The sequence below is a fragment of the Saccoglossus kowalevskii genome, chromosome 16, assembly GCF_978046115.1.
Source record: "Saccoglossus kowalevskii chromosome 16, keSacKowa6.1, whole genome shotgun sequence".
Classification (NCBI taxonomy): Eukaryota; Metazoa; Hemichordata; class Enteropneusta; family Harrimaniidae; genus Saccoglossus; species Saccoglossus kowalevskii.
Window position 1 is genome coordinate 6838477 of NC_140656.1, and position 144179 is coordinate 6982655.

The 144179-nt window shown below is 36.8% G+C and overlaps 3 protein-coding genes and 1 pseudogene across 3 annotated transcripts; all 4 read right to left on the reverse strand.

The window, feature by feature from the left end:
* Positions 1-23067: 23067 nt before the first annotated feature.
* Positions 23068-24624, reverse strand: LOC102804854 (uncharacterized; annotated as a pseudogene).
* An 11294-nt stretch (positions 24625-35918) lies between these two features.
* LOC146733623 (solute carrier family 35 member G1-like) lies at positions 35919-36953 on the reverse strand. The gene has a single exon (XM_085491486.1). The coding sequence runs from the start codon at positions 36951-36953 to the stop codon at positions 35919-35921; it is 1035 nt and encodes a 344-aa protein (XP_085347612.1).
* A 35141-nt stretch (positions 36954-72094) lies between these two features.
* Positions 72095-73120, reverse strand: LOC146733624 (uncharacterized). Its single transcript, XM_085491490.1, has 2 exons — positions 72802-73120; positions 72095-72603 (listed from the first exon to the last, which is right to left on the reverse strand). The coding sequence occupies exons 1-2, from the start codon at positions 73118-73120 to the stop codon at positions 72095-72097; spliced, it is 828 nt and encodes a 275-aa protein (XP_085347616.1).
* A 6789-nt stretch (positions 73121-79909) lies between these two features.
* LOC146733625 (solute carrier family 35 member G1-like) lies at positions 79910-80950 on the reverse strand. The gene has a single exon (XM_085491491.1). The coding sequence runs from the start codon at positions 80948-80950 to the stop codon at positions 79910-79912; it is 1041 nt and encodes a 346-aa protein (XP_085347617.1).
* Positions 80951-144179: the final 63229 nt, after the last annotated feature.

The following is a 144179-nucleotide window of genomic DNA, read 5'->3' on the forward strand; positions in this document are numbered from 1 at the left end:
TGCTAGTGTCAATTGAGGTTTTTCGCCACCATAAAAAAAACACCGCGTTATATCATGAGTTTTAATAGTCGATATTCTCACGAGTCGCCGCAGGCTTGGAAATATCAAACATAAAAACAAATGCTAAATACGGTATTTTCTTGTTTAACCTTGAATAATCTCTTTATTTAGTATACATGCTTCATATAAGTTCATATAAATCGTTTAAAGTAAAAAAAGGCTAATATTCAGACGACTTCAACTAAACATCGGCATGAAAGTTGTGAAACCTGGATTGATGCACACTCGGCTCTTGTTAACATTGTAAACATGTTTTCGAATTTAATAGCATTTCAAATCAATATAGCAACCAGATATGTTATGAGACAGGCGCATTCAAGATATTAAATGTCGTTCATACATACGTGAATGAGTAGTTAAATATTCATTGTTGCGGCACTATTTTATCTACGTCAGGTGATACGTAGAAATTAGCATAATTTAGTTTAAATAATCTATGAATATTAAGGTTTTTATGACAAAATTAGACCATCAAACATAAACGCACTAAAGACGTACACGCTTTGGAATTAAAAGAAATGTTGACGTTAAATGTGACAGTAATTTGGTATAATATGTTATCGTTGTGTAGGAAAAAATGTAGAGACTTTTACCGGAGTCGGGAGTGATTGTGCTAACTATATTGCCGGTGTCCCGCAGACGGCACTGTTGTTCTCTTCAAGGTAATAACATTTTACATTAGAGACTTTGTCAGAGTTTGGAACGTAGCCAATGGCTAAATTTTGGAACTCTGTGATTACACTTTTGTTTTCCAGAGGAATCAAAATACCGTGTCTTTTCTCGGCCCCCAATTGCTATCTTCTGTGCGCGTGAGTAGCAAAGGCGAGCATTCAAGAACTCTTAGACATTGACAAATTTGCATAACTTACATAAGAGCATACAGCTAAAACTACTAAATCATTTTGGATGAATTACATCAAATTACACTGTCCAGCTGCCTATTTCATGACAATCGAGGTAGAGGTTAATAACTCAACTGGTAGCAGTTGCGTTTTGTTGGAATTGTTTATCTGCAGGAGAGATAGAAGTTAATTGGATGGTTTTTAATTGATTTACATTTTAATAAAGTAGGAAAACGTTCACATTTGAAAAATGTGATATCTTATCTTGATGACATTTTACGAGAATGTAACCATACGCAAATTATGTGGGTAAAAAATACCAGGATTTGTTCATATGTTCTTGGTGTAAAATTGTTGGGCTGTAAATAATAATACTAAAAAAATGTGACATAACCTTGGCGAATTTGTTTGTGATGAAGTCTAATAACATGTAGTTCAAATACGTATAATGTCATGGTGTGGTGCTTTTTTTAGTTCTAAGCTTTGTACAGATAATACATTACAGACACTGCGTAATATATATTATTCTGAAAATGCTCACACCTTCTAAAATAATTGGCTAAGATGCCCAAAACAGTTGAAGATTAAAAAAAAATTGCGAAAAATCCCATAAAATGTCCTATGTGCTTATTTTTAAAACCACCGTAATATTTGAACTTTATATTGCCTCTTTTTCCATATAGTGTCAATATAATGTCAATAACATATCATAGAATAGAACAAAGTCAACGCCCATGTTAAAAAACAAGAAACATAGATTTGTGGTCAATATGAACATTAATTGCCATTATACAGAGTACCGAGCCACCTAGGAACCAGATTAAATCATTTTATATTCATTTTCCATTACAATACATTCTTTAATTATTTATAATTCCTTGCAGTTTGTTGATAGTGCCTAGCAACCAATGACATAATTATAATGGAGTTGGTTCAATAGCCTATGAACCTAAGACGATTATTGCTTCTTGTAGCTATACTAATGCATAGGATTAGTCGCAATGTATCAAGAGTTTATAAAATAAAATGTAGGTAGTAATCATTCAGTCCATTCATTGCACATATTGCAAAATACCTAATGTGTGAAATATCGAAATTAAAATAAACTAATTGACAATATTACAATAGAATCAAAAGGTATTAAAATTGACACGTTCCACATCATCATCAGCTGCTTTCTATGTAAATGGAACGCTGGGTTATCTAATGCAGTGTTATTTCACTCATCATCAAACTGAACATCAAGCAGTAAAACCCACAGATAATTAAGTGATTTATTCATGTCACTCAAATTCAATTGACGTTAAATTTGAGTGACCTTTGAGTACTGCACTGCTCAAAACATGTTATTTTCCGCCGGTACTATTTGATGGACTTATACAAGTCATCGTAAATCAATAACCCCAAAGATCTAAAGATGTTTCAATAGGATAGCATATTTACTGATTAATATAAATGAATTGTGCATGCATAGATGTTTGTGTTGACATTGTGGTTCCCACATACGATTATTCGCTGTAGCCCTGTACATTGTATATGAATTAATAATGTTTTGGCACTAATGGCATAGTTAATGAATAACTGCTTAAAAGGGATCATCGTAAATTATTAAGACCATTGTATTTTTAAATCAGTCGTGGTAATGTGTGAGGTCAACGAACGTTGCACAAATGTGAAATCTCGCTGGCATGGTATGATAAAGGTCAAGATCTTCTCATAAAATTTTATTGCCGTAGGCGTACTCGGTTTACAGTTTACGAGGAAAAACAAATCTCCTATATATATATATATATATATATATATATATATATATATATATATATATATATATATATATATATATATATATATAAAGAAGATGAATATCTCTCTAACAACCAAAAACATACCCGACCCAATTTACAGCCGCGTTCACTGAATTGCTACAATGTCATTTCGAATTAGCATAGATTAGTAGACAATTAGGCTAGGAAGTTCCGAAAAAAATTACTTGTCATTCGGGCAATTGTAGTTTATAATGTTATCACATAATCTCACTTATTTATGAATCCGATCAGACTAGAAAAATCAAGCGACATTCCACATAAACCTGCCATATTTCCCAATGAGAAATCAACTCATAGATATTATTAACTTGAATATTGCGAAAAACAAAGATAAACATCAACAAAAAACACATTCTACATAATACAAGACAAGGAACAGAAATGCTAGAACCATCTCAATTATGAAGATTGATTGTTAGGATAGTGTGACATTTCATTTTTGGTAAATAATTCAATAAAGTAATACATAATTGCATCGATTGAAGAGATACAATAATGCTGTATTTTCTGAATACGCTATATACTCTAGGCGTGTCATCTACAAAAATATCGCAAAATAATTAAGTATTCTTTCCCAATAATAGATACCTATCACATATGCTTCCCGTCTGTGGTCATATTGTACAGGTTACTCAACGACGGGATGTAGGACAATGTCGCAGAGGCAAATTCCCTACGGGAAAAAATCCTGTAGACAGATTCTGGGTTTGATGATCATGCTCCTTTAAAGAAGTTGCGTACCATAATCCGTATATTTTATAGTTGAAGCATCTATTTTTTAAGCTGTATATTACTTATTATGTCCTGATTTTTAAGTCCTAATAGATATATTTGTATTTTTACATAGAGATTGAAATAGGTGACTTTTTAGATCTACATCAACGTTCCCCATCTTTCCTATACTGTAATGTGTTGACAGTTACATCTTCTAAACACACGTTTTCTGAGATCATATCCGGGATCTTGTTCTGTCGTTGCTGTGTCCACATACTTCGCCGGCAGGATCACATGGACCTATTCAGTAGATTTCAAATTCAGATTACACTCAACACATTTGTAGTGGTTTTAGGATTAGCGAACGTGCGGGCTTTACCCAAAAAACTATCCTATGTCACTTTAGAAAATGTCAATAGTCGGTAAAGTGTTTAAATAGACAACATACACAATATACACATGAAAAGATGAAGACAGTAGAGGAACTATAGCTTTGCATAAATTGTAATGTGTAACTAGATATGTGACCAGCGAGGGCGCAATAACAGATACAGTGATGTGTTTAGCCGCTGCGAATTTATTACAGTTGCTAAATTGGCATGTTTGTATAATGTATACTCTCACTGCCTAGACAAGCACTTCAACACGATTGAATCAATACGTATTGTGAATTTCCATACACTGTGGTGGTCACATTTGCATTTAACACTGATTTAATCTACGAAAAATAATGAGAACAAAACGAATTCAACTGCTTTTTATACTTTAATATTGTATTTGGGTCAATATTTGCCCAACAATTCAATTTTCTTATCAGTGATATACTAATTGACGGCCATGCATTTTCTGAATATAGCTTATCAGTTGTTTTTCAATTTTACATGAACTTTCCTATTTGTATTTCAGAATTTGTGAACGTTTAGTTTTTTAAATACATTATACAAATGCCTGATTCACGTAAGTCAGATGAGAAGGCGCAGGTTGAACGATGAAGTTCAAGCGTATATTCACACCAACAACTTTACGATTATAGAATAGACGGTTTGCGGGTTTCAAGTTCGCGTAATCGGATACAATAGACTCATAACTATATATGTTTGTGGTGTCTGACATTCGGCTTCTGTATACTGCATGATGTAAAAATGTATCTCCGTTTTCATGTACAATATACATATTTGGGTTTTATTTTGTTCAATAGCTAATTATTCTATCTTGCAAATAACTAATTAAAATAACTTAATGTTTGTTGACATAGATAATGGATCAAAGCATGACATGATATATTTTCGTGTTTTCTCATAAAAGTGGGAATAAATTACATGCTTTGACTCATAAATTATTAAGCATATAAAACCAGTATTTGTAATATTATGTAACATACTGTACCGATAACCGTGTATAACTTTTACAGTATTCGCATTATGAGTGACAAACCTGAACTGAGGAAAGTGCTTGAAGAACGCATTGATATAGTTAGCCGGTTATTCAACGACAGGAACTGGGAGGCTCTTTACGATATGCATACACCAGAATGCAGATTTATTCGTGTTGGGAAAGTGTATTCAGGGTCTACTGATGTGTATTAGTTATTCTTAAGGCTATTAGCATATATAAATATATATATATATTTCGTAAAACCCACTTTGGTTTATAGAGATCTCTGTGGCCATTTGTATCTCAGGTGTATTTTGTAAGATTTCGAAGAGCTTTGCGAAACAGCCCTGTAGTCCCTCTTTCCAAGATCCAAACTCTAAACCCACTAAGCCGACTTTTGTTTGATTACTAAACCATTCCTCGTTACGTATCATGGAGAAGTATTAATAAGGGCTCTTATTGTATAAATTCTTAGTAGAAAATATACTAGCATACAGAGACCAGAAAGAATTATTATCTAAACAAGGAGGTTTGCGACAAATTTGGCACACAGTGTAATTACATGGACAGTACATTGACCAAGAAACTGTATTTCAAAAGATAGGGTGGTCAAAGCTAATCCTAATCAGCACATATGAAAGTTGCAAAATATGCAGAGTCCAAAATTATCCATAATATTTTCAAAAATAATAAACCGCAGAACAGACGGTTGGCAGTTAGCCCTGTACCTGGAATAATTGTAGGCACAACAACTCTTGCAGAGACTATGGATGATAATGTAACCAGTTGAGAGCAAGTATGTAATAAAAAAATACAGCAATGTTAGTAGTTAAAGAATAGACTGATGAAATATACATGCCCGCTTGATCTAGCATGTTAACAGAGAATAGTAAATGGAGTGGTCCCCTGTATGACCAAAGAGCTAGTTAGGTAAAAGAAGTTGAGGTTATTGAAAGTAGTCTGTCCCAGTCTTCACTGAAAAAATCGAGTGACATTATACAACACTTATCACCCTGCAAAGCTACGTTGAAGCTGGGTTGATTACCTCCTAAGATTATGTTCGGGGTCTTAATTGATTACTGTATTTTCAGGAATACTGTACGGGATATACCTCTGATGGAACTACATGCATTCCAGGCATTGCTGCAAACCCAACTGTTATTACCTAGTTTAAGTATAGTTGAGACAGGCACATTTTTTATTGATGTAACAAAGTGGAATATGAGTTATTTCTTGGATATTGTCTGCATGTTAGCATGATTTTCGTATAGAGCAGTTGTTATTCACAGCTGTGCATTTTGAGTAAGAATAGTTATTGTAATATATTCAAAAAATAGTTTGCTTGGCTTATAGAGTCATTTGTATTTGATGTTATAATGTAAGTAATATTCTTTCTGTGAAGTTCGAACACGTTCAAAATTGTAGATTTGAACTTTTACATACATTTATATAGTGTTCATTAACATAGTGTGGGATGGGCCGGAGTAGAACGTGGTGTTATGGTAAATGACATCATCATTTGAAATATATAGTTCTACTATGGTGAGATGTGAGAGGATATTAAATTACAAGCCAGAAGAATGGTACTAGATTTGCAATGGTGTAATGATTAAGGCAGAATATGTAACTACTAGTAAGCAGGGGATTATTTTTTTGTGTATCTTTTCTAAGGTTGGAAATGTGAACCCAAAAAATGAAAGTATAAGCCAATCATTTAGCGTATTCAAAATGTGGGTAATAGTCAGCAATTAGTGTAAGTGTAGCATGTCATTGCATACTATCTATTTTATATGTATAAATTACTCATCTATATATACAGTCAAAACAAAGTCAGCTTGGACATTCAGTTGTGAGAAATGACAAAGTAAATTAGCGATAGATTTCGAGTATGATACCCGGGTATGATAGAACAAAATGAACGCGATCAAAGGCGCCAACCACGCGCGTTCGAAATAAATAGAGCGCGTTGCGGCGGGAAATCTCACGCAAACGCACACACACATTATATTTCCGTATATTGAATACGTTGGCAACGGAAGGGACAAGTTTAAATCATCTTTGTATTAACACAACTTGAAAGCAACAGTCTCACACTGAATGTATTTTTTTTTATCAATTATCAATTATCAAACTAAACATTTATCGAAGCGGACTGATACGGTTAAGATGAAAAACATGTGACAGTACGAGTATGCTCGTCTACTACACGCCCGGGGACTATACGTTCAAGTATCCAATTTCCCAATACAAAACATGATTAGTATCAGCAATAATTTCTAGTATTGCCTGGATAATTGCGTATTATTAAATCAGACATATAACTGTACTGTATTTTTTGAACATTGTCTCAAATTTCCGAAAGAATATTCAAATATGTTGGGATGAATATGAATTAAATATCCATCTTTTGAAAAATCAGCTAAACAGTTCACCACAGCGATTATGGAGAATTGGAGTTATCAACGAAGACGAGCGGACGTCTCCGGTCCGGTCATGAGCTAGCTGGTTCGAATTTATCCACTTTTACAGTGATGAATATTGCGATCGAGTTGAGTTACTAGTAATTACAAGCCTGATTTACATTTTTCTTGTGGTGTTTTTCGTCAATGTATTAAATATAAGTGCGTTGGAAAATAGCATAATTATATTGCGCCAGTGAAAGAAGCTGGTGTGACTGTGTCACAACGCGTCCTATTTATTTCCAACGCGCGTGCTGCGTTTATTTTTATTTTTGAAATGTATCAGTGGCTGCGTTTTTTTGTTATGTCTCGCAACTGAACGTCCAAGCTGAACTTGTTTTTGCTGAATATATATATATATATATATCAGTTCAAAGGCGTTATTCTTGATTACCAGGTCTTTCTAAAGAATAGAACCGACGTAATCATAGTACATAGAACAGCTCATGAAACACAATAAAAAGAAAAAAATGACGTCAATTTCTTCCCTATACATTACAAGGGAATTTATTATCACAGTAAAGCGCTTGCCAGCATTAACAACGCCTCATTTATACATACGTCTGTCGACAGTTTTTGTTTACTAATTTGTTTGTCCAAATCGAACGTCTTCGTGAATAGTTGATCACATTACGTATTCCTCAGTGACGTCACACTATTTGATCTATGTTCTGTTTGACTAAGTCATCGACTTGTAGGCGCTTATATTAATCGAGGTTGCCATTGAAACCATGCATGCTGGTGAAAGTAACGATTACGTAACTACGAAAAAGCTATCAAGTATTCCTAACCCACAATTCATTGCCGACAAAACTGTTGCCATACAAAACCATGATAGTAAATCAACGGCTAATAAAACCTCGCATTGGAACGCATTCATCGGGCTTTTCAAGGGATTGCTTTCTAGAGCAAGTTTCGCGGTGTTTGACATATTCACACGTCTGTGTATCCAGTTAGGATATTCTCCAGCACGGGCTTTACTCGTGAAATCATTAGTAACCATGGCAGCAGCGATGGCGTTACTCATATACAAGAAAGTTAACATTCTAGAATTGAATCCGAAAGACACTTTACTGAACATTCTTAAAAGCATAAGTGAAAATGGAAGCGACTTGTTCTACTATTATGGCTTGGACTCCATTGGAATGGGGGACACAACATCAATTGTAGTCGGAACGTTGCCTATCTTCACACCTATCTTAGCACGCGTATTCATACAAGAGAGGTTTAGGTTTCATGACTGTATTAGTATAATAGAGGGGGGCAAGGGTTATTTTCGTTCAACGTAGTAGCAATATTTGTTTGTTCGTACAACGTAAATAGAAAAAATAAATTCCGTAATTCTGTATTCACAGGCCAGACGTACAACGTAATCAATCAAATATTTTTTTCGTACACTGTAAAAATGTATCATTTTTCTCGTACGTACAAAAATTCAAATCCAAATAATAAAATCGTAAAAAATACATTTAAATTACATTTTAGAAACTGTAAAACGACTAGATGACACAATTCACTACAAAATTGAATGTCAAGACGTAAAAGGCCCTCTAACCGAATGAAGAGCATTACGAGGGTAATATGCGCATGCGTCTCTTCACACGGCGCAGCAATGGTGGAGAATTTGAGTCGGAGAGCTCTTCGGACCATTCAATGTTCCATTTGTTAACACTGTAAACTGTAAAAACGTCTTTTTTCTTCGTAAATTGTGAAAAGCCCTTTTTATTTCCCGTAAAACCGTACCAGCTACCCCCTTGCCTCCCCTCATAATAATCAATGTTGCTGGAATAATATTCATCGCATGAACCGGATTCATATTTGGCGATACTAAATACGCACCTGCAATCGGATATATTAAGATATATATCTTAAGTGCCCTTGGCTTAGCTATTGGTACTGTGTGTTTTATAGATACGTCTGTTATTTTTGTGCTAGTAGTTATATTCTATAATGGGTTATGTAGGACTACACGTACGTTGATTCTAGTGCACCCGACGAGTAGATTTTGGATGTATGTATTGATACCTCAATATCCGATTGCATATATGGTTGCCATAGTAGTATGGTATATTCTTTAACTATACGCATACAACAGAGCGCTACAGCTCCTGAGTGGAGGCAAAGTAGCGCTGTTAGCAAACTGTTCCATGATTGTCTGTGTTATTGTGTTTCATAGGGAACTTAGTAGTGCTGCTTTAATTATTCTGAGTGCTGTGGTTGTTTGCATGGTCGTTTGGTTGAAACAAAAATAGAATTGTATGAAAAAATTGAACTTATTAAGAATTAGAAGAATCCCACTGTGAATAATAAAGGTATTTTACTGTAGAGTATATGTTTTAATGGTTTGAATCTCTCGAATAACGTGATATCGAGCACAAAGCGCCCTCTTTAGATAACATGTGTATATAAAAGGACAATATGGAATACATCTGAATACGTGGGTTTGGGAATTGTGCACTATAGGCGGCGCCATTTCCTTTTCACAAAGCGAGACACAAATTCATGACACAACGTCCTCAAAAATGTTCTTTAATCTTATAATAATCGTTTTCTGACAACGGGTGGAGAAATAATTTAACTCTCAATTTTGTTTCGAGTCGTTTCGAGCTGTGGCAACAACGTCGACATCTTCATTCCCGCTCATTTCACGCGTGACCTAATAACAGAGAAATGTTCACATACAAAGCTTTCTTTTATTACAGATGCTTTTTATTTTTTCATATTTAATTTTAGTAGTGCGAATATAGCAGAGATAATATTTCGTGTCAAAATTTGTCTACAATTATATGAGGTTATTACGAGGATGCCTCAATTTATGCACGAATACAGTACAGATGGAGTATCGACCGACGCGCAGCGGATGTATATGCGACGACGTACTGTCTGAGTGCATACTTCGAGGTATCCTGGTAATAACCTCATTGTTATACATATTTTCTTTCCAAGAATATATCATGGGAATGCCGAAATCCAAAAAAATTAGAACAGAATCAGCGAACTTCTTTGTGTGGAGACCGGTTAAACCATGGTGGCAGCTGTGTTTGTTTTTTTATTATTAGAGGACGCTTATACCCCCGGGGGCAGTTGATACATAACCGAGTGCTCAAAATTGTGACCATTTTTATACCTGGATACTGGCAAAATCTATACCCATATTTATACCAAAGTATCATTTCTGTCATCTCTGTTTATTCCAAATAAAACAGTTGCCATATTTGATCAATTAGAAGAGCATCTTCAATAGAAGTAAAAGTAAACCAACAGTTGCATTGTATTTTGATTTATTATAATATGGATGCCTCATAGAAATATCTCTGTCACTTACAAAAGAGCATAATATTAACACAATGTTCAAGTTATTTAGGTTGTAAAATGAGAAACAACAGTATCAAATCGGAAACATAGTACCGATATGTACCGATATTTATCTTGACCAGAAATAAGGCCGATACTTATACCAAAAATAAAAAAAAACAGACCCATTTCAGGGACACGTCCCCATTATGCAAGTTCCATGTATTGTCACCCCCGTAGCTTACGCGGGTATTCCATATTTGGGACTCGCATTTTTTTTATATAGTAGGATGAAAATACCCCGTAAAATACCGCAAAATTAGGGCACGCTGTAACTTATGGCGTATAATAAGACATTTAATGTCGTCGATATCTCGTTGAAAACGTGCTAGTTCTTGAATAGTCTTCTATTCTTTATCTCGGCGGCGGCCATTCACGAATAAGGGATATTATATATCAATATGTGAAATAATTGACTACATATCGCGACCTTATCATGGCAGACATACTTAATTGGCACAAATCAACTCGTGGTTATCTGCTACACTGGACTACACTGGCGATTAAATTCAAATGCACTTGAAGTAATATACAAAACAGACAATATGTACAGTCTCATTTTCAAAAAAACCTAATATTGTGTGCTTTGGTGCACATGCTGAACATTTAATATTAGACACTGTTCAGTGTACAGTTGGTGGTAGAGATAAAATAACAGCCTCTCTAATATCACGCTAATACACTGCATGTAAAACATTTCCTCCTTCCTCTGTATTTCATTTTCATGTTCATATCGTAGTTATAAAATAGAGACATTTATATTGCTCTCGTCTAGTGCTTCAGGCTGCCACAAATAATTACTACATCGACAGAAAAGATGACCCTTACAAATTGCAGTTTATCTGCTATAAATACAATCATTCCAGCTAAATTTGCAAGCATTTATTTACTGAAGTGAAAAAATAATTGAAACATTAAAGGTTGGATGGCACAATTTCTAGTTTTGGTTTTATTTGTTTTAATGTGAAATCGTGTAATATAATGAATATATTACACATACACAAATACACACATACACTAAACAGAAAAAGACAATTTATAAAACAGCACGTTTGGGTCATATCATAGTTCTCATCTAGTCACATTTATATTGCTCTTATCCAGTTGAGAATTTATTGAGTGGATATGCTGTTACAGAGGGAGAAAGTATTGTACACTAATATGAATATTTCTAAGAAAAATATAAACAAATAAACAAATCAAAAATTGGAAATTGGTCCAAAGAAAAATTCATGATTCTGGTCAGTGCTAGTTAAAAATTAAGGACGATTTCATAAAAAAATAAAAGCTGCATTGTCAGAACTCAGTTTGAAGATATTTTATTCTCTTTATACTGTGTGTGGTAGGGTTTTCATAAAAGTATACACTGATCATGACCACTATTACAGTGAACAATCCCAAGTCACCTAGTGCGGGATTCAAACCTATGGTCATCAGTATACAGGTTTGTGATAACATAATCGGCCAGTAGACTCCATTTGCGATGAAGCTAACTTGGCGACAGGGGTAACTGGCCATGGGAGTGAACTACACTTATTTTAGTGTTAGGTTAGCATAATAGTGTGTATTTTATCATTCTCTTTTACAAATAATGAACTAAAATATATGAATATGCCTAGAACATCAACATTCAAATCAGTTAGAATTAAACTCAATGAATAATATTTATACTATTGATAACTTTGAAACATACTAATACCAAAGCACATAAAATATGTATATATTTGTATCTTGAATCATTATAAGTGGAATTATTATTTGTTTCATGCCATTTGAGTTTTAAATAACACATTTCACAATAAGTATACCAAACATTATGTCATTTGTTTAATACTGCTTGCCCCAGTGTCAAGAGGTCTATATATATATTTGTATTAAATCTGAAATAATTCATACGAAGCGAATGGGAATGCCAAACGGTGATTCGTGTAACTTAAACTATATAGATCACACTTGTTGTGGGTTCTTTTCACGGGCCATAAAGGCATTGGAAATCATTAAGATGGTTATCGTTACAAGACGACAATGATCTCAGGCCAATAACAATTGGACATCTAAGAACCATAGAGAATTTATAAATAAGGGAACGAACACATTCATCATACACGCACAGCACTAAATGACACCAAATTTGAATTAACTGCAATGTGCGTACGCACACTTTAATACAAAGAGCAAAAGTTTGACAGTAAATACACAAATAGCTTCACAAAATCTGCTAATTAAATATTACTGCATTGCCTAAATATTTTAGACGGTTCCGATAAACGTAACCGCGGTCGAAATATGCAGGTAAGGCAAGGGGAAACTGAAACCTGGCTGTTTGTGCGTGTAAGGCAGATGTACTATACCGGACGTAACGATGTCGAACTGCAGCAACAAACGTGGCGACAAACTTCAGACGGCTTGGTTTCCAGGGGTGGCTCACAACACGAGGACGCTGTACAGTACTATAGCTGACACCAGGACGACCAGAGAGTGAATTCTCAATCCGGAGTTCAATGGTGACGTTATCTGTGTTATACCGTACTTCTGGTGGATCGTCCAACACGCCAACCAAGGCACGCTTTCTTGTTCAATTTATTGTGTACCATATGTAAATCAAGATGACACCCCTTTGTTTACACTGCTCATTTCTAATTGGTCGAAACCAGAAGAATTGCGAGAAACTACCACATCAGGTGCGACAGGAATGTTATGCAAACTGACAGAAATGCAAAACCGAGTTTGTTGACCCGGCTAACCAAATTCACCAAAGTTTATTGACCTCAAATTCATTCTGATTCTCGGGAATCAAGTCTTCGGTACCCTAGTATTTGGAGACAAATCTCACCCCAGGTAAATTCTTTGTCGTCCAATCAGGCTGCTCCCCTTGCGAAGAATGTAACAATTCGTGCATGCAATATATGTATTAAGTATTTCTTTATTTCTCCACCTATAACAAGTCACAAAGTATTCCCCTTTCTATGTAAATCATGTATGCATTTAAAAGCTTATAAGCCTAACAGGGAGGGCGTAATACTTGGAAATAAATTAAACTTTGGATTCCTGACACACGTCCCGGGTTTGAGAGGTTACTATGGTAAAATAATTTTACAATATGAACCTGCAGACAGCAGGGAGCACAAAGTTTAAGGCATCGATGTAAAAATGCATACATTAAGCTATAAAACTATTAAGATGGACAATCTTCCCTCAATCCACGGCATTTCTGCTATGAAAGTCGGCTCCGATATTATGGGACCCTTTGATAGCAATAACACGATAGCTGAAGGACTGGAGGTACATTGCCCATCTCATAAGTCCATTATTCATTTTAGATTTATTTAAATAAATAAGAGGTTGATGGTCAGTTTCTATCCAGAATTCTTTCAGAAGCAAGTATTGTTGGAATTTTCTAAGCCCCCAAATGACTGCCAGACATTCCTTCTCAACAACTGCATATCTAGATTAAGTCGAACTAAGTTTCCTACTTGCATAAGCAATCGGAAACGCAATTTCTTCGTCGTACTGCAGTAAAACAGCCCCCAATCCTTCATTAGAGGCATCCGTTCTAAGAACAAATATTTTGCGAAAATTCGGGAGGTGTAAAATACGATCAGAGTTCAATGCTTGTTTTAATTTAGTGAAGGCAGTTTGATGTACATCTTCCCATTTTAATTGTTTTGGTTGACCCTTTTTTGTAAGGTCATGTAAAGGGGCGGCAATGGCTGCAAAATTTGGCACAAACTTCCTATAATAGGAGCAAAAGCCCAAGAAAGACCTCAGTTGGGTGATCGTTTTCGGTGGGTGCGTTTCCTTTACTGCACTAATTTTGTCAGGAACTGTTTGTAACAAACCTCGCCCAACAATATGTCCAAGAAATTCTAATTGATCATAACCAATGTAACATTTGGAGGGCTTGGCAGTAAGACCTGCTTGGTTCAAACGTTTAAGGACAGTTTCAATCGTGCGAAGATGGCCTTGCCAAGTAGAATTGTACATCAAAATGTCGTCAATCAAATTAACTACATTGTCCTGCAAACCCTATAGGATTATCCGCATCATTCTCGAAAAATTTGCAGGACTATTCTTGAGTCCGAATGGGAGAACTTTATAATGCATGTGACCCTGGGGGGTCTGAAATGCCGTCTTTTCTTTAGCATTTAGTGACAAAGGGATTTGCCAAAAACCTTTTGTTAAATCGAATTTAGATAAATAATTTCCTGCATGTAAACGAGCGAATAATTTATCGGGGTTAGGCATCGGTTCTGCATCGAAAACCGTAATTCGGTTAAGCTTGCGGTAATCGTTGCATAATCGAATAGTGCCATCTTGTTTTTTTACTAAGACCACTGGTGATGAGTAAGGGGAGTTGGATCTCTCGATAATGTCGAGTTCTAACATATCATCGACTTCCTTTTTTTGAACACATCTTCGGAGGCCAAAGGAAGGGGGTATTGTTTGGTAAAAATTGGTTCACTTGTGGTCAACTTGATATCGTACTCAACAACGTACTTATCTTTAGTCACAGAGGGCGCTCTCTCTTCGTACCACTTTAACATATTAGCGTGGAAAAGTTTAATTTTCCCACCTTTGTTAATTCTATAGTCACATTCCCCCACCCGTTCCTTCACATCAAAGGGGCCCTGCCACTGCAAATGTAGTTTGTCGTGGGATACTGGCAATAAGAGAAGAACCTTATCATTAACTTGAAACTGTCTATTCTTCTTAGTTTTATTAAAGTGATGTCTATATATCACTAGATTTATGCAGCTCTTTTAAAGCCATTTCGCAAGTTTGTTCTAATCTGTTTCTGAGGTCCAGAACACAAGTATATGTAAGTTTAGTTTCAGGTTCTACATTCTCATTAGTCCAGAGCTCGCGCAAGATTGCCATGGGACCTCGAACAGTACGGCCATACAAAAGTTCAAATGGCGAAAACCCTAAGCTAGCTTGAGGGGCTTCCCTATACGCAAACAGGAGGGGGCTTATATAACGATCCCAGTCATTGGGCCTTTCTTCGCACATCCGGGTTAACATTCGTTTTAGAACCCCATTAAATTTCTCAACCAATCCATTAGTTTGCGGATGGTAGGGTGATGTCGTCATCTGACGCACGGACAACAGTCGGGATACTTCCCTCATGACATCAGAAATAAACTGTTTCCCCTGATCTGTCAAAATTTCTTTAGGGATTCCAACCCGACTATACATGTTGACTAACTCCTCAGCGACAGTTTCAGCACGTATATTTTTGAGTGGAGAAGCCTCGGGATATCGAGTGGCATAATCCAAGAGTACCAAAATATACCGATATTTTCGGGGATTATCAGACATAATGGGACCTACCAGATCTACGCCTACGCGCTGGAATGGTATGCTGATTAATGGCATGTGTCCTAAAGGGACCTTGCCTACCCTTCCCCGGGGCGTAGTTTTCTGACATACGTCACAAGATTGACAGTAACGTTTTACATCAGCATGGAGGTTGGGCCAGAAAAACTGCGACATAATACGATCTAACGTTTTCCGGTGTCCCAAATGTCCTCCCATAATCGAGTCATGCGCAACTTTCATAACTTGTTTTTTTTTTCAGGGACTACAAGTTGACTTGTTTCTTGGCCAAAATTTACTCTAGGAGATTTATAATAACGGTATAATAATTTCTCTTTCATTCTAAATTAAACTGTAGCGAGTCCACCCTTTCCATTTCGTTGAATTTGGTTCGACTTGCATAGTTTAAAAATTCTATCTAACGTTCTATCTTCCTGTTGGGCAGCTAAAAGCGTATCAGTATTAATTAGATTATCGAATTCATCAGTTTTAGCTACGACGAGAGGGCTCCGTTTCCGCTTTTGGGCAAAAATCTGGGCACGAGTTTCTACTGCACCAGCCTCGATGATACGAGAGCTCGATTCACGGGGGGTCTCACCCGGGTCCATTTGTTCAGACTGGTTAATATTTTCTTGTGGCAACGAGTCACAAAGGCGAGTCGAGCCTCTTTCAGTTGTAAACGAGTTAACAACTGGTATCATTTGATCTACACTCTTTGAACGGTGAGGGCGTTCCGTACCTTTCTGCGCGTTTTCGCAGGTCAGGAGGGCTTCTGACCCTTGAGGCGCGATGGAGGGGACTATCTCAGGATTTTGGATGTCTACATTCTTTTGGGAAGTGTCGGAGTCGTTTTCACCGGCACAAGCTTCATTGATGACATCCGTCTCAATGGCCAAATTGTTATCGTACTCCACTGCGTCGTTTTCACAGGTAGATTTATTTATTGGGATTGCACCAGTGTCATTAGTTTTTTTCTTGGAATCGCGCCAAGTTGAGCTGAAATCCTCGAAGGACTACTCTCATTTTGGGTTATAATCTTGTTTCCAGACTTTAGACTACCCAATTTATTATTTTGCATAAAAATCCTCCTGGGACTATGCACGCTAGTTTTAGCGCGATTGTTACCAAAACTAGTCTTGACTGTAACCGGGGTATTACCACCATGAAAGTCTGCTTTTAAGACAGACGCTTCCATCTCACACTTACAAGGCAATTTAGCACCTGGGATTTGACCAATAACCAAATCACACACAGGCGTTTTAAGACACAACGCATTAACATCGCCAGAATAAAAAGGGGTGTCGACATATAATTTAGCCATTTTATTTTGTTCGCCTGTAGAACGATTCATAAACATACAGGACTTTTTCTCATCGGTAAATTGGTGGGGCTTAACCAAACTTTCATGAATTATCACACCATCGCAACCCGTATCTCTAAGGGTTCTAACCACGTGACCATTCACCTTGCCGATAGCTATAGGCATTCGGCTATTTCCAATTACCGGGTCGGCGGTAGTTACAGAAACCAGCGACGCAACAGGTACCATTTCATACAATTGGGCATCCTGCGTACAGGTCACCTCTTGGGGGAGGTCACTGTCCGACGCTTCGGGAACTAAAGACTCGCTACTAGACTCGGGTTCCTGAAGTTCATCCCCTACTTTTACTAGACAACTATTGCTCATGAGGGGTTTTCCCGTAACAGAATGACGTGACGCATGGCATGCTTTTATATCATGCCCACAGCGTCCACAGCGTCCACACCGTCGGCATTGGGCTACACTCGGGACTTTGTTCGCAAATTGATTCTGATTCGCATTGCAACTATTTTGTTTCTGAGAATTAGATCGGGAAAAATTATTGGAAACTTTATTAAACGAAGAATCATATTTTCTTGCTTCTTCGTACATATCAACCTTTTTTACAAGATCTAAAATTGGAAGTTTATGGTTCTCGCGAAGTAAAACGCGGATCTCGGGGGGACTACAATTAAGCAACTGCTCTTTTAACAACAACTCGCGAAGGTTGTCGTACGTCTTTCCGATAAGTGACATTTCTACCCATCTATTAATATAGTTCTCTAACCTAACTAAAAATTGTGCACACGTCTCAGAAATGCCGCGCTTGCAAAGCGCAATTTAGAACGATATCCCTCTTCCGTAAGATTGTATGCATTTTGCATAGTTCGTTTAACTACTTCCCAATCTTGAATTTGTTCCAAGCTCAACGAATTGTAAATAGAAAGGGATCTCCCAGATAAATAACAGCTAAAATTGCTCCCCCATTCGTTGCCTTCCCACTTGTTTTGGTTCGCATAAATTTCAAAGCGTCTCATATAGGAATCAAGATCTTCCCTCTCTTTGTATTCAGGTAAATTAGGGCGTTTTCCCGGGACATTATTGCGTCCGTTCCCCTGCAATTCGGCTTGTTTATTTATGCGTTCCAACTCGAAATTATGTTTTTCACGCTCATATTCTCTTGTGCCGTAACTTTCGCTAACTCAATCTGTTCTCTCGATCTGGCTTCCTGTTCTCTCGCTCTGGCTTCCTGTTCTCTCGCTCTGGCTTCCTGTTCTCTCGCCTTCGCTTCCACGCTTCTGCGTAAGGCTCTATTTTCACGGTCTACTTTCTTCCACTCTTTTACCTCCTCTCTAACATACCGATTTAAGTCCTCCCCCTCATAACCCATAGTCTTCGCTTCGTCAGTAAACGTGTCGATAGCTTCCAAAGCAGTTTTGGGTTCATCCCAAGTACAGGCGACAGATCTCCCAGGGGACTTAGGTTTTATCCCTGAAGTCATATTGGCAACTACGATATCAACCCAAAGTGGAAATGACCAGAACACGGGATTGAAGGCCGCAAGGGGGAAATTGACAAAGCAAAAAGATTGAATTAGACCAGCGATGGCAACTTAAATAGTACTTAAAACTAGTTAATACAAATTGTTTTAAAACAGAACCAAAGTGCAATTCAATAACCTGACGTAATAACGTTTTCAGAAACAGTGTATAACACGTGTTGTACATACGTATGATAAAGTGTTCGTTATACAAGGGTAGTATGATTTGTGGATATTGTTTCTTTTTAACAATATCCCACCGCTGCCACCAATGTCAAGAGGTCTATATATATGTTTGTATTAAATCTGAAATAATTCATACGAAGCGAATGGGAATGCCAAACGGTGATTCGTATAACTTAAACTATATAGATCACACTTGTTGTGGGTTCTTTTCACGGGCCATAAAGGCATTGGAAATCATTAAGATGGTTATCGTTACAAGACGACAATGATCTCAGGCCAATAACAATTGGACATCTAAGAACCATAGAGAATTTATAAATAAGGGAACGAACACATTCATCATACACGCACAGCACTAAATGACACCAAATTTGAATTAACTGCAATGTGAGTACGCACACTTTAACACAAAGAGCAAAAGTTTGACAGTAAATACACAAATAGCTTCACAAAATCTGCTAATTAAATATTACTGCATTGCCTAAATATTTTAGACAGTTCCGATAAACGTAACTGCGGTCGAAATATGCAGGTAAGGCAAGGGGAAACTGAAACCTGGCTGTTTGTGCGTGTAAGGCAGATGTACTATACCGGACGTAACGATGTCGAACTGCAGCAACAAACGTGGCGACAAACTTCAGACGGCTTGGTTTCCAGGGGTGGCTCACAACACGAGGACGCTGTACAGTACTATAGCTGACACCAGGACGACCAGAGAGTGAATTCTCAATCCGGAGTTCAATGGTGACGTTATCTGTGTTATACCGTACTTCTGGTGGATCGTCCAACACCCCAACCAAGGCACGCTTTCTTGTTCAATTTATTGTGTACCATATGTAAATCAAGATGACACCCCTTTGTTTACACTGCTCATTTCTAATTGGTCGAAACCAGAAGAATTGCGAGAAACTACCACATCAGGTGCGACAGGAATGTTATGCAAACTGACAGAAATGCAAAACCGAGTTTGTTGACCCGGCTAACCAAATTCACCAAAGTTTATTGACCTCAAATTCATTCTGATTCTCGGGAATCAAGTCTTCGGTACCCTAGTATTTGGAGACAAATCTCACCCCAGGTAAATTCTTTGTCGTCCAATCAGGCTGCTCCCCTTGCGAAGAATGTAACAATTCGTGCATGCAATATATGTATTAAGTATTTCTTTATTTCTCCACCTATACAAGTCACAAAGTATTCCCCTTTCTATGTAAATCATGTATGCATTTAAAAGCTTATAAGCCTAACAGGGAGGGCGTAATACTTGGAAATAAATTAAACTTTGGATTCCTGACACCCAGTGATGAGTGTGTGTCGTTAATATGTGCAATGCACTACTATTCCTGAAACGTAAATGTGTGGGCAACTTGTTGCATTTGAACATCGCAGCAAAAATCGAATGATTTGATTTTTGATATGATTTTTTTCAATATTTCAATATCGGAATGCTGTTCTGTAAAAGAAGGGTAAGGCGTTCTGATATCCCTACTTCATCAACATTTTATAGCACATTAAAAATTCCCCTCAAATAATTTTGAGTTTGTTGGATCCCTGCGATGTTTTGACGCCATTAGAACACTGTGGTGCGATGTCACGGTGAAGGAAATTGGTATATTGCTGCCATCTCGGATTAGATTAGATTGTTGTCAGAATTGTGTGTTCAGGGAGGTATGTGATATGTAATATATAATTCAATCATTTATTTGAGGTCAGTTCTGGAAGAGAACAATCTTGTCCCCACAGATTGGCAACAAGGTTCTAAACTGGAGGTGCCTGGGAGTTGTCGGGGTTCCTAACTGAAACTGATAACTAATATACAGAGTTTTGGCATATAAATCACATTTACATGAAATGGTGTGACAAACAGGGGAAAAGATGTGTTGTGAACACTGGCTTTGTGTTCAGGGAACTTGACTCACTTAGCTGATAACACTTACACATAGAGATACCAGATTCGACCATATGAATACACATGAGTTCATTACTATAATTTCGCCTTATTTATCAAAACAGTCAGCTGAGTCATCCCCTCACTGTCCATTTATTTCGTTTTTCTTTTACAAAGTGTTAAATAAACGCTGTATGGTAGTGTTTGACTTACTTTGGTTTTGCTGTTTTTTCATGAGGACATACCAAATAATAAACCGAACACGCAATAATATTTAATATGTTTACCACTTGGATGATAATTTAGACAGATGGGTACCAATATAGTTATATATGTGATGGGAACTTATCGTCTGTCTCTATATCTCGTCTGCTTGAGGTACCGGACCGGGAAAGTCACTTAAACCTTACAGTCGTATAGACGCCGGATGGCAACGGTTATATCGTAATTAGTTCCAAATCACTGAGTCAAGTTCCGTCCAGGACCTCGCATGAGCCTAAATGATGACAGATACAACACAGCCATTCACTAGTAATCAGCAAAATAAGTCGGACAACAGATCTAGATACGCGAAAACTAGTTCATTACATATACATGTACACAATACATATATATGCGTACATGCAGATCTACTGATTTGGAAAAACGTACAGAAAGATCACTCGGCAATCCAACTGAAATTGAAATCTTGTCAAGCTAGACGCATCCAATGCGGTTAATGCCAGGCTTGCACGGGATGAATTGTATGCAAATTATACTAACAAAAACAGTGGAAAAAAAGAATGAAAGATCGAATCCGGATTTTACATTTTACATAAATGTTATTAAATTCTGGGCTATTTTGCGAAATATTAAATGTAATGCGTCCCTAACCAATGAAATTAAAGCGGACAGTTGGTAAATATTTTAAATGCACTATCGGGACACGTCAAGGTTGTATGCTTAGCCCTATATTATTTACTATTTTTATCAATGATCTCGTTTTATACACTAGTACTGTTGGATGTGAGGGTGTTGCATTGACAACGATTTTCACAACCTTAATATCTTGATGTACGCGGATGACGTAGCCGTGGGTTCTGATATGCCAATACATACTCAACGACAAATAAATAAAGTACACCAATTTTGTTCTCACTGGGGTCTAACTCTAAATCTAAACAAAACACAGATAATTGTTTTTCGCAGGGGTGGTTATCTAAAACAAGGTGAAAAATGGTTCTATCGCGATCATGAAATTAAAATCGTCCCTCAGTACAAGTATCTTGGTGTATTATTTTCCTCCAGATTAAGTTGGAATCCGACCAAATTAAACCAATCAGCACAGGGTAAAAAAGCAATGTTTCAACTTAAAGTATTGATTCGAAGACTTGGTGGTATGATCACATCTGATTCATTCAAATTATTTGATTCCATCATTGTGCCAATCTTATTATATGGTAGTGAAATCTGGGGTTACGAGAACGCTTCTCAAATTGAACAAGTTCAGAATCAATTTTGTAAATTTCTACTCGGTGTGAGTAATAACTCAAGCGATTTATCAGCTGTTGGCGAATGTGGTCGTTTTCCTCTCTATGTTATTTACTTTAAAAGATGCATTAGCTACTGGCTGAGATTATTACAAATGGACGTTAATATATATCCTCATAAATGTTATTTAATATTAAAAAGATTATCCGACCAACGTGTTATAACGTCGGTAAATTGGGCTTTTAATGTAAACATTTTGCTATTTCGCTTTGGATTCGGTCATGTATGGCTGAACCAAGGTGTAGGCTCGAAAAGTGTGTTTCTTTCACAGTTCACACAAAGAATTATAGATTGTGCGCAACAAGTATGGCACGACGACACTGCTTCTTCCAACAAACTCCGTTCCTATCTCGAGTTTAAGTCGTCACTTGAGCAAGAAAAATATTTGTCTTGCATCCATGTTTTCAAATTCAGAGCTGCATTGTCAAGGTTACGTTGTTCTTCTCACAATTTGCGTATTGAAAAGGAAAGACATGAAAATGTCCCCCTCGATAATAGATTGTGTGAATACTGTGTTGAACGAAATCAACTTTATGTTGAAGACGAATATCATTTTATAGCTATTTGCCATCGTTATCAACGTATTAGAGCAGAATGTTTGCCTGTATGGCTCCGCACCAACCCCACTTACAACAAAATTATCTCGCTCATGAGTTCAAGAAACGATGTAATTTTAAATCAGTTAGCAAGTTATGTTTATTTCGCCATGAAAAGCAGAACTTAAATGATTTTTGTTTTCTCTATTGTTACAATTGTTAAGTGAAACTGTATTTGCTCTTTGGGCCAATGGCCTTTTGCTTTGTAATAAATATACTATTAAATACTGTAAAACAAGCTAAAGAATGTGAAAATAATGTAAACAATTTAAAAGTGAACTGATGAAATAGGTTTAAATGAACTAGATAAATCCAAAATGGAATTAGATAAAGAATACAAGTACATAACAGAGGGGCAAATTATAAGATCAAGAACAAAACAGTATGAAAAATGGGAGAGAAAGAATAAATAAATTCTTAGTTCAGATAATAAATACAAATAAATCATCAATTAACTTTCAAACAATCTGAATCATATTTCAACCTATTAAATGAATATATATCATGTAAAATGGAAAGAAAAATGATGTAAGAAATGTACATAACTTGTGATTACATGAATATGCAGTTTTAGGTTTTATTTGGGTTTCTGAACAAGTTTTGTTTCTTCACTTACACTTTGCTTGGTTTCAAAGCATACAAACACAAATACAATAACAGAACTGAGAATAACAAGAAAAGCACCAATTATTTCTAAATTAACTACTTGTTTATGAAATACAATGACATCAGCTAAAAAGTCAGCAACAATATTGATGTTAAATAAAATTGTTGTTTTACCAGCACTCTGTAACTGTAAGGATCTGTTGTAGGAGTACAAGTAAACAAGAAACAATGATATCATCCCTACTAGATATGCAGTTGTGATGGGATATGCAGGTATCAATGCATACATCCGATCACTACTTGTAGGGTACACTAATATTAACATAATTATAGCACCACATAACCCATTGTAGAATACAAATAGACAGCCATACTCCTGATAAAAGGGCGTACACATATCCGAGTGTAGATGAATGTGTGTTATTACCAAATATGAATTGAGGTCGTGATACTAATATAATCCCAGCAACATTGATGACAACACTAACGCAGTCGTGGAGTTTGCACTTCTCTTTTATGAATATGCACGCAAACATAGGTGCAAATATTGGTAATGTTCCTACTGTTATTGCGGCTGTATCTCCCATTCCAATCCCATCCATGGCATAATAGTAAACTAGGCATGCTCCATTCTCACTAAAGCCTTTCACAATGTTCAAAATAGCGTCCTTCTTTTTGAGTTTCAGAATATTAATTCCCTTGTAGATGAGCAATGGTATAGTTATTGCCACAATCATCAATGATTTGACAAGTAAAACCTGTGATGGTGAATATCCAATCTTGATACACAACATAACAAATACATCAGAGATAGCAAGACTTACACCTGACAGTAATCCCATTGTAATTCCCAACAATGCAGTCCAGTAGCTGTGCTTCAGGTGGACTGGAATGTTTTCTCCATTTTGAATGCCACCATTTTCTCCAGTGGTAGCTTGTAGTTTCAAAAAAATGTCAAACATTTTGAAGTCCGTAATGCACCATATATTGACGAATGGCATTCATAGATAAATAAAATACAGCTCTTACTCCCATCGTACGCGCATATATATTCGGTATAATGCATGCATATTTTAAAATATATAAATAATCACGGGGGCGAACATCCGGGCATTTTCACTGCACAACCCCAAACGTTGAAAACAACAATCACTGACATTTCACAGCTGCTTGAGCAGATCCCATATAAATACATGTATAATGGTGCGCGTCTTACGACAAACGTTCTATGACGTACTTTTACCTCTGCAAATAACATTCTATTATTTAACGAGAAATGTAGAAGTACAGAGATAAATAAATGAAATCGACAAAAATATTAAATATCGCACCACATACACTGTACATAGAGCTTTCATTAATAAAATATTTTATCACAAAAAGATAACAAATCTGTATATGCAACCAATAATAATTGGCGATTCACACCTCGTCTATGTGATTTATATTTAGAAAAGTGACTATATGCATTAATGCCCGTGTAAACGAACTCTATATATGGTAATTTGGTGTACTACGTCATGCAAAATCGAAAATGTTAAGTTAACACATATCCCATCTAAGCTGCACTAATTATTCAATCTAATTCTAATGCATTTCACTATGAATATGGCATCTTAATAGTTTTTCTATTGATAATTGACATGTTCATTTGTAGAAATTATTTTTAAACATATTATATATCAAACGAGTGTCGTATAATGTCTAGTTATAATGCAATTTTCACCCACAACGGGGATACTAATATAACCCAGCAACATTTATGACAATACCAATGAAGCCGTTTAGTAAATAGACAAATTGGTTGCAATTTGTGTGGTCAGTGCATAAACCATCTATTTTGTGTGGACGTCATTGTGGTGATCAGTCATTCTGTTAAGGGGCTCAATTGTTTGGTTGTATTTTAATCCAGGTTCTATTTTTATATTTTCACCACAATGAGAATTCTGCGTATTTCTAAAGTACAATGTTTTTATGCTAGTGCTATTTATAGATTTGTCAACTGTTATCATCTATCAAACTAAAGCAGTATCATCAGAGCTACTGCTCTGTCAGGTATTGTTCACACTCGTGGTCTGTACTTCAGATTGTGTCTGTGTGTTAGGGTTGTATATTATCGACGCTGAATTATATATAGCAGGATGTAAACAAATTATAATTTAAAATGACATTACCTACACGTTGGAGTCACATACTACTATGTCTGTATACATCTGAACCCAACTTTCTCGCCCTCTGTCTTTTTTGCAGTATATTTAAAAAAAATGCCACAATTTGAATGATAGGACGAATAAGAACACAATAGCTCGTCAATTTAGTGGAGTACACTTCTCCGATGACATCACACACATTAATCACACAAAAACCGAAACAATTTTTATTGTCGAATATTCAAATAATAAATGAATAAAATAGCAACATACCCTAATGATATTCAAATTTCGAGTTATAGCGCAATTAGTTCATTTTTCGTACGGGAATTGATTTAATGAGTTGATTTCTATCTTGCTTAATGTAAGGGCAATAGGGCAACACAGTCGAAATTAGGACGTTTTTACACCAGGGCGTGCAAGATTTTAAGGTAACAGTGAAACTAGAAAAGTGTTTATTAAAGGTTCATTCGCATAACAGTAAGCAACACACTGTCTGAACTTGCAGACAAAGCGTAGCGTCTCAACACAGCAGACGAATGCGCTAACTTTTCGACAATACTAACAGACGCCTATGTTCACATGACACTAAACTCAGACAACTGTCAATTGACCATAACACCCGAAGTCTGAAATATTTATGTCTGGCGCCATACTAATGGATAGAACAGCTCAATCCTCTATGCACAGCAGACACGAAACCAAATCAGGTATGACTTATAGAACATAGTACAAGAAAACAAATCTTGGATGGCAGCGACCTAACAGGGGCAACTACAAAGGTCACCTTAAAAAGTACATTTACAGAGGGTGCTCAACTCCCAACTTCAGAAGAGGAGTGCTGTTCTGGATCCTCCCTACTGATAACCAGCAGTGGCATCATGAGTTAATTGCTCTTCGTGTGGTTTGATGCAACACTTGGTTCTCCATTTCCTCAATCTTCTGACAGGTTTGACCAGTTCTCGTCTAATTGGGCGATTTTATACACCAGTAGTGTATGAAAAAGAAACAACATGTTATGATGCAAGTTCCGCCACTTTGCCACCTTTCTAAAGTTTCATCTCATAAACTAATAACCACGATTTTCAGGTCTAACATTGACATATGGATCCTTTATCCACTGGTCAGCAAGCTTGTGTTTGCCATGCATGATAGGAATCATAATACGACTTGCTGATAAGACCTTATTTATCCAATTTCTAATATACTCATCCATGTCTTCTGCGTGTTCCTCCTCAGTGACCAAGCGCAAGTATATGTCAAAAGGCAAACAATGACGGTGTCCATGCATAAGGAAATACGTGGTGTTACCAACCACATCGTGCTTTGTGCAGTTATATGAGTCACTGCAATAACATGTTGTTTCCAGTTCATACCAAGTGACGTTTGATAAAATTGCTATGTGGGGTGCCACAACTCCATTGGCATCACACAGGTGCCGAATCACACTACTCTTAAAGTTTAAACCTGATCAGAATACAGGCGCTCTGGGAAAGCAAAGTGTAACACAAAATGCTCCATCAATGTATCCGCGGTTACTTTAGCAGTCTGGTTATCAGTAGGAAATACTTTTGTGTCCATGAAAATTCAGGAATATTTTGATGCTTTCTTTGTTGGTATGAGTATGTTGATACAATCCCACAGTAAGATCACTCGGTGGCTTAGCAATTTTCGTGAATCCTTGCACATAACAGAGATAATAGCTTGCCATCCCCGCAAATGTAATCACCTCCTTCATATTATGATGACTGGGCAAATCATGCAGTGCTGTAGTCTTCATCATTTCTGTGTGCACGATATGGCCCAGTAAATGAACCTCCTGGCAAAGCAAACTCAGACTTCTTGGCTCTGTACTTCACAGTCGTCTCAATACTCCAGTCAGGTGTTTCATATGGACATTGCATGTCTTACATTATGTCTTACATAATCACATCATCCATGTAGTCAATGCATAACTGATGGACCAACTCGCCTAGGTAATTCTCCAATACAATTGGAAATGAGTTTACACACCCAATGCAATGCAATGCATGCAAACTTATTATTGATACTAAGGTCAGAGAATCATTAAAACCAACACAACTACTTAAAGCGATATGGTCATTCCTAGCAACGGATATGTATGGTTCTCTGCCGTCTGGTGAATATTAAGTTGTATTCATAGATGAGTAGCGTATAGAAAAACATACATATTTGTTTTTCAATTTTCTTAGAATCCAGTATCTAGATGAGATTAAAGTACGATAACAATGCAGGATGGGGTATATTAATTATGAAAGGTAAGTGTCTCGTTGTGTTTCGTCGTGCCGCGTCCTGTTCGACATGGGACTTATAGCGACGTACACAACGCGTGGAAAATACGTTGTTTATTTACATGAAATTCGAACACGCGCTGCGCGACGACCACCGCGCTTTAACTAAAACGATGTTTCCTATTTTTAAAAAGAATGAATAAGATCAACTGGAAAGAACCTTGAATTCGAGTATTTCAGTGTTGAATATCTCAATAATGTTTTAGTCTCAGTGTAGAGCGAGCAGCGATAAAGCGATACATCCACTTAGCAACATATAATCGCAACTTGAATATTATGGTAGTCCGCGAGTTCAACACTGCAAACAAAACCTTTAAAGGCTCAAAATCGAGAAACTTCATAAACTAAAATAGTTCATATATAATACTCATGTAGCAAAATATAACAATGTAACTTGAAATATGGCGGCATTAGCTGTTGTTAATGTTAATGTCTAGTACAAAATACCTAAAATCGAGAAAACAACACAAGGTCAACTATTAGACAATCCCGAGTAACCAAATTTATATATGCTACTTATGTATAATTAGCCCAATAAACATTTTTTTAGAGTTTTCGATTGCTATTTTAACTGGTCGTGGATGTCATGTAATAAACATATCCAGATGTTCACTACCGAGAATATCACAACACATACACGATAACACAGGAAAATTCTATACTATCATCAGGTCAATGTATTCAGAATCTCTAAGTTGTGTCAAAACCAAAAATGGCCTCACCAGTGAATTCCCGGTAAAAAGAGGCATCAGACAGGGCGATGGACTAAGCCCTCTTCTGTTCAACATTTATGTGAATGATATAAAAAATGAAATTGAGCAGTCCAACAATGACCCCCCCTCTCTAACAGTCAGTCAGCTATCCTGTATGTTATATGCAGATGACCTGCTTTTGCTGCCTGTTTCTGAATCCGGGCTGCAAAACGCTTTAAACTCATTAGGAACGTACTGCAAAAAATGGAAATTAGAAATTAATACTACAAAATCCAAAATCATGATATTTAATAAAATGGGTAAACACATCAAAAAACACAAATTTTGCATTGACAAACAAGAACTAGAAAATGTCCCTACATACTCATACCTAGGCATCAAACTGAGTGCTTCAGGTAAATTTTGTAAAGCACAGGAAGATCTCGCAAACAGAGCTATGAAAGCATGTTTCAAGTTAAAGCAACAATTATTATCCGAAACAAACATCCCAATTAAAATATATCTCAAAATGTTTGACTCTGTAATTAAACTAGTGTTGCTGTACTGCTGTGAAATATAGTCAAATGAAAATATTAATATAAAAAATCGGTCCAACTTTAACTTACCTATGGAAAAATTACACAGTAAATTTTGGAAATTTCTGTTAAAAGTTAACTGCAAAGCATCAAATATAGCTTGCCTCCAGGAATTAGGAAGATATCCTCTTGCCTTCTCAAGCATTGTACAGACAATAAAATATTGGCTCAGAATTTCTGACAAACCATGTAACACTTTAATCTATGAGGCCTTCAGACTAGGTAAAGATATGGACTCAAAGGGGATAAAAAATGGGGTGTCCCACGCTAAAAACATATTTAATATTACAAACATGGACCATATGTTGGATACTGTGACAGCCGATAAAAAACAGACAATCATTACATCCTTTGAGAGCAATCTAAAATCAATGTTCAAAATTCATTTTAAAGAGACACTATATAATGATAACAAAGGTAAAAATCGCAAAAATATATTAAGAACTTATAGAATGATAAAACATAATTTCGATTTTGAAAAATATCTGGAAGATGTTAAAAACCCATCGCACAGATCTGCTCTAACTAAGCTAAGGATCAGTGCGCACACATTGCAGATTGAGGCAGGAAGATACATCAACCAAACAGTAGAAGAGAGAAAATGCCACTACTGTCAGGAAAAACAAATAGAAGATGAAAGCCATTTTCTATTAAAATGTTCTCTTTATGCTGATTTAATAAACAAGTTCCTCCATACCACAAAGGTCATTACAACAATTGACAAATCTGATATTGAAAACACTGTAGACATTCTAAAAACAAAAGATAAACAATCACTAATTCATTTGGCAAAATATATCTTTGAGTGCTTCAATTTAAGAAATGACACTCATAAACAAAAAATACCAGCTGCTTTATAATTAATATAACTTATTAAGATACCTTTTCTGTTTTGTTTTTTTCTAACCATTTCTTGTTCTTCGTTTTTATTTGATTTTATTATGTTTTCACTATGTCTTCATTTGTATTTTTTGTCTTGCTATTCTATATGTATTTGAAACTTTATTGTATTTTTAAAATCCAGATCCTGAACAGGATATGATTTCAATAAAGGCATTACTTACTATGTCCATCCTGATTTCTACACTGAATGACGCGTTTGTTTCACATTATCAATTGCTAATTTATTTCAAGCGAGCCTTTATGTTAACGCCATGAACATCAAATTGATATTTATACGAAAACAATAAAATTTGTCTATTTCACCTCGTTTACGTGCAAACTGTGATTTATATTTAAAAAGGAGCTATATACGTATAATTACGTGCACACACTATAAAGTGTATTACTCGCTTATACCTTGACATGGCTGTGTGGTTGTTTTTAATATCTCTTAGTTACAAATGACCGCCGAGATGTCGTTGAGAGTGCGAAATCCACGAGATTTGTTATAACTTAGATAATCTTGGTATTTGAAGCAGATATGCAAGGATTGTTTTGAAAAGACGTGTATTTCTGGCTAAAATTAAGTCATATGTTTCTCTCGCACTCAACGGGATACCAGCGGCCATTTGTATCTAAGATATATTGAATACAACCAACCAACTATGTCAAGGTTTAGACATGTAATACTCTTTGGTATGAGGGTATGATGCAACACCCTGTAATTACATATTTTTAAATATACGGCTTTATGTATTACATTTTTATTCTGGTTTCTGAAGGAGTGTTATTTCATCGTCTATTCTGTCTTTGGTTTCAAAGTATGTAAACACAAATACAATAATAGAACTAAGAATTACCAAAGCAGCACCTATTATTTCCAAGATAACCACTTGTTTATGAAATACAATGATATCAGCTACAAAGCTTACAAAAATAGCAATGTTGATAAGTATAGTGGTTTTACAAGCACTCTGTAACTGTAGAGATCTGTTGTAGGAGTACAAGAAAACAAGGTACAATGATACCATCCCTACTAGATATGCAGTTGTGATAGGATATGTAGGTATCAATGCAAACATCCGATCACTACTTGTAGAGTACACTAATATTAACATAATTATAGCACCACATAACCCATTGTAGAATACAACAACTATTAGCGATAGACCATCAGACATTGCTCTAGAACAAACTGTACCAACAGAAAGCCATATTCCTGCTAAAAGGGCGTACACATATCCGAGTGCAGATGAATGTGTGTTATTACCAAATATGAATTGAGGTCGTGATACTAATATAATTCCAGCGACATTTATGATAATACCAATGCAGTCGTGGAGTTTACACTTCTCTTTTATGAACATACAGGCAAACACAGGTGAAAATATTGGTAATGTCCCTGCTGTTATTGCGGCTGCATCTCCCATTCCGATCCCATTCATGGCATAGTAAAAAACGAGATCCGCTCCATTCTCACTAATACTTTTCACAATATTCAAAATAGTATCTTTCCGTTGTATTTTAAGAATATTGATTTTCTTGTAGACGAGCAACGGGATAGTTATTGCCATCATCACCAATGATTTGACAAGTAAAACCTGTGATGGTGAATATCCAATCTTTATACACAACAGAACAAATACATCAGAAATAGCAAGACTTGCACCTGATAGTAATCCCATTGTAATTCCTACCAATGCAGTCCAGTAGTTCTGTTTCCGGTGTAGTGGTGTGCTTTCTTCATTTTGAATGACATCGTTTTTGTCAGTGTTAGCTTGTAGTTTCAAAAACAAGTCAAACATTTTGTTTTCGAGTTTGAGGTTTGTAATACACTGAATGATGGTGCATGGCATCTGTTCCCAGGAGCGGAGTTACTTCATAGAACGTTCTATAGTGATAAGACGAGCTCCAGTGTACTATACATTTATATGGCTGTGAAACGCCAGCCAAACAGTCGACAAAAACAACTAAAATCGAAAAAACAGCACAAGCTCAACCATTAGACAATCCCGAGTAACCAAATGTATATATGTTGCACACGTAGAAGTAATCTTGTTACACTGTTAAGGAGAGTCTCATCAATTAGCCCAAAGCACCATTTTTGAGAGTATTCAATTGCTGTTTTTACCGGTTGTGGATATGAGGTAGTGAAAATATCCAGATGTTCACTCCCGAGAATAGATAAATGAATTATAACTCTTACTACCATCACATATACAAGAACATTTTATAATATATAAAAATAACATTCCATTATTCAATGTGATCTATGGAAGTGTTGAAATAAACAAAAGGAATTGTCAAAATTATTAAATATTGCAGTACACTGAGTAAGTTTTTAAAAATAAAATTATGTTTACGTCATAAAATTACAAATATGAATACGACAAGAGTATATTCTCCTTGTATATGTGCAAACTGCGATTGATATTTAGAAAAAGAACTATATATAATAGTATAATAGTATAATTAGGTCCACACTACAAAGTGTATTACTATCTTGACATGGTATATATTCAATATATCTCAGTTACAAATGACCAACGAGATCTAATTAAAAGTGGAAAGCCACGAGATTCGTTTTTACCCCTCATATAATTATATTCGTGATATTTTAAACAGTAAATGCAATGATGGTGTAGAATAGGACTCTTTTTGTTGTTTAAATCTGGTCACTTGTCTCTACCACACTCAACGATATATCGGCGGCCCTTTGTAACTAAGATATATTGAAAACAACTACCGAACTATGTCAGTGTACAGACGTATGATACGTTTTGATATGCGAATATGACTAAAACCTGTGATTATATAATTTTAAATATGCAGCTACATTTTTTTTATTTTCGTTCGAGTTTTGAAGAAGTGTTATTTTCTCACCTATGCTTCTTTGGTTTCAAAGTACAAATACAATAATAGAACTAAGAATTACAAGTGCACTACATATTATTTCCAAATTAACCACTTGTTTATAAAACACAATAATATCAGCTACAAAGCTGACATAAATAGCAATGTTGATTAGTAAGTGTACGGATCTGTTGTAGGAGTGCCAGTAAACAAGAAACAATGATGACATCCCAACTAGATATGCAGTTGTGATAGGATATTTAATCATGAAAGCATATATTCGATCACTACTTGTAGGGGAAACTAATATCAAGTAATATCATATGCTAATTTGTTATTTCTAATTGGCCTTCATTAAACATAATTTCAACGTCTCGTCTATGCGAAAACTAGTATATACATAACAATGCCAATGTAGACAAAGTCCATATAGCAGAGATGATGTATGGAATATAATTTCACCAACACCAATATAGTCACAGTGTTCACACTAACACCGAAGGAATATACCGGCAAACAAAGCTATTTGTAATGTTCCAGCTGATATTGTTACGGAGTCACATCACATCACATTCCATTCACGGCATTCATATTCCCACAACTACTCAGGATAATGAATATGATACAGTTGATGCACAATAGTCAGTCACAGTCAAAATAATTCCGGATAGGAATTTTGTACAGTAATGGTGCTTCCAGGCTTTTGGTAACTCGGAGGCAGTTCTAGAACCACCAGCTGTTAGTGTAAAGAATTAAAGACATTGAATATTCAGAATTTAACTAACTGTAAAATGTTTGACAAAAGTACAACGTCATTGTTCTCTATTTCGATACATTTATATTTATATTTATCGATTGTTTAGGTTCAGATGACACAGGAATCCGTGAAGCTTTGGCAGGGGATGCTTCTGTCGAATTTCTTAAAATGTGCACAAAAACAAACAAACAAACAAATGAATAATTTATGAAAAGTAACTGGTAACACATTCTAAATAATTCATTTAGCAGTGAGGTTTTCTAATATGATGTTTATACATCAAGACTAGATTTGGGATTAATTATATGCAGAAATTTACTGATACCAGGTGGACAATAAGTGACTCAGTTTGTTCCAGTTTGATCCAGACATCCCAGGTAAACAATAAATGCCTTCCATTTAAAATTGACTCCGATCACCCAGTATCAAAATTAGTCCGAAAAAAAGCAATAGAAGTAAATGCACTTAAAATTGTACTCATGTTGAAAATCCTATGTCCGTTTCTATGCTCTCACAGCTTCACTTCCGTGGACCATCTTTTCACATATTAGCTGTACTGTTCGTCGATTTTCGGCGGGTTGCGGGTGTGGCTCTTAGAAAATGGTTTGATTAAAAAACATCCATTCCGGCATTTTTGCAAAGCCGAACAACAGTACCATTCAAATTGTTGTGACCCACGGCGTGACAACTGTACCAACACATCTCAGTGGGCTTTGAGAATAGATAGAGATAGTACGAGTTGTCCGGTCTATTCGGTAGAATAACTTGAATCAAAATAAAATAGGTATTATTAGTGCTCGACAAAAGATGTTTTAAAAAAGTGACAGTTGGACTTTAAACCTTGCCATATATATTTCGTGTACAACTGTAATAATTGAGTGAATAAAACAATGAACACTCACCATAGTGCATTGTAGCGATCGTTCGAACAATACATCTGTTAGGCATGACTATGTTTTCATAAGCTCTTGTGACCCTGGTTTGTTTTGCTGAGATTCTATGTGTTCTCGAGGTATGTTTTGCCAGGAGAGTCAACATTTTAATTAGGGGAGATGATGAAGGGAATTTCGAAAGCAGTGTACAGCCACTGTATTAGAGCGACGGCGCGCACAGTCCTAGATTGAGACAAGGATATCATGTACGGGTGCTGTCATGAAAAGGATGATATATATATATATCGTTTTCGTCACAGGACCACATGTTGACGACGTTGTTCAAATACTCATGTAGCAGACTCTAAGAATGTCATATGAAACATGGTGACATTAGCTGACGTAGATCAACCATCTTGTTTTGTCGTTTGAGGTTTGCAATACACCGAGTGGTGATGAATGAGCCAGTAAAAATAGTTAAAGTCGAAAAAACAACACAAACTCAACTATTAGAGAATCCCGATCAACTAAATATATATATGTTGCACACGTAGAAGTAATCTTGTTATGGTGTTTAAAAGAGTATCAACAATTAGCCAAAATTACAATTTTCACCGGATGTTGATGCCAGGTAGTGAAAATATCCAGATATTTACTCCCGAGAATAGATGAATGAATGAATGAATGAATGAATGAATTACAGCCCTTGCTACCATCACATGTACATGCATGTGTTATAATCTATAAATATAACATTCCATTATTCAGTGAAAAATGTCAAAGTGTAGAAATAGATAAATAAATGAAATTAACAAAAATATTAAATATAAATATCACAACACATATTCTGAATAAAGACGTTTTTGATTCACATTATAAATTGTTAATTTGTTATTTCGATCGAGTTTTTATGTCAACGCCATAAACATCAAGTATATATATATATATATATATATACACTTGTTTAACGTATAATTACGTCTACACACTACAAAGTGTATCACTCGCCTATACCTTAACATGGTGGATAATTGACTCCTAGTGGCTAAAGTAAAATCGCATGTCTCTCTCGCACTCAACTAGCGGCCATTTTTGTCCAAGATATATTGAATACAACCACCAAACTATATAAATATATAGGCGTGTATTACACTTTGATATGCGGATATGATGACTGTAACTTATGATTCAAGTGTGCAGATCATTTGTTACATTTTTATTCGGGTTTTTGAAGAAGTGTTATTTCTTCGCCTATTCTGGTTTCAAAGCATGTAAACATAACTGCACTAACAGAACTGAGAATAACAAGAAAAGCCCCAATCATTTCTAAAGTTACTACTTGTTTATGGAATAGAATGACATCAGCTAAAAAGCCAACAACAATGCTGATGTTAAATAAAATTGTTGTTTTACCAGCACTCTGTAACTGTAGGGATCTGTTGTAGGAGTACAAGTAAACAAGAAACAATGCTAACATCCCTCCTAGATATGCAGTTGTGATGGGATATTCAGGTATCAATGTATACATTCGGTCACTACTTGTAGGGTACACTACTATCAACATAATTATAGCACCACATAACCCATTATGAAATACAACAACTATTAGCGATAGACCATCAGACATTGCTCTAGAACAAACTGTACCAACAGACATCCCCACTCCTGATAAGAGGGCGTACACATATCCGAGTGCAGATGAATATGTGTTATTACCAAATATGAACTGAGGTCGTGATACTAATATAATCCCAGCGACATTTATGACAATACCAATGCAGTCGTGGAGTTTACACTTCTCTTGTATGTATATGCAGGCAAACACAGGTGCAAATATTGGTAATGTTCCTGCTTCTATTGAGGCTGCATCTCCCATTCCAATCCCATCCATGGCATAATAGAAAACTAGGCCTGCTCCATTCTCACTAATACCTTTCACAATGTTCAAAATTGTGTCCTTCTTTTTGAGTTTCAGAATATTAATTCCCTTGTAGACGAGCAATGGGATAGTTATTGCAATAATCATCATTGATTTGAAAAGTAAAACCTGCGATGGTGAATATCCAATCTTGATGCAAAACAGAGCAAAAACATTAGAAATAGCCAAACCTACACCTGAGAGTAATCCCATTGTAATTCCTAGCAATACTGTCCAGTAGTTGTGTTTTAGGTACAGTGGATTCATTTCTTCATTTCGAATGACTCCATTTCCCCCAGTGGTAGGTTGTAGTTTCAAAAAGAAGTCAAACATCTTTCTAGTTTGAGATCTGTAATGGACCATTTGTTGATGAATGGTATTAAAAGATAAATGAATAATGCTCTTACTGTCATCGTACGCACATGTATATTCAGTATAATGAACGCATATTTTATAATATATAAATAATCACGGGAGAAAACATCCGGGCATTTTCGCCGCCTGGCAACCCAAACCATTGGAAACAACAATCGAAACCCCCTCCAAATGTACTTTAGGTCAATTGTTGTTAGCTAGTTACACTGGAGTTCCACAACAGTCTGAGCAGAGTACATTGGTGCGCTTCTTGTGTGGAACATTTTGTGACGTACTTCTGCCCCACGACTAACATCCTATTATTTGATGAGATATGTAGTAGTGCAGAGATGAATAAATTAAATCAACAAAAATATTAAATATCGCACCTCATACACTGTAAATCGACGTGTTTGTTGCACATCTTCAACTACCAATTTGTTAGTTCATGCGAGCTTTCATTAATAACATATTTTACCACCGAGAATATAACAAACATCTATATTAAAACAATAACACCTGTAAAGTCCATATAGGTTAATGTGGTGTACGGCGCTTTCTATAAAAGTGTCGTCTGACTATAATTCGTGGTTAGTCATTAGAATACTTCTAACAGTCGGCAGGTTTGGCAATGTTCTGGTGTTGACACATGTCGTGTAGCACAATTGGGTGCCAATTCACCACATGTATACACTGTTACGTCCGGTCGTACGTTTCCAATGCCGAATGTCTGTTATACCGTTCTTTGCTGAGTGCAGCAATTACTTCAAGTGTGTGTTGGTAGCCTGACTACTTCAATGTCACAGCCAAAGAACTGCGAGATGCGTGAACATCGCCGACTAATTAACTTTTTCTGCATAAAAACGAAAACAAATCACAATGTCGTAAAGTAATTGTCTCTCTATTTTAAGGGGCAAGCATTCTGAATAATTATAATATTGTTAGTATTGATTAAGGTTGTTGTTATAATATTATTGTGTCATCGTATTGGACCACAATCGAGTGTAATTTATGTAGTAATTAGTACTGTTCGGTTGTGTTTCTGAAGCCACTGTTAAAATAGCCGAATCGGAGTACGTAGCCGTAGTCTGGTGTAAAGATAACATACTAATGAAATGTTCTGACTGCTTTGCCTTAGTTCGTAACGAATTGAATACGGCGGTGATGCCGATGATATTGTATGCACATTTCTGATTTTATAGGTTAATGTGCGCATTCATAATTTATAGTCATGAGTTGATGATATTTGAGGTATGTATTGTATGTAAACATTATTGAATGTATAGTAATTCATTGTAAGTAATCCTGAGTAATATCCATATACTAGATAGGTAATCTTGGTGTTGTCCGTAAATATGTCTGTATACCTAGTATACTGTACCATCCAGTGATACCTTGTTTGTACAATTCAAATAAATTTATATTTTGATAGTGATTTAATCTTTGTTTGGCGATCCATGTCATTTACTGGCGTTGGGATGTGACAGTACATAACTTAATTACTAAAATAATGGTTAACCAAGTTACCTAGTCAACGCTGATACTATGTGTGACATATGTCCACACAAATACGACGAATTCCGCCAAATACAGTTAGCTGGTGGTCTTATGTTGCCCAATTGGCCCGTTTGTCAGTGAAAGTTTGGTATTTTAATTGATTTGGAAGAACATTTGCGTTTGTCAACTTGTTCCTTTAGTTTTGTGCCGTATTGCATTTATATTATTATTAAGTATATGCTGTGGCCAGATCCACTCAGCCAACATAATGTATTTTTCCGAACTTTTTCACCAGAACTTTTGAGAGTTACTTCAGAGGGGAAACAATTATAGACATATTTTGATGAGACCTCGCTATTTTGTTATTATTCCCCAAGTAAACCAAAAAACAACCCGAAATGTTATTGTCCCAAAGCCAGCCAACCTTGTATTTTTAATGTTGTATTATGCCATTGTTTTCTATACTATTTAATGTGTGTCATTGTTTTCTACTGATTTGCCCTCAGTTCATATGGTTCACTTACCTTGGTTCGTTCCTAGCAAGAACATAATGATTATCTTATAGTAAATATCTGTTATGATTATATTGGTGCAGAAGCAGAAAAAAATCCATTCCAGGTGATAGCATGCTATTCAACATGGGCACCGTACTTAGGACGAGCAACCCGTGGGGAACAACTATGGAATACTGAGCACAGAAATGTAATAAGAGAAACTAGAAGGATTGAGACAAAACGTTTTGATATGTCCAAGGAGCGTTTAATAGAACTTCTGAATTCCAGTTCATATAAGTTATTATTCTTTATGTATGGTGTGCAAACTGATCATATTTCATTTGTATTAATAGAACTGAACTGACATTTAATATATATGAATTGGGAATACAATATGCTTTGATGTTAATATTTTCTTCAATATGTTGAATAGGTGAGAGAAATATGTTAAACTTGCAATATTGAGGCAACCGCCTCAAAATATTATATGGTATTGTCCATTCGACAGACAATGATTAAAAGTGATAATATGATTAACAAAGTTTTCAAAAATGGTGTAAGCACACTTTGAAATTTATGAATTATTGTACTAAAATACTATGAAGCAATACTCCAATTTATATATTTTCTTTTAAATAATAAATTAAAAGTTTAAAAATAGACCCGCAAAGATCGAAATGTAGGCATAATAGAATGCATAATGTAACAATTGTTAATGGAAACTATATCAATGACTTATTTAATCTAAAGTTGAGAAAGTATTGCGTGGTATTTCAAATATTCAGTACACGGCATAAATAGTCATGTAGCAGAACAAATACACAACTGTAGAAAGAGGGACATTCATTTCCTGAATAATATGGCAGATACAATACATCTATTTATATAAATGAATGTTATTCACTCCAACAACACGAAAGGGAACACCGATACCATGGCCAATATGAGACATGTGTTCAAGGCTCAAGTAACTTTCGATAGCTTGGGACGTGCAGTTATTAGTAAGTTGATTATTTCAATACTATTGTGTTTACTCATGAATCTATAGTGATTATACATGTTTTATGTTACATGTTAATGAAAGTATGTGTTGTAGACTAGTGTTCGCTTTTCCACGCAGGTCATTCGACCCCAAACATTACCTCAATTGACAACATGTGCACTGATACCGCACAAATAGATAGAAGAACTGTGTAACAAGTATGATAATTCCATAACTGAATCATATATATGTAGATTTGATTGATTCGTATATCTTTGTTTGTTTAATAATATTAATTATTATTTAATATCATTATTGATATTAGTAGGACCGTTCTACATGAGTCACGTGTAACTGCAGAGAAAGAGAGAGGGGTGGACTACGCAAAGAAGAGTTGGAAGGGTGTCTACTGCCAACACCAATCAATGGGAATTGCTCAATCTATGCTCTGTGTGGACATAATTGTGTAGTTACGGACATTTCATAGACAGAACTGTCTCACTTGGAGTTACGCCAACTCATTTTAAACTTCATTTTAAAACCGAACTTCAGGTGAGAAATATCATATATAATTTTTTTCATTTAAATTCTCATAGATTTCTAAGAGACGAGTCACAAACATGTATTACAATTGTAGATTAGTCATGCACAATATTTCAAAACATTGTAGTTAGTATTATTGAAAGTATAACGTTTTCAGCCTTAAATAATATTCATTGGCATTCCCGATTATTAATTAATAAATAAATAAATAATATGAGAAATGCAGTTTTTTATCATGCTGTACCATGGGATGCAGGGTTAGTTTGTGTCTTTTTGTCATTATTTTTTTATTCTGCGTGTCATAAATCTATGTAATCAACATAATATTTGGAAATTTGACAGGATAAAACAATTGTATAAATACAAATGAAGACAGTCATGGCGCATTATTACTAAACTATGTGTCAACTACGTAATATGAAATCAATGTTTGTAAATTACATAGACAACATGAAAGGACCAAAACATAGGACATACGAATATAAGTCTTTCTTATTATCTGGGTGGTCGTATCAATGTCCTATGTCTGTATTATGAGATCGGGGAAGGTGAAAGGATAAAGTATATTGTCTGCAGCCTCACAATAAGACCTCGAAATATCCAGTTGGGCACCCAACAGTCAAAAATAAAGATTTCATCGTCAAACCTACAGACTATTTCGGTATTGTCAAGTGTGAGTTGTTTGCCACTGAGATGGTATATACTGGTTCCGAGTTGCAAAGCAAACAACTAGCTTTTTGCGAATACGCGAAAACCAAGTACCAGCACGGTATCAATAAACGTCAGCTAACAGGTGATTTGTGCACTCAGAAATTGCAGAAGGCTGAAAAAATTCGCTATCGTATCACCAATGTAAATGAACCAGTCAGCAAAAAAGTACCCCGTGCCCCGGAGGAGGGTTGTTAACCGAGTACATCAACATGCCTATAAAGATTAAACAAGAGTGTTCCAGTTATCCAGAGTGGTGCCGGACCGTAGAAGAATGAACCATCAACATCCAAAGGTGCCACAAAATGGAAGGTATTATCTTGGATAGATACTAGATAACTTCAGGACTCCCGCCAACTAAATCTCAACTATTTTTTTGGGAAAGCTGGGACAGAGGCTGAACTTTGTATAGAGCATGTACTAGAAACGGTATCCTAACTGCGGAATTGTTGACGAATACTACTAAGGATGTTACAGACCTGTCCTTAGTGAGATGGTTCATGGTCCATGAGATGGTTCATGTTCATTACTGCAATACATAATACTACATTACCCAATCACCCAACACGCACGTCATACTGCTTGCTATGACAACAAAGTGTGCCCAACTTAAACTCTACGTCGTTCCAATGAAATGTTATGCCCATTTATCTTCGACACACTTGGGTGACGTATTAGAATCTGTTCATGCCCCTGCGATCTCACTTTGGTACAGTTGGCCGTGATGTGATGAATCCATGTTGTCTTTCTTTGCTTTGACTGTAAATGATGACTGTTTTACGATGTCTAAAGTCCTGGAACAATCACAAAAACAAATGCCGACAGGGAGAATTTTGTGGGTGCACCGCTGTAGGGCACGTGTATCTGAATGGAAAGCAGATTTGGGATGCACCTATTTCCACACAACTATGATCAAAACACTATTTTGCTATGGAGAGGACGCTGTATCAACGCAGATAGATATTTGAGAAGGACACCCCTTGAAAAATGACGATGCAGGATGCAGATAGACGGTCGACATTATCGGGTGAATAATGGCGAAGACTGTGTCCGTTTTTGATTTATGATGAATACAACAACCTTATCGAGATCGACAGGGACATAAACATATCGACCGATTTCTAGCTGTGATGAGCACGAATCAAGTAGATCGTATTATGTAGACTAATCCGTTTTCACTAGACTCTATTACTTGTTATGCAGATGTCGAGGGAAACCTATGCACTCTGTAGGTTACTCTTTCACGAATGATAGACAATGAAACGACGTTTATGTGCAAATATATTGAGAAATTTACCGTATTCAATCTTCCTCTTTATGACAGATAATTTTCCCCACACAGTTCTACTAGATAATACTATACTTCGAAAACAAGCATATAACTTAAATACTATTTATATATCTATGAATTTTATATTATTTTCTCTCTTTTTTTCTTCAAGGACACACATAGGAGATTCTGATTAGAAAAAGAGTGCGTAAACTGTGACTGAATATAGAAAAGTGTACAGACTGCTTTACTCATTGAAAGGAAGAAAGAAATAAACAAAGAAATGCAAACATTTTGTTTTATTTATCTCTGTTTAGTATTGATTTTCTCTTAATTATACTAAATTATACTAACTAAATTTGTTAATCGATTTGTTCTTACGTGAATTGTATTTCGTGGCGTTTAAAATTACCTAACCCATGCTGTAAATTAATACTTCATGTAACTATTTCAATTTTATTTCCATTGGTATGCAAAAACGAGAGAATTTATGCACGTTTGTGTGAGCGCCCTCTACCGGTCAATCATAAAATTCATGCCTGGCGTGACTTCATTACTCTTACGAATTTTTTAAAGAGGATCATGAACTGGAAATATATCATAGGAGATGTGACGTCTTAGTTTTTTTCACGACGTCATAACTCGCATGATTAAAAAAATATACTACTAACGTTCTTCAGAAATGCAATTAATTGCTTTTACAACTAAATACTAGTATGTACAAATGCACGTCTTGATTTTTTAACAAAAAATTCTGAGAAACTTGCTTGTACGAAGATCTGTAGATGATTCGAAGTAGCAGTATTTTCAAACATTACTTTAGTTTATAAACCATGTCCGATACAGGAATATATTGAATTCATATTATTATATTAAATATTTTAATCGCGGCTTTGTGAATTACAATCCGTGACCAATTGTGGCCATCGCACAATGATCGGAAATAATCGATAACGATGACAAATAGCGACCACGAAATGTAAACCCCTGACATCTTTTACCATTTGAGCATTGTGGGGGTCAAAAATCATACGACGATACACGACCATTTACACGTTTAACATTCTGGTTTATAAAACATTAAGTGTCTGCGGGAAAGTACCGATGCCAGATTTGAAAGAGAAATTGTGAAGGGAAATCAAGTGAAATGCGAATGCATTAACCCCGGCGATAATTAATTAAATCATGTTTTGATTGGTTTCTAGGCAAATTGTCCTGTTGTTGCTTGTCCGTATGGTATCAAGTTTAAATCATTTCCGAACATGCTAGAAAACAGTGCGATTGAAAAGTTTGCGGAGTTGCTTGAATATATGACCTAAGTCATTGTCATGCCGAACCCGCAGTTATATTTCGAAAACATTGCGTAAATGTTTTGAAACTGCCCCATGTATAAGCAGATTACCAAAATAGTGAACCGACAAATTGAAGACAAACAGCTTACACAGTTGTGAAAAGCGATTTGAAATTTGTTAAATACATTTAGATTTGTTACCTATGATGTTATATTAACAAATTCAAAAGATGTGACTAAATATTTGGTAAATTGCCGTTAAATTAGTATAAAATTACTCGAGCCTGCAAAGGTCATATGTCAATTCACTAAGTTACTTGTGTGTACGATATCAAGTTTAAAACATTTCCAAACATACAATAGCCGCCAATTTGAGTCAATTCAAATTAGTCATGTAGTAGTGTGGTTAAAGGTGATCGATCGACGACGAAAGTAAATCTGAATCGGGCGTGATTAGTACTTGCATCGGAGACTACCTGGGTAAACACGCTGTTAGATTTGTTTTGTCTAGTTGCATTCCACGCATGGAAAAGATATGAGGAAACGTTCGTTCATTAGTTCTTACTTACTGTGATGTCAATCACTGAAAGTAGTGAATCTAGGAATTGTCCTAATTAGAAAATTAGATGGAATTTGAAAGCTTTCCATAACCTAAACAAGGTTATGAAAAGGTTTCAAATTCCATCTAATTTTCAATTGATACTTTTTCGGTAATGTAGGCTTGTATGGTTATGTATGTAGGCTTTTAAGTTGTTAACACACCGTGCAAAGTTGTACAGAGTTGTACAAAGTTATGGCAAAGTTGTGCAAAGTGATTGCGAAGTTGGTAGATGTATTTGTATGTTTGACTTAAGTTGTTGGCATGTAGAACCGCGGATTGTCTCCCATTAGCTGGCTGTAAAATGTTAGAAAACAGCGTGCAAACTTTGAAAACGCGATTGAAAAGTTAAAGTTCGGAAACGTGAATAAATATTTTGTAAATTGATCTTCAATTACCGTAGTGTTACTCCAAGTATGTAGAGGTCATAGGTCAATTCTAAAAGATATTTGTGTAAGCGATATCGATTTCAAAACTGTGGCTAGACTGACCCCCTATGGGTACAAGTTATAAGTTATGCCCTAGTATGTTTACTGGTGAGTGAACGGTATACCTTCATTAATTAAAGCATAACTAGATATTCACTGCTTGTAATATTAGAATTGCAATGAATTAATTATAAGATTTTATTTTAATTTCAGAACTAAAGCTCAATAACTGCCTGAGAAATCGTATATCGCACAAGTATTTCACTGTGCCTAGGCTATAAGATCTATAGAAACAAGTTAAAAGTCATGTCATAGTATGCTTTCAGGTGAGTGAATTGTATACCTTCATTAATTAAAGCATAACTAGATATTCACTGCTTGTAATATTAATGAATTAATTTTAATAATTTAACTTAATTTCAGAATTAGAGCTGAATCACTACCTGAGAAATCATATTTTAAAAGATTTCAACTGTGGCTAGACTGACCCCCTATATGTACAAGTTATAAGTCATGCCCCAGTATGTTTACAGGTAAGTGAACGGTATACCTTCATTAATTAGATCATAACTAGATATTCACTGATTGTAATATTAATGAATTAATTTTAATATTTTAATTTAATTTCAGAATTAGAGCTGAATCACTACCTGAGAAATCATATTTTAAAAGATTTCAACTGTGGCTATACTGACCCCCTATGGGTACAATAAGTTATGCCCAGTATGTTTACTGGTGAGTGAACGGTATACCTTCATTAATTAAAGCATAACTAGATATTCACTGATTGTAATATATTGTAATGAATTAATTATAATATACTATTTTAATTTCAGAACTAAAGCTCAATCACTGCCTGAGAAATCATATATCGCACAAGTATTTCACTGCGCCTAGGCTACAAGATCTATAGGAACAAGTTAAAAGTCATGCCATAGTATGTTTTCAGGTGAGTGAATTGTATACCTTCATGAATTAAAGCATAATTAGATATTCACTGCTTGTTATATTAATGCTATTAATTTTACTATTTTAATTTAATTTCAGAATTAGAGCTGAATCACTACCTGAGAAATCATATTTTAAAAGATTTCAACTGTGGCTAGACTGACCCCCTATGGGTACAAGTTATAAGTTATGCCCCAGTATGTTTACAGGTGAGTGAACGGTATACCTTAATTAATTAAAGCATAACTAGATATTCACTGCTTGTAATATATTGTAATGAATTAATTATAATATTTTATTTTAATCTCAGGACTTAAGCTAAATCACTGCCTGAGAAATCATATAGCACACAAGTATTTCTCTGCGCCTGGGCTACAAGATCTATAGGAACAAGTTAAAAGTCATGCCATAGTATGTTTTCAGGTGAGTGAATTGTATACCTTCATTAATTAAAGCACAACTAGATATTCACTGCTTGTTATATTAATGAATTAATTTTAATAATTTAATTTAATTTCAGAATTAGAGCTGAATCACTACCTGAGAAATCATATTTTAAAAGATTTCAACTGTGGCTAGACTGACCCCCCTATGGGTACAAGTTATAAGTCATGCCCCAGTATGTTTACAGGTGAGTGAACTGTATACCTTGATTAATTAAAACATAACTAGATATTCACTGCTTGTAATATACTGTAATTAATTAATTATAATATTTTATTTTAATTTCAGAACTAAAGCTCAATCACTGCTAGAGAAATCATATATCGCACAAGTATTTCTCTGCGCCTCAGCTACAAGATCTATAGAAACAAGCTAAAAGTCATGCCATAGTATGTTTTCATGTGAGTGAATTGTATACCTTCATTAATTAATTAAAGCATAACTAGATATTCACTGCTTGTAATATTAATGAATTAATTTTAATAATTTAAATGAATTTCAGAATTAGAGCTGAATCACTACCTGAGAAATCATATTTTAAAAGATTTCAACCGTGGCTAGACTGACCCCTCTATGCATACAAGTTACAAGTCATGCCCCAGTATGTTTACAGGTGAGTGAACTGTATACCTTCATTAATTAAAGCATAACTAGATATTCGCTGCTTGTAATATACTGTAATGAATTAATTATAATATTTTATTTTAAATTCAGAACTAAAGCTCAATCACTGCCGAGGAATTTCACTGTGCCTAGGCTACAAGATCTATAGGAACAAGTTAAAAGTCATGCCATAGAATGTTTTCAGGCGAGTGAATGGTATATCTTCATTAATTAAAGGCATAACTAGATATTTACTGCGTGTAATATTAGATCTATTTAATTTGTTTAAAAGATTCCTCTCATTAGTAAATAGCGCCCTCACTCAACAATATTTAGAATGAGTGGTTGGTCAAAGGTTTGATGAGTCAGGTGCATATATTGGCTAAGCTTGTTGTACATAGATGCAAATGAGTATAGAAACCATTAATGCTGTAGGGTGTACTTGGAGGGGTGGAAGATTTCATGTATGTAATGACTGGTTGTAATGCGCTATCTCGTTGTTTTCAGGATGCAGCCTGATATTTGTTGCTTTCTTGGTTGTTCCATTATGGCTAAAATTTGTGTGGTGGGTAGAAGATGTGTTTATTGTTTGCCTAGTCATTGTTTAAACCACCCTGCAGCTTGAAATGGTATGGTCCAAATCCAAATTTGATATGGCGGTGTTGAATATCTGTGCGATATGGTAGTGTCGTCTGAAAACTTGGCATCAAAATGATTTCTGTTTATTTATTTACTGTTGTAGATCCTGCGAACAAGCCATTGAATATGTTGTCGGGAATAAATGGTTTTCTGAACAAGCTTTATTAATTATTGCTGGCAATATTCCAGTATGAATTTGAAGCAAACTGTGACACCAAATCTAGTCGTTGTATTGTTATGCTTCTAAACTATTTTTTTCAAATGTCTTTGTGACCTTCTCACTTCCCAGTACCAGCTAATAGGGACTTTAAATGGGAGGAGAACAAATAATAATCCTAGGGCTGACAGGTCTATCCGTCGCAGATGACTTCGGTACCATGCAAGGCATACAACACAGTGAAGACAAGTGGCATGTATCAATCAACCGGTTTAATAACAAATGACAGATTAGTCAAAATACACTTTACTTGAATCATACCACTAGAGGGCGCACTCAAAGGATCACGCACTTGACTTGAGTTACCTAGGTGACCGTCACATACAAAGTATTTATTGGGATATGTCCCCAATGAAGGTATTTACTACTATGGCAAAATGTATATGCAACCTTACTACCAGTGGTACGTCAAACAATGCGAATTAACCTTCAAATATGCAGCCTGTCACCATGGCAACACAGTCGGGACACAAATCAAAGCAACTTCCTCCACTGTAACAAATATACTGGAGGTATACTCCCCTTTGATATTCCCCTTAACTAGTAACAATAAGTATAACTGGTAATAACTATTTCTCGGTAAAAGTTGCTTATATCATAACGCAGCTAAACAAGATATCAAAACCAACAATACACTGTCAGATAATACTGTGCAAAACACTACCAAAACTGTCCACGACGTGCGTGTTCACAACAGGCGATGCGGGAACTGATTGTCCTTGGTCGGTCACAGCTACAGTGCACTGGTCTATTGCTGGTCAATCAAAGCACGATGAACGTCACGATCACTGTTGTCATGCGGGAAACCGTTCGCACACGGTGATTCAGTAAGCCGATTGCGTCGTGTACTACTACACAATGTTTCCAATGCAATATCTACGCTCGAACGGCATTATCATCAGGATTACAGGCTCGTTACATGGGCGCTGCCATATTGTTTACACCGTAAACGAGATCAAATGACGTCACGCCTTGGCAATACTCGGCAGACGACACCTCATGGGTTCCAAATTCAAAGCGCTCACCTCAACTGAAAGCTCGTGGCTATCACAGTCAGTCCTTCGCCATCAACGGCCCAAAATGCTCTGGAAGCAGTCCGCGCGTCTTTACCGGCACGTATCTGAACTGTCTTGTCGGCGGCTGGCGATTCAAAGCAATTTCACCACAACTCTCTGAGCACCGTCCAAAGCCATGTTACAATCTCAAGCCTGTCTCGTCTCCTTCTCTGCGCATGCCTACTCAATCACGTTACCCGTCACGCGGGAAAGGCAAATCCTCTCCCAAAGCACAGCTGACAGATTTCAAATAAAACACACTCAAATATGAAAGGTATTAAAAAAATGAAAATTACAAGCAGATAAACGATACTGTTCATAGCAAAATACAATACACGAAAAGTACGTCCAGACACAATCTGATTAAAATAAGATCCTAGTTTGGGCTTTTTTTTTTTTTTTTTTTTTTTTTTTTTGTTAAAATAATTAAAATAATATAATTAATATTTTTTTCATATATTCTATTATTTTTTTTTTCAAAATTTGTTTGCTGGTATTTTTTTTAAGTTTTGGTAATCGCGAAAGCCCACCAGGATCTGACCAACTACCTATACAAATCGCGTTCAAGTCTCGTAGAATCAGCAACCAATCAGAACTCGTGTTACAAATCACTTTCTAGAGCAGGAGAAGCGACACAACAAACAAACACATGAACAATGGTGGACTTGTTTTTCTGCTGTATTTTTTCAGAAGACGTATGCTAAGCTACATTGAACAGTGCAAATACGTAAGTTATCGCTATCGATTTCAGTAACCATTCACGTGCCTTGTTTTTTGAGCTGCCATTCACTAATTAGTTTAGCTTAGAAAATGATTAACGTTATGCATTATTGATTTGATTGTAAGATTTCCGTGCCGTAACGAAACAATCATAGGCGATTTTAGTATGTGGTTGGTTGCACAGGCGCTCGGAACGTTTCCTGGATAATAAAAAAAATGACCTAAAGTGGGATCGGCATAGTTAGTCAGTCGCCGGTTGGTTGCCGAAATCATTAGAACTTAAAAGACAAAAGGTCTCTGCCGAAATCTAGCAGGAAATAATGCTTATAAATGACACTAGTTATACAGGGTCGGCTTAAAACGTAGTAGCGGCAATTTTGGGCGTCTTTTATCATTTATAAACAATATTTTCTACTAGACTTCGGCAACCAACCGCATAGGTTAGATCGTCAACTTCACGTCCCAGTAAAACGTTATACTACTAGTAATTGTGGAGATAATTGGTTTTGTATTTTTTCCACACAGATTAATCATGGCAGCCCAAACAAATCTGTGTGCAGTTTGTGATTTAAAGTTCCACGATAATCCAGATATCTAATGTGATGTTTTACAAGATATACAATTACCATCATGGTCTCTATGTATACAGTTGGTGTTTTCATCGACCTAAAAAAGACGTTTGACACTATAGATCACAAAATCCTAGTCCAAAAAATATGTAATTATGGCATTCGAGGTGTTTGGATAACAGGTTACAGCAGGTCTGTATTGATGGTATTAACTCAGATCTATTGAGTATAATTCATGGCGTTCCGCAAGGTTCAACTTTATTTATACTATATGTAAATGATATCTGTAATGTATCATAATTGTTAAAGGTTATTCTATATGCAGATGATACTAACATATTTTTATCTAGAAAATATGAAGAATTTACACTTATGGTTTATGGCTAACAAATTATCTTTAAATATTACTAAAACTAACTACATGATTTTCTATTGTAAAAATGTAAACAGTGTCCATCCAGTCAATGATGTTTATATTGAAAGAGTGTATCATACTAAATTCTTATGTGTAGAACTGGACTGTAAATTCCAGTGGAAAGAACATGTGAACAATATTTAGTTAAAGCTGCTAAAAACTTAGGTATTCTTTAAAAATTAAAATACCTGTTAGACTCGTCTGTATTTAACCCTTATATTGCCATATCTTGTGTATTGTTGTGAAATCTGAGGACATACATATAAAACTACTCTAATTTGTTTATTTTTACTCCAAAAAAAGCTATAAGAATTGTTACAAAAGAGGGATACTTTAGCCATACAAAACCATTATTTTATAAACTAAATGTATTAAATCTAATTGAATTAAGAACCATGCTTGCAATGTATAATGTTTATCATAAAAAAGTCCCAGAAAACAACTTGAAGTACTTTACAAATACCCATGAAGTACACAACCATAGTACAAAACATTTAGGTTTCTGTATAAAATATAGAAGAACTACTCAAGTCAATGTGCATGTCATGTTATGGAATCAAACTTTGGAATACCACCGGTAGTAATATCAAAAATTATATTAAATATTGCAATAGTCAAACAAAATTTAAACACCTATATGTAAAGAGTCTGTTAGATAAATACAATATCTATTTAATGTTTAACTTATTTTGTCAATTATTTCCCCCTTATATTATTTACCAGAACCTTGCCATGCCAAAATCATCACATCCCCTATAATCACAATGTATACAGGTGGCAATGCTTCTTGTTGCCCCTTTTCTATAGCTGTGATATCTATCTGTTTGTAATTTTAATTCTTTTTTGTATGTCACATTTAGCGCTATAGAAATAAAAGGCTTTGTTATTTTGGTTATCATCCATATGTGTGATTTGTATGGGTTTTAATGACAAGCTTGTAAAAGCTCAGAATACAAATTGGAGGTGTTCATGATGTAAAAATAATTTGCACGAGTAAATTATCCCCAACAGTAATGCCATTTAGATTCATCAATGTATAATATCCCTATCAAATTTGGTGCAAATCCTTTGATTTGTTCACCAAATAATTTTCTGGAACACACCTTAAACTCACACTTGAGCCAAAAATGAATCATATAATTTGTAATAAACAATTATTTATTTACATTAATGATGTGGTTTTTTTTACTCTGATTTTAAATGCATACATGATCAACAAAGTGATATGTACATGTACATTGATTTATTCAGTTTGGTCTGCTTCCAAACTTTCATTAGAACATGAAGACTGTAATGAATCTGCCAATACAGCATCCGATTCTAAACTGCACGTGACTCATCACTCTCTGTATTGGCACAGTAATGGATCATATATTTTTCTACACAGTTAGCATGAGAGTCGCAATTACTACAAGAACAGTTCCGTTCACATATATCACAGCAGTTGTGATTCCTTGTTTTTTAAAACACTTAAGTCTTTACTGGATGTAAAATCTTCAAATAATTTAACTCTCCTACAAAGAGTATCATTTTTGACATAACTTTTTAGTTCTGGACAAATGTCGCGTAACATTCCACCGTGATAAAATAACGCGGCATGAGATGGTTTACCATCTCTTCCAACTCTGCCAGATTCTTGTATATAGCTCTCGAGATCAAATGATGACCCATAGTGAAGTACATGGTATATTGATTTCATGTCAATGCCCAAGAGCTGTTGTACAAAAAATAATCTCAAAATTAGAAGTAGATAATTTAGTAAACTCTTTTAAGTGCGATTCCTGGACTGTATTTTCCGTCTCGCTGTAATTGAGGGTAATCCTCCTTAAAAAGATAATAAAGTGTTTCTGTTGCATCAATAGATGAACAGTATACTATTGTCCTTTGGGATTCATGTAGATCTTCTCGTAGCTTGTCGACCATTCAATAAAATGATGATGGGATATCTCGTTGAATCTTCAAAACAGATAGTCTGATATTATCTCTGTTTGGGCAAACATTTACAACTTTGCAGTCTGCATAATTAAATTTTCCTTAATCTGATTTTGCAGACATTTTGATGCTGTTGCTGTTAATGCCAAAAATCCGACACCAGGAAAAAACTATCTCAGTTCCCTAGTTTGGAATGCCCCTTCTTGTGCCTTTCGTCTGCTTTTGTTACTTGCATCAGATTTTTCACCCCTGTTAAATTGATCAAAAAAATTATGCTAAATTTAGATGTTAAAAAGATTCATGTTGAATTCAAGATTAGGTCGTGTTTGTCATAGTTTTATCATTATCGGTACTGGGCCATCAGGATACTCAAAATAAAATAAATAAAATCGAGATTACAAGAGTCCAAAATGTGGTACATGTATATGGTAATAATTTTTTTTTTTTTTTCACTTGTTTCTCAAAAAAATCTCTGACATAGGATGAAAAAATTGTATATTAATATAGTGATACAAATCCTAATATTGTTGAAAAATTTCATACAATTTACATAAGGATTTAGTCAGTTTCCAGATTATATATACAATGGAAGTTCTTTCCCATGATGCAGTGAGTGGTTTAGAATTACAGATCGACTCAAAATGCCTCTAGTGTCAATTATGGAAATAACATGCATACAAATTTTACATGCAAGCATACAAGCAATATGCTTACCCCTTTTGAATAGTATGAACTTAATCAACTACCAATAATACAATCTTATCACCAATGTGTTGATGTAGCATGTCTATGAAGGTGTGCTTTGTTCTTCTGGGGTACTATATATATAGGTTGGCAACTTTCTATCAATCTGGATATCTCTGGCCATTTTTTCACTAAATCCCAACAAAGTCAAACTGTCTATCTGGAAGAATTACCAATTAATCAATCACTTAGAAACTAATCACCAAGATATTAAAATAATAACAGGAAGTATAGATTTCGAAATGAGATGAACCAGTCAAATTAAACAATTTCCAGTGACAGTAGAGGATAGCGGGACTGTGACTTGGTCTTTCATTAATGAGACAGGAGGCGACAATATTAAAACACAATCTCATTGTATCCTTGTTAATGTGACTAACATGAGTGGTAGGCGACTGACTAATTATGTCGATTCTACTTTAGGTCATTTTTTATTATCCAAGAAACGTTCCGAGCGCCTGTGAATAACACTGGTGTTTTTATTTATATCCACACAAGTACACATTTTCGTGTATATAAACATTGTTACTTGACTAAACGTCCACCAATACCCGACATAGTTCAATCATAATAGGAAACATGTCATATTCAACAAATACTCACCTCATGGTCAATTATTTGTTTGAGTTTCTCGCTCGATTGGCCGGTAAGCGCCGCCATTTTTTCATTTTTTTTGTGACCACTTCATGCGCACGCGCAAAGTGCATCACCATGTTTTCGTAAGGCGCTCTGTGATTGGTTGACTAATCCCGTCAGCGGAGAGGTACTTGAACGCGATTTGTATAGGTAGTTGGTCAGATCCTTGTGGGCTTTCGCGATTACCAAAACTTCAAAAAAATACCAACAAATAAATTTTGAAAAAAAAAAATAATAGAATATATGAAAAAAATATGAATGATATTATTTAAAAAAAAAAGCCCAAACCAGGATCTTATTTTAATCAGATTGGTCCAGACAATGACGTCATAGTTATTCTGAGGCACTCTCACTCACAAGCAAGGGCCGTACCAGTGTTTCAATCGGGGTACTGACCGTACACAACACTTGGTTACATCTTGAAACAGATTCAAATATAAAGATATGGATTGTAAAATATTAAGATTATATAGTGTCCAACACATTAATTTGTAAATGGTAAATTTATTTTAAGAATTCAGTAGCAATATTATATTATAAAATAAAATAAATTAAATAAAAATATTATGTGTATTTTGTATGTGGAAACTTGGCTGGCCCACTCAAAAATATAAGGAAGTGAAATCTGCAGTTCTTTTTTTTTCTTTTTTTATTTGTGAAAAAATTGGATTTTACAGAGTGTAAACAATAAAACACTCACAGTGCAAAGCTGCAAGAGTGTGAAAGTATATGGTTTAGTGACTACCTCTAATGTTTTTTTAAACTTTTAGAATTTCTTTTAGTTGGGAAGGTTCTTCTATAAAAATAGAACATATATATATATTAATTTCGTGAAACCCACTTTGGTTTAAAGAGATCTCTGTGGCCATTTGTATCTCAGGTGTATTTTGTAAGATTTCCAAGAGTTTTGCGAAACAACCCTATGGCCACTCCCTCCAAGATCCAACTCTAAACCCACTTAGCCGACTTTTGTTTGATTACTAAACCGTTCCTGGTTACGTATCATGGAGAAGTACCAAATGAGGGATCTTATTATATAAATATCTCAGTAGAAAATATACTAGCATACAGAGACCAGAAAGAATTATTATCTAAACAAGGAGGTTTGCGACAAATTTGGCACACATTATAATTACTTGGGAAGTACATTGATGAAAAATAGGGTTGTCAAAGCTAATTGTAATCTGAATCAACACATATCAAGAGCCCCAAATTATCCAAAATATTTTGAAAAATAATAAACCACAGAACAGATGGTTGGCGGTTAGCCCTGTACCATAAATAATTGTAGATGAAACAACCCTTGCAGAGACTACGGATGACAGTGTACCAAGTTAAGAGCAAGTTTGTAATAAAAAAATACAGCAATGTTAGTAGTTAAAGAATAGACTGATGATATATACATGCCCGCTTGATCTAGCAGGTTATTAGAAAATAGTAAATGGAGTGAGGTTATTGAAAGTAGTCTGTCCCAGTCTTCACTGAAAAAATCGAGTGACATTATACAACACTTATCACCATGCAAAGGTCCACTAGACAGACTAGACAGCCTCTTCAGTGATACGGGCTGGGTTGGTTACCTCCTAAGAGATTATGTTCAGGGTCTTAATTAATTACTGTATTTTCAGGAATACTGTACGGGATATACCTCTGATGGAACTACATGTATTCCAGGCATTGCTGCAAACCCAACTGTTTACCTCATGTTTAAGTATAGGCAATTCTTTTATTGATGTAACAAAATGGAATATAAGTTATTGAGTTTGAGCTGTTATGATTAGTGTATCTGTTCTGGTTATGTATTTCTTGGATATTGTCTCTGCATGTTGGCATGAATTTCGTATAGAGCAGTTGTTATTCACAGCTGTGCATTTTGAGTAAGAATAGTTATTGTAATATATTCAAAAATAGTTTGTTTGACTCATAGAGTCATTTTTATTTTATGTTATAATGTAAGTTCGAACACGTTCAAAATTGTAGATTTGAACTTGTACATACATTTATATAGTGTTCATTAAAATAGTATGGGTTGGACCGGAGTAGAACGTGGTGTATGACATCATCATTGGAACATATATGGTTTCTATGGTGAGATGTAAGAGGAAATTATATTACAAGCCAGAAGAATGGTACTAGATTTGCAATGATGTAATGATTAAGCCAGAAGAAGTAACTACTGGTAAGCAGGGAATTAATTTGTTTGTATCAATTCTAAGGTTTAAAATGTGAACCCAAAAAATGAAACTGTAAGCCAATCATTTAGCGTATCTAAAATGTAGGTAATAGTCAGCAATTAGTGTAAGTGTAGCATGTCATTGCATACTATCTATTTTATATGTATAAATTACTCATCTATTTAGGCTTTATTATCTGTAATGATTAGCTCTCCTATGTAGCTCTGAATTATGAGGTCAGATACCTGTTCTGAAAACGTGGCAGTTGACAGAAATGGAACTCAATCGGTGTTTGTGCTCACTGAGTGTTGTTTCATGTACGAAGTTGTCACACAAAGTTGTACGTTATACCAGCGCCGAGACCAAATGAACCTGACAGTGCACGTATTAATAAATATGCACTGTTCAAGATAAATAAAGTTAGCACTGTATAATCTATAGATCTTACTAGGTTAATAAGAGTGATGTGATTTACTTTCTTTGAACAGGATTGGTCTAGCATGTAAAATTGTAATATAGTTTGTGGGCATATATACGGTTGATGTAGATTAATACAGTTTAAGTGAAATATTTGTAACAAGGTTGTTATGGTGTTTGGCATTGCTGGCTGATAGTGTAGTTAATTAGTTAATTCATTCAGCCTGGTCAAAACAGATAGAGTGATAGAAGCATCGGTTGCCTTGAACGCTGATTGTTGAGTCAAGACTTTCGTTTTGCATTGTATGAAGGTATTTTAGTTTGAAACTGTTCAATCATTGACAGCACAGTGTCAGTTCGCCCAGCGGTGCGTTTCTGTTACCTGTATACTGATTAATCAGCACCATGGACTCATGATTTAAACATTGGCTTTGTTAACGAACAAGCCACCGACGAGATACTGTCACACTGACTGAGGGTTAATTAGAATGACCTCGATTTCAGTCTTAATGTAGAGATGAGGTTTTCGCAATATACACAGTGGACTGTATGCCAACCATTTTGCTTGTGATCGGTGTTATCGTTTTGTGTGCAGGTAGTTTCCTCAGAGTTCAACACTTTTATTTCATTCAACTCAACTTAAGTTTATATAACTCAATTCACCACCACTTCTTGGTAAACGAGTTTTAGTTGGACACCATCTAGCCTTAGTTTGTATTCACCGTAAAATATAACGAGCCAAGAATGTCAAATTGTTTCAATCATATCACAATTCACTGTCCCAGTTGCGTTTCTTTGCAGTTAGCCTATTATCCTTTGTCCTTTGACAGTAAAACAAAAAGTTACTGCTTTCAGCTGTATTTTACACCAACGGGTTTTTTATGTTTTTCCTGGGTGGTTGATATCCTGTGAAAAGGAATATACATTTTTTGTATTATTTAAGTATGATTTTTTTAGTTTAGTTGAATTTTCCATGTGTGTTTCCAAGTTAATTCTCGGCTATTAGTAACGAATTTCAGTTGTAGCGGTTTGTAACGGTTCTTTTGGGTTGGTGTTTATGCAACTAATTAAATAAATGATTGATTGATTGGAGTGTCTACAATGTCTACATATTGTATTTTTACCGTATATCTAGTGTGTATTATTGAGTGGATGTGTAGTTTGGTGTTGAAGTCATTTTGACATCTGAGAAGCAACTTAGACGGCACAATTTGTAGGAATGGTGTTTTACAGTACTTTGTTTAGTTGTGCCCAAATCAAGATATTTTGTCAATTGACACAAATCGTAGTGTATTCTGTTCTATTCGTTCTAGTGAAAGTTCATTGCTGCCCAACTCCTTACACAACACTTTTATATTATGAAATTATAATGTGAATGGTGTTTAAATCCAAGTGTATGATAATATTCATGTACCACCTCTGTGCTTTATTTCCGTTATGTTAAAATAGTATCGATACCTCATTATATATTCATATTTTCTAACCGTTTCACTATTGGCGCTCTGTATCAAAGCTTTATTTAGTATACTTAACTGTTTTGCTGGTTGTATTATCAACTCAACGTAAAAATACCAACGTAGACAATCGGGTCAGTGAGTCACGAAATAATTGTTTATTGTTAATTCACATTTAGTAATGTGAATAATATTACAATATTTTTCATTCAATGATATCTGTATTCCCTGATTCAGTAAGACATTTCACGCAAATTTGAGGTACATTTCCTACGCAAGCAGTTCATAATTCTGTCAAGTGAAATAAACATTTTTAGGGAAATTATAGTGTTTTATTTTTGACAACACTCGCAGTAAATTGTAAGATTGCAAAAAATAGACTAAGGAAAATCAAGGTGGTTTTTCAAAATTGAACGTAGATGATTCTGTTGGATTGCTCTATATGTACTCCGCCCTAAAAAATTGAGCATTCTTGGGTTTTCAAAAAATGCCTCACTATCGGAGGATTTTATCCTGCCTGAGAACAAATGTTTGTCTACAGATCTAGTGAAATTTATTCGTGTTGAGTAAAACTGCACTGTTAGCGATTTCTTACGTAGCAGCTTTTTTGTTCTTTAACTTAAATTGTAAAGGCCGTTCACTTTGTCGAATGTAAATTATTTTAAAATAGTATCGATATATCGACCTGATTATAAATTAATATCTTCTTTTTGGCACTGGTGACGCTCTGTATAGAAGTAATGTTAATAATGTTACAATCTTGTTTGTGACACATTTCGTTCAGTATTTGTCATTCAATGCTATAAGTTTTAACTGATTCAGTAAGAACTTTCATGTAAATTTTAGGTATATACACCCCGCGCATCAGTTCATAATCTTGGCAAGAGAGATAATTATTTTTCGATGAAATTTAGATTTAACGTTGGTTCTGTTTGGCACCTGTGATCAATTTCGGCATCGATTGTATATGTAAGATACGATATTACCGTGGAAAAGACAGATATTTAACACTTGAATGATTAGTTTGAATGATCTAGGGCCAACAATAGCGGGCTTGACATAAATTGGGCACATTTGGGAAACATATGTAATTGTAGTAAATAGAACAGCGCATGGTACATAATAAAAAGGGAAAATGACGTCAATTCTTTTCCTTTGTACATTACAGGGGAATTTATTATTACTGTAAAGCGCTTGCCATCATTAACAACGCCACATTTATACATACGTCTGTCGACAGGTGTTATTTACTAATTTGTTTGTCCAAATAGAAAGTCTTCGTGAATAGTTGATCACATTACGTATTCCTCAGTGACGTCACACTGTTTGATCTATGTTCTGTTTGACTAAGTCATCGACTTGTAGGCGCTCATATTAATCGAGGTTGCCATTGAAACCATGCATCTGCTGAAAGTAACAATTACCTAACTACTAAAAAGCTATTAAGCATTCCTAACCCACAATTCATTGCCGACAAAACTGATGCCATAGAAAACCATGATAGTAAATCAACAGCTAATAAAAACTTCGTATTGGAACGCATTCATCGGGCTGTTCAAGGGATTGCTTTCTGGAGAAAGTTTCGCGGCACAGGCTTTACTCGTGAAATCATTAGTAACCATGGCAGCGGCGATGGCGTTTCTCATATACAAGACAGTTTTTTATTTATTTTTTTATTTTTATTTTTTAAAAATGTTTTAGTGCCAGGTGACAGCTCTGGACATTGAGCTTCACTGTTCTCTCTTCCGCAATTGCAAGTGCTAGTGCTGACACATAGCTCATTTTGCCACAGAAGTCATAATCATGTTTGGGACTACATGACAGGGCTATGTGGATATATATATATATATATATATATATATATATATATATATATATATATATATATATATATATATATATATATATATATATATATATATATATATATATATATCAAATGGCAATTTTAATGCGCTATCCTGGCGTCAACCAGACTCGGTCGAACACAAGAACATTTGGACCTTAACCAAGGTTTCCCCAAAGTCGCGTCCGTTAGTGAATGAATATACAAGACAGTTAACATTCTACAACTCTGTCTGAAGGACACTTTGCTGAACATTCTTAACAGCATAAGAGAACATGGAAGCGACTTGTTATACTGATATGGCTTGGACTTCATTGGCACGTAGTCGGAACGTTGCCTATCTTCACACCTATCTTAGAACGCATATTCATACAAGAGAGATTCAGGTTTCATGACTGTATTAGTATAATAATCAATGTTGCTGGAATAATATTCATCGCATGAACCGGATTCATATTTGGCGATACTAAATACGCACCTGCAATCGGATATATTTACGCTATATTAAGTGCCCTTGGCTTAGCTATATGGTACTGTGTGTTTTATAGATATGTCTGTTTTTATTTTTGTGTTAGTAGTTATATTTTATAATGGGTTATGTAGGACTATACTTACGTTGATTGTAGTGCACCCGACGAGTAGATTTCGGATGTATGTATTGATACCTCAATATCCGATTGCATATATGGTTGGCATGGTAGTATGGTATATTCTTTAGCTATACACATACAACAGAGCGCCACCTTCCTGAGTGCCGGCAAAGTAGCGCTGTTAGCAAACTGATCCATGATTGTCGGTTTTGTAGCTGATGTTCCAAAGGGAAATTGTTTACTTGGAACTTAATAGTGCTACTTTAATTATTCTGCGGTTGTTTGCATGGTAGTTTGGTTGAAACATAAAAAAGAATTGTATGAAAACAAACTGAACTTATTACGAATTAGGTGAATCCAAATAATAAAAGTATGTCACTGTAGAGTATATGTTTTAATGGTTTGAATCTCTCGAATAACGTGACATTGAACACAAAGCGCCCTCTTTAGATAACATGTGTATATAAAAGGGCAATATGGAATACATCTGAATACGTAAGTTTGGGAATCGTGCACTATAGGTGGCGCAATTTTGTTTCACAAAGCGAGACACAAATTCATGACACAACGGGTGGAGAAATATTTTAACTTTGAATTTAGTTTCAAGTCGTTTTGAGCAGTCGCAACAACGTCGTCATCTTCATTCCCGTTCATTTCACACGTGGCCTAATAAAAGAAAAATGCTCTTGTTTACATACAAATCTTCCTTTCATTACAGATGCTCCTTTATTTTTTTATATTTCATTTTCGTAGTGCGAATATAGCAGAGAAAAATCTTCGTTTCAAAATCTGTCTACAAGTATATGAGGTTATTACAAGGATACCTCAAAGTATGCACGAAGACAGTACAGCTGGAGTATCGACAGGCGCGCAGCGGATGTCCATGCGACGACGTACTGTACTTCGAGTTTAGAACAGAAACATCGAACTTCTTTGTGTGGAGTCCGGTCAAACCATGGTGGCAGTCATGTTTGTTTTTATTATTAGAGGACAACACCCGGGGGGTGGACAGTTGATACATAACTGGGTAGGGTGGTGCCCCTGAGTGCTCAAAAGTGTGACCATTTTTATACCTGGATAGTGGAAAATCTATAACCATATTTATACCAAAGTACCATTCCTGTCATCTCTGTTTATTCCAAATACACCAGTTGCCGTATTTGCCAACAGTTGCATTGTATTTTGATTTATTAAAATATGTATTTTGACCATAGAAACACCTCTGTCACTTACATAAGAACATATTATTAACACAATGTTCAAGTTATTTAGGCTGTTAAATGAGAAACAACAGTGCCAAATCGGAAAATTACTGATATTTATAGCTATCTTGACCAGGAATAAGACCGATACTTATACTTAAAATAAAAAAAAAACAGACCCATTTCAGGGGCACGTCCCCATTAGGCAAGTTCTATGTATTGTCATCCCCGGTGCTTACGCGCGTAATTATTCCATATTTGGGATTAGCATTTTTTTTTATTTGTTATACTGATATGGATATCGTAATTTGTTAACTGGTTTTCATTGCCAATTTTCATGCGCCTCGCTTTCAACAAGATGTCGGCGGCCATTCATGAATAAAGGAATATTATATATATATATATATCAATATGTGAAATAATTGACTACATATCGCGACCTTATCATGGCAGACATACTTAATTGGCACAAATCAACTCGTGGTTATCGGCTACACTGGACTACACTGGCGATTAAATTAAAATGCACTTGAAGTAATATACAAAACAGACAGTATGTACCGTATCATTTTCAAAAAACCTAATATTGTGTGCTTTGTGGCACGGGCTGAACATTGAATATTAGACACTGATCAGTGTACATTTGGCGGAAGAGATAAAACATTGCATGTAAAACATTTTCTGCCCCCCCCCCTTCTGCATTTTATTTTCATGTTCATATTATAGTTATAATATAGAGACATTTATATTACTCTTGTCTAGTGCTTCAGGCTGCCACAAATAATTACTACATCGACAGAAAAGATGACCATTACAAATGACATTTTGAACTATTTTTATCTGCCATAAATACAATCATTCTGTTGTAGGGGAAATACATATGTCAGGAAAGACGATATCACGGAGAGACGTTCGATTGATAGTTGAAAGAACTCTGAAAATGGTATCGCATTATATAGCACACATGAAAGGTGCCGCCAAAACAATACATTGCGCTGACCAGGTGTCAGGGATTGATTAAATCAATTAACAGGATTACAATAATTAAGATCAAACATAAATAGAGTATAAAGTATGTGAAACCAGGGTAATTTTACTGTTTCTTTAAATCTATGTAGTTTTCTTTATATTTCTTGTTACTACGGGCCCGTGCGTTATTTATTATGGTAACCCGTATTTGTGACGTCATGGAAAAGTTTTGGTCTCATGATTGACGCCTGTTGAGACGCGCTTCACTGATTGGTGCGTCCCATGATGTCACGCCATTCGGCGCGCAAGAGAAGAAGGTGCAGGACAGACAAAGATGGCAGCAGCCGAAAGCGAGATTGTGTTGAAACCGTGAACACGAACGTGTTCTGGAAAGCACCAAGTCAGTGTACGAAAAGCTGGGAAAGAACTGAGTTCAGGGTGTTGCAGCCCACGGACGAGTTTATGTTATTCCCGTGCAGCGAAGAAACCAAAGGGACTGTCGAGCTTGCGTTGCACCAAATTTGTGGGCGTACAGCGTTGGAGTGTGTCGTCGATGACCGAATTGATGCGACTCGGGAACTGATCGATGAGCGGTGAGTGATCTTTTGCAACATACGGCTCAGGGAACTTGACGTACATCACATCGAGGAGCCTAGAATCATCAGGAGTAGTTGTGATTTCCTGAGAGTGGCCGTGTTCTCTGGCGACGCCATTGCGTTATCGCTGATTATACTTGCTTCGTGGTCAGCGAATTTACTGTACAAGACTGTACAGGACGTTGTCTCGCGGTGGACTTGGTGCGAGAAATACCCGAGTTTCATTGGCGCCCAACACGTGGGGCTATTGATTTGGAGAGAGTTGGGGATTAGAGTTTTTTTTCGAGACTTTGAGACTTGTAATTTTATTTTATTGAAATATTTTTTTTTTACCCACGAAAATATACGTGTGGGTTTGAAGACGGGATTTGTGAAGTCAAGCATATCGGTGAGTACAGCATTACTGTGGGTATTCGTCATTCGTATCGCGATTGATATTTACTGGTTGCACTCACGCTTTTTTCCCTGTATTTACCGTATTTCCATTTTGGTGTTGCTTAAGAGACGTGAATGCCGTAGAATGAGTGACAGTGAGATGGATGATATTAAGAAAGAGTTTGTCGATGTGGGTGTAGTCGGGGGAGAGGGTGCGTTACCACCTATCGCCACGCCTGTTTACACTCTTAGGGGGAGGGGCAGAGGTACCCCGGTTGAACAGGGATACGCCTAAGCTCCCTGGTGGCAGAAAACGCGACGATCTGCCAGGTAACGTCGATGCGGTTGATACCGACAACCTGTATACCCAGGTACGGCGTCTTCAACAGCAATTATGTGAACGCGAGGAGGTTTGGGATATGCATCTAAAGTTAGAGCGCGCTATACGAAAGGATGCTGACACTCATGAACTGTCACGCACCCATACGCCATCTGATGAACCAGTCGATTATGAACTTCCTACCACCCGCAATCAGATACGACCGAGAGATCATAATCCTCACACCGTTTTACAGGCACCTCATTTGCCTACCTTTTTGGGAGATGCCGATCGAAAAGGTGACGTTGACTTTTCATCGTGGATTTACGAAGTGAAACTGCTTCGTGGTGATCCTACCGTTAGCGACGATTACACGCTGCGAACGGCGATACGCTCGCTGCGTGGAACCGCAGCTAAGTTAATCAATACGGTGCGTGATACTGTGATGCTGGATGAGCTTATTGATAAGTTCATGACGACGTTTTGAGATTGAGAATGGCCCGGCTCTGCTGAAGTCGTTCTATGCGAGTACACAGCGCGAAGACGAGACTGTGTCTCAGTACGCGATCCGGTTGGAAATAGCTTTAGGTCGTGTTCGTAAACAGGGGGGCATCGAAGACTCCCTGGTAGACAAGACGCTTCGATCAGTGTTCTGGGGTTCTCTCAGAGATGAACGTGTAGAAGCCCGAGCGCAACACTAGGTTAAAAATTGCACGACTTTTGCCGAGCTCAGCCAGGTATGTCGTCGGGCTGAGCGAGAAGTCGCGGAACGCGATAGTAGGCATGGCGTGACTAAGAAGGCATGTGCACAGGCTACACATTGCGGCGATACAGAGGACGACTCAGTTGCGCTCATGGATACTATGAAGGGCGTGATCCTTGCGCAGACGAAACAGATTGCCCAGATCCACAGCGACGTGACTCAGCGTCTGGACGACCTGGAGGCAAATAGGGCCCAAGACCTAGAATGGGGGAGTGCCACCAATGGGCATACACTACCCATAGCAAATACGAACGCAATCGCGAAGCCGAAGTCTGAGGACACTAGACCGCCACCTACGTGCTATAATTGCCGTGGCGTTGGCCACCTGTCTAAGGACTGTTGTTCACCATGTTCCCATTGCGGGGACGAGGCACATTCATCGTACAAATGCCCTAACCGACCCAAAACAAAGAACTACAAAGGGAAGGGAAAGGCAAACAAAGCACTTATTGACCGACGTAATGGACATCCTATAAACGAACGGATCCTTGGGAAGCTATATCATGCTGCGGCCACAGTCAATGGTGTGCGCTGCAATGCGATGATTGATTCTGGATCCCAAGTTACTATAATTGCATCATTATTCTATCACAAACACCTTTCCGATGTACCTTACTCATCTCTCGACCAATCACTTGATATACTAGGTGTCACCGATGATTACCTCCAATACGAGGGGATCATAGAGGTAGACGTATCATTTAAATGTAAAATGTTTGGAGACGCGCCGACTAAGACTCTCTTGGCGGTTGTTGCAAAAGACACGGATATTAACGCGGACTTACCTGTCACGGCTGGGACTAACTTGCTGGGACTATACGACCGTCCGTATCTTGGTCGTAGTCGTGCCAATAGAGCACGTATACATCCTGTGGCTCGACATGCTTTGTGTTCTATGAGGGCGAAAGACGCTTTCGTGGGTCCTCAGGGTAACCTGGGTAGGGTCAGGGCCAATGTTGCTAGGCCTTTGACTATACCGCCAGGTACTGTTGCATGCATCCCTGCTTCACTTAAATCTGGCCCTGCCGGTGTGAGTGTAGAGACTGTTATCGAACCGGATTCATCACGAGCCAATGTTCGTGATTGGTCACTTCGGCCTATGGTCACTGTGGTTGTGCACGCGCTGCTTCCAGATCACAGGTTGTCCTTACTAACGAAACAGAGTCACCGGTGTGCGTTAAACCTGGTGAGGTTGTAGGGGTTGCCAGGGCAGCGCAGTCCATCAAGACGCGACCGTATCGGGAAGAGGCTATTGCCGCAGAGGACACACCTGTTAAGACTGTCTTGACTGCAGGCGGACTGGACTTCGATATGGCCGATGTACAGTTGCCGCAAGAACAAATGCAGATTGTGCAAGAGGTTTTACAACGTAACCATGTTAGCTTTTCAAAATCAGATAGCGATTTGGGACGATGCACAAATGTCGCACATAAGATAAATTTACGTGACGAATGACCCGTCAAACAGCGTGCACGGAGAATAACTCCTGCATTGTATGACGAGGTGCGCCAACAATTGCGTGATATGTTGAACAGTGGCGTCATCAGGGAGTCTAGCAGCCCATGGTCGTCACCATTAGTCTTAGTCGAAAAGAAAGACGGGACTATCCGAATTTGTGTTGACTATAAAAAGCTCAATAGTCAAACCATACCAGACGCTTATGCTCTACCTCGTATCGAGGAAGGCCTAGACATCTTGCGCGGTTCTAAATGGTTTTCTACCATCGATTTGAAATCCGGTTATTGGCAGTTAGCCATGGCAGAAGAAGACATCCCCTTTGGCTTAATGAACTCGGGCGCAACCTGTCAAAGAGCAGTAGAGAGAGCCCTGGGTGATCGCATATGTCATATGTCAATCATATGTCGATGACGTTGTTGTGTTTTCGGAAACATTTGAGGAACATGTCAAGAGGTTAGATAAGGTTTTGAAGCGATTGAGGGAGAACGACCTAAAGATAAAGCTTTCAATATGCAAGTTCTTCCGAAATCGCGTTAAGAACTTGGCCATGTGGTATCGGAGCACGGGGTAGAAACGGATCCTGATAAGACCCAGGCATTGCGTGATTGGCCCACTCCTACTAATGTTCGTGAGATCCGCACCTTCTTGGGGTTCGCAGGCTACTATAGACGTTTTGTACCAAACTATTCTACTATTGCCCGGCCTTTGTACAAACTAACGGCTGGTCAACCTTGTAAAAGTTCTAAATTAAAGAGGCGGTTACCGCCACCATTTCATTGGACCGACGAAGCTCAAGAAGCTTTCGATACACTTGTACGTCACTTGTGTAACCCGCCTGTGTTGGCATACGCTGATTATTCGAAGCCCTTTGAATTGCATACGGACGCTAGTACTCAAGGCCTTGGCGCAGCGTTATACCAACTGCAGGACGACGGTGAGGGTGGTAGACTTTGACCTGTTGCGTATGCTAGTCGCAGTTTGTCTCCCAGTGAGCGCAACTACCCTGCCCATAAACTGGAGTTTTTGGCGCTTAAGTGGGCGATGACTGAGAAATTTCATGATTATTGTTATGGGAATATGACCGTTGTGTTAACAGACAACAACCCATTGTCGTATGTAGCAACTACCGCTAAACTCGATGCTACTGGTCATTGGTGGTGGGCAGCACTGTCAAACTACAACATGTCCTTCTGTTACCGCCCTGGACGCAATAACGCAGACGCTGATGCGCTGTCCAGACGGCCACGTCTGAGGCCAGCTGCACTAAATGAACAAGATAACCGTTTTGACGCTACCGTAGAACTTGGTTCTGCCGAGATCCGTGCGATTGGCCAGAGTCATCTTATATCTGATGAGACACCTTGGCTGGAGGCCATTGCACACGTGGCTACAGCTATTCCTAACGAGTTCCTATCTCCGCCAGAGTACCCTGATGAGTCATCTCTCATCTCAGTGTCTCCTCGAGATTGGGCTGAATTGCAGAAACACGATCCTGTTGTATCACGACTAATCCATTGGAGGCGAATTGGAACACGTCCTGATCGCCGCCAGAAAGGGAAAGAGACGCCGCTGGTATTGTCAGCTTTACGCGAGATGGATAAACTATGTTTTAGGGACAACGTTTTATACCGAACTAGATATGATAGTTTGGATAAGAAATGTTTTCAGTTGGTATTGCCCTCCAGTCATCGTAACATCGCTATGGCTGGAGCGCATGATCAAATGGGACACTTTGGATGTGATCATACTCTTGAAACGTTGCGATCTGGGTTCTACTGGCCGCATATGGAAAGCGATGTGCGGAATTATGTGCGAACTTGTAAACGTTGCACTCAGAGAAAAGACCCAGCAGGCCTTAAGACCCGAGCTGATATGGTACCTATTACGACCACACAACCATTAGAACTGGTTGCTATGGACTTTCTGTCGTTGGAGGAGTCGAAAGGAGGCATTGCTAACATATTAGTGCTCGTCGATCACTTCACCAAATTTGCTAAGGCGATTCCGACTCGTAATCAGACCGCTAAAATTACCGCCAAACATTTATACGAGGGGTTCATAGTTCACTATGGGGTCCCTGAGTGCCTACATTCACACCAGGGTCGTAACTTTGAATCAAAAGTGGTGCATGAACTCTGCCAATTGTTGGGCATCAAGAAGTCCCATACTACGCCCTACCATCCTAATGGGAACGGGCAGTGCGAGAGGATGAATCGTACATTGTTGAACATGTTGGGTACGCTAGAAAATGACAAGAAAGCCAATTGGAAAGCGTACGTTCCTGCATTGGTCCATGCATACAATTGTACGCGTCACGATACCACAGGTTTTTCACCATACAGGCTTATGTTTGGAAGGGAAGCTCGTACTGCATTGGATGTGCGACTAAACGTTTATCCCAATGATCAGAGACCGATTGCATCTACCTCCAAATACATACATGATTTGGAACAACGAATAGAAAAGGCTAGGCAGATTGCTATTCTGGCTAATAGAAAGTCACAAGCCAGTAATAAGCGTCGTTATGATCGCGCTAAGATTATACCGAATGAAACCCTGCACACAGACAATCTAGTGTTGGTAAAGAATGTTACTCTTCGGGTCAAGAATTAGATTACCGACCGATGGGAAGATACACCCCATCACGTGGTAAACAAACTTGAAGGTCTCCCAGTTTATGTCATTAGACCTGATAAGGGTGGGAGGACTCGCACCGTTCATCGAAAGATATGTCCACCAGTAGTGGATATGATAGTGACGATATAATCACTATTACGTACGCGAGAATGTGGCTGACAGGTTGAGGACTGTAAACCCACAGATGGCAATGAACGAAGCCATCGAGGGATCGCATAGGAGCGTAGCAGAAAGTGCTTATGACAATGAGCTTGCACCGTCCTCTACTGAGTTGGGGGTAAGCTACGTTAAAGCCCCAGATCCGTTTAGTCGTGAGACTTTCTCGCAAGGTATTTTAGACACGCCTTTACCAGCCAGTGCTGGAGATATCGATAGACATCAGCATGATGTTGATCGTTTGTCTGATACCGTTCACGAGGTTAATACGCAAATGGAAAATGAAGGTGCCATGTACGATGCATCTGATGAAGATGAATCAGCAGTTAGTATCCCAGCACAGTCGGATAATGATCCAAAGGTAGTGACTTGCACGTCATCTGATGTCCAGTTACCACGGCGATCAAAGCGCGTACGTCGCGCACCTAAGACCTGGAAGTTTTCTCCATGTGAGTCGGCTAAGGTTTCTGACGGACATGGGAAGAGTACGGCGACGACTATTGATGTTGCAACATCTGGTGTCGACCCGATACTTAGATCTAGGAGGGTACGCCATCCACCAAATAGATGGGGATTTTCCTCCTGCGTTAAGGTAACTGGAGCAAATGGAGTTCGGTACGGTTAGTGGGTGTGCATTGCGGCACATTTGCTAAAGCTTACTAAGGCGGCATTGCTTTGTGGTACCTGCGTTGACTTGCCATGGTCCATGTTGTGCGGTCTTGTTGACGTTTTCTCCGCGTTTAGATACCATCACCCAGTGTGTATTAGTGTATCAGTTAGAGAGGGTCGGTTTGATCAGCCGTCCCCTTGTTTGAGATTGCAGCGCGGTGAGCATTGTTGTCATAGTTGGCATCTGTGGTTTGCAGTATTACCATCACTTTGGTAGCGTATACTTGCAACATGAAAGGGTTGATCTGCTTTACTGAACTGTCATGAATTAGTTTTCACCTTGTCTGTTGACTGTTGGTCTTGGATGCCCGTGGCGAGGCATGCCTATATAGTCAAACGCCAGATGCGATATGGAATTGCATGACCCGACACAGCGGGATCTCCATGGGACATTACGTTGTAGGCTTACGTTCCAGGGCAGCAGTGGGTGAGCTATTTGTATATATGTATATAGTGTTATGAGACTTCTTTTTGTGAAGAGCCTGGTTTTGACAGGTTGGCGGAGCGTGTGTTCTTAGTCAGTTGTGGTTCGTGTCATCGTTTTTGATTTACTCGCATGATTTGTAGCGACAAATCTGTAACCAACGAATAGGTTATATACCCTGCACGGGCATGGTTTTCTTAGCAATCTGGAAGACTATGTGGTGAGTCACGATGTTGTTTGCGGAGCCACCCACAGGTGGGTTGTCCGTGGGCATATCAGGGGGTGGGACTCGCACGATTGCGACAAACACTGCCCTAGGGGAGACATCAGCACTGTATTCCCTATATCCTCTAGTTCTGGCTAAGGCTGACAGGTACTTGTGAGAAGTTTGAATGAGTGTGCGTATCGTCTAGTGTGAATCAATTAGGTGTACACGTTTCTATCTTCTGAAACATTTCTAAAGAAAACATTTCTAGGGACATTATATGTAAAGGTTCTGTTGACGATCGAATGACGCCCACGTTTCCGTTAATGCTGTGCTTTTCGAGTTTGTTAACCTTGTTTTCGCATTACCCTGCTTCGTTTGGGTCTGCCTGGGTATGCCCTAGTGCTTCTGTGCACTGTGGCATCCTTGGACAGACCGGGGGAGTGTGAAACCAGGGTAATTTTACTGTTTCTTTAAATCTATGTAGTTTTCTTTATATTTCTTGTTACTACGGGCCCGTGCGTTATTTTTTATGGTAACCCGTATTTGTGACGTCATGGAAAAGTTTTGGTCTCATGATTGACGCCTGTTGAGACGCGCTTCACTGGTTGGTGCATCCCATGATGTCGCGCCACTCGGCGCGCAAGAGAAGAAGGTGCAGGACAGACAAAGATGGCAGTAGCCGAAAGCGAGATTGTGTTGAAACCGTGAACACGAACGTGTTCTGGAAAGCACCAAGTCAGCGTATGAAAAGCTGGGAAAGAACTGAGTTCACGGTGTTGCAGCCCACGGACGAGTTTATGTTATTCCCTTGCTGCGAAGAAACCAAAGGGACTGTCGAGCTTTCGTTGCACCAAATTTGTGGGCGTACAGCGTTGGACTGTGTCGTCGATGACCGAATTGATGCGACTCGGGAACTGATCGATGAGCGGTGAGTGATCTTTTGCAACGTATGTCTCAGGGAACTTGACGTACATCAGATCGAGGAGCCTAGAATCATCAGGAGTAGTTGTGATTTCCTGAGAGTGGCCGTGTTCTCTGGCGACGCCATTGCGTCATCGCTGATTATACTTGCCTCGTGGTCAGCGAATTTACTGTACAGGACTGTACAGGACGTTGTGAACTGGTTGGCGATTTTGTTGACATGAGTTTATTATTGTGTTATGTATCATTCAATGAGAACTGACGATAGCGGTAAAGTTATTGTGTTTTCACTGTAAAATTTCTGTAAAGCACGCATTTTGTAATTTCGGAAATTGCCGTTGTACTTAGACATGTTGTTGCTATGGCGTTTCTATATTGAGTAAATTACTAGTTAAAACATTAAATCTGTTTACTTTACATTTGTATTTATTTTTATTTGACAAGTTGGTTGTTCGTTCCCCCAAGCGGTATAAATGACTGTATGCTCCTCACCACGCCAAATTAGCTAGCCTGAGATTCGAATACGATTATTTTTATGAAATTGGGAAATTCGCACCGCAGCTCATGTCCGGTTATCCACGTCCTCCATTGTGCGTAAAACGAAATATCTCGCGGTGGACTTGGTGCGAGAAATACCCGAGTTTCATATGTATGAACATAAACATACAGAATGACGCTGTCCGCCCGACGAGAAAAATAAACAAAAACAGTTCCCCACATTTCTCCGGGCGGCCAAAAGTAATTCAAACGATATCGAAATAAACTAGCTCTAAATTGCATACTTGGCGAGTTGAATTCTGATCAAATAATTATCAAGTAAACACATTCAAAATAATCGATAATTATAAGCAAACACTCAAAGCTCAATACACAAATTTTTCTAATTTAAAAATATAACAAAGATAAAAACGATGTGAGTTAATATTGTTCGCATAGATTCACGATGCAATAGGATCATTGTGCGAAATCTTGAATTCGTAGTCTCGCGATAGTAGCAGCAGTTCTACGCGGGCGCGATGCTATGTTATCAGCAACACGCTGTGGCGATGTTCCGACATCGGCGATATTTCCCGGGCCGGCAAGCAAGTCGATATGGTGTTCTGGTTTGTCAAATACTTGGCATTTAGGCCAGTTTCCAGTTGCTAGCCACTGCGGACGTTTTCACCATAATGACGATTGTTGTAGTTCAATTGCTGACATACCTCTGGTTCATAGATTGGCTGGGTGATCGTCTGTTGGACAGTATTTTATGTCATCGAAGTTTCTGGCTCGGATTTCATCTATTTTATTCTCAAAGAATACTGGAAGTTTCTTTGTTTTGCGTGTCCAGTGGGTGACGATTTGGCAATCCGACCAGAGCGTAGTTGACGTGATGTTAACGGTAGTTAAGGCGTTTTTCACAAGCGTTGTGAGACGAGACGCTATTACGGCTGCCATAAGTTCCAAACGAGGTATCGTTGTTTCCTCTATTAGAAATACGCGTGTTTTTGAGAGCACTAGAGTCGTGTCATTATCTTTTCTCAGATATACAGCTGCTCCATATCCCTTAAATTTAGAACGGCGTGGTATAAGAATCTTATTGGCATCGGATATTTCTTGGCGTATCTTTTGCCATTCTGTGATGAGGTGTTGTGGAATTGGTGAATCCCATGGTCGTTTTGCTTTCCATAATTGTTGGATGAAGGCCTTGGCGTGGATATGCACTGGTGACAAATGCCCTAATGGATCAAATCATGGATGTACTAAGAACATCATGGATGTACTTAGTACATCCATGATCAGATATACTTGACGTGTACCCCACGATTTCACGCTTAGTTACAGTGTTGCCAAGGTAACGTTTATTGCTGATATTGTCCGAGTAGTGCAAAGTATCATGGGAAGTATTCCATAGTAATCCGAGTACGTTAACTAGCGTTGATTTCCAGCAGCGTTGTCGTTATTCAATAAATTACGAAGTGTTGTGTTGTTTGTAGCCCATAATCGTAGATTAAAACCGGCGTTCTTCATTATTTCTTTCGAGTCGCGGTAGTACTTTATCGCTTCTTTCTGATTTTCAGTTCCGGTCAATACGTTGTCAATGTAAATATTGTTCTTTAGTTCGTTGGCTATTTGCGATGACTGTGCTTCGAGGTGTGTTTTAATAACCGCATTCAACATGAATGACGAACTAGTTGAACCAAATGATACTGATTTAAACTGGTAAACTTGGAAGTCACTTTCAGTCAGAATCATCGGCTTTTATAGCAAAAAAAATCGTATATTGGCGATCTTCATCGGCAAGGTTGACATTCAAAAACGCTTTTTCAATGCGGTGTTTCTGTGACGGCAGTTGGATTTGGTTGAGACGATATCTTCTCTGCTTTGTTCAAAACCCGCTGGTATCGAGTGAGGCGGAGTTTTATTTGAATCTCAGACTAGTAATACAACAGACTCGCAACGCGGCGTTTTTTTTGAAGTAATGCGTGCCACGTTTGTTTAGGTTATCAGTTCTTATCGTACCGAGTAAACGTTGCTGAGCAACAACATTTTCATTGTATTTCACAAAATAACGCGAGATCTATTCATATTACAATCAACTATCGCGATGCATCGCTAGACATAAAGACAGGAAGTGGCATAGACGACAGTAGTTGACAGTGAACTTCGAAAATGACATTTACGGAACAATTTGGCGAATCTGAGGACGATAATTACGAGTGGGAAGCTATTTTAGGAGAACATTTTGACGAAGATAATGACAATTTTTCTGTAGAACTTTGCAACCCTTGATCGATCTCGTGTTTTTTATTTCCTGAAATTAAGAATAAGAAGAAATATACTGGGCTATTTTTATACAAAACTATGACGGAAGTCAAACAAAATCAGTGAAACTCGAAATAGCAACAATACTGACACACAATAGAAAATTGAAACAGTCACTGAACAACGCGTAGATCGCGTACTATGAAGTCGAACGCGACAAAAATAACACACCTCCAGTTTTTACCGTTACCGGATCACGCTGATACGCTGAGAGAATTAGTATGTACATGACACTAGCTATCTGATGTTTCGGCATCCCGGAACACGAAAACAAAACGGGTAACACACAAAGAAGTATGATCGTTCAAAACGCAGCGATATGCTCTCTCCGAAAAAATATTGGAAACCTTCCGCAAAATCCGCAACAGCGAGAAATATCGTTTCAAAGTTGCTCATTATATATTCAAAAACTATTTGAGGTAAACACTAACACATTCAGTTACTTGTAACTCCCCTGATTCTTGGTCGATTCTTAAAATTCTTACACAGCTGCAAAGGTCAAAATGTCAAGAACGCATCTCTCGTTTTTTTAAAAAATATCCGGATCCGTTTTACAAAAAAATACGCAATTTCCGAAGAAGCGCGAAGTGTGCAGAATATTCAGTGTTCGGTAAACTTCGATGGTGTCTATGCCAATGCTACAGAGCGTGGCACGCATAGCATATACAATTAAGCCGATTAACACCTTAAACAATAGCCGTTGCGAGTCTGTTGTATTACTAGTCTGAGTTTGAATATAGTAATCGTCGGCATCAGTGCATAGTCTTTCGTAGTTTTCTTCGTCGGTGAGATCAAGTATTTGTTCGTCTAGGTCACGTACCAGTTTGATTCGTTCTTCAATGTATTCGATGGTTGACTGAAGCACATCGATGTCGGTTTCGTCTAGTTTGTCTTTTTTCGATTTATCATCCTCTTTCGGTAACTGTCTGGTTAGCTGCGATTTGTTAACATCTCGCTTTTTCGTAAGTTGTTACAGATTCGTTCTTGGTTCTGTCATCTTAAATTCTTGGTATACTAGTGACTGCAACTTTTTGTTGAGTGTTGGTAGGTTCAGCAATGCAGCTGGTTCTCGGCACCAAAAATGTGGTAGAGGAAATACATAAGTCGGGAAAGACGATATCACAGAGAGACGTTCGATTGATGGTTGAAAGAACTCTGAATATGGTCACGCATTATATAGCGCACATGAAAGGTGCCACAAAAACAATACATTGCGCTGACCAGGTGTCAGGGATTAATTAAATCAATTAACAGGATTACAATAATTAAGATCAAACATAAATAGAGTATAAAGTAAGTATGAACATAAACATACAGAGTGACGCTGTCCGCCTGACGGGAAAAATAAACAAAAACAGTTTCCCACACATTCCAGCTAAATCTGCAAGCCTTTATTTTACCGCAGTGAAAGAATGAGTTTAATAAAACAATTCAGAATAAAAAAAATAAAAATTAAATGTCGGGTGGCACATTTCCTAGTTTTGTTTTTATTACCTTGCCCGTACCATCAAAGATGGAAGGGAAAGGTATTTTAAGGGAAAAATTTTGCCCGGCGTTGTCGTCGTCGTCGTCGTCGTCGTCGTCGTTGTCGTCGTCGTTAATAATTGTTATTGTGTGCATAATAACTTTACTAATTCTATTCCAAACTTTATCAAACTTGGTCACCTTATTCATCAGTATAAAGTCTTCCCTGAGTTTGAACAACAGATGTCCTGTATGAAAATATCATGCAAAAATTGAGAAAATCTGATAAAATATTTTGACTGTTTCTACTTGACTAATCACTGGTGATACACATCAAAGGTCACTGATCTCAGTGGAAATATGCATTGTTGTATGCGTTCAATGAAGCAAATGATTTATCTTGTAATAATATCCTTGGTAATGTATCTCAGAATCCCATAGTGGGTTTCAAAACCAAATCATGGAGAGATTGCACAGTCTGATACACATTTGCAAACCTACCAATAAAATCTTTACAGAAAACAAGATGTCAGAAAATCAATATAAGCACTGGTATGAACTGGGTGCCAAACTTTGATCAAGATCTGAAGCTAATAGAAAATCTGTTTAGTCAAAAGTTATCAAATCAAAAACAATACATAAAAAATACATTAAAAGCAAAACATTTCATCCACATTTTAAAAAGAAAATTATTCTAAAATATATGTATTCTGTATTTGACAAACAGTTCATTCGACAAATGAAAACTCACAGGAATATGTTTCAGCTATTAGAACAGAATGATAGAGTTTTTATAATACTAGTTTAAAAACGCACTTCAGAGATTGCAGTGTTTGAAGATGTAGTTTCTCAGGAGGCAACAGTACTGTTGACTTCTCCCTCCACTGGACACCAACTATTTAAGTTGATTTGCATACAAAGCAGAGCTTGCAACATGATAGCTATTCATAAAGGGTGTTTTTTTACTTTTCATATAATACAGCAGTGTTCTCCACAAGGGGTTTTAGGCGGGCGGCTCGCCCGCCCATCAAGTTTTACGGCCGCCCAGTAACTCTCAACACCCGCCCACCAACGTACATCCAGCTGAAATTATTTGTAAAAAGCTTGCATTGTTCTTCCCAAGCCTAAACAAAAGAGTAGTTGCCCAACCCTTTATTTTGCTATTGTTTCAACAGTCCAAACATAAACAATGTCCATTGGAAGTCTGCAAGCAGTTATCAAGTGTATTCATGGCAATGTGTCAATCGCTTGAATTCATTGTCGCCCGACATTGTTTCCACTTATTGCTCACAATACGCAACTACAATGGTTTCAATTTACAGCTGTATTTTTAATAATCTTCTTCCGATCACGAAAGAAAGAAGTAAATACAAACGAAATGTATATGCACAGAAAATAAACAAATATATTAGCCGATTGCATGTAAACTCAAACAAAAATTTAAATTCTAGCCGTATTTACAACGTTCGCTCGATTTTCATTGTGAAAACAGCATGGAGAAGGCAAACTGATGCCCTTTTGACCTACCCCATTCAACGACCGTCTGCTACCCACCGCTGTTGGCGCTGTAACGATTTAGTATCTAAGTTGCATAGGGGAACAACGCATTCTGGGTGTTCGTGTACTGAATTCGGAAAGCGGTAATAAACATCAAACATGGCTGCTGGATTAGTTTACCGCGAGTATTTGTAATTGAATAATATTTTAGTTATCTTTTCCACGTACTTTTTTCAATTTATCTATTTTTTATGTCTAATCTTTCGAGAACATATCAGATTCTTTTATTTTGCCGATTGCTAGCATTTTTTTCTTGAATTCCAAAACAATGTGTGAAAACGCAACGTATGGTGGCTGTACATGCGTAAATGCATCTTACCGTCCGTCGGCACGGGTGAGTACTGATGCCACAAATAAAAATGTTATGCATTTTGTTTTGACAAATTGTCTGTTTTGGCTTCGTGGGCAAATCATCTCGTATATTTTCTACATTATAACTCAATTATGTTTTGTACTTGCTCTTGGTTACTGGAATTGCATTTCATGAACGCAGAATAATTTGCGAACGCATAAATCACCGATTTCAAACTTTTTGCTTTTCGTAAATATTGATAGTGACCAATCTGTTTGTATTTCAAAAAATTGTAACATGTTCCAATTAAATTAAATTAAAAAGAGAATAGTAAATAACTTAGTGTGTATTGCAGGTCATGTCATAAACGCGAGAATGATGTATGTAAATGATATGCAAATTAATATGCACATTTATGCTAATTAGGCCGCCCACCAGCTAATTTGGATTGTGGAGAACACTGTACAGTAGTCACACAATGAGGCAGTTCATATTTGTCTCAGTGAATCATTCATTTTTGACAGACACCTGTACAAAATACTTGAACTAAAGCCAGCTAAATTTTTCTGTTATCTTGCATGTTTTATGAATCTATTCACATCTAAATGCAGCACTTTTTTTTGCAATGAGACATTTGATTTTTATTCTAAAATATCTCAATTACTTTCAATAAAGCAGGAAATTATGTTCCTTAAAATAATTAAACAAATAAGGCACCAATGTTTTTGTAAGAAATTTACATCTTTTAAGGACATTCGGTAGACTGATTCCCCACTGTTGGTTCAACCCCAAAACTTGTTTGTATTCAAAATTAATTATGACAATGCATATTTATATTGAAACAAACTATGATAAAGGGAATTATATTATATAAAAAAGGCAAGGTCACCAGAGTTCAACTATGTTTTGTTTTAATGTGAAATACTTTAATATAATAAATATAATACACAAAACTGCAAAGAAAACGACAATTTATAAAACAGCGCCGTTTGGATCATATCATAGTTCTCATCTTGTTACATTTATATTGTTTTCACCCAGTTGAGATTTTGTTTAGTGGATATGCTGTTACAGAGGGAGTAAGTATTAAACACAAATATAAATATTTCTAAAACAAATAAATACATCAAAAATTGAAAATCGGCCCAAAAGAAAATTTATGTTTCTGGTCAGCGTTAGTTAAAAAAAATCAGAATTTGAGGGAAAAAACAAAGCAGGTTTCACACAAATATAAATATTTCTAAAACAAATAAATACATCAAAAATTGAAAATCGGCCCAAAAGAAAATATATGTTTCTCGTCAGTGTTAGTTAAAAAAATCAGAATTTGAGGGAAAAAACAAAGCAGGTTTCATAAACAATCATAAGTTTAAGGACGATTTCAGAAAAAAATAAAAGATGCATCGTCACAACTCAGTTTGGGGGTATTTTATTCTCTTTATACTGTGTGTGTTAGGTTTGTATAATATAACACGCATCATGACCAAGTCACCTAGTGCGGGATTCAAATCTATGGTCATCAGTATACAGATTTGTGATAACATAATCGGCCAGTATACTCTATTTGCGATGGGGAAACTGGCCATGGGAGTGAACTGTACTTATTTTAGTGTTAGGTTAGCATAATAGTGTGTATTTTATCATTCTCTTTTACAAATAATGAACTAAAATATATGAATATGCTTAAAACATCAACATTCAAATCTGTTAAAATGAAACTCACTAAATAATATTTATACTATTTATAACACGTTAACAGTTTGAAACACATTAATATCAAAGCACATTAAATATGACTTTTATTTGTATCTTGAATTATTATATAAGTGGAATTATTATTTGTTTCATAGCAATTCAACACAATTCACAAGAAGTATGCCAAACATGACGTCATTCGTTTAATTCTGCTAGCTAAAATGGTGAGCGTGAGTCATTAATATGTACAATGCAGCTACTTTTCCAAAAAGTCTAACCTGTTGCCCGTGGAAATACCTCAATCATTTATTTGGGGTCAGTTCTGAAAGAGATTCTTGTCTCCACAGATTGGCAACAAGGTTCTGAACTTAATCTGATACCTAATATAGTTTTAGCCTATCAAATTTACATGAATTGATGTGACAAACAGGGGAAAAAATGTGTTGTGAATACTGGCTTTGTGTTCAGGGAACTTGACTGACTTAGCTGATAACACTTACACATAGAGATACTAGCCTTATTCATCAAAGCAGTCAGCTGAGGTATCCCCTCGCTGTCTACTTATTTCGTTTTTCTTTTACCAAGTTTTAAACAAACGCTGTCTGGTTGTGTTTGACTTTGGTTTTGCTGTTTTGTCATGAGGACATACGGTGCAATCAAATAATAAATCAAACACTCAATAATATTAAATATTGTTATCACTTGGAAGATAATTTAGACTGATGCTACCAATATAGTTATATACATGTACACAATACATATATATGCGTACAGGCAGATCTATTGATTTGGAAAAACGTGAAGAAAGAATGAGGTCAGATCACTCGGCAATCCATTTTTTTACATTAATGTTATTAAATACTGTAAGACAAGCTAAAGAATGTGAAAATAATGTGAATAATTTAAATGTCAACTGATGAAATAAGTTTAAATGAACTAGATAAATCCAAAATGGAATTAGATAAAGAATACGAGTACATAACAGAGGGGCAAATTATAAGATCAAGAACAAAACAATATGAAAAATTGGAGAGAAATAATAAATAATTTCTTAGTCCAGAAAACAAATACAAATAGATCTTCAATTAACTTTCAAACAATCTGAATCATATTTCAACCTAATATATGAATATATATCATGTAAAATGAAAAGAAAAATGGTGTAACGTATGTAAATAACTTGTGATTACATGAATATGCAGTTTTAGGTTTTATTTGGGTTTCTGAACAAGTTTTGCTTCTTCACTTACACTTAGCTTGGTTTCAAAGCATACAAACACAAATACAATAATAGAACTTAGAATAACAAGAACAGCACCAATTATTTCTAAATTAACTACTTGTTTATGAAATACAATGACATCAGCTAAAAATTCAGCAACAATATTGATGTTGAATAAAATTGTTGTTTTACCAGCACTCTGTAACTGTAAGGATCTGTTGTAGGAGTACAAGTAAGCAAGAAACAATGATACCATCCCTACTAGATATGCAGTTGTGATGGGATATGCAGGTATCAATGTATACATCCGATCACTACTTGTAGGGTACACTAATATTAACATAATTATAGCACCACATAACCCATTATAAAATACAACAACTATTAGCGATAGACCATCAGACATCGCTCTAGAACAAACTGTGCCAACAGACATCCCCACTCCTGATAAGAGGGCGTACACATATCCGAGTGCAGATGAATATGTGTTATTACCAAATATGAATTGAGGTCGTGATACTAATATAATTCCTGCGACATTTATGACAATACCAATGCAGTCGTGGAGTTTACACTTCTCTTGTATGAATATGCAGGCAAACATAGATGCAAATATTGGTAATGTTCCTACTGTTATTGCGGCTGTATCTCCCATTCCAATCCCATCCATGGCATAATAGTAAACTAGGCATGCTCCATTCTCACTAATGCCTTTCACAATGTTCAAAATAGCGTCCTTCTTTTTGAGTTTCAGAATATTAATTCCCTTGTAGATAAGGAATGGTATAGTTAATGCCACAATCATCAATGATTTGACAAGTAAAACCTGTGATGGTGAATATCCAATCTTGATACACAACATAACAAATACATCAGAGATAGCAAGACTTACACCTGACAGTATTCCCATTGTAATTCCCAACAATGCAGTCCAGTAGTTGTGTTTCAGGTGGAGTGGAATGCTTTCTCCATTTTGAATGACACCATTTCCCCCAGTGGTAGCTTGTAGTTTCAAAAAAATGTCAAACATTTCGTGGTCTGTAATGCACCATATGTTGACGAATGGCATTCATAGATAAATGAAATACATCCCTTACTCCTATCGTACGCGCATGTACATTCGGTATAATGCATGAATATTTAAAAATATATAAATAATCACGGGGGCGAACATCCGGTCATTTTCACTGCACAACCCCAACCTTTGAAAATAACAATCAATGACATTTCACAGCTGCTTGAGCAGATCCCATATATATACATTTATAATGGTGCGCGTCTTACGACAAACGTTCTGTGACGTACTTTTACCTCTAAAAATGACATCCTATTATTTAACGAGAAATGTACAGGGATAAATAAATAAAATCGACAAAAATATTAAATATCGCACCACCTACACTGTACGTAGAGCTTTTATTAATACAATATTTTATCACAAAAAGATAACAAATCTGTATATGCAAGTAATAATAATTGGCGATTCGCACCTCGTCTATGTGATTTATATTTTGAAAAGCGACTATATACATTAATGCCCGTGTAAACGAACTCTATATGTGGTAATTTGGTGTACGACGTCATGCAAAATCGAAATTGTTAAGTTAACACATATCCCATCTAAGCTGCACTAATTATTCAATCTAACTCTAATGCATTTCACTATGAATATGGAATCTTAATAATTTTTCTATTGATAATTGACATGTTCATTTGTAGAAATTATTTTTAAACATATTATATATCAAACGAGTGTCATATAATGTCTAGTTATAATGCAATTTTCACACACAACGGGGATTCCACTTAGGTCGTGATACTAATATAATCCCAGCAACATTTATGACAATACCAATGAAGCCGTTTAGTAAATAGACAAATTGGTTGCAATTTGTCAGTGCATAAACCATCTATTTTGTGTGGACGTCATTGTGGTGATCAGTCATTCTGTTAAGGGGCTCAATAGTTTGGTTATATTTTAATCCAGGTTCTATTTTTATATTTTCACCACAATGTAGAATTCTGCGTATTCCTAAAGTACAATGTTTTTATGCCAGTGCTATTTATAGATTTGCCAACTGTTCATTATCTATCAAACTAAACCTTACTACTCTGTAAGGTATGTTCACACTCGTGGTCTGTACCTCAGATTGTGTCTGTGTGTTAGGGTTGTATATTATCAACGCTGATTTCTATATAGCAGGATGTAAACAAATTATAATTTAAAATTACATTACCTACACGCTGGAGTTACATACTGCTGTGTCTGTATACATCTGAACCCAACTTTCTCGCCCTCTGTCTTTTTTGCAGTATATCTCAAAAACCTGCCACAATTTGAATGATAGGACGAATAGGAACACAATAGCTCGTCAATTCAGTACATTCTCCGATGAAATCACGCACATTAATTACACAAAAACCGAAACATTTTTTATTGTCAAATATTCAAATAATAAATGAATAAAACAACAACATACCCTAATGATATTCAAATTTCGAGTTATAGCGCAATTAGTCATTTTTCGTACGGGAATTGATTTAATGAGTTGATTTCTATCTTGCTCAATGTAGGGGAAATAGGGCAACACAGTCGAAATGACTTTTTTTACACCAGGGCGCACAAGATTCTAATGTAACAGTGAAACTAGAAAAGTGTTTATTTCACATAACAGTAAGCAACACACTGTCTGAACTTGCAGACAAAGCGTAGCGCCTCATCACATAAGACGAGTGCGCTAACTTGTCGACAATACTAACAGACGCCTATGTTCACATGACACTAAACTCAGACAACTGTCAATTGACCATAACACCCGAAGTCTGAAATATTTATGTCTGGCGCTATACTAATGGATAGAACAGCTCAATCCTCAATGCACAGCAGACACGCAACCAAATCAGGTATGACTTATAGAAATGAAAAAAAATTTTAATGGCAGCGACCTAACAAGGACAACTATAAATGTCACCTTAAAAAGTACATTTACAGAGGGTGGCCAACTCCCACCTTCAGAAGAGGAGTGCTGTTCTGGATCCTCCCTACTGATCACCAGCAGTGTCATCATGAGTTAATTGCTCTTCAGTACACTGCTCTTGTGGGTACGTAATAATTTACCCACTGTCAGAGTATGTAGCTTCATTGTCACAATCAGCTTCAGAAGATCTTTATGAGGTTTGCTGCAACACTTGGTTCTCCATTTCCTCAATCTTCTGACAGGTTTGACCAGTTCTCTTCTAGCTGGTCCCTGGCAGTGTATGAAAAGAAAACAACATGTTATGCTGCAGGTTCCGCCACTTTGCCTTATTTCTAAAGTTTCATCTCATAAATTAATAACCACAATTTTCAGGTCTAACATTGACATATGAATCCTTTCCCCACTGGTCAGCAAGCTGGTGTTTGCCATGCACCTTGCACATGGCTTTCCTATCATAGAACGAATTGCCGATAAGGCCCTATTTTCCCAATTTCTAACATACTCATCCATGTCTTCTGCGCGTTTCTCCTCAGTGACCAAGCGCAAGTATATGTCAAAAACGCAAACAATGACGGTGTCCATGCATGAGGAAATACGTAGTGTAACCATTCACATCGTGCTTTGTGCAGTTATATGCATGAGCCACTGTAGTAACATGCTGTTTCCAGTTCATACCAAGTAACGTTTGATAAAATTGCTCTGTGGGGGTGCCACAACTCCATAGGCATCACACAGGTGCCGAATCACACTACTCTTAAAGTTTAACCCTGATCAGAATACAGGCGTGTAACACAAAATGCCCTATCAATGTATCCGCGGTTACTTTAGCAGTCTGGTTATCAGTAGGAAATACTTTTGTGTCCATGAAAATTCAGGAATATTTTGATGCTTTCTTTGTTGGCTTAAGTATGTTGATACAATCCCACAGTAAGATCACTCGGTGGCTTAGCAATTTTCTTGATAATAGAGATAATAGCTTGCCATCCCCAAAAATGTATTCACCTCCTTCATATTATGATGACTGGGCAATTCATGCAGTGCTGTAGTCTTCATCGTTTCTGTGTGCACGATATGGCCCAGAAAATGAATCTCCTGGCAAAGCAAACTCAGACTTCTTGGCTCTGTACTTCACAGTCGTCTCAATACTCCAGTCAGGTGTTTCATATGGACATTGAATGTCTTACATTATGTCTTACATGATCACATCATCCTGGTAGTAAATGCATAACTGATGGACCAACTCGCCTAGGTAATTCTCCAATACAATTGGAAATGAGCTTACACACCCAATGCAATGCAATGCATGCAAACTTAATATTGATACTAAGGTCAGAGAATCATTAAAACCAACACAATTACCTAAAGCGGTATGATTATTCCTAGCAACGGATATGTACGGTTCTCTGCCGACTGGTGAATATTAAGTTGTATTCATAGATGAGTACTTCAGTAGCGTATAGAAAAACATACATATTTGTTTTTTCTTAGAATCCAGTATCTAGATGACATTAAAGTACGATAACAATGCAGGATGGGGAATATTAACTATGAAAGGTAAGTGTCTCGTTTTGTTTTGTTTTCATTTCGCCGGTAAGATGATACTGTTTACAATACAGTTTCTAAATTTAAAGGGCGGCAGTCGTCGTGTCGCGTCCTGTTCGATATGTGACTCATAGCGACGTATACAACGCGTGTAAAATACATTGTTTATTACATGAAATTCGAACACGCGCTGCGCGACGACCACCGCGCTTTAACTAAAACGATGTTCCCTGTTTTTTAAAAAGAATGAATAAGATCAACTGGGAAGAACCTTGAATTCGAGTATTTCAGTGTTGAATATCTCAATTATGTTTTACGACAGTTGAATGATTAGATGCGCAGTAAAACATGAGAGAAGTACGGGGAATCGAGTTTCAGTGTAGAACGAGCAGCGATAAACCGATGCATCAACTTAGCAACATATAATCGCAACCTGAATATTATGGTAGTCCGTGAGTTCAACACTGCTGACAAAACCTTGAAAGGCTTAAAATCGAGAAACTTCATAAAGTTGATCATAAAATAACAATCTGCAAGAAAGATTTGAAGTAGTTGATCGACACCAACGTGCTATCGACGATTGACCACGTTAGTTTTAATTAGAAAAGTTTGGTTTGATTTAGGACTGAATTCGATATTGGTGGAAAAAAATCAATGAATGTGCTTTCCAAGAAAACCCCCCAAAAAACTATATAGACGATGACTAAGAGGCATAGGCAAAAATGCATGCCACCAATAACAATGTTGGTCTTATGCCGGCGTTCGAATTCCACCCGACAAAATTGTACTGGAGTGAATGTCATTTGTTTCAAATACCACGGACGACGCTATATGGTATTGTAACTCCCCAATTGGGGCAACTACATTAGGGGAGATGATTAAAAGAATTTCGAAAGCTGCAGATTCTCCCCAATTGTACATCAACCACTGTATTAGAGCGACGGCGTGCACATACCTCGAAACAAGGCATATCATATACGTGTCCTGTAACAAAATTGATGCCATACATAAAACTGTTTATAAAAGAACAATAGAAAACTAAAATAGTTCATGTATAATACTCATGTAGCAAAATATAACAATGTAACTTGAAATATGGCGGCATTAGCTGTTGTTAATGTTAATGTGTAGTACAAAATACCTAAAATCGAGTACCCAAATTTATAGATGCTACTTATGTATAATTAGCCCAATAAACATTTTTTTAGAGTTTTTGATTGCTATTTTAACTGGTCGTGGATGTCATGTAATAAACATATCCAGATGTTCACTACCGAGAATATCACAACACATACACTGAATGACGCGTTTGTTTCACATTATCAATTGCTAATTCATTTCAAGCGAGCCTTTATGTTAACGCCATGAACATCAAATTTATATTTATACGAAAACAATAAAATTTGTCTATTTCACCTCGTTTACGTGCAAACTGTGATTTATATTTAAAAAGGAGCTATATACGAATAATTACGTGCACACACTATAAAGTGTATTACTCGCTTATACCTTGACATGGCTGTGTGGTTGTTTTTAATATCTCTTAGTTACAAATGACCGCCGAGATGTCGTTGAGAGTGCGAAATCCACGACATTTGTTATTACTTAGATAATTTTGGTATTTGAAGCAGATATGCAAGGATGGTTTAGAAAAGACGTGTATTTCTGGCTAAAATTAAGTCATATGTTTCTCTCGCACTCAACGAGATACCAGAGGCCATTTGTATCTAAGATATATTAAATACAACCAACCAACTATGTCAAGGTTTAGACATGTAATAATCTTTGGTATGCGGGTATGATGCAACACCCTGTAATTACATATTTTTAAATATACGGCTTTATGTATTACATTTTTATTCTGGTTTCTGAAGGAGTGTTATTTCATCGTCTATTCTGTCTTTGGTTTCAAAGTATGTAAACACAAATACAATAATAGAACTAAGAATTACCAAAGCAGCACCTATTATTTCCAAGGTAACCACTTGTTTATGAAATACAATGATATCAGCTTCAAAGCTTACAAAAATAGCAATGTTGATAAGTATAGTGGTTTTACAAGCACTCTGTAACTGTAGAGATCTGTTGTAGGAGTACAAGTAAACAAGAAACAATGATACCATCACTGCTAGATATGCAGTTGTGATAGGATATGCAGGTATCAATGTATACATCCGATCACTACTTGTAGGGTACACTAATATTAACATAATTATAGCACCACATAACCCATTATAAAATACAACAACTATTAGCGATAGACCATCAGACATCGCTCTAGAACAAACTGTGCCAACATACATCCCCACTCCTGATAAGAGGGCGTACACATATCCGAGTGCAGATGAATATGTGTTATTACCAAATATGAATTGAGGTCGTGATACTAATATAATTCCTGCGACATTTATGACAATACCAATGCAGTCGTGGAGTTTACACTTCTCTTGTATGAATATGCAGGCAAACATAGATGCAAATATTGGTAATGTTCCTGCTTCTATTGAGGCTGCATCTCCCATTCCGACCCCATCCATGGCATAATAGAAAACTAGGCCTGCTCCATTCTCACTAATACCTTTCACAATGTTCAAAATTGTGTCATTCTTTTTGAGTTTCAGAATATTAATTCCCTTGTAGACGAGCAATGGGATAGTTATTGCCACAATCATCATTGATTTGACAAGTAAAACCTGGGATGGTGAATAACCAATCTTGATGCAAAACAGAGCAAAAACATTAGAAATAGCCAAACCTACACCTGAGAGTAATCCCATTGTAATTCCTAGCAATACTGTCCAGTAGTTGTGTTTTAGGTGCAGTGGATTCATTTCTTCATTTCGAATGACTCCATTTCCCCCAGTGGTAGGTTGTAGTTTCAAAAAGAAGTCAAACATCTTTCTAGTTTGAGATCTGTAATGGACCATTTGTTGATGAATGGTATTAAAAGATAAATGAATAATGCTCTTACTGTCATCGTGCGCACATGTATATTCAGTATAATGAACGCATATTTTATAATATATAAATAATCACGGGAGCAAACATCCGGGCATTTTCGCCGCCTGGCAACCCAAACCATTGGAAACAACAATCGAAACCCCCTCCAAATGTACTTTAGGTCAATTGCTGTTAGCTGTTTACACTGGAATTCCACAACAGTCTGAACAGAGTACATTGGCGCGCTTCTTGTGTGGAACATTTTGTGACGTACTTCTGCCCCACGACTAACATCCTATTATTTGATGAGATATGTAGTAGTGCAGAGATGAATAAAGTAAATCAACAAAAATATTAAATATCGCACCTCATACACTGTAAGTCGACGTGTTTGTTGCACATCTTCAACTACCAATTTGTTAGTTCGTGCGAGCTTTCATTAATAACATATTTTACCACCGAGAATATAACAAACATCTATATTAAAACAATAACACCTGTGTAATCGAAGTCCATATAGGTTAATGTGGTGTACGGCGCTTTCTATAAAAGTGTCGTCTGACTATAATTCGTGGTTATTCATTAGAATACTTCTAATAGTCGGCAGGTTTGGCAATGTTCTGGTGTTGACACATGTCGTGTAGCACAATTGGGTGCCAATTCACCACATGTATACACTGTTACGTCCGGTCGTACGTTTCCAATGCTGAATGTATGTTATACCGTTCTTTGCTGAGTGCAGCAATTACTTCAAGTGTGTGTTGGTAGCCTGACTACTTCAATGTCACAGCCAAAGAACTGCGAGATGCGTGAACATCGCCGACTAATTAACTTTTTCTGCATAAAAACGAAAACAAATCACAATGTCGTAAAGTAATTGTCCCTCTATTTTAAGGAGCAAGCATTCTGAATAATTATAATATTGTTAGTATTGATTAAGGTTGTTGTTATATTATTATTGTGTCATCGTATTGGACCCCAATCGAGTGTAATTTATGTAGTAATTAGTACTGTTCGGTTGTGTTTCTGAAGCCACTGTTAAAATAACCGAATCGGAGTACGTAGCCGTAGTCTGGTGTAAAGATAACATACTAATGAAATGTTCTGACTGCTTTGCCTTAGCTCGTAACGAATTGAATACGGCGGTGATGCCGATGATATTGTATGCACATTTCTGATTTTATAGGTTAATGTGCCCATTCATAATTTATAGTCATGAGTTGTTGATATTTGAGGTATGTATTGTATGTAAACATTATTGAATGTATATTAATTCATTGTAAGTAATCCTGAGTAATATCCATATACTAGATAGGTAATCTTGGTGTTTTCCGTAAATATGTCTGTATACCTAGTATACTGTACCATCCAGTGATACCTTGTTTGTACAATACAAATAAATTTATATTTTGATAGTGATTTAATCTTTGTTTGGCGATCCATGTCATTTACTGGCGTTGGGATGTGACAGTACATAACTTAATTACTAAAATAATGGTTAACCATGTTACCTAGTCAACGCTGATACTGTGTGTGACATATGTCCACACAAATACGACGAATTCCGCCAAATACAGTTAGCTGGTGGCCTTATGTTGCCCAATTGGCCCGTTTGTCAGTGAAAGTTTGGTATTTTAATTGATTTGGAAGAACATTTGCGTTTGTCAACTTGTTCCTTTAATTTTGTGCCGTATTGCATTTATATTATTATTAAGTATATGCTGTGGCCAGATCCCCTCAGCCAACATAATGTATTTACCCGAACTTTTTCACCAGAACTTTTGAGAGTTACTTCAGAGGGGAAACAATTATAGACACATTTTGATGAGACCTCGCTATTTTGTTATTATTCCCCAAGTAAACCAAAAAACAACCCGAAATGTTATTGTCCCAAAGCCAGCCAACCTTGTATTTTTAATGTTGTATTATGCCATTGTTTTCTATACTATTTAATGTGTGTCATTGTTTTCTACTGATTTGCCCGCAGTTTATATGGTTCACTTACCTTGGTTCGTTCCTAGCAAGAACATAATGATTATCTTATAGTAAATATCTGTTATGATTATATTGGTGCAGAAGCAGAAAAAAATCCATTCCAGGTGATAGCATCCTATGGGCACCGTACTTAGGACGAGCCACCCGTGGGGAACAACTATGGAATACTGAGCACAGAAATGTAATAAGAGAAACTAGAAGGATTGAGACAAAACGTTTTGATATGTCCAAGGAGCGTTTAATAGAACTTCTGAATTCCAGTTCATATAAGTTATTATTCTTTATGTATGGTGTGTAAACTGATCATATTTCATTTGTATTAATAGAACTGAACTGACATTTAATATATATGAATTGGGAATACAATATGCTTTGATGTTAATATTTTCTTCAATATGTTGAACAGGTGAGAGAAATATGTTAAACTTGCAATATTGAGGCAACCGCCTCAAAATATTATATGGTATTGTCCATTCGACAGACAATGATTAAAAGTGATAATATGATTAACAAAGTTTTTAAAAATGGTGTAAGCACACTTTGAAATTTATGAATTATTGTACTAAAATACTATGAAGCAATACTCCAATTTATATATTTTCTTTTAAATAATAAATTAAAAGTTTAAAAATAGACCCGCAAAGATCGAAATGTAGGCATAATAGAATGCATAATGTAACAATTGTTAATGGAAACTATATCAATGACTTATTTAATCTAAAGTTGAGAAAGTATTGCGTGGTATTTCAAATATTCAGTACACGGCATAAATAGTCATGTAGCAGAACAAATACACAACTGTAGAAAGAGGGACATTCATTTCCTGAATAATAAGGCAGATACAATACATCTATTTATATAAATGAATGTTATTCACTCCAACAACACGAAAGGGAACACCGATACCATGGCCAATATGAGACATGTGTTCAAGGCTCAAGTAACTTTCGATAGCTTGGGACGTGCAGTTATTAGTAAGTTGATTGTTTCAATACTATTGTGTTTACTCATGAATCTATAGTGATTATACATGTTTTATATTACATGTTAATGAAAGTATGTGTTGTAGACTAGTGTTCGCTTTTCCACGCAGGTCATTCGACCCCAAACATTACCTCAATTGACAACATGTGCACTGATACCGCACAAATAGATAGAAGAACTGTGTAACAAGTATGATAATTCCATAACTGAATCATATATATGTAGATTTGATTGATTCGTATATCTTTGTTTGTTTAATAATATTAATTATTATTTAATATCATTATTGATATTAGTAGGACCGTTCTACATGAGTCACGTGTAACTGCAGAGAAAGAGAGAGGGGTGGACTACGCAAAGAAGAGTTGGAAGGGTGTCTACTGCCAACACCAATCAATGGGAATTGCTCATTCCATGCTCTGTGTGGACATAATTGTGTAGTTACGGACATTTCATAGACAGAACTGTCTCACTTGGAGTTACGCCAACTCATTTTAAACTTCATTTTAAAACCGAACTTCAGGTGAGAAATATCATATATAATTTTTTTTCATTTAAATTCTCATAGATTTCTAAGAGACGAGTCACAAACATGTATTACAATTGTAGATTAGTCATGCACAATATTTCAAAACATTGCAGTTAGTATTATTGAAAGTATAACGTTTTCAGCCTTAAATAATATTCATTGACATTCCCGATTATTAATTAATAAATAAATAAATAATATGAGAAATGCAGTTTTTTTCATGCTGTACCATGGGATGCAGGGTTAGTTTGTGTCTTTTTGTCATTATTTTTTTATTCTGCGTGTCATAAATCTATGTAATCAACATAATATTTGGAAATTTGACGGGATAAAACAATTGTATAAATACAAATGAAGACAGTCATGGCGCATTATTACTAAACTATGTGTCAACTACGTAATATGAAATCAATGTTTGTAAATTACATAGACAACATGAAAGGACCAAAACATAGGACATACGAATATAAGTCTTTCTTATTATCTGGGTGGTCGTATCAATGTCTATGTCTGTATTATGAGATCGGGGAAGGATAAAGTATATTGTCTGCAGCCTCACAATAAGGCCTCGAAATATCCAGTTGGGCACCCAACAGTCGAAAATAAAGATTTCATCGTCAAACCTACAGACTATTTCGGTATTGTCAAGTGTGAGTTGTTTGCCACTGAAATGGTATATACTGGTTCCGAGTTGCAAAGCAAACAACTAGCTCTGTGCGAATACGCGAAAACCAAGTACCAGCACGGTATCAATAAACGTCAGCTAACAGGTGATTTGTGCACTCAGAAATTGGAGAAGGCTGACAAAATTGGCTATCGTATCACCAATGTAAATGAACCAGTCAGCAACCTACGACCCCGTGCCCCGGAGGAGGGTTGTTAACCGAGTACATCAACATGCCTATAAAGATTAAACAAGAGTGTTCCAGTTATCCAGAGTGGTGCCGGACCGTAGAAGAATGAACCATCAACATCCAAAGGTGCCACAAAATTGAAGGTATTATCTTGGATAGATACTAGATAACTCCAGGACTCCTGCCAACTAAATCTCAACTCTTTTTTTGGGAAAGCTGGGACAGAGGCTGAACTTTGTATAGAGCATGTACGTAGAAACGGTCTCCTAACTGCGGAATTGTTGACGAATACTACTAAGGATGTTACAGACCTGTCCTTAGTGAGATGGTTCATGGTCCATGAGATGGTTCATGTTCATCACTGCAATACATAATACTACATTACCCAATCACCCAACACGCACGTCATACTGCTTGCTATGACAACAAAGTGTGCCCAACTTAAACTCTACGTCGTTCTGATGAAATTTTATGCCCATTTATCTTCGACACACTTGGGTGACGTATTAGAATCTGTTCATGCCCCTGCGATCTCACTTTGGTACAGTTGGCCGTGATGTGATGAATCCATGTTGTCTTTCTTTGCTTTGACTGTAAATGATGACTGTTTTACGATGTCTAAAGTCTTGGAACAATCACAATAACAAATGCCGACAGGGAGAATTTTGTGGGTGCACCGCTGTACGGCACGTGTATCTGAATGGAAAGCAGATTTGGGATGCACCTATTTCCACACAACTATGATCAAAACACTATTTTGCTATGGAGAGGACGCTGTATCAACGCAGATAGATATTTGAGAAGGACACCCCTTGAAAAATGACGATGCAGGATGCAGGACGGTCGACATTATCGGGTGAATAATGGCGAAGACTGTGTCCGTTTTTGATTTATGCTGAATACAACAACCTTATCGAGATCGACAGGGACATAAACATATCGACCGATTTCTAGCTGTGATGAGCACGAATCAAGTAGATCGTATTATGTAGACTAATCCGTTTTCACTAGACTCTATTACTTGTTATGCAGATGTCGAGGGAAACCTATGTACTCTGTAGGTTACTCTTTCACGAATGATAGACAATGGAACGACGTTTATGTGCAAATATATTGAGAAATTTACCGTATTCAATCTTCCTCTTTATGACAGATAATTTTCCCCACACAGTTCTACTAGATAATACTATACTTCGAAAACAAGCATATAACTTAAATACTATTTATATATCTATGAATTTTATATTATTTTCTCTCCTTTTTTTTTCAAGGACACACATAGGAGATTCTGATTAGAAAAAGAATGCGTAAACTGTGACTGAATATAGAAAAGTGTACAGACTGCTTTACTCATTGAAAGGAAGAAAGAAATAAACAATGAAATGCAAACATTTTGTTTTATTTATCTCTGTTTAGTATTGATTTTCTCTTAATTATACTAAATTATACTAACTAAATTTGTTAATCGATTTGTTCTTACGTGAATTGTATTTCGTGGCGTTTAAAATTACCTAACCCATGCTGTAAATTAATACTTCATGTAACTATTTCAATTTTATTTCCATTGGTATGCAAAAACGAGAGAATTTATGCACGTTTGTGTGAGCGCCCTCTACCGATCAATCATAAAATTCATGCCTGGCGTGACTTCATTACTCTTACGAATTTTTTAAAGAGGATCATGAACTGGAAATATATCATAGCAGATGTGACGTCTTAGTTTTTTTCACGACGTCATAACTCGCATGATTAAAAAAATATACTACTAACGTTCTTCAGAACTGCAATTAATTGCTTTTACAACTAAATACTAGTATGTACAAATGCACGTCTTGATTTTTTAACAAAAAATTCTGAGAAACTTGCTTGTACGAAGATCTGTAGATGATTCGAAGTAGCAGTATTTTCAAACATTACTTTAGTTTATAAACCATGCCCGATACAGGAATATATTGAATTCATATATATAATAAACTCATATACATTACAACGTTTACCAAAGACGAAAATTATATTAAATATTTCAATCGCGGCTTTGTGAATTACAATCCGTGACCAATTGTGGCCATCGCACAATGATCGGAAATAATCGATAACGATGACAAATAGCGACCACGGAATGTAAACCCCTGACATCTTTTACCATTTGAGCATTGTGGGGGTCAAAAAACATACGACGATACGAGACCATTTACACGTTTAACATTCTGGTTTATAAAACATTAAGTGTCTGCGGGAAAGTATCGATGCCAGATTTGAAAGAGAAATTGTGAAGGGAAATCAAGTGAAATGCGAATGCATTAACCCCGGCGATAATTAATTAAATCATGTTTTGATTGGTTTCTAGGCAAATTGTCCTGTTGTTGCTTGTCCGTATGGTATCAAGTTTAAATCATTTCCGAACATGCTAGAAAACAGTGCGATTGAAAAATTTGCGGAGTTGCTTGAATATATGACCTAAGTCATTGTCATGCCGAACCCGCAGTTAAATTTCGAAAACATTGCGTAAATGTTTTGAAACTGCCCCATGTATAAGCAGATTACCAAAATAGTGAACCGACAAATTGAAGACAAACAGCTTACAAAGTTGTGAAAAGCGATTTGAAATTTGTTAGATACATTTAGATTTGTTACCTATGATGTTATATTAACAAATTCAAAAGATGTGACTAAATATTTCGTAAATTGCCGTTAAATTAGTATAAAATTACTCGAGCCTGCAAAGGTCATATGTCAATTCACGAAGTTACTTGTGTGTACGATATCAAGTTTAAAACATTTCCAAACATACAATAGCCGCCAATTTGAGTCAATTCAAATTAGTCATATAGTAGTGCGGTTAAAGGTGATCGATCGACGACGAAAGTAAATCTAAATCGGGCGTGATTAGTACTTGCATCGGAGACTACCTGGGTAAACACGCTGTTGGATTTGTTTTGTCTAGTTGCATTCCACGCATGGAAAAGATATGAGGAAACGTTCGTTCATTAGTTCTTACTTACTGTGATGTCAATCACTGAAAGTAGTGAATCTAGGAATTGTCCTAATTAGAAAATTAGATGGAATTTGAAAGCTTTCCATAACCTAAACAAGGTTATGAAAAGGTTTCAAATTCCATCTAATTTTCAATTGATACTTTTTCGGTAATGTAGGCTTGTATGGTTATGTATGTAGGCTTTTAAGTTGTTAACACACCGTGCAAAGTTGTACAGAGTTGTACAAAGTTATGGCAAAGTTGTGCAAAGTGATTGCGAAGTTGGTAGATGTATTTGTATGTTTGACTTAAGTTGTTGGCATGTAGAACCGCGGATTGTCTCCCATTAGCTGGCTGTAAAATGTTAGAAAACAGCGTGCAAACTTTGAAAACGCGATTGAAAAGTTAAAGTTCGGAAACGTGAATAAATATTTTGTAAATTGATCTTCAATTACCGTAGTGTTACTCCAAGCATGTAGAGGTCATAGGTCAATTCTAAAAGATACTAGTATTTGTGTAAGCGATATCGATTTCAAAACATCCCAAAACCTGAAATAGCCGCGAATTCTGCTTAATTTCAAATGATCTATGCAGTTGTGTGGTTAGTTGACCAATACATATTTAAAGTAAAGCACAATTGAGCGTGGGTAGTGCTTGCATGGGGGACTCCCTAAGTTAACGACCTGTAGATTTTATTTTTTTTTTGTTTCATCACAAACATGGAAAAGATATACGGCAACATTTCTACATTTTTTCTTCCTGTGATGTCAATCATTTATAGCAGAAAATCGTGGCATTTTTGTAACTTTTTTAACTAATGGAAAGTTTCGAAATTACTTCTAATTTTGAAGTACTAGATGTTGACGCTGTCGGCACGTAGTGGGTTATAAGTTGTTAACGCACAGTGCAAAGCTGTTCAAAGTTATTGCAAAGTTGTGCAAATTATTGCAAAGTTGGTAGATGTATTTGTATAAATGATCTAAGTGGTTGGCATATAGAAACGCGCACTTGTAAAGTCGACAAATTTAATAAAAGCCAGTTGAAAGCAGCGTATAGATATTCATGTGAGTTGACTGTAAAATGTTAGAAAACAAAGTTGGGAAAAACGAAAGAAATGTTGACGGAGTTGCCTGTAAATATAACCGAAGTCATTATCATGACAACCCCGCAGTTAAATTGGTATGGTATTAAACATGGTATTTTACAAAGTGTAAACAACAAAACGCTCACAGTGCAAGACTAGTTCACCAACATGTCTTTTCTCTTGCTTGAGTGTGTAAGTACATGCTTTAGTGACTACCTCTTATGTTTTTAAATTTTAGAATTTCTTTTATTTGGGAAGGTTTTTCTATAAAAATAGAATAGATGTAATGAATTAATTTTAATATTTTATTTTAATTTCAGAACTAAAGCTCAATCACTACCTAAGAAATAATATATCGCACAAGTATTTCACTGCGCCTAGGCTACAAGATCTATAGGAACAAGTTAAAAGTCATGCCATAGTATGTTTTCAGGTGAGTGAATTGTATACCTTCATGAATTAAAGCATAATTATTCACTGCTTGCAATATTGATGAATTATTTTTAATAATTTAATTTAATTTCAGAATTAGAGCTGAATCACTACCTGAGAAATCATATTTAAAAAATTTCAACTGTGGCTAGACTGACCCCCTATGGGTACAAGTTATAAGTTATGCCCTAGTATGTTTACTGGTGAGTGAACGGTATACCTTCATTAATTAAAGCATAACTAGATATTCACTGCTTGTAATATTAGAATTGCAATGAATTAATTATAAGATTTTATTTTAATTTCAGAACTAAAGCTCAATAACTGCCTGAGAAATCGTATATCGCACAAGTATTTCACTGTGCCTAGGCTATAAGATCTATAGAAACAAGTTAAAAGTCATGTCATAGTATGCTTTCAGGTGAGTGAATTGTATACCTTCATTAATTAAAGCATAACTAGATATTCACTGCTTGTAATATTAATGAATTAATTTTAATAATTTAACTTAATTTCAGAATTAGAGCTGAATCACTACCTGAGAAATCATATTTTAAAAGATTTCAACTGTGGCTAGACTGACCCCCTATATGTACAAGTTATAAGTCATGCCCCAGTATGTTTACAGGTAAGTGAACGGTATACCTTCATTAATTAGATCATAACTAGATATTCACTGATTGTAATATTAATGAATTAATTTTAATATTTTAATTTAATTTCAGAATTAGAGCTGAATCACTACCTGAGAAATCATATTTTAAAAGATTTCAACTGTGGCTATACTGACCCCCTATGGGTACAATAAGTTATGCCCAGTATGTTTACTGGTGAGTGAACGGTATACCTTCATTAATTAAAGCATAACTAGATATTCACTGATTGTAATATATTGTAATGAATTAATTATAATATACTATTTTAATTTCAGAACTAAAGCTCAATCACTGCCTGAGAAATCATATATCGCACAAGTATTTCACTGCGCCTAGGCTACAAGATCTATAGGAACAACTTAAAAGTCATGCCATAGTATGTTTTCAGGTGAGTGAATTGTATACCTTCATGAATTAAAGCATAATTAGATATTCACTGCTTGTTATATTAATGCTATTAATTTTACTATTTTAATTTAATTTCAGAATTAGAGCTGAATCACTACCTGAGAAATCATATTTTAAAAGATTTCAACTGTGGCTAGACTGACCCCCTATGGGTACAAGTTATAAGTTATGCCCCAGTATGTTTACAGGTGAGTGAACGGTATACCTTAATTAATTAAAGCATAACTAGATATTCACTGCTTGTAATATATTGTAATGAATTAATTATAATATTTTATTTTAATCTCAGGACTAAAGCTAAATCACTGCCTGAGAAATCATATAGCACACAAGTATTTCTCTGCGCCTGGGCTACAAGATCTATAGGAACAAGTTAAAAGTCATGCCATAGTATGTTTTCAGGTGAGTGAATTGTATACCTTCATTAATTAAAGCACAACTAGATATTCACTGCTTGTTATATTAATGAATTAATTTTAATAATTTAATTTAATTTCAGAATTAGAGCTGAATCACTACCTGAGAAATCATATTTTAAAAGATTTCAACTGTGGCTAGACTGACCCCCCTATGGGTACAAGTTATAAGTCATGCCCCAGTATGTTTACAGGTGAGTGAACTGTATACCTTGATTAATTAAAACATAACTAGATATTCACTGCTTGTAATATACTGTAATTAATTAATTATAATATTTTATTTTAATTTCAGAACTAAAGCTCAATCACTGCTAGAGAAATCATATATCGCACAAGTATTTCTCTGCGCCTCAGCTACAAGATCTATAGAAACAAGCTAAAAGTCATGCCATAGTATGTTTTCATGTGAGTGAATTGTATACCTTCATTAATTAATTAAAGCATAACTAGATATTCACTGCTTGTAATATTAATGAATTAATTTTAATAATTTAAATGAATTTCAGAATTAGAGCTGAATCACTACCTGAGAAATCATATTTTAAAAGATTTCAACCGTGGCTAGACTGACCCCTCTATGCATACAAGTTACAAGTCATGCCCCAGTATGTTTACAGGTGAGTGAACTGTATACCTTCATTAATTAAAGCATAACTAGATATTCGCTGCTTGTAATATACTGTAATGAATTAATTATAATATTTTATTTTAAATTCAGAACTAAAGCTCAATCACTGCCGAGGAATTTCACTGTGCCTAGGCTACAAGATCTATAGGAACAAGTTAAAAGTCATGCCATAGAATGTTTTCAGGCGAGTGAATGGTATATCTTCATTAATTAAAGGCATAACTAGATATTTACTGCGTGTAATATTAGATCTATTTAATTTGTTTAAAAGATTCCTCTCATTAGTAAATAGCGCCCTCACTCAACAATATTTAGAATGAGTGGTTGGTCAAAGGTTTGATGAGTCAGGTGCATATATTGGCTAAGCTTGTTGTACATAGATGCAAATGAGTATAGGAACCATTAATGCTGTAGGGTGTAATTGGAGGGGTGGAAGATTTCATGTATGTAATGACTGGTTGTAATGCGCTATCTCGTTGTTTTCAGGATGCAGCCTGATATTTGTTGCTTTCTTGGTTGTTCCATTATGGCTAAAATTTGTGTGGTGGGTAGAAGATGTGTTTATTGTTTGCCTAGTCATTGTTTAAACCACCCTGCAGCTTGAAATGGTATGGTCCAAATCCAAATTCGATATGGCGGTGTTGAATATCTGTGCGATATGGTAGTGTCGTCTGAAAACTTGGCATCAAAATGATTTCTGTTTATTTATTTACTGTTGTAGATCCTGCGAACAAGCCATTGAATATGATGTCGGGAATAAATGGTTTTCTGAACAAGCTTTATTAATTATTGCTGGCAATATTCCAGTATGAATTTGAAGCAAACTGTGACACCAAATCTAGTCGTTGTATTGTTATGCTTCTAAACTATTTTTTTCAAATGTCTTTGTGACCTTCTCACTTCCAAGTACCGGCTAATAGGGACTTTAAATGGGAGGAGAACAAATAATAATCCTAGGGCTGACAGGTCTACCGTCGCAGATGACTTTGGTACCATGCAAGGCATACAACACAGTGAAGACAAGTGGCATGTATCAATCAACCGGTTTAATAACAAATGACAGATTAGTCAAAATACACTTTACTTGAATCATAACACTAGAGGGCGCACTCAAAGGGTCACGCACTTGACTTGAGTTCCCTAGGTGACCGTCACATACAGAGAATTTATTGGGATATGTCCCCAATGAAGGTATTTACTACTATGGCAAAATGTATATGCAACCTTACTACCAGTGGTACGCCAAACAATGCGAATTAACCTTCAAATATGCAGCCTGTCACCATGGCAACACAGTCGGGACACAAATCAAAGCAACTTCCTCCACTGTAACAAATATACTGGAGGTATACTCCCCTTTGATATTCCCCTTAACTAGTAACAATAAGTATAACTGGTAATAACTATTTCTCGGTAAAAGTTGCTTATATCATAACGCAGCTAAACAAGATATCAAAACCAACAATACACTGTCAGATAATACTGTGCAAAACACTACCAAAACTGTCAATAACTGTCCACGACGTGCGTGTTCACAACAGGCGATGCGGGAACTGATTGTCCTTGGTCGGTCACAGCTACAGTGCACTGGTCTATTGCTGGTCAATCAAAGCACGATGAACGTCACGATCACTGTTGTCATGCGGGAAACCGTTCGCACACGGTGATTCAGTAAGCCGATTGCGTCGTGTACTACTACACAATGTTTCCAATGCAATATCTACGCTCGAACGGCATTATCATCAGGATTACAGGCTCGTTACATGGGCGCTGCCATATTGTTTACACCGTAAACGAGATCAAATGACGTCACGCCTTGGCAATACTCGGCAGACGACACCTCATGGGTTCCAAATTCAAAGCGCTCACCTCAACTGAAAACTCGTGGCTATCACAGTCAGTCCTTCGCCATCAACGGCCCAAAATGCTCTGGATGCAGTCCGCGCGTCTTTACCGGCACGTATCTGAACTGTCTTGTCGGCGGCTGGCGATTCAAAGCAATTTCACCACAACTTTCTGAGCACCGTCCAAAGCCATGTTACAATCTCAAGCCTGTCTCGTCTCCTTCTCTGCGCATGCCTACTCAATCACGTTACCCGTCACGCGGGAAAGGCAAATCCTCTCCCAAAGCACAGCTGACAGATTTCAAATAAAACACACTCAAATATGAAAGGTAATAAAAAAATGAAAATTACAAGCAGATAAACGATACTGTTCATAGCAAAATACAATACACGAAAAGTACGTCCAGACACAATCTGATAAAAATAAGATCCTAGTTTGGGCTTTTTTTTTTTTGTTAAAATAATATCATTAATATTTTTTTCATATATTCTATTATTTTTTTTTCAAAATTTGTTTGCTGGTATTTTTTTTAAGTTTTGGTAATCGCGAAAGCCCACCAGGATCTGACCAACTACCTATACAAATCGCGTTCAAGTCTTGTAGAATCAGCAACCAATCAGAACTCGTGTTACAAATCACTTTCTAGAGCAGGAGAAGCGACACAACAAACAAACACATGAACAATGGTGGACTTGTTTTTCTGCTGTATTTTTTCAGAAGACGTATACTAAGCTACATTGAACAGTGCAAATACGTAATTTATCGCTATCGATTTCAGTAACCATTCACGTACCTTGTTTTTTGAGCTGCAATTCACTAATTAGTTTAGCTTAGAAAATGATTAACGTTATGCATTATTGATTTGATTGTAAGATTTCCGTGCCGTAACGAAACAATCATAGGCGATTTTAGTATGTGGTTGGTTGCACAGGCGCTCGGAACGTTTCCTGGATAATAAAAAAATGACCTAAAGTGGGATCGGCATAGTTAGTCAGTCGCCGGTTGGTTGCCGAAATCATTAGAACTTAAAAGACAAAAGGTCTCTGCCGAAATCTAGCAGGAAATAATGCTTATAAATGACACTAGTTATACACGGTCGGCTTAAAACGTAGTAGCGGCAATTTTGGGCGTCTTTTATCATTTATAAACAATATTTTCTACTAGACTTCGGCAACCAACCGCATACGTTAGATCGTCAACTTCACGTCCCAGTAAAACGTTATACTACTAGTAATTGTGGAGATAATTGGTTTTGTATTTTTTTCCACACAGATTAATCATGGCAACCCAAACAAACCTGTGTGCAGTTTGTGATTTAAAGTTCCACGATAATCCAGATATCTAATGTGATGTTTTACAAGATATACAATTACCATCATGGTCTCTATGTATACAGTTGGTGTTTTCATCGACCTAAAAAAGGCGTTTGACACTATAGATCACAAAATCCTAGTCCAAAAAATATGTAATTATGGCATTCGAGGTGTTTGGATAACAGGTTACAGCAGGTCTGTATTGATGGTATTAACTCAGATCTAATGAGTATAATTCATGGCGTTCCGCAAGGTTCAACTTTATTTATACTATATGTAAATGATATATGTAATGTATCATAATTGTTAAAGGTTATTCTATATGCAGATGATACTAACATATTTTTCATCTAGAAAATATGAAGAATTTACACTTATGGTTTATGGCTAACAAATTATCTTTAAATATTACTAAAACTAACTACATGATTTTCTATTGTAAAAATGTAAACAGTGTCCATCCAGTCAATGATGTTTATATTGAAAGAGTGTATCATACTAAATTCTTATGTGTAGAACTGGACTGTAAATTCCAGTGGAAAGAACATGTGAAAAATATTTAGTTAAAGCTGCTAAAAACTTAGGTATTCTTTAAAAATTAAAATACCTGTTAGACTCGTCTGTATTTAACCCTTATATTGCCATATCTTGTGTATTGTTGTGAAATCTGAGGACATACATATAAAACTACTCTAATTTGTTTATTTTTACTCCAAAAAAAGCTATAAGAATTGTTACAAAAGAGGGATACTTTAGCCATACAAAACCATTATTTTATAAACTAAATGTATTAAATCTAATTGAATTAAGAACCATGCTTGCAATGTATAATGTTTATCATAAAAAAGTCCCAGAAAACAACTTGAAGTACTTTACAAATACCCATGAAGTACACAACCATAGTACAAAACATTTAGATTTCTGTATAAAATATAGAAGAACTACTCAAGTCAATGTGCATGTCATGTTATGGAATCAAACTTTGGAATACTACCGGTAGTAATATCAAAAATTATATTAAATATTGCAATAGTCAAACAAAATTTAAACACCTCTATGTAAAGAGTCTGTTAGATAAATACAATATCTATTTAATGTTTAACTTATTTTGTCAATTATTTCCCCCTTATATTATTTACCAGAACCTTGCCATGCCAAAATCATCACATCCCCTATAATCACAATGTATACAGGTGGCAATGCTTCTTGTTGCCCCTTTTCTATAGCTGTTATATCTATCTGCTTGTAATTTTAATTCTTTTTTGTATGTCACATTTAGCGCTATAGAAATAAAAAGCTTTGTTATTTTGGTTATCATCCATATGTGTGATTTGTATGGGTTTTAATGATAAGCTTGTAAAAGCTCAGAATACAAATTGGAGGTGTTCATGATGTAAAAATAATTTGCACAGTAATGCCATGTAGATACATCAGTGTATAATATCCCTATCAAATTTGGTGCAAATCCTTTGATTTGTTCACCAAATAATTTTCTTGAACACACCTTAAACTCACACTTGAGCCAAAAATGAATCATATAATTTGTAATAAACAATTATTTATTTACATTAATGATGTTTTTTTTTACTCTGATTTTAAATGCATACATGATCAACAAAGTGATATGTACATGTACATTGATTTATTCAGTTTGGTCTGCTTCCGAACTTTCATTAGAACATGAAGACTGTAATGAATCTGCCAATACATCATCCGATTCTAAACTGCACGTGACTCATCACTCTCTGTATTGGCACAGTAATGGACCATATATTTTTCTACACAGTTAGCATGAGAGTCGCAATTACTACAAGAACAGTTCCGTTCACATATATCACAGCAGTTGTGATTCCTTGTTTTTTAAAACACTTAAGTCTTTACTGGATGTAAAATCTTCAAATACTTTAACTCTCCTACAAAGAGCATCATTTTTGACATAACTTTTTAGTTCTTCACAAATGTCGCGTAACATTCCACCGTGATAAAATAACGCGGCATGAGATGGTTTACCCTCTCTTCCAACTCTGCCAGATTCTTGTATATAGCTCTCGAGATCAAATGATGGCCCATAGTGAAGTACATGGTATATTGATTTCATGTCAATGCCCAAGAGCTGTTGTACAAAAAATAATCTCAAAATTAGAAGTAGATAATTTAGTAAACTCTTTTAAGTGCGATTCCTGGACTGTATTTTTCGTCTCGCTGTAATTGAGGGTAATCCTCCTTAAAAAAATAATAAAGTGTTTCTGTTGCATCAATAGATGAACAGTATACTATTGTCCTTTGGGATTCATGTAGATCTTCTCGTAGCTTGTCGACCATTCAATAAAATGATGATGGGATATCTCGTTGAATCTTCAAAACAGATAGTCTGATATTATCTCTGTTTGGGCAAACATTTACAACTTTGCAGTCTGCATAATTAAATTTTCCTTAATCTGATTTTGCAGACATTTTGATGCTGTTGCTGTTAATGCCAAAACTCTGACACCAGTTCCCTAGTTCGGAATGCCCCTTCTTGTGCCTTTCGTCTGCTTTTGTTACTTGCATCAGATTTTTCACCCCTGTTAAATTGATCAAAAAAATTATGCTAAATTTAGATGTTAAAGAGATTCATGTTGAATTCAAGATTAGGTCGTGTTTGTCATAGTTTTATCATTATCGGTACTGGGCCATCAGGATACTCAAAATAAAATAAATAAAATCGAGATTACAAGAGTCCAAAATGTGGTACATGTATATGGTAATAATGTTTTTGTTTTTTTTTCACTTGTTTCTCAAAAAAATCTCTGACATAGGATGAAAAAATTGTATATTAATACAGTGATACAAATCCTAATATTGTTGAAAAATTTCATAAAATTTACATAAGGATTTAGTCAGTTTCCAGATTATATATACAATGGAAGTTCTTTCCCATGATGCAGTGAGTGGTTTAGAATTACAGATCGACTCAAAATGCCTCTAGTGTCAATTATGGAAATAGCATGCATACAAATTTTACATGCAAGCATACAAGCAATATGCTTACCCCTTTTGAATAGTATGAACTTAATCAACTACCAATAATACAATCTTATCACCATGATGTTGATGTAGCATGTCTATGAAGGTGTGCTTTGTTCTTCTGGGGTACTATATATATAGGTTGGCAACTTTCTATCAATCTGGATATCTCTGGCCATTTTTGCACTAAATCCCAACAAAGTCAAACTGTCTATCTGGAAGAATTACCAATTAATCAATCACTTAGAAACTAATCACCAAGATATTAAAATAATAACAGGAAGTATAGATTTCGAAATGAGATGAACCAGTCAAATTAAACAATTTCCAGTGACAGTAGAGGATAGCGGGACTGTAACTTGGTCTTTCATTAATGAGACAGGAGGCGACAATATTAAAGCACAATCTCCTTGTATCCTTGTTAATGTGACTAACATGAGTGGTAGGCGACTGACTAATTATGTCGATTCTACTTTAGGTCATTTTTTATTATCCAAGAAACGTTCCGAGCGCCTGTGAATAACACTGTTGTTTTTATTTATATCCACACATGTACGCATTTTCGCGTATATAAACATTGTTACTTGACTAAACGTCCACCAATACCCGACATAGTTCAATCATAATAGGAAACATGTCATATTCAACAAATACTCACCTCATGGTCAATTATTTGTTCGAGTTTCTCGCTCGATTGGCCGGTAAACGCCGCCATTTTTTTCATTTTTTTTACCACTTCATGCGCACGCGCAAAGTGCATCGCCATGTTTTCGTAAGGCGCTCTGTGATTGGTTGACTAATCCCGTCAGCGGAGAGGTACTTGAACGCGATTTGTATAGGTAGTTGGTCAGATCCTTGTGGGCTTTCGCGATTACCAAAACTTCAAAAAAATACCAGCAAATAAATTTTGAAAAAAAAAAATAATAGAATATATGAAAAAAATATGAATGATATTATTTAAAAAAAAAAAAAAAAAAAGCCCAAACCAGGATCTTATTTTAATCAGATTGGTCCAGACAATGACGTCATAGTTATTCTGAGGCACTCTCACTCACAAGCAAGGGCCGTACCAGTGTTTCAATCGGGGTACTGACCGTACACAACACTTGGTTACATCTTGAAACAGATTCAAATATAAAGATATGGATTGTAAAATATTAAAATTATATAGTGTCCAACACATTAATTTGTAAATGGTAAATTTATTTTAAAGAATTCAGTAGCAAAATTATATTATAAAATAAAATAAATTAAATAAAAATATTATGTGTATTTTGTATGTGGAAACTTGGCTGGCCCACTCAAAAATATAAAGAAGTGAAATCTGCAGTTCTTTTTTTTTCTTTTTTTTATTTGTGAAAAAATTGGATTTTACAGAGTGTAAACAATAAAACACTCACAGTGCAAAGCTGCGAGAGTGTGAAAGTATATGGTTTAGTGACTACCTCTAATGTTTTTTTAAACTTTTAGAATTTCTTTTAGTTGGGAAGGTTCTTCTATAAAAATAGAACATATATATATTAATTTCGTGAAACCCACTTTGGTTTAAAGAGATCTCTGTGGCCATTTGTATCTCAGGTGTATTTTGTAAGATTTCGAAGAGTTTTGCGAAACAACCCTATGGCCACTCCCTCCAAGATCCAAACTCTAAACCCACTAAGCCGACTTTTGTTTGATTACTAAACCGTTCCTGGTTACGTATCATGGAGAAGTACCAAATGAGGGATCTTATTATATAAATATCTCAGTAGAAAATATACTAGCATACAGAGACCAGAAAGAATTATTATCTAAACAAGGAGGTTTGCGACAAATTTGGCACACATTATAATTACTTGGGAAGTACATTGATAAAAAATAGGGTTGTCAAAGCTAATTGTAATCTGAATCAACACATATCAAGAGCCCCAAATTATCCATAATATTTTGAAAAATAATAAACCACAGAACAGATGGTTGGCGGTTAGCCCTGTACCTTAAATAATTGTAGATGAAACAACTCTTGCAGAGACTATGGATGACAGTGTACCAAGTTAGGAGCAAGTTTGTAATAAAAAAATACAGCAATGTTAGTAGTTAAAGAATAGACTGATGAAATATACATGCCCGCTTGATCTAGCAGGTTAATAGAGAATAGTAAATGGAGTGATCCCCTGTATGACCAAAGAGCTAGTTAGGTAAAAGAAGTTGAGGTTATTACAGGTAGTCTGTCCCAGTCTTCACTGAAAAAATCGAGTGACATTATACAAAACTTATCACCATGCAAAGGTCCACTAGACAGACTAGACAGCCTCTTCAGTGATACGGCCTGGGTTGGTTACCTCCTAAGAGATTATGTTCAGGGTCTTAATTAATTACTGTATTTTCAGGAATACTGTACGGGATATACCTCTGATGGAACTAGATGTATTCCAGGCATTGCTGCAAACCCAACTGTTTACCTCATGTTTAAGTGTAGGCATTTTTTTTATTGATGTAACAAAATGGAATATAAGTTATTGAGTTTGAGCTGTTATGATTAGTGTATCTGTTCTGGTTATGTATTTCTTGGATATTGTCTCTGCATGTTGGCATGAATTTCGTATAGAGCAGTTGTTATTCACAGCTGTGCATTTTGAGTAAGAATAGTTATTGTAATATATTCAAAAATAGTTTGTTTGACTCATAGAGTCATTTTTATATGACATTATGTTATAATGTAAGTTCGAACACGTTCAAAATTGTAGATTTGAACTTGTACATACATTTATATAGTGTTCATTAAAATAGTATGGGTTGGGCCGGAGTAGAACGTGGTGTATGACATCATCATTGGAACATATATGGTTTCTATGGTGAGATGTAAGAGGAAATTATATTACAAGCCAGAAGAATGGTACTAGATTTGCAATGATGTAATGATTAAGCCAGAAGAAGTAACTACTGGTAAGCAGGGAATTAATTTGTTTGTATCTATTCTAAGGTTTAAAATATGAACCCAAAAAATGAAAGTGTAAGCCAATCATTTAGCGTATCTAAAATGTAGGTAATAGTCAGCAATTAGTGTAAGTGTAGCATGTCATTGCATACTATCTATTTTATATGTATAAATTACTCATCTATTTAGGCTTTATTATCTGTAATGATTAGCTCTCCTATGTAGCTCTGAATTATGAGGTCAGATACCTGTTCTGAAAACGTGGCAGTTGACAGAAATGGAACTCAATCGGTGTTTGTGCTCACTGAGTGTTGTTTCATGTACGAAGTTGTCACACAAAGTTGTACGTTATACCAGCGCCGAGACCAAATGAACCTGACAGTGCACGTATTAATAAATATGCACTGTTCAAGATAAATAAAGTTAGCACTGTATAATCTATAGATCTTACTAGGTTAATAAGAGTGATGTGATTTACTTTCTTTGAACAGGATTGGTCTAGCATGTAAAATTGTAATATAGTTTGTGAGCATATATACGGTTGATGTAGATTAATACAGTTTAAGTGAAATATTTGTAACAAGGTTGTTATGGTGTTTGGCATTGCTGGCTGATAGTGTAGTTAATTAGTTAATTCATTCAGCCTGGTCAAAACACTGTCAGCTGTTTGATAGAGTGAGCGAAGCATCGGTTGCCTTGAACGCTGATTGTTGAGTCAAGACTTTCGTTTTGCATTGTATGAAGGTATTTTAGTTTGAAACTGTTCAATCATTGACAGCACAGTGTCAGTTCGCCCAGCGGTGCGTTTCTGTTACCTGTATACTGATTAATCAGCACCATGGACTCATGATTTAAACATTAGCTTTGTTAACGAACAAGCCACCGACGAGATACTGTCACACTGACTGAGGGTTAATTAGAATGACCTCGATTTCAGTCTTAATGTAGAGATGAGGTTTTCGCAATATACACAGTGGACTGTATGCCAACCATTTTGCTTGTGATCGGTGTTATCGTTTTGTGTGCAGGTAGTTTCCTCAGAGTTCAACACTTTTATTTCATTCAACTCAACTTAAGTTTATATAACTCAATTCACCACCACTTCTTGGTAAACGAGTTTTAGTTGGACACCATCTAGCCTTAGTTTGTATTCACCGTAAAATATAACGAGCCAAGAATGTCAAATTGTTTCAATCATATCACAATTCACTGTCCCAGTTGCGTTTCTTTGCAGTTAGCCTATTATCCTTTGTCCTTTGACAGTAAAACAAAAAGTTACTGCTTTCAGCTGTATTTTACACCAACGGGGTTTTATATGTTTTTCTTGGGTGGTTGATATCCTGTGAAAAGGAATATACATTTTTCGTATTATTTAAGTATGATTTTTTTAGTTTAGTTGAATTTTCCATGTGTGTTTCCAAGTTAATTCTCGGTTATTAGTAACGAATTTCAGTTGTAGCGGTTTGTAATGGTTCTTTTGGGTTGGTGTTTATGCAACTAATTAAATAAATGATTGATTGATTGGAGTGTCTACATGTGTCTACAATGTCTACATATTGTATTTTTACCATATATCTAGTGTGTATTATTGAGTGGATGTGTAGTTTGGTGTTGAAGTCATTTTGACATCTGAGAAGCAACTTAGACGGCACAATTTGTAGGAATGGTGTTTTACAGTACTTTGTTTAGTTGTGCCCAAATCAAGATATTTTGTCAATTGACACAAATCGTAGTGTATTCTGTTCTATTCGTTCTAGTGAAAGTTCATTGCTGCCCAACTCCTTACACAACACTTTTATATTATGAAATTATAATGTGAATGGTGTTTAAATCCAAGTGTATGATAATATTCATGTACCACCTCTGTGCTTTATTTCCGTTATGTTAAAATAGTATCGATACCTCATTATATATTCATATTTTCTAACCGTTTCACTATTGGCGCTCTGTATCAAAGCTTTATTTAGTATACTTAACTGTTTTGCTGGTTGTATTATCAACTCAACGTAAAAATACCAACGTAGACAATCGGGTCAGTGAGTCACGAAATAATTGTTTATTGTTAATTCACATTTAGTAATGTGAATAATATTACAATATTTTTCATTCAATGATATCTGTATTCCCTGATTCAGTAAGACATTTCACGCAAATTTGAGGTACATTCCCTACGCAAGCAGTTCATAATTCTGTCAAGTGAAATAAACATTTTTAGGGAAATTATAGTGTTTTATTTTTTACAACACTCGCAGTAAATTGTAAGATTGCAAAAAATAGACTAAGGAAAATCAAGGTGGTTTTTCAAAATTGAACGTAGATGATTCTGTTGGATTGCTCTATATGTACTCCGCCCTAAAAAAATTGAGCATTCTTGGGTTTTCAAAAAATGCCTCACTATCGGAGGATTTTATCCTGCCTGAGAACAAATGTTTGTCTACAGATCTAGTGAAATTTATTCGTGTTGAGTAAAACTGCACTGTTAGCGATTTCTTACGTAGCAGCTTTTTTGTTCTTTAACTTAAATTGTAAAGGCCGTTCACTTTGTCGAATGTAAATTATTTTAAAATAGTATTGATATATCGACCTGATTATAAATTAATATCTTCTTTTTGGCACTGGTGACGCTCTGTATAGAAGTAATGTTAATAATGTTACAATCTTGTTTGTGACACATTTCGTTCAGTATTTGTCATTCAATGATATAAGTTTTCACTGATTCAGTAAGAACTTTCATGTAAATTTTAGGTATATACACCCCGCGCATCAGTTCATAATCTTGGCAAGAGAGATAATTATTTTTCGATGAAATTTAGATTTAACGTTGGTTCTGTTTGGCACCTGTGATCAATTTCGGCATCGATTGTATATGTAGGATACGATATTACCGTGGAAAAGACAGATATTTAACACTTGAATGATTAGTTTGAATGATCTAGGGCTTGACATAAATTGGGCACATTTGGGAAACATATGTAATTGTAGTAAATAGAACAGCGCATGGTACATAATAAAAAGGGAAAATGACGTCAATTTTTTTCCTTTGTACATTACAGGGGAATTTATTATTACTGTAAAGCGCTTGCCATCATTAACAACGCCACATTTATACATACGTCTGTCGACAGGTTTTATTTACTAATTTGTTTGTCCAAATAGAAAGTCTTCGTGAATAGTTGATCACAATACGTATTCCTCAGTGACGTCACACTGATTGATCTATGTTCTGTTTGACTAAGTCATCGACTTGTAGGCGCTCATATTAATCGAGGTTGCCATTGAAACCATGCATCTGCTGAAAGTAACAATTACCTAACTTCTAAAAAGCTATTAAGCATTCCTAACCCACAATTCATTGCCGACAAAACTGATGCCATAGAAAACCATGATAGTAAATCAACAGCTAATAAAAACTTCGTATTGGAACGCATTCATCGGGCTGTTCAAGGGATTGCTTTCTGGAGAAAGTTTCGCGGCACAGGCTTTACTCGTGAAATCATTAGTAACCATGGCAGCGGCGATGGCGTTTCTCATATACAAGACAGTTTTTTATTTATTTTTTTATTTTTATTTTTTTTAAATGTTTTAGTGCCAGGTGACAGCTCTGGACATTGAGCTTCACTGTTCTCTCTTCCGCAATTGCAAGTGCTAGTGCTGACACATAGCTCATTTTGCCACAAAAGTCATAATCATGTTTGGGACTACATGACAGGGCTATGTGGATATATATATATATATCAAATGACAATTTTAATACGCTATCCTGGCGTCAACCAGACTCGGTCGAACACAAGAACATTTGGACCTTATCCAAGGTTTCCCCAAAGTCGCGTCCGTTAGTGAATGAATATACAAGACAGTTAACATTCTACAACTCTGTCTGAAGGACACTTTGCTGAACATTCTTAAAAGCATAAGAGAACATGGAAGCGACTTGTTATACTGATATGGCTTGGACTTCATTGGCACGTAGTCGGAACGTTGCCTATCTTCACACCTATCTTAGAACGCATATTCATACAAGAGAGATTCAGGTTTCATGACTGTATTAGTATAATAATCAATGTTGCTGGAATAATATTCATCGCATGAACCGGATTCATATTTGGCGATACTACATACGCACCTGCAATCGGATATATTTACGCTATATTAAGTGCCCTTGGCTTAGCTATATGGTACTGTATGTTTTATAGATATGTCTGTTTTTATTTTTGTGTTAGTAGTTATATTCTATAATGGGTTATGTAGGACTATACTTACGTTGATTGTAGTGCACCCGACGAGTAGATTTCGGATATATGTATTGATACCTCAATATCCGATTGCATATATGGTTGGCATGGTAGTATGGTATATTCTTTAGCTATACACATACAACAGAGCGCCACCTTCCTGAGTGCCGGCAAAGTAGCGCTGTTAGCAAACTGATCCATGATTGTCGGTTTTGTAGCTGATGTTCCAGAGGGAAATTGTTTACTTGGAACTTAATAGTGCTGCTTTAATTATTCTGCGGTTGTTTGCATGGTAGTTTGGTTGAAACATAAAAAAGAATTGTATGAAAAAAAACTGAACTTATTACGAATTAGGAGAATCCATATAATAAAAGTATGTCACTGTAGAGTATATGTTTTAATGGTTTGAATCTCTCGAATAACGTGACATTGAACACAAAGCGCCCTCTTTAGATAACATGTGTATATAAAAGGGCAATATGGAATACATCTGAATACGTAAGTTTGGGAATCGTGCACTATAGGTGGCGCAATTTTGTTTCACAAAGCGAGACACAAATTCATGACACAACGGGTGGAGAAATATTTTAACTTTGAATTTAGTTTCAAGTCGTTTTGAGCAGTCGCAACAACGTCGTCATCTTCATTCCCGTTCATTTCACACGTGGCCTAATAAAAGAAAAATGCTCTTGTTTACATACAAATCTTCCTTTCATTACAGATGCTCCTTTATTTTTTTATATTTCATTTTCGTAGTGCGAATATAGCAGAGATAAATCTTCGTGTCAAAATCTGTCTACAAGTATATGAGGTTATTACAAGGATACCTCAAAGTATGCACGAAGACAGTACAGCTGGAGTATCGACAGGCGCGCAGCGGATGTCCATGCGACGACGTACTGTACTTCGAGTTTAGAACAGAATCATCGAACTTCTTTGTGTGGAGTCCGGTCAAACCATGGTGGCAGTCATGTTTGTTTTTATTATTAGAGGACAACACCCGGGGGGGGACAGTTGATACATAACTGGGTAGGGTGGTGCCCCTGAGTGCTCAAAAGTGTGACCATTTTTATACCTGGATAGTGGAAAATCTATAACCATATTTATACCAAAGTAGCATTCCTGTCATCTCTGTTTATTCCAAATACACCAGTTGCCGTATTTGCTCAATTAGAAGAGCATCTCCAATAGAAGCAGAAGTAAGCCAACAGTTGCATTGTATTTTGATTTATTAAAATATGTATTTTGACCATAGAAACACCTCTGTCACTTACATAAGAACATATTATTAACACAATGTTCAAGTTATTTAGGCTGTTAAATGAGAAACAACAGTGCCAAATCGGAAAATTACTGATATTTATAGCTATCTTGACCAGGAATAAGACCGATACTTATACTTAAAATCCAAAAAAACAGACCCATTTCAGGGGCACGTCTCCATTAGGCAAGTTCTATGTATTGTCATCCCCGGTGCTTACGCGCGTAATTATTCCATATTTGGGATTAGCATTTTTTTTTATTTGTTATACTGATATGGATATCGTAATTTGTTAACTGGTTTTCATTGCCAATTTTCATGCGCCTCGCTTTCAACGAGATGTCGGCGGCCATTCATGAATAAAGGAATATTATATATATATATATCAATATGTGAAATAATTGACTACATATCGCGACCTTATCATGGCAGACATACTTAATTGGCACAAATCAACTCGTGGTTATCGGCTACACTGGACTACACTGGCGATTAAATTAAAATGCACTTGAAGTAATATACAAAACAGACAGTATGTACCGTATCATTTTCAAAAAACCTAATATTGTGTGCTTTGTAGCACGGGCTGAACATTGAATATTAGACACTGATCAGTGTACATTTGGCGGAAGAGATAAAACATTGCATGTAAAACATTTTCTGCCCCCCCCCTTCTGCATTTTATTTTCATGTTCATATTATAGTTATAATATAGAGACATTTATATTACTCTTGTCTAGTGCTTCAGGCTGCCACAAATAATTACTACATCGACAGAAAAGATGACCATTACAAATCACATTTTGAACTATTTTTATCTGCCATAAATACAATCATTCTGTTGTAGGGGAAATACATATGTCAGGAAAGACGATATCACGGAGAGACGTTCGATTGATAGTTGAAAGAACTCTGAAAATGGTATCGCATTATATAGCACACATGAAAGGTGCCGCCAAAACAATACATTGCGCTGACCAGGTGTCAGGGATTGATTAAATCAATTAACAGGATTACAATAATTAAGATCAAACATAAATAGAGTATAAAGTATGTGAAACCAGGGTAATTTTACTGTTTCTTTAAATCTATGTAGTTTTCTTTATATTTCTTGTTACTACGGGGCCCGTGCGTTATTTATTATGGTAACCCGTATTTGTGACGTCATGGAAAAGTTTTGGTCTCATGATTGACGCCTGTTGAGACGCGCTTCACTGATTGGTGCGTCCCATGATGTCATGCCATTCGGCGCCCAAGAGAAGAAGGTACAGGACAGACAAAGATGGCAGCAGCCGAAAGCGAGATTGTGTTGAAACCGTGAACACGAACGTGTTCTGGAAAGCACCAAGTCAGCGTACGAAAAGCTGGGAAAGAACTGAATTCAGGGTGTTGCAGCCCACGGACGAGTTTATGTTATTCCCGTGCAGCGAAGAAACCAAAGGGACTGTCGAGCTTGCGTTGCACCAAATTTGTGGGCGTACAGCGTTGGAGTGTGTCGTCGATGACCGAATTGATGCGACTCGGGAACTGATCGATGAGCGGTGAGTGATCTTTTGCAACGTACGGCTCAGGGAACTTGACGTCCATCACATCGAGGAGCCTAGAATCATCAGGAGTAGTTGTGATTTCCTGAGAGTGGCCGTGTTCTCTGGCGACGCCATTGCGTTATCGCTGATTATACTTGCTTCGTGGTCAGCGAATTTACTGTACAGGACTGTACAGGACGTTGTCTCGCGGTGGACTTGGTGCGAGAAATACCCGAGTTTCATTGGCGCCCAACACGTGGGGCTATTGATTTGGAGAGAGTTGGGGATTAGAGGTTTTTTTCGAGACTTTGAGACTTGTAATTTTATTTTATTAAAATATTTTTTTTTACCCACGAAAATATACGTGTGGGTTTGAAGACGAGATTTGTGAAGTCAAGCATATCGGTGAGTACAGCATTACTGTGGGTATTCGTCATTCGTATCGCGATTGATATTTACTGGTTGCACTCACGCTTTTTTCCCTGTATTTACCATATTTCCATTTTGGTGTTGCTTAAGAGACGTGAATGCCGTAGAATGAGTGACAGTGAGATGGATGATATTAAGAAAGAGTTTGTCGATGTGGGTGTAGTCGGGGGAGAGGGTGCGTTACCACCTATCGCCACGCCTGTTTACACTCTTAGGGGGAGGGGCAGAGGTACCCCGGTTGAACAGGGATACGCCTAAGCTCCCTGGTGGCAGAAAACGCGACGATCTGCCAGGTAACGTCGATGCGGTTGATACCGACGACCTGTATACCCAGGTACGGCGTCTTCAACAGCAATTATGTGAACGCGAGGAGGTTTGGGATATGCATCTAAAGTTAGAGCGTGCTATACGAAAGGATGCTGACACTCATGAACTGTCACGCACCCATACGCCATCTGATGAACCAGTCGATTATGAACTTCCTACCACCCGCAATCAGATACGACTGAGAGATCATAATCCTCACACCGTTTTACAGGCACCCCATTTGCCTACCTTTTCGGGAGATGCCGATCGAAAAGGTGACGTTGACTTTTCATCGTGGATTTACAAAGTGGAACTGCTTCGTGGTGATCCTACCGTTAGCGACGATTACACGCTGCGAACGGCGATATGCTCGCTGCGTGGAACCGCAGCTAAGTTAATCAATACGGTGCGTGATACTGTGATGCTGGATGAGCTTATTGATAAGTTCATGGCGACGTTTGGTGAGATTGAGAATGGCCCGGCTCTGCTGAAGTCGTTCTATGCGAGTACACAGCGCGAAGACGAGACTGTGTCTCAGTACGCGATCCGGTTGGAAATAGCTTTAGGTCGTGTTCGCAAACAGGGGGGCATCGAAGACTCCCTGGTAGACAAGACGCTTCGATCAGTGTTCTGGGGTTCTCTCAGAGATGAACGTGTAGAAGCCCGAGCGCAACACTAAAAAAATTGCACGACTTTTGCCGAGCTCAGCCAGGTATGTCTCCGGGCTGAGCGAGAAGTCGCGGAACGCGATAGTAGGCATGGCGTGACTAAGAAGGCATGTGCACAGGCTACACATTGCGGCGATACAGAGGACGACTCAGTTGCGCTCATGGATACTATGAAGGGCGTGATCCTTGCGCTGACGAAACAGATTGCCCAGATCCACAGCGACGTGACTCAGCGTCTGGACGACCTGGAGGCAAATAGGGCCCAAGACCTAGAATGGGGGAGTGCCACCAACGGGCATACATTACCCATAGCAAATACGAACGCAATCGTGAAGCCGAAGTCTGAGGACACTAGACCGCCACCTACGTGCTATAATTGCCGTGGCGTTGGCCACCTGTCTAAGGACTGTTGTTCACCATGTTCCCATTGCGGGGACGAGGCACATTCATCGTACAAATGCCCTAACCGACCCAAAACAAAGAACTACAAAGGGAAGGGAAAGGCAAACAAAGCACTTATTGACTGACGTAATGGACATCCTGTAAACGAACGGATCCTTGGGAAGCTATATCATGCTGTGGCCACAGTCAATGGTGTGCGCTGCAATGCGATGATTGATTCTGGATCCCAAGTTACTATAATTGCATCATCATTCTATCACAAACACCTTTCCGATGTACCTTACTCATCTCTCGACCAATCACTTGATATACTAGGTGTCACCGATGATTACCTCCAATACGAGGGGATCATAGAGGTAGACGTATCATTTAAATGTAAAATGTTTGGAGACACGTCGACTAAGACTCTCTTGGCGGTTGTTGCAAAAGACACGGATATTAACGCGGACTTACCTGTCACGGCCGGGACTAACTTGCTAGGACTATACGACCGTCCGTATCTTGGTCGTAGTCGTGCCAATAGAGCACGTATACATCCTGTGGCTCGACATGCTTTGTGTTCTATGAGGGCGAAAGACGCTTTCGTGGGTCCTCAGGGTAACCTGGGTAGGGTCAGGGCCAATGTTGCTAGGCCTTTGACTATACCGCCAGGTACTGTTGCATGCATCCCTGCTTCACTTAAATCTGGCCCTGCCGGTGTGAGTGTAGAGACTGTTATCGAACCGGATTCATCACAAGCCAATGTTCGTGATTGGTCACTTCGGCCTATGGTCACTGTGGTCAGTTGTGCACGCGGTGCTTCCAGATCACAGGTTGTCCTTACTAACGAAACAGAGTCACCGGTGTGCGTTAAACCTGGTGAGGTTGTAGGGGTTGCCAGGGCAGCGCAGTCCATCGAGACGCGACCGTATCGGGAAGAGGCTATTGCCGCAGAGGACACGCCTGTTAAGACTGTCTTGACTGCAGGCGGACTGGACTTCGATATGGCCGATGTACATTTGCCGCAAGAACAAATGCAGATTGTGCAAGAGGTTTTACAACGTAACCATGTTAGCTTTTCAAAATCAGATAGCGATTTGGGACGATGCACAAATGTCGCACATAAGATAAATTTACGTGACGAATGACCCGTCAAACAGCGTGCACGGAGAATAACTCCTGCATTGTATGACGAGGTGCGCCAACAATTGCGTGATATGTTGAACAGTGGCGTCATCAGGGAGTCTAGCAGCCCATGGTCGTCACCATTATTCTTAGTTGAAAAGAAAGACGGGACTACCCGAATTTGTGTTGACTATAAAAAGCTCAATAGTCAAACCATACCAGACGCTTATGCTCTACCTCGTATCGAGGAAGGCCTAGACATCTTGCACGGTTCTAAATGGTTTTCTACCATCGATTTGAAATCCGGTTATTGGCAGTTAGCCATGGCAGAAGAAGACATCCCCTTTGGCTTAATGAACTCGGGCGCAACCTGTCAAAGAGCAGTAGAGAGAGCCCTGGGTGATCGCATATGTCATATGTCAATCATATGTCGATGACGTTGTTGTGTTTTCGGAAACATTTGAGGAACATGTCGAGAGGTTAGATAAGGTTTTGAAGCGATTGAGGGAGAACGACCTAAAGATAAAGCTTTCAAAATGCAAGTTCTTCCAAAATCGCGTTAAGTATCTTGGCCATGTGGTATCGGAGCACGGGGTAGAAACGGATCCTGATAAGACCCAGGCATTGCGTGATTGGCCCACTCCTACTAATGTTCGTGAGATCCGCACCTTCTTGGGGTTTGCGGGCTACTATAGACGTTTTGTACCAAACTATTCTGCTATTGCCTGGCCTTTGTACAAACTAACGGCTGGTCAACCTTGTAAAAGTTCTAAATTAAAGAGGCGGTTACCGCCACCGTTTCATTGGACCGACGAAGCTCAAGAAGCTTTCGATACACTTGTACGTCACTTGTGTAACCCGCCTGTGTTGGCATACGCCAATTATTCGAAGCCTTTTGAATTGCATACGGACGCTAGTACTCAAGGCCTTGGCGCAGCGTTATACCAACTGCAGGACGACGGTGAGGGTGGTAGACTTTGACCTGTTGTGTATGCTAGTCGCAGTTTGTCTCCCAGTGAGCGCAACTACCCTGCCCATAAACTGGAGTTTTTGGCGCTTAAGTGGGCGATGACTGAGAAATTTCATGATTATTGTTATGGGAATATGACCGTTGTGTTAACAGACAACAACCCATTGTCGTATGTAGCAACTACTGCTAAACTCGATGCTACTGGTCATCGGTGGTGGGCAGCACTGTCAAACTACAACATGTCCTTCTGTTACCGCCCTGGACGCAATAACGCAGACGCTGATGCGCTGTCCAGACGGCCACGTCCGAGGCCAGCTGCACTAAATGAACAAGATAACCGTTTTGACGCTACCGTAGAACTTGGTTCTGCCGAGATCCGTGCGATTGGCCAGAGTCATCTTATATCTGATGAGACACCTTGGCTGGAGGCCATTGCACACGTGGCTACAGCTATTCCTAACGAGTTCCTATCTCCGCCAGAGTACCCTGATGAGTCATCTCTCATCTCAGTGTCTCCTCGAGATTGGGCTGAATTGCAGAAACACGATCCTGTTATATCACGACTAATCCATTGGAGGCGAATTGGAACACGTCCTGATCGCCGCCAGAAAGGGAAAGAGACGCCGCTGGTATTGTCAGCTTTACGCGAGATGGATAAACTATGTTTTAGGGACAACGTTTTATACCGAACTAGATATGATAGTTTGGATAAGAAATGTTTTCAGTTGGTATTGCCCTCCAGTCATCGTAAAATCGCTATGGCTGGAGCGCATGATCAAATGGGACACTTTGGATGTGATCATACTCTTGAAACGTTGCGATCTGGGTTCTACTGGCCGCATATGGAAAGCGATGTGCGGAATTATGTGCGAACTTGTAAACGTTGCACTCAGAGAAAAGACCCAGCAGGCCTTAAGACCCGAGCTGATATGGTACCTATTACGACCACACAACCATTAGAACTGGTTGCTATGGACTTTCTGTCGTTGGAGGAGTCGAAAGGAGGCATTGCTAACATATTAGTGCTCACCGATCACTTCACCAAATTTGCTAAGGCGATTCCGACTCGTAATCAGACCGCTAAAATTACCGCCAAACATTTGTACGAGGGGTTCATAGTTCACTATGGGGTCCCTGAGTGCCTACATTCACACCAGGGTCGTAACTTTGAATCAAAAGTGGTGCATGAACTCTGCCAATTGTTGGGCATCAAGAAGTCCCATACTACGCCCTACCATCCTAATGGGAACGGGCAGTGCGAGAGGATGAATCGTACATTGTTGAACATGTTGGGTACGCTAGAAAATGACAAGAAAGCCAATTGGAAAGCGTACGTTCCTGCATTGGTCCATGCATACAATTGTACGCGTCACGATACCACAGGTTTTTCACCATACAGGCTCATGTTTGGAAGGGAAGCTCGTACTGCATTGGATGTGCGACTAAACGTTTATCCCAATGATCAGAGACCGATTGCATCTACCTCCAAATACATACATGATTTGGAACAACGAATAGAAAAGGCTAGGCAGATTGCTATTCTGGCTAATAGAAAGTCACAAGCCAGTAATAAGCGTCGTTATGATCGCGCTAAGATTATACCGAATGAAACCCTGCACACAGACAATCTAGTGTTGGTAAAGAATGTTACTCTTCGGGTCAAGAATTAGATTACCGACCGATGGGAAGATACACCCCATCACGTGGTAAACAAACTTGAAGGTCTCCCAGTTTATGTCATTAGACCTGATAAGGGTGGGAGGACTCGCACCGTTCATCGAAAGATATGTCCACCAGTAGTGGATATGATAGTGACGATATAATCACTATTACGTACGCGAGAATGTGGCTGACAGGTTGAGGACTGTAAACCCACAGATGGCAATGAACGAAGCCATCGAGGGATCGCATAGGAGCGTAGCAGTAAGTGCTTATGACAATGAGCTTGCACCGTCCTCTACTGAGTTGGGGGTAAGCTACGTTAAAGCCCCAGATCCGTTTAGTCGTGAGACTTTCTCGCAAGGTATTTTAGACACGCCTTTGCCAGCCAGTGCTGGAGATATCGATAGACATCAGCATGATGTTGATCGTTTGTCTGATACCGTTCACGAGGTTAATACGCAAATGGAAAATGAAGGTGCCATGTACGATGCATCTGATGAAGATGAATCAGCAGTTAGTATCCCAGCACAGTCGGATAATGATCCAAAGGTAGTGACTTGCACGTCATCTGATGTTCAGTTACCACGGCGATCGAAGCGCGTACGTCACGCACCTAAGACCTGGAAGTTTTCTCCATGTGAGTCGGCTAAGGTTTCTGACGCACATGGGAAGAGTACGGCGACGACTATTGATGTTGCAACATCTGGTGTCGACCCGATACGTAGATCTAGGAGGGTACGCCATCCACAAAATAGATGGGGATTTTCCTCCTGCGTTAAGGTAACTGGAGCAAATGGAGTTCGGTACGGTTAGTGGGTGTGCATTGCGGCACATTTGCTAAAGCTTACTAAGGCGGCATTGCTTTGTGGTACCTGCGTTGACTTGCCATGGTCCATGTTGTGCGGTCTTGTTGACGTTTTCTCCGCGTTTAGATACCATCACCCAGTGTGTATTAGTGTATCAGTTAGAGAGGGTCGGTTTGATTAGCCGTCCCCTTGTTTGAGATTGCAGCGCGGTGAGCATTGTTGTCATAGTTGGCATCTGTGGTTTGCAGTATTACCATCACTTTGGTAGCGTATACTTGCAACATGAAAGGGTTGATCTGCTTTACTGAACTGTCATGAATTAGTTTTCACCTTGTCTGTTGACTGTTGGTCTTGGATGCCCGTGGCGAGGCATGCCTATATAGTCAAACGCCAGATGCGATATGGAATTGCATGACCCGACACAGCGGGATCTCCATGGGACATTACGTTGTAGGCTTACGTTCCAGGGCAGCAGTGGGTGAGCTATTTGTATATATGTATATAGTGTTATGAGACTTCTTTTTGTGAAGAGCCTGGTGTTGACAGGTTGGCGGAGCGTGTGTTCTTAGTCAGTCGTGGTTCGTGTCATCATTTTTGATTTACTCGCATGATTTGTAGCGACAAATCTGTAACCAACGAATAGGTTATATACCCTGCACGGGCATGGTTTTCTTAGCAATCTGGAAGACTATGTGGTGCGTCACGATGTTGTTTGCGGAGCCACCCACAGGTGGGTTGTCCGTGGGCATATCAGGGGGTGGGACTCGCATGATTGCGACAAACACTGCCCTAGGGGAGACATCAGCACTGTATTCCCTATATCCTCTAGTTCTGGCTAAGGCTGACAGGTACTTGTGAGAAGTTTGAATGAGTGTGCGTATCGTCTAGTGTGAATCAATTAGGTGTACACGTTTCTATCTTCTGAAACATTTCTAAAGAAAACATTTCTAAGGACATTATATGTAAAGGTTCTATTGACGATCGAATGACGCCCACGTTTCCGTTAATGCTGTGCTTTTCGAGTTTGTTAACCTTGTTTTCGCATTACCCTGCTTCGTTTGGGTCTGCCTGGGTATGCCCTAGTGCTTCTGTGCACTGTGGCATCCTTGGACAGACCGGGGGAGTGTGAAACCAGGGTAATTTTACTGTTTCTTTAAATCTATGTAGTTTTCTTTATATTTCTTGTTACTACGGGCCCGTGCGTTATTTATTATGGTAACCCGTATTTGTGACGTCATGGAAAAGTTTTGGTCTCATGATTGACGCCTGTTGAGACACGCTTCACTGGTTGGTGCGTCCCATGATGTCGCGCCACTCGGCGCGCAAGAGAAGAAGGTGCAGGACAGACAAAGATGGCAGTAGCCAAAAGCGAGATTGTGTTGAAACCGTGAACACGAACGTGTTCTGGAAAGCACCAAGTCAGCGTATGAAAAGCTGGGAAAGAACTGAGTTCAGGGTGTTGCAGCCCAGGGACGAGTTTATGTTATTCCCTTGCTGCGAAGAAACCAAAGGGACTGTCGAGCTTTCGTTGCACCAAATTTGTGGGCGTACAGCGTTGGACTGTGTCGTCGATGACCGAATTGATGCGACTCGGGAACTGATCGATGAGCAGTGAGTGATCTTTTGCAACGTACGGCTCAGGGAACTTGACGTACATCAGATCGAGGAGCCTAGAATCATCAGGAGTAGTTGTGATTTCCTGAGAGTGGCCGTGTTCTCTGGCGACGCCATTGCGTCATCGCTGATTATACTTGCCTCGTGGTCAGCGAATTTACTGTACAGGACTGTACAGGACGTTGTGAACTGGTTGGCGATTTTGTTGACATGAGTTTATTATTGTGTTATGTATCATTCAATGAGAACTGACGATAGCGGTAAAGTTATTGTGTTTTCACTGTAAAATTTCTGTAAAGCACGCATTTTGTAATTTCGGAAATTACCGTTGTACTTAGACATGTTGTTGCTATGGCGTTTCTATATTGAGTAAATTACTAGTTAAAACATTAAATCTGTTTACTTTACATTTGTATTTATTTTTATTTGACAAGTTGGTTGTTTGTTCCCCCAAGCGGTATAAATGACTGTATGCTCCTCACCACGCCAAATTAGCTCGCCTGAGATTCGAATACGATTATTTTTATGAAATTGGGAAATTCGCACCGGAGCTCATGTCCGGTTATCCACGTCCTCCATTGTGCGTAAAACGAAATATCTCGCGGTGGACTTGGTGCGAGAAATACCCGAGTTTCATATGTATGAACATAAACATATAGAATGACGCTGTCCGCCCGACGAGAAAAATAAACAAAAACAGTTCCCCACATTTCTCCGGGCGGCCAAAAGTAATTCAAACGATATCGAAATAAACTAGCTCTAAATAGCATACTTGGCGAGTTGAATTCTGATCAAATAATTATCAAGTAAACACATTCAAAATAATCGATAATTATAAGCAAACACTCAAAGCTCAATACACAAATTTTTCTAATTTAAAAATATAACAAAGATAAAAACGATGTGAGTTAATATTGTTCGCATAGATTCACGATGCAATTGGATCATTGTGCGAAATCTTGAATTCGTAGTCTCGCGATAGTAGCAGCAGTTCTACGCGGGCGCGATGCTATGTTATCAGCAACACGCTGTGGCGATGTTCCGACATCGGCGATATTTCCCGGGCCGGCAAGCAAGTCGATATGGTGTTCTGGTTTGTCAAATACTTGGCATTTAGGCCAGTTTCCAGTTACTAGCCACTGCGGACGTTTTCACCATAATGACGATTGTTGTAGTTCAATTGCTGACATACCTCTGGTTCATAGATTGGCTGGGTGATCGTCTGTTGGACAGTATTTTATGTCATCGAAGTTTCTGGCTCGGATTTCATCTATTTTATTCTCAAAGAATACTGGAAGTTTCTTTGTTTTGCGTTTCCAGTGGGTGACGATTTGGCTATCCGACCAGAGCGTAGTTGACGTGATGTTAACGGTAGTTAAGGCGTTTTTCACAAGCGTTGTGAGACGAGACGCTATTACGGCTGCCATAAGTTCCAAACGAGGTATCGTTGTTTCCTCTATTGGAAATACGCGTGTTTTTGAGAGCACTAGAGTCGTGTCATTATCTTTTCTCAGATATACAGCTGCTCCATATCCCTTAAATTTAGAACGGCGTGGTATAAGAATCTTATTGGCATCGGATATTTCTTGGCGTATCTTTTGCCATTCTGTGATGAGGTGTTGTGGAATTGGTGAATCCCATGGTCGTTTTGCTTTCCATAATTGTTGGATGAAGGCCTTGGCGTGGATATGCACTGGTGACAAATGCCCAAATGGATCAAATATACTTGACGTGTACCCCACGATTTCACGCTTAGTTACAGTGTTGCCAAGGTGACATTTATTGCTGATATTGTCCGAGTAGTGCAAAGTATCATGGGAAGTATTCCATAGTAATCCGAGTACGTTAACTAGCGTTGATTTCCAGCAGCGTTGTCGTTATTCAATAAATTACGAAGTGTTGTGTTGTTTGTTGCCCATCATCGTAGATTAAAACCGGCGTTCTTCATTATTTCTTTCGAGTCGCGGTAGTACTTTATCGCTTCTTTCTGATTTTCAGTTCCGGTCAATACGTTGTCAATGTAAATATTGTTCTTTAGTTCGTTGGCTATTTGCGATGACTGTGCTTCGAGGTGTGTTTTAATAACCGCATTCAACATGAATGACGAACTAGTTGAACCAAATGATACTGATTTAAACTGGTAAACTTGGAAGTCACTTTCAGTCAGAATCATCGGCTTTCATAGCAAAAAAAATCGTATACTAATATTGGCAAACTTCATCGGCAAGGTTGACATTCAAAAACGCTTTTTCAATGTCACTAGTCAGTCCAATTTGGTGTGTCCGGAAACGAAGCAATACGTCAAGCATATCGTTGGTGATAGCAGGGCCGGATTCCAAACAGTCATTGAGGCTGGGTTGATCATGGTATTTAGCGCTACAGTTGTAAACTACTCTAACTGTAGTCGTTGACGATTGTTTTTCTACAGGGTAATGCGGGATAAAATGGCCACGTGAGATATCGTCATCAATTAACTTTTCAATAAATCTTCGGCGTAGTTGCTCTGTTATGACTGAATTGTAGACTTTTCGTAATTCGGGTTTTAGCCGTTTTACCATTGATCTTGTTTTTTTTTGCCAGTATATAATTTGTAGGTAGAATGTCACAATTTTCTTTCCATGGTAGGCCGGCTGTGTATTTATTACCATCTCGTTGAATTGTTGTGTCCCGATACTCTTCAAACGTTGTTGATTTCAACTTAGAATCTTCGTTGGCAGTTATTCCCATTGTCTCTAAGTCCCAGTACTGTGATATGATGGATTGTTCATGGTTAGTGTCAGTTAATGCTTTCATTATAGTTGTGTTCATTGTAGTCACGTTGTTTAAGTGAGAAGGACCAGATAGCAAGTAACCAAGCTTAGAGGATACCGCTGTGGGTCCCTCACCTCGAACGACGTGATCTTCAATAATTTGCCAATAATGGTCAGCTCCGAGAAGTAGGTCAGTGTCAAAACAACGATGATTTTCATGCTATTTATGCCATTGTAGTGTTGGCGCGACGACATTTTGTATTGGTGAACTGATCTTGGGTACTATTAAACACTGTAGTGCAATGTTACCAGAGTTGGTTTTTAGTGTTATCTCAGTTCTTTTGAGAGCGCGTACCTCTGATTTGTCACGTCCAAAGGCGCCAAGTGTGATGTGTTCTATGCTGCAATATTCGCTGTTAATCTGAAGTTTGCGAGCAAGGTCTTCTGTGATGAAGGTTCGTTGTGCGCCTTCGTCGAGCAGTATATTTGCGGTTGTACTTGCATTACTTGTAGATACAGTCGTTGTAATTGTTTTAAGCAGGACTGGTCCGAAGGTTGAAGTAAATTTTACGTGTGTTACGTCTTCTTTTGTTGACTTGACTGCCCGTTCACTGGCTTTGGGGTGACTGGTCGTTGACAAACCGCAAATCGATGTGTGGTGTTTCTTGCTGCATATTCGACATGAAAATTTACTCCAACATTCATTACTGCGATGATTTGGTCCGAAACAATTGAGACAGAGTTTGTTTCGGAAGACAATGTCATTACGTTGTTGAGGATCAGCAACTGTTGTACACTTGTTGGGTGTGTGATTTTCCTTACAAAATACGCAGGCTGGTCTCCGTCTTGGCTTCGCATTGATGTGAAAATTTGATGCGCTGGAAAGCGGTGTATCTTCACAGGTGTTGAACTGTTCAAACGTGTTGGTGGCTTGGTTCACATGAATTTTTCGCTCTATGGACTCTCTAAGTTCTTGTATTGTCCATGTCTTGTTACCATGGTCCCTAGATATTTATTTTCAAATTTGCTGTCAATTTTTCGAACACTATCGGCACAAGTAGATCAAGTAATTTTCTTCAGATTTTCCTAGTGATTTAAGACCGCGTACATGCTTTTCTAGCGAGTCATAAATGGATCGAATACTGTCAGTATTGTTACGTGGGCTTGGTAGGTTCAAAAGGGCGCTCATATGGCATGATACAATTTTATGATTTTGACAATACCTGGATTCCAAGAGTTGGAGAGCTTCTTTATAGTTCGCGTTGGTGAGTTGAAGACCGTCAAAGGTACGATGAGCTTCATCGACGAGGTGAAATTTTTGCACGACTTCAAGCGATGGGTTCTTGTCAACAGCGGCGTTGAAATCCTCGTAAAATGTCGTTCATTTCAAGAAGTCTCCGTCGAATTTCGGTAGTTCGAGCTTGGGAAGATTTACTTGACGATGTATTGACGACGATGGTGAATTTTACGATGTTTCTGTGACGGCAGTTGGATTTGGTTGAGACGATATCTTCTCTGCTTTGTTCAAAACCCGCTGGTATCGAGTGAGGCGGAGTTTTATTTGAATCTCAGACTAGTAATACAACAGACTCGCAACGCGGCGTTTTTTTTTGAAGTAATGCGTGCCACGTTTGTTTAGGTTATCAGTTCTTATCGTACCGAGTAAACGTTGCTGAGCAACAACATTTTCATTATATTTCACAAAATAACGCGAGATCTATTCATATTACAATCAACTATCGCGATGCATCGCTAGACATAAAGACAGGAAGTGGCATAGACGACAGTAGTTGACAGTGAACTTCGAAAATGGCATTTACGGAACAATTTGGCGAATCTGAGGACGATAATTACGAGTGGGAAGCTATTTTAGGAGAACATTTTGACGAAGATAATGACAATTTTTCTGTAGAACTTTGCAACCCTTGATCGATCTCGTGTTTTTTATTTCCTGAAATTAAGAATAAGAAGAAATATACTGGGCTATTTTTATACAAAACTATGACGGAAGTCTTACAAAATCAGTGAAACTCGAAATAGCAACAATACTGACACACAATAGAAAATTGAAACAGTCACTGAACAACGCGTAGATCGCGTACTATGAAGTCGAACGCGACAAAAATAACACACCTCCAGTTTTTACCGTTACCGGATCACGCTGATACGCTGAGAGAATTAGTATGTACATGACACTAGCTATCTGATGTTTCGGCATCCCGGAACACGAAAACAAAACGGGTAACACACAAAGAAGTATGATCGTTCAAAACGCAGCGATATGCTCTCTCCGAAAAAATATTGGAAACCTTCCGCAAAATCCGCAACAGCGAGAAATATCGTTTCAAAGTTGCTCATTATATATTCAAAAACTATTTGAGGTAAACACTAACACATTCAGTTACTTGTAACTCCCCTGATTCTTGGTCGATTCTTAAAATTCTTACACAGCTGCAAAGGTCAAAATGTTTTTTTTTAAAAAATATCCGGATCCGTTTTACAAAAGAATACGCAATTTCCGAAGAAGCGCGAAGTGTGCAGAATATCCAGTGTTCGGTAAACTTCGATGGTGTCTATGCCAATGCTACAGAGCGTGGCACGCATAGCATATACAATTAAGCCGATTAACACCTTAAACAATAGCCGTTGCGAGTCTGTTGTATTACTAGTCTGAGTTTGAATATAGTAATCGTCGGCATCAGTGCATAGTCTTTCGTAGTTTTCTTCGTCGGTGAGATCAAGTATTTGTTCGTCTAGGTCACGTACCAGTTTGATTCGTTCTTCAATGTATTCGATGGTTGACTGAAGCACATCGATGTCGGTTTCGTCTAGTTTGTCTTTTTTCGATTTATCATCCTCTTTCGGTAACTGTCTGGTTAGCTGCGATTTGTTAACATCTCGCTTTTTCGTAAGTTGTTACAGATTCGTTCTTGGTTCTGTCATCTTAAATTCTTGGTATACTAGTGACTGCAACTTTTTGTTGAGTGTTGGTAGGTTAAGCAATGCAGCTGGTTCTCGGCACCAAAAATGTGGTAGAGGAAATACATAAGTCGGGAAAGACGATATCACAGAGAGACGTTCGATTGATGGTTGAAAGAACTCTGAATATGGTCACGCATTATATAGCGCACATGAAAGGTGCCACAAAAACAATACATTGCACTGACCAGGTGTCAGGGATTAATTAAATCAATTAACAGGATTACAATAATTAAGATCAAACATAAATAGAGTATAAAGTAAGTATGAACATAAACATACAGAGTGACGCTGTCCGCCTGACGGGAAAAATAAACAAAAACAGTTTCCCACACATTCCAGCTAAATCTGCAAGCATTTATTTTACCGCAGTGAAAGAATGAGTTTAATAAAACAATTCAGAATAAAAAAATAAAAATTAAATGTCGGGTGGCACATTTCCTAGTTTTGTTTTTATTACCTTGCCCGTACCATCAAAGATGGAAGGGAAAGGTATTTTAAGGGAAAAATTTTGTCCGGCGTTGTCGTCGTCGTCGTCGTCGTCGTCGTCGTTGTCGTCGTCGTTAATAATTGTTATTGTGTGCATAACTTTACTAATTCTATTCCAAACTTTATCAAACTTGGTCACCTTATTCATCAGTATAAAGTCTTTCCTGAGTTTGAACAACAGATGTCCTGTATGAAAATATCATGCAAAAATTGAGAAAATCTGATAAAATATTTTGACTGTTTCTACTTGACTGATCACTGGTGATACACATCAAAGGTCACTGATCTCAGTGGAAATATGCATTGTTGTATGCGTTCAATGAAGCAAATGATTTATCTTGTAATAATATCCTTGGTAATGTATCTCCGAATCCCATAGTGGGTTTCAAAACCAACTCATGGAGAGATTGCACAGTCTGATACACATTTGCAAACCTACCAATAAAATATTTACAGAAAACAAGATGTCAGAAAATCAATATAAGCACTGCTATGGACTGGGTGCCAAACTTTGATCAAGATCTGAAGCAAATAGAAAATTTGTTTAGTCAAAAGTTATCAAATCAAAAACAATACATAAAAAATACATTAAAAGCAAAACATTTCATCCACATTTTAAAAAGAAAATTATTCTAAAATATATGTATTCTGTATTTGACAAACAGTTCATTCGACAAATGAAAACTCACAGGAATATGTTTCAGCTATTAGAACAGAATGATAGAGTTTTTATAATACTAGTTTAAAAACGCACTTCAGAGATTGCAGTGTTTGAAGATGTAGTTTCTCAGGAGGCAACAGTACTGTTGACTTCTCCCTCCACTGGACACCAACTATTTAAGTTGATTTGCATACAAAGCAGAGCTTGCAACATGATAGCTATTCATAAAGGGTGTTTTTTTTACTTTTCATATAATACAGCAGTGTTCTCCACAAGGGGTTTTAGGCGGGCGGCTCGCCCGCCCATCAAGTTTTACGGCCGCCCAGTAACTCTCAACACCCGCCCACCAACGTACATCCAGCTGAAATTATTTGTAAAAAGCTTGCATTGTTCTCCCCAAGCCTAAACAAAAGAGTAGTTGCCCAACCCTTTATTTTGCTATTGTTTCAACAGTCCAAACATGAACAATGTCCATTGGAAGTCTGCAAGCAGTTATCAAGTGTATTCATGGCAATGTGTCAATCGCTTGAATTCATTGTCGCCCGACATTGTTGCCACTTATTGCTCACAATACGCAACTACAATGGTTTCAATTTACAGCTGTATTTTTAATAATCTTCTTCCGATCACGAAAGAAAGAAGTAAATACGAACGAAATGTATATGCACAGAAAATAATCAAATATATTAGCCGATTGCATGTAAACTCAAACAAAAATTTAAATTCTAGCCGTATTTACAACGTTCGCTCGATTTTCATTGTGAAAACAGCATGGAGAAGGCAAACTGATGACCTTTTGACCTACCCCATTCAACGACCGTCTGCTACCCACCGCTGTTGGCGCTGTAACGATTTAGTATCTAAGTTGCATAGGGGAACAACGCATTCTGGGTGTTCGTGTACTGAATTCGGAAAGCGGTAATAAACATCAAACATGGCTGCTGGATTAGTTTACCGCGAGTATTTGTAATTGAATAATATTTTAGTTATCTTTTCCACGTACTTTTTTCAATTTATCTATTTTTTATGTCTAATCTTTCGAGAACATATCAGATTCTTTTATTTTGCCGATTGCTAGCATTTTTTTCTTGAATTCCAAAACAATGTGTGAAAACGCAACGTATGGTGGCCGTACATGCGTAAATGCATCTTACCGTCCGTCGGCACGGGTGAGTACTGATGCCACAAATAAAAATGTTATGCATTTTGTTTTGACAAATTGTCTGTTTTGGCTTCGTGGGCAAATCATCTCGTATATTTTCTACATTATAACTCAATTATGTTTTGTACTTGCTCTTGGTTACTGGAATTGCATTTCATGAACGCAGAATAATTTGCGAACGCATAAATCACCGATTTCAAACTTTTTGCTTTTCGTAAATATTGATAGTGACCAATCTGTTTGTATTTCAAAAAATTGTAACATGTTCCAATTAAATTAAATTAAAAAGAGAATAGTAAATAACTTAGTGTGTATTGCAGGTCATGTCATAAATGCGAGAATGATGTATGTAAATGATATGCAAATTAATATGCAAATTTATGCTAATTAGGTTGCCCACCAGCTAATTTGGATTGTGGAGAACACTGTACAGTAGTCACACAATGAGGCAGTTCATATTTGTCTCAGTGAATCATTCATTTTTGACAGACACCTGTACACAATACTTGAACTAAAGCCAGCTAAATTTTTCTGTTATCTTGCATGTTTTATGAATCTATTCACATCTAAATGCAGCACTTTTTTTTTGCAATGAGACATTTGATTTTTATTCTAAAATATTTCAATTACTTTCAATAAAGCTGGAAATTATGTTCCTTAAAATAATTAAACAAATAAGGCACCAATGTTTTTGTAAGATATTTACATCTTTTAAGGACATTCGGTAGACTGATTCCCCACTGTTGGTTCAACCCCAAAACTTGTTTGTATTCAAAATTAATTATGACAATGCATATTTATATTGAAACAAACTATGATAAAGGGAATTATATTATATAAAAAAAGGCAAGGTCACCAGAGTTCAACTATGTTTTGTTTTAATGTGAAATACTTTAATATAATAAATATAATACACAAAACTGCAAAGAAAACGACAATTTATAAAACAGCGCCGTTTGGATCATATCATAGTTCTCATCTTGTTACATTTATATTGTTTTCACCCAGTTGAGATTTATTTTAGTGGATATGCTGTTACAGAGGGAGTAAGTATTAAACACAAATATAAATATTTCTAAAACAAATAAATACATCAAAAATTGAAAATCGGCCCAAAAGAAAATTTATGTTTCTGGTCAGTGTTAGTTAAAAAAAATCAGAATTTGAGGGAAAAAACAAAGCAGGTTTCACACAAATATAAATATTTCTAAAACAAATAAATACATCAAAAATTGAAAATCGGCCCAAAAGAAAATTTATGTTTCTCGTCAGTGTTAGTTAAAAAAATCAGAATTTGAGGGAAAAAACAAAGCAGGTTTCATAAACAATCATAAGTTTAAGGACGATTTCAGAAAAAAATAAAAGATGCATCGTCACAACTCAGTTTGGGGGTGTTTTATTCTCTTTATACTGTGTGTGTTAGGTTTGTATAATATAACACGCATCATGACCAAGTCACCTAGTGCGGGATTCAAATCTATGGTCATCAGTATACAGATTTGTGATAACATAATCGGCCAGTATACTCTATTTGCGATGGGGAAACTGGCCATGGGAGTGAACTGCACTTATTTTAGTGTTAGGTTAGCATAATAGTGTGTATTTTATCATTCTCTTTTACAAATAATGAACTAAAATATATGAATATGCTTAAAACATCAACATTCAAATCTGTTAAAATGAAACTAACTAAATAATATTTATACTATTTATAACACGTTAACAGTTTGAAACACATTAATATCAAAGCACATTAAATATGACTTTTATTTGTATCTTGAATTATTATATAAGTGGAATTATTATTTGTTTCATAGCAATTCAACACAATTCACAAGAAGTATGCCAAACATGACGTCATTCGTTTAATTCTGCTAGCTAAAATGGTGAGCGTGAGTCATTAATATGTACAATGCAGCTACTTTCCCAAAAAGTCTAACCTGTTGCCCGTGGAAATACCTCAATCATTTATTTGGGGTCAGTTCTGAAAGAGATTCTTGTCTCCACAGATTGGCAACAAGGTTCTGAACTTAATCTGATACCTAATATAGTTTTAGCCTATCAAATTTACATAAATTGATGTGACAAACAGGGGAAAAAATGTGTTGTGAATACTGGCTTTGTGTTCAGGGAACTTGACTGACTTAGCTGATAACACTTACACAAAGAGATACTAGCCTTATTCATCAAAGCAGTCAGCTAAGGTATCCCCTTGCTGTCTACTTATTTCGTTTTTCTTTTACCAAGTTTTAAACAAACGCTGTCTGGTTGTGTTTGACTTTGGTTTTGCTGTTTTGTCATGAGGACATACGGTGCAATCAAATAATAAATCAAACACTCAATAATATTAAATATTGTTATCACTTGGAAGATAATTTAGACTGATGCTACCAATATAGTTATATACATGTACACAATACATATATATGCGTACAGGCAGATCTATTGATTTGGAAAAACGTGAAGAAAGAATGAGGTCAGATCACTCGGCAATCCATTTTTTTACATTAATGTTATTAAATACTGTAAGACAAGCTAAAGAATGTGAAAATAATGTGAACAATTTAAATGTCAACTGATGAAATAAGTTTAAATGAACTAGATAAATCCAAAATGGAATTAGATAAAGAATACGAGTACATAACAGAGGGGCAAATTATAAGATCAAGAACAAAACAGTATGAAAAATTGGAGAGAAATAATAAATAATTTCTTAGTTCAGAAAACAAATACAAATAGATCTTCAATTAACTTTCAAACAATCTGAATCATATTTCAACCTAATATATGAATATATATCATGTAAAATGAAAAGAAAAATGATGTAACGTATGTAAATAACTTGTGATTACATGAATATGCAGTTTTAGGTTTTATTTGGGTTTCTGAACAAGTTTTGCTTCTTCACTTACACTTAGCTTGGTTTCAAAGCATACAAACACAAATACAATAATAGAACTTAGAATAACAAGAACAGCACCAATTATTTCTAAATTAACTACTTGTTTATGAAATACAATGACATCAGCTAAAAATTCAGCAACAATATTGATGTTGAATAAAATTGTTGTTTTACCAGCACTCTGTAACTGTAAGGATCTGTTGTAGGAGTACAAGTAAGCAAGAAACAATGATACCATCCCTACTAGATATGCAGTTGTGATGGGATATGCAGGTATCAATGTATACATCCGATCACTACTTGTAGGGTACACTAATATTAACATAATTATAGCACCACATAACCCATTATAAAATACAACAACTATTAGCGATAGACCATCAGACATCGCTCTAGAACAAACTGTGCCAACAGACATCCCCACTCCTGATAAGAGGGCGTACACATATCCGAGTGCAGATGAATATGTGTTATTACCAAATATGAATTGAGGTCGTGATACTAATATAATTCCTGCGACATTTATGACAATACCAATGCAGTCGTGGAGTTTACACTTCTCTTGTATGTATATGCAGGTAAACACATGTGCAAATATTGGTAATGTTCCTGCTTCTATTGAGGCTGCATCTCCCATTCCATTAATAGAAAACTAGGCCTGCTCCATTCTCACTAATACCTTTCACAATGTTCAAAATTGTGTCATTCTTTTTGAGTTTCAGAATATTAATTCCCTTGTAGACGAGCAATGGGATAGTTATTGCCACAATCATCATTGATTTGACAAGTAAAACCTGGGATGGTGAATAACCAATCTTGATGCAAAACAGAGCAAAAACATTAGAAATAGCCAAACCTACACCTGAGAGTAATCCCATTGTAATTCCTAGCAATACTGTCCAGTAGTTGTGTTTTAGGTGCAGTGGATTCATTTCTTCATTTCGAATGACTCCATTTCCACCAGTGGTAGGTTGTAGTTTCAAAAAGAAGTCAAACATCTTTCTAGTTTGAGATCTGTAATGGACCATGAATGAATAATGCTCTTACTGTCATCGTACGCACATGTATATTCAGTATAATGAACGCATATTTTATAATATATAAATAATCACGGGAGCAAACATCCGGGCATTTTCGCCGCCTGGCAACCCATACCATTGGACACAACAATCGAAACCCCCTCCAAATGTACTTTAGGTCAATTGCTGTTAGCTGTTTACACTGGAATTCCACAACAGTCTGAACAGAGTACATTGGCTTCTTGTGTGGAACATTTTGTGACGTACTTCTGCCCCACGACTAACATCCTATTATTTGATGAGATATGTAGTAGTGCAGAGATGAATAAATTAAATCAACAAAAATATTAAATATCGCACCTCATACACTGTAAGTCGACGTGTTTGTTGCACATCTTCAACTACCAATTTGTTAGTTCATGCGAGCATTCATTAATAACATATTTTACCACCGAGAATATAACAAACATCTATATTAAAACAATAACACCTGTGTAATCGAAGTCCATATAGGTTAATGTGGTGTACGGCGCTTTCTATAAAAGTGTCGTCTGACTATAATTCGTGGTTATTCATTAGAATACTTCTAATAGTCGGCAGGTTTGGCAATGTTCTGGTGTTGACACATGTCGTGTAGCACAATTGGGTGCCAATTCACCACATGTATACACTGTTACGTCCGGTCGTACGTTTCCAATGCTGAATGTATGTTATACCGTTCTTTGCTGAGCGCAGCAATTACTTCAAGTGTGTGTTGGTAGCCTGACTACTTCAATGTCACAGCCAAAGAACTGCGAGATGCGTGAACATCGCCGACTAATTAACTTTTTCTGCATAAAAACGAAAACAAATCACAATGTCGTAAAGTAATTGTCTCTCTATTTTAAGGGGCAAGCATTCTGAATAATTATAATATTGTTAGTATTGATTAAGGTTGTTGTTATATTATTATTGTGTCATCGTATTGGACCCCAATCGAGTGTAATTTATGTAGTAATTAGTACTGTTCGGTTGTGTTTCTGAAGCCACTGTTAAAATAACCGAATCGGAGTACGTAACCATAGTCTGGTGTAAAGATAACATACTAATGAAATGTTCTGACTGCTTTGCCTTAGTTCGTAACGAATTGAATACGGCGGTGATGCCGATGATATTATATGCACATTTCTGATTTTATAGGTTAATGTGCGCATTCATAATTTATAGTCATGAGTTGTTGATATTTGAGGTATGTATTGTATGTAAACATTATTGAATGTATATTAATTCATTGTAAGTAATCCTGAGTAATATCCATATACTAGATAGGTAATCTTGGTGTTTTCCGTAAATATGTCTGTATACCTAGTATACTGTACCATCCAGTGATACCTTGTTTGTACAATACAAATAAATTTATATTTTGATAGTGATTTAATCTTTGTTTGGCGATCCATGTCATTTACTGGCGTTGGGATGTGACAGTACATAACTTAATTACTAAAATAATGGTTAACCATGTTACCTAGTCAACGCTGATACTGTGTGTGACATATGTCCACACAAATACGACGAATTCCGCCAAATACAGTTAGCTGGTGGCCTTATGTTGCCCAATTGGCCCGTTTGTCAGTGAAAGTTTGGTATTTTAATTGATTTGGAAGAACATTTGCGTTTGTCAACTTGCTCCTTTAATTTTGTGCCGTATTGCATTTATATTATTATTAAGTATATGCTGTGGCCAGATCCCCTCAGCCAACATAATGTATTTACCCGAACTTTTTCACCAGAACTTTTGAGAGTTACTTCAGAGGGGAAACAAATTATAGACATATTTTGATGAGACCTCGCTATTTTGTTATTATTCCCCAAGTAAACCAAAAAACAACCCGAAATGTTATTGTCCCAAAGCCAGCCAACCTTGTATTTTTAATGTTGTATTATGCCATTGTTTTCTATACTATTTAATGTGTGTCATTGTTTTCTACTGATTTGCCCGCAGTTTATATGGTTCACTTACCTTGGTTCGTTCCTAGCAAGAACATAATGATTATCTTATAGTAAATATCTGTTATGATTATATTGGTGCAGAAGCAGAAAAAAATCCATTCCAGGTGATAGCATCCTATGGGCACCGTACTTAGGACGAGCCACCCGTGGGGAACAACTATGGAATACTGAGCACATAAATGTAATAAGAGAAACTAGAAGGATTGAGACAAAACGTTTTGATATCTCCAAGGAGCGTTTAATAGAACTTCTGAATTCCATTTCATATAAGTTATTATTCTTTATGTATGGTGTGTAAACTGATCATATTTCATTTGTATTAATAGAACTGAACTGACATTTAATATATATGAATTGGGAATACAATATGCTTTGATGTTAATATTTTCTTCAATATGTTGAACAGGTGAGAGAAATATGTTAAACTTGCAATATTGAGGCAACCGCCTCAAAATATTATATGGTATTGTCCATTCGACAGACAATGATTAAAAGTGATAATATGATTAACAAAGTTTTCAAAAATGGTGTAAGCACACTTTGAAATTTATGAATTATTGTACTAAAATACTATGAAGCAATACTCCAATTTACATATTTTCTTTTAAATAATAAATTAAAAGTTTGAAAATAGACCCGCAAAGATCGAAATGTAGGCATAATAGAATGCATAATGTAACAATTGTTAATGGAAACTATATCAATGACTTATTTAATCTAAAGTTGAGAAAGTATTGCGTGGTATTTCAAATATTCAGTACACGGCATAAATAGTCATGTAGCAGAACAAATACACAACTGTAGAAAGAGGGACATTCATTTCCTGAATAATATGACAGATACAATACATCTATTTATATAAATGAATGTTATTCACTCCAACAACACGAAAGGGAACACCGATACCATGGCCAATATGAGACATGTGTTCAAGGCTCAAGAGCTTTCGATAGCTTGGGACGTGCAGTTATTAGTAAGTTGATTGTTTCAATACTATTGTGTTTACACATGAATCTATAGTGATTATACATGTTTTATATTACATGTTAATGAAAGTATGTGTTGTAGACTAGTGTTCGCTTTTCCACGCAGGTCATTCGACCCCAAACATTACCTCAATTGACAACATGTGCACTGATACCGCACAAATAGATAGAAGAACTGTGTAACAAGTATGATAATTCCATAACTGAATCATATATATGTAGATTTGATTGATTCGTATATCTTTGTTTGTTTAATAATATTAATTATTATTTAATATCATTATTGATATTAGTATGACCGTTCTACATGAGTCACGTGTAACTGCAGAGAAAGTGAGAGGGGTGGACTACGCAAAGAAAAGTTGGAAGGGTGTCTACTGCCAACACCAATCAATGGGAATTGCTCATTCCATGCTCTGTGTGGACATAATTGTGTATTTACGGACATTTCATAGACAGAACTTTCTCACTTGGAGTTACGCCATCTCATTTTAAAACCGAACTTCAGGTGAGAAATATCATATAGAATTTTTTTCATTTGAATTCTCATAGATTTCTAAGAGACGAGTCACAAACATGTATTACAATTGTGGATTAGTCATGCACAATATTTCAAAACATTGCAGTTAGTATTATTGAAAGTATAACGTTTTCAGCCTTAAATAATATTCATTGGCATTCCCGATTATTAATTAACTAATAAATAAATAATATGAGAAATGCAGTTTTGTATCATGCTGTACCATGGGATGCAGGGTTAGTTTGTGTCTTTTTGTCATTATTTTTTATTCTGCGTGTCATAAATCTATGTAATCAACATAATATTTGGAAATTTGACAGGATAAAACAATTGTATAAATACAAATGAAGACAGTCATGGCGCATTATTACTAAACTATGTGTCAACTACGTAATATGAAATCAATGTTTGTAAATTACATAGACAACATGAAAGGACCAAAACATAGGACATACGAATATAAGTCTTTCTTATTATATGGGTGGTCGTATCAATGTCCTATGTCTGTATTATGAGATCGGGGAAGGTGAAAGGATAAAGTATATTGTCTGCAGCCTCACAATAAGACCTCGAAATATCCAGTTGGGCACCCAACAGTCAAAAATAAAGATTTCATCGTCAAACCCACAGACTATTTCGGTATTGTCAAGTGTGAGTTGTTTGCCACTGAGATGGTATATACTGGTTCCGAGTTGCAAAGCAAACAACAAGCTTTGTGCGATTACGCGAAAACCAAGTACCAGCACGGTATCAATAATCGTCAGCTAACAGGTGATTTGTGCACTCAGGAATTGGAGAAGGCTGAAAGAATTGGCTATCGTATCATCAATGTAAATGAACCAGTCAGCAACCTACGACCCCGTGCCCCGGAGGAGGGTTGTTCACCGAGTACATCAAGATGCCTATAAAGATTAAACAAGAGTGTTCCAGTTATCCAGAGTGGTGCCAGACCGTAGAATGAACCATCAACATCCAAAGGTGCCACAAAAAGGAAGGTATCATCTTGGATAGATACTAGATAACTCCAGGACTCCTGCTAACTAAATCTCAACTCTTTTTTGGGAAAGCTAGGACAGAGTCTGAACTTTGTATAGAGCATGTACGTAGAAACGGTATCCGAACTGTTTTACGATGTCTAAAGTCCTGGAACAATCACAAAAACAAATGCCGACAGGGAGAATTTTGTGGGTGCACCGCTGTAGGGCACGTGTATCTGAATGGAAAGCAGATTTGGGATGCACCTATTCCCACACAACTATAATCAAAACACTATTTTGCTATGGAGAGGACGCTATATCAACGCAGATAGATATTTGAGAAGGACGCCGCTTGAAAAATGACGATGCAGGATGCAGATAGACGGTCGACAATATCGGGCGAATAATGACGAAGACTGTGTCCGTTTTTGATTCATGCTGAATAAAAAAACCTTATCGAGATCGACAGGAACATAAACATATCGACCGATTTCTAGCTGTGATGAGCACAATTCAAATAGATCGTATTATGTAGACTAATCCGTTTTCACTAGACTATATTACTTGTTATTCAGATGTCGAGGGAAACCCATGCACTCTGTAGGTTACTTTTTCACGCATGATATACAATGAAACGACGTTTATGTGCAAATATATTACGAAATTTACCATATTCAATCTTCCTCTTTATGACAGATAATTTTCCCCGCACAGTTTTACTAGATAATACTATACTTCGAAAACAAGCATATAACTTATATACTATTTATATATCTATGAATTTTATATTATTTTCTCTCCTTTTTTCTTCAAGGACACACATAGGAGATTCTGATTAGAAAAAGAGTGCGTAAACTGTGACTGAATATAGAAAAGCGTACAGACTGCTTTACTCATTGAAAGGAAGAAAGAAATAAACAAAGACATGCAAACATTTAGTTTTATTTATCTCTGTTTAGTATTGACTTTTCTCTTAATTATATTAACTAATTTCTTTAATCGATTTGTTCTTACGTGAATTGTATTTCGTGGCGTTTAAAATTACCTAACCCATGCTGTAAATTAATACTTCATGTAACTATTTCAATTTTATCTCCATTGGTATGCAAAAACGCCGCGTATTTATTAACGTACATAGTGAGAATTTATGTACGTTTGTGTGAGCGCCCTCTACCGATCAATCATAAAATTCATGCCTGGCGTGACTTCATTACTCTTACGAATTTTTTAAAGAGAATCATCGAACTGGAAATATATCATAGCAGATGTGACGTCTTAGTTTTTTCACGACGTCATAACTCGCATGATTAAAAAAAATATGCTACTCAAGGTTCTTCAGAACTGCAATTAATTGCTTTTACAACTAAATACTAGTATGTACAAATGCACGTCTTGATTTTTTAACAAAAAATTCTGAGAAACTTGCTTGTACGAAGATTTGTAGATGATTCGAAGTAGCAGTATTTTCAAACATTACTTTAGTTTATAAACCATGCCCGATACAGGAATATATTGAATTCATATATATATAATGAACTCATATACATTACAACGTTTACCAAAGGCGGACATTATATTAAATATTTTAATCGCGGCTTTGTGAATTACAATCCGTGACCAATTGTGGCCATCGCACAATGATCGGAAATAATCGATAACGATGACAAATAGCGACCACGGAATATAAACCCCTGACATCTTTTACCATTTGAGCATTGTGGGGGTCAAACATCATACGACGATACGCGACCATTTACACGTTTAACATTCTGGTTTATAAAACATTAAGTGTCTGTAGGAAAGTACCGATGTCAGATTTGAAAGAGAAATTGTGAAGGGAAATCAAGTGAAATGCGAATAAGGAATGAACTATGTGCATCAAGAGAATTGTATAGAGTGCAATGGAATGTTGGTTCGCTTACTATATTTGTTGGTTTTAAAGTGTCTATATACATGTATACTACTATAAGTTCATTGTGGCTTGATCTCTAACATTATCATGACAACCCCGCAGTTAAATTTCGAAAACATTAAGTAAATGTTTCAAGAATGCCTCATATATAAGCAGATTATCACAAGAGTCGACAACAAACTGCTTACAAAGTTGTGAAAAGCGATTGCAAAGTTGGTAGTTTCTTTCGGGATTGTTACCTGTGATATCATATTAACAAGACCAATAGTTAAAAGTTCGAAAATGTGAATAAATATTTCGTAAATTTATGTTAAATTACCGAAGTGTTACTCCAAGTATATAGAGATCAATTCTAGAAGGTACATGTGCTAGCAATATCGATTTTAAAACATCCCAAAATCTGAAATAGCCGCGAATTAGGCTTAATTTCAATTGATCTATGCAGTTGTGTGGTTAGGTGACCGATAAATGTTTAAAGTAAAGCACAATCGGTCGTGGTTAGTACTTGCATGGAAGACTCCCCGAGGATACAAGCTGTTGAATTTTCTTTTTTGTTTCATCAAAACATGGAAAAGATAAACGGGAACATTGCTGCATATTTTCTTCCTGTGAAGGCAATTCTTTATAGCAGAAAATCGTGCATTTTTGTAACTTTTTTAACTAACGGACAGTTTCGAAATTCCTTCTAATTTTCAAGTACAAGTGGTTGATGCTGTCGGCACGTAGAGGGTTTTAAGTTGTTGACGCACTGTGTACAGTTGTTCAAAGTCATTGCAAAGTTGTGCAAATTATTGCAAAGTTGGTAGATGTATTTGTATAAATGACCTAAGTTGTTGGCATATAGAAACGCGCAGTTGTAATGTCGACAAATTAAATACTAGCCAGTAGAAAGCAGCGTATATATATTCACGTGAGTTGACTGTAAAATGTTAGAAAACAGCGAGCAAAGCAGGGAAAAACGAAAGAAATGTTGGCGGAGTTGCTTGTAAATATAACCTGAGTCATTATCATGACAACCCCGCAGTTAAATTTTGCAAACATTAAGTAAATGTTCCGGGAATGCCTCATATATAAGCAGATTATCACAACAGTCACCGAAAAGTCGACAACAAACTGCTTACAATGTTGTGAAAAGCGATTGTAAAGTTGGTAGTTTCATTCGGGATTGTTACCTGTGATATCATATTAACAAGTCCCATAGTTAAAAGTTCGAAAATGTGAATAAGCATTTTGTAAATTGATGTTAAATTACCGTAGTCTTACTCCAAGTATGTAGAGGTCATAGGTCAATTCTAGAAGATACTTGTGTAAGCGGTGTCGATTTTAAAATATCCCAAAACCTGAAATAGCCGCGAATTCGGCTTAATTTTAAATGATCTATGCAGTTGTGTGGTTAGATGACCGATAAAGGTACAAAGTAAAGCACAATACGTCGTGGTTAGTACTTGCATGGGACACTCCTCGAGTAAACGAGCTGTTGAATTTTTTTTTTGATCAAAAACATGGAAAAGACAAACGGAAATATTGCTGCATTTTTTCTTCCTGTGATGGCAATGCTTTATAGCAGAAAATCTTGCATTTTTGTAACTTTTTTACTAATGAAAAGTTTAGAAACTCCTTCTAATTTTAAAGTACAAGTTGTTGACGCTGTCGGCACGTAGGGGGTTTTAAGTTGTTAACGCACCTTGCAAAGTTGTTCAAAGTCATTGCAAAGTTGTGCAAATTATTGCAAAGTTGGTAGATGTATTTGTATAAATGACCTAAGTTGTTGGCATATAGAAACGCGCACTTATAAAGTCGACAAATTTAATAAATGCCAGTTGAAGGCAGAGTATAGATATTCACATGAGTTGACTGTAAAATGTTAGAAAACAGCGTGCAAAGTTAGGAAAAAAGAAAGAAATGTTGGCGGAGTTGCTTGTAAATATCACCAAATGCATTATCATGACAGCCGCGCAGTTAAATTTCTCAAACATTAAGTAAATATTCCGGGAATGCCTCATATATAAGCAGATTATCACAACAGTCACCGTAAAGTCGACAACAAACTGCTTACAAAGTTGTGAAAAGCGATTGTAAAGTTGGTTGTTTCATTCGGGATTGTTACCTGTGATATCGTATTAAAAAGTCCCCTAGTTAAAAGTTCGGAAATGTGAATAAATTTTATGTCAATTGATGTTAAATTACCGTAGTCTTACTCCAAGTATGTAGAGGTCATAGGTCAATACTAGAAGACACTTGTATAAACGATATCGATTTTAAAATATTCCAATACCTGAAACGGCCGCGAATTCGGCTTAATTTAAAATGATCTATGCAGTTGTGTGGTTAGATGACCGATAAAGGTTCAAAGTAAAGCACAATACGTCGTGGTTAGTACTTGCATGGGATACTCTTCGAGTAAACGAGCTGTGAATTTTTTTTTTGTTTGATCAAAAACATGGAAAAGATAAACGGCAATATAGCTGCATTATTTCTTCCTGTGATGCCAATCCTTTATAGCAGAAAATATTCACGTGAGTTGACTGTAAAATGCAAGAAAACAGCGAGCAAAACTGGGAAAAACAAAAGAAATGTTGGCGGAGTTGCTTGTAAATATAACCTAAGTCATTATCATGACAGCCCCGCAGTTAAATTTCTCAAACATTAAGTAAATATTCCGGGAATGCCTCATATATAAGCAGATTATCACAACAGTCACCGAAAAGTCGACAACAAACTCTTACAAAGTTGTGACAAGCGATTGTAAAGTTGGTAGTTTCATTCGGGATTGTTACCTGTGATATCATATTAACAAGTCCCCTAGTTAAAAGTTCGGAAATGTGAATAAATTTTATGTCAATTGATGTTAAATTACCGTAGTCTTACTCCAAGTATGTAGAGGTCATAGGTCAATACTAGAAGACACTTGTATAAACGATATCGATTTTAAAATATCCCAATACCTGAAATGGCCGCGAATTCGGCTTAATTTAAAATGATCTATGTAGTTGTGTGGTTAGATGACCGATAAAGGTTCAAAGTAAAGCACAATCCGTCGTGGTTAGTACTTGCATGGGATACTCTTCGAGTAAACGAGCTGTGAATTTTTTTTTTGTTTGATCAAAAACATGGAAAAGATAAACGGCAATATTGCTGCATTATTTCTTCCTGTGATGCCAATCCTTTATAGCAGAAAATATTCACGTGAGTTGACTGTAAAATGCTAGAAAACAGCGAGCAAAACTGGGAAAAACAAAAGAAATGTTGTCGGAGTTGCTTGTAAATATAACCTAATTCATTATCATGACAGCCCCGCAGTTAAATTTCTCAAACATTAAGTAAATATTCCGGGAATGCCTCATATATAAGCAGATTATCACAACAGTCACCGAAAAGTCGACAACAAACTCTTACAAAGTTGTGACAAGCGATTGCAAAGTTGGAAGT

Coding starts and splice junctions, on each gene's coding strand:
- LOC146733623 (XM_085491486.1), bottom strand. CDS start 36,953: ATGTTTGACTTCTTTTTGAAACTACAACCTACCACTGGGGGAAATGGA.
- LOC146733624 (XM_085491490.1), bottom strand. CDS start 73,120: ATGATTCTGACTGAAAGTGACTTCCAAGTTTACCAGTTTAAATCAGTA. Junction 72,604..72,801: donor CAACGCTGCTGGAAATCAAC/GCTAGTTAACGT, acceptor TTGATCCATTAG/GGCATTTGTCACCAGTGCAT.
- LOC146733625 (XM_085491491.1), bottom strand. CDS start 80,950: ATGTTTGACATTTTTTTGAAACTACAAGCTACCACTGGGGGAAATGGT.